General features: G+C 36.7%; 5 protein-coding genes and 1 long non-coding RNA gene across 29 annotated transcripts; 1 reads left to right on the top strand and 5 right to left on the bottom strand.

Annotated features, from left to right (window-relative positions):
- Positions 1 to 16,289: 16,289 nt before the first annotated feature.
- Positions 16,290 to 19,452, bottom strand: LOC137826789 (two-component response regulator ORR3). Of its 2 annotated transcripts, none has more exons than XM_068632927.1 (5): positions 19,008 to 19,452; positions 18,776 to 18,879; positions 17,562 to 17,639; positions 17,126 to 17,199; positions 16,290 to 16,614 (listed from the first exon to the last, which is right to left on the bottom strand). In XM_068632927.1, the coding sequence occupies exons 1-5, from the start codon at positions 19,123 to 19,125 to the stop codon at positions 16,371 to 16,373; spliced, it is 618 nt and encodes a 205-aa protein (XP_068489028.1). In that variant the 5' UTR covers positions 19,126 to 19,452; the 3' UTR covers positions 16,290 to 16,370. The 2 variants fall into 2 exon arrangements, with proteins under 2 accessions (XP_068489028.1, XP_068489029.1); XM_068632928.1 differs by having other exon boundaries at positions 17,126 to 17,193.
- A 34,677-nt stretch (positions 19,453 to 54,129) lies between these two features.
- LOC150025594 (uncharacterized) lies at positions 54,130 to 59,924 on the bottom strand. Its single transcript, XM_090294126.1, has 5 exons — positions 59,858 to 59,924; positions 58,982 to 59,365; positions 57,637 to 58,174; positions 56,366 to 57,123; positions 54,130 to 54,197 (listed from the first exon to the last, which is right to left on the bottom strand). Exons 1-5 carry the CDS (start codon positions 59,922 to 59,924, stop codon positions 54,130 to 54,132), a joined length of 1,815 nt encoding a protein of 604 aa, XP_090150252.1.
- A 219-nt stretch (positions 59,925 to 60,143) lies between these two features.
- Positions 60,144 to 63,872, top strand: LOC137826513 (putative transcription factor bHLH086). 19 transcript variants are annotated; one of them, XR_016514522.1, is made up of 11 exons: positions 60,155 to 60,581; positions 60,802 to 60,901; positions 60,991 to 61,068; positions 61,421 to 61,459; positions 61,991 to 62,035; positions 62,126 to 62,339; positions 62,458 to 62,565; positions 62,695 to 62,760; positions 63,068 to 63,144; positions 63,403 to 63,536; positions 63,654 to 63,872. XR_016514522.1 is itself a non-coding variant. In XM_090293405.1 (8 exons), the coding sequence occupies exons 4-7, from the start codon at positions 62,145 to 62,147 to the stop codon at positions 63,116 to 63,118; spliced, it is 420 nt and encodes a 139-aa protein (XP_090149531.1). In that variant the 5' UTR covers positions 60,155 to 60,581; positions 60,802 to 60,901; positions 60,991 to 61,496; positions 61,973 to 62,144; the 3' UTR covers positions 63,119 to 63,144; positions 63,654 to 63,872. The 19 variants fall into 19 exon arrangements, 5 of the variants coding, with proteins under 5 accessions (XP_068488604.1, XP_068488601.1, XP_068488605.1 ...); XR_016514521.1 differs by having other exon boundaries at positions 61,973 to 62,035; XR_016514524.1 differs by lacking the exon at positions 60,991 to 61,068.
- Positions 63,873 to 85,796: 21,924 nt separating this feature from the next.
- On the bottom strand, positions 85,797 to 91,761 carry LOC137826400 (uncharacterized). 5 transcript variants are annotated; one of them, XR_016515245.1, is made up of 4 exons: positions 91,104 to 91,761; positions 90,805 to 91,004; positions 89,980 to 90,673; positions 85,797 to 87,489 (listed from the first exon to the last, which is right to left on the bottom strand). It is a non-coding gene; the product is annotated as an uncharacterized LOC137826400 (long non-coding RNA). The 5 variants fall into 5 exon arrangements; XR_016515244.1 differs by lacking the exon at positions 85,797 to 87,489 and adding an exon at positions 87,534 to 89,025; XR_016515243.1 differs by lacking the exon at positions 85,797 to 87,489 and having other exon boundaries at positions 89,696 to 90,102; positions 90,304 to 90,673; positions 91,104 to 91,758.
- Positions 91,762 to 93,437: 1,676 nt separating this feature from the next.
- LOC137825494 (acetyltransferase At1g77540) lies at positions 93,438 to 97,658 on the bottom strand. The gene is made up of 2 exons (XM_068631164.1): positions 97,346 to 97,658; positions 93,438 to 93,664 (listed from the first exon to the last, which is right to left on the bottom strand). Exons 1-2 carry the CDS (start codon positions 97,616 to 97,618, stop codon positions 93,593 to 93,595), a joined length of 345 nt encoding a protein of 114 aa, XP_068487265.1. The 5' UTR covers positions 97,619 to 97,658; the 3' UTR covers positions 93,438 to 93,592.
- Positions 97,659 to 124,942: 27,284 nt separating this feature from the next.
- On the bottom strand, positions 124,943 to 127,810 carry LOC137823321 (V-type proton ATPase 16 kDa proteolipid subunit). The gene is made up of 3 exons (XM_068628403.1): positions 127,461 to 127,810; positions 127,082 to 127,367; positions 124,943 to 125,247 (listed from the first exon to the last, which is right to left on the bottom strand). Exons 1-3 carry the CDS (start codon positions 127,534 to 127,536, stop codon positions 125,115 to 125,117), a joined length of 495 nt encoding a protein of 164 aa, XP_068484504.1. The 5' UTR covers positions 127,537 to 127,810; the 3' UTR covers positions 124,943 to 125,114.
- Positions 127,811 to 144,179: the final 16,369 nt, after the last annotated feature.

Below are 144,179 nucleotides of genomic sequence, written 5' to 3'. Positions count from 1 at the left end.
AGTGATGTTTTCAGCCTCGTGTACCTAAACAACTCCTCAACCATCACTATTTAATATTATCTATTATACTTTTAAGCAAAGATCAGTACTTTAGTTATCCAAATTTATTTCTTCTTGAAAAATCACTTTAGTTTGTGGTTTTCAAATTTGAACATGATCACAAGTACACTCATTTGCTATTCAGCAATTCGCTAGACCAAAGTGATGTGTTTGCGATTAGATTTGGTGAACATTTTAGTTTGGTGTAAGAAATAATGATGAATGAAATGAGTGAGTTTGCTGATTTTTATGCCCTCAGCAAGTCAAGGCGTAAATAATAATCTTACCCTTCCAAGGGTTAAATGAGATACCTAACCTCAATCAATATTATTTAGCACTTGTAATTATGTTCACTTTACAATTATCCTAATACCTGATTGGGAAGTGTGGATGCTGTGTATCTCAAGACTAACTAATGTGGTGTCAGCAAATTGAAAGGAAGTTTTGTACTGATGCTCTACTTTTACCCGGGCCAATGAATGTTTTAAAATGATCCATATAGTTTCTTATACAAAAATGGAAAGAACGTATTATTTTGATTTACTTATTCGTTTAGGCTTGTCTTATATTATTTTATAATTTGTTTTATTTTTTTTATTTACATTTACATTTAGTAATTTATATATGCTTTTAGATTAAACATTAAGGTGAATTTTTTATTTATTTTAGAATAAATATTAAGGTGAATTTATATATGCTTTTAGAATAAACATTTACATATATATATATATATATGTATTTAATTATATAAATTGTATTTTTATACAAAATAGTGAAAGAAAATAAGTCAAATAAATCAACAAAACTTAGAGCGAGAAATAATTTATGTATGTTAAATGATTTCAAAGAAGACAATAAGATTGTTTTTTAAGCAAGAGGTTAACATACCAAATAATGAAATTCTAGTTATTTGCTGTTTAGGATAAATTCTTTTTTTTTTATAGTTTATTGTTACTTATCTTCCTCAAAATTTGTGATAGTTTGTTGATTGTTGAAAAAATTATTTATTTACGTGTATTACTTATGTTTATGCATTGTTTATATTAATTTTAGTATGTTTATTTTTTTATTTATTCATATATGTTGATGTTTATTTCTTACATATCAATATTTTCTTTGTAATTTATTTAACTATTTTCTTATTTACATTTACATTTATATATATATATATATATTTATTTAATTATACAAATTATATTTTTATACAAAATAGTGAAAGAAAATGCAACAAATAAATCAACAAAACTTAGAGCGAGATGGAATAATCTATGTATGTTAGATGACTTCAAAGAAGACAATAAGATTGTTTTTGAAGCAGATGTTAACATACCAAATAATGAAATTTGAGTTATCCGCCTTTTAGGATGAATCCTTTTTGTACATAACTGTTTATTGTTACTTATTTTTATAAAAAAATTGTGTCAATTTGTTGATACTTGAACAATTTATTTATCTACGTTGATTATTTATGTTTATGCATTGTTTATATTAATTTTAGTATGTTTAAATTTTTTTTTTATTCATAAATGTTGATGTTTATTTCTTATATATTAATATTTGCTTTCTAAATTCTTTATTTTCTTATATAAATTTACATATATATATATACATTTTATTTTATAAATTATATTTTTATACAAAATAGTAAAAGAAAACAATAAATCAACAAAACTAGGAGCGGGATGGAAGAATTTCTCTATGTTAAATGACTTAAAAGAAGACAATAAGATTGTTTTTGAAGTAAAAATTAACATACCAAATAATGAAATTTAAGTTATTCACCTTTTAGGATGAATCCTTTTTTTTACATAACTGTTTATTGTTACTTACTTTCCTCCTCAAAATTTGTGTTAATTTGTTGATACTTGAACAATTTGTTTATTTACGTGTATTATTTATGTTTATGCATTGCATAAAGATTCTTTGGATATACAATTTATATTAGTTAAAGTATTCAAACATTAAAAGATTAGTTGAATTAAAATAACTAACTGTTATAGTGCATTCAGACAGGAATTTGGTTGTTTGTTTACAAAAACAAGCAGAATAGTCACCACTCCAATGGCATGAACAAAAATTAATAAACATTTTTGTTAATTAAATTTATTGTATCATATTATTTTATCTTATTTTATCTTATTTTTTCTGTAACTATTAACTTTGAGTTGTATATTTTCTTTAAACTACTGAGACAAAAGCTATGACAAGTACTCGATCATTCTTCATAATTTTAAATATTTCCATGTGTTTATTAATTGTCCAGGGTTACATTTAGATTTTTTATTTATTTTTTACTTTTTACGATAATTCAATTAACGTGGTGTGCTAATTGAGATGTGTTGACATTAAATATAATATTGATCAACACTCATATTATAGCACCTAAAGAAAAGCAACTATGTTGTCCATTTTGTATTGTTTTTTAGTATGTTTTGTTGTCTTACTGGGTATTTCTTTTGTACAAAGTTTCAATTTAACAGTACATGTTATTTAGTAAGTGTTGTTTTGGATATTATTTTACGATTTACAGGAAATTGTTGTAAAATTATTGTATAAATTGAGTGTTAAATAGAGTTGTGAAAAAGTAATCAATATGCTGCATTATTTCTCTAATAGTAATTGTTATAATTCATCATATGTTGCATTATGTGACAAGTATTATGTTAAAAGTGTTTATTTAACAATAGAAAGTAAGCATGCAATGTTTTTCAAAATCATGCATACATGTACGATTATACATTTTAAGTTCTGGTTTGCTGTCTTTAGAACAACGTGTTTACCACTTTCTATATGGCTAACATGCATAATAAGACAATTACACCAATATATGATTTTTAAATTTTCATTCTTCATTACTACCTCATATGCATATTGTATCTGACAGATATTATATAGTTTATTTTTGCAGCTATCAAATGAATTAAACATAGTCACATCAAAATAAAACTTCATTCAAAGAGCTCATTTTATTATGAAAAGTATTCAAATAAACGGTATATTTAATTAATGTATTTTATTATTTTCATAATTAATAAATATTATTTAATTATTTTTCTAACATTACATGTTTTCATGAAAATCTAACATTACAGGTATAATACTTTTGTTTTTTTTTATCAATTTTATCTATTGTTAGATTATTTAGTAATAATTGATGTAATTTTGATTTATAATAGACCTCATTCTTAATGTCAAATTGAATATAATATATCAACATTATTTCTCTTTACTTTTTTAATATTATAATATTATAAATTAAGTATATAATTTTACATATATGATCATGTGATTAATTATTGTTATAAAAAAGAAATATACTTCATAGTTCATTTCATTTGATTGTCTTCTAAATGTTTTAAATTATTAATTATTGTTAATTTTTTTCTATATTGTGTTTTTAATATACCAATCGTATCTATTTTTAATTTATATAATTCTTAATTCATTTAATTCTAACTTATAAATTATTGTATAACTAATATTATAATTTAATATATTATATGTGAGAAAAACAAATTTAATGTAATATATATATTTTAAAAAAATTCCCGTGCATTGCACGGTCAAGATACTAGTTGTTTTACCATTCAAAATCAGAATTATTTTTATTTTGTTGAGTTGTTAGTGTTATAGATTTCTAAATTCTATCTTGAAATTATTAGGCAATGATGTCTATCATCTTCACCGCTGAAACGGCTGATTCTATCGAATTGATATATCGTGAATCTTGGAAGATATCCTTCAGAGTGATTTTCTCTGAAGTGTATATATAAGTGTAAACGTAACAAATAGCAATTTGCTCTTAATCTTAGCAATTAAAAGTTGAGTCACGGTATCTAACAACATTCAAGTCATTAGCTTTTCCTAAATACAAACATGTGTGTTTCTTTTGTCTGTTACAGAGGTAATTTGTGACCATTTTAGTAGTCATCACCCAATGAACATGTCTGAGGTTTGATTTGAATCTAGTCAGAACACTAACGATAAAGACAAAACAGATCTAACGTGAAATTGAACATATACATTAGACTTGTCACAACATTTGCATAAGGGACATTTTTCATATATCTTCATTTTAATTTATTTTTTGGCTTTGATCTTTAGATAAATTTCCTCCTTTAAGGGTTGAACGGTATACAATTTTACAATTCTCCATGTTGAACGGTATTAAAAATCTAGATTGATAAGATGTTGGGATAAACTGATACAAGGATTAGAGGGGGATGGGGAACACCAAAGCAAAGAAAAAGAACACCATAAATGAACCAAGAGAGAGGATAAAATAAAGATAGTGTTAAAACAGAAAGAAAAGGCAAGAGCAAGTACATAAATGTGTCTCTATCTTGTGCTGAAATATACTAAAAAAATATAACAGAAAATTTTTGTCTAATCCTCACAAAAGATAAAAAAAAAAAAATCCTTTTAGATGTAGTCATTTAATCAAGTGGACCTAAATATCCTTCTAATGGGCCTTATTGTTGTGAGTCCAAATTCATAAACCTAAAAGTTTAAGGAGTTTATCTTTATGAATATAAACACCCTAAACAAAATTTCTCCTTTCTAGCGTAGTTAGAATTGTACCATTTAAATCGTGATTCATTACAAAAACTCTCTTCGATGATTCACATTTTTCATTGATTTGTTTTGTAATCTAAATCGTAGATTGAATAATATAAGAATAATTTGATTCACAATTCAATATCCATCATGCATGATTTATTACGGGGGAACGAAATGAAAGATCACAAAGAAACAAAGAAGAAGCTTAGTGGAGAAGATGATTAGTAAAGAAGACAAACAACAAAGAAAATAAATAATTGAGAAGATGAACAACGAAGAAGATAAACAATAATGAAGATGAACAATAGAGAGAAAAAACAATAGAGAAGACAAACAACGAAGAAGGTGACAACAAAGAAGACAAATAATGAAAAAATTGAAGAAGAGCAAAGAAGAGGAACAATAAAGAAGACAAACCGCGAAAAAGACATTTTGTCATACAAACAGTGGAGAAGACAAATAACAAAGAAAATGAACAACAAAAAAGATAAATAATAGAAAAATGAATAGCAAAGAAGACTATTGGTGCAGAAGACGAATAATGAAAAACACAAACAACGTAGAACATAAACAATAAAAAGAAAATATTCAAAATAGGAACCCTAGAAAAGATGAACAATGAAAAAAGAATCCAAAGAATGAACAATAAAAAGAGAATGTAAGTAGCTTTTTCATATCTTAGGATAATACTTAAAATTATGAATATGTTTATTTTTCTTTGTTCTTTTTTATTATACATTTTGTAAAAAAACATATATTATTTAAGAATTAATTTTATTTTTATTTTGAAAAAAATGTCAGTTTAAATTAGGGATGGTAATGCGAGGCGGGCCATGCGGGCCTGTCCGCAACCCGCTACCATAAAACGCGAGACGAACTCACTAATCTAGCATGCTGACCTTCTTAGGCTCGCTTCGTAAAACCCGTAGCCCGTGTGAGCCAATATCGGGATGAGGCGGGTTGACTCGCTGGCCTGCATAAATAAAAAATAATTATTATTTAAAAAAAATCATACTCCATTCACTCATTATTATAGTGTGACATTTATTTTATTTTATTTAAAAAAAATAATTTAATGTACTAAAAAAATAATTTTATTTTAATCATTTAAAGGAGTTAGTTTTTTTTATCAACAATAAAAAAAAATAAGAACCACTTTAGGAGTGTTAAAACCCATATACAAATCACACATAAATGAACAATCCATCTTCCCAGAAGTTTGCTACTAACTTTGTACTATAACAAATACAGTCTGACCAACCTAAATAAATCACTTATGTTTAATTTAATACATACAAACCAGGGGATCCAGACACCAATTAGAAAAGGAAAAACAAGCATAAGGGACTTTAAAGGTTACCAATGACCAGACCTTTAGTTGAGCTATGGAGTTAGTATGAAAAGTGACAGTGGATTTAGTTTTAAGTAAAGTCTTATATTTAAAACTTGTTAATAAAAATTAATATAAAGAAGAGATTTCGATAGGATAGTTAAAAAATTAGTCATCTTCATTAAAATATTTTGTAGCAAAACTTTGATAAAATATTCTTATACATTTATATACATATATAGGAAAAATAGATACAAAATAAAATTTTAATTATTTTTAATCAATCCTTCTAACAATCCTCATACTTGAATTTATATTTTTATCTTAATTGAATGAATTGAAATAGGGATAAACTTTTAAGTTTTTAGTAGTAGGAATAAAAGTTTTTTTTATAATTAATGAAATTTTAATTTTTGAAAAAAAAATATTTTTCTTATGCGGGCTGGCCCACAGACCCATGTGTTATCTCTTATGCAGAACTGTTCAGTGAAATGAGTCTGCACTCCTTGTGCGGGGCGGGCCAACCCGACCCGCATTTTGCGGGCCAAACACGAGATGGACCTATGCAGAGCGGGTCAGTCCGCATTGCCACCCCTAGTTTCAATTAGTATATAAAATTTATTATATTCTTTATTTTTTTTTAACTTTTATATAAAAAAAATGAATATTTGTTTAAGGATTTTTTTATTTAATCCTTTAGGTTACACAAGTTTATTCGTTATGTATCTTATGATTCATGATACGATTTAATTCATTATTTAAAATATATGAAAAATTATTCATGATTCATGTCTCTATTGAATAACCATGGTTCGTTCAACTACCTATGTGTTAGTACTGCTTAATCTAAAGTAGAGAGGGAATAAATGTCTCGTATTGCTTAAGTAAGTGTAATTTGGAGTTTGGGTGTTTGATGTATGTAATGATGTGCGCTAGATCTAATAGAGTAAAAGAATTAGTCAATAGGAACATAGGTAACTCTCAGAAGAATAATTGACATATTATGAATAATTCTTAATTATTTTAAAGATACTTTTGATATGGACTGATCTATAATGGTGGACGTTACCCATTCTTGCATCATACTTAGATTCTGACTATGTTATTGTACCGGTAAGGATCGTATGACTGATGTCATGTCTCGGTCCCCATCACTAGGCCGATCGCGATCGTGGTCCATATCAATGGGCTGACCGACAACACAAATCCAATTACGCTCAAACAGGATTAATCAGGTTAATTAGAGGTTAAGAGCTAAGTAATGTATTTCTAAACATGGTCCAACTCTTTAATCCGACCTAGTAAGAAAAGCCCATTATAATAATATAAATAGTACACATTCCAAGATTCAAGTACGTCATCATCTACAGTGCTCTGACAACCGAGCGCCGAACATCTTTACTGACTTGAGCGCCATAGTGCTTCTGTAGGTACCCTTTGAGTCTGGACTACGAGAAGTGAGACAAGTAAGGAAGAGTTAAGAGCTTGCAAGTAAGGAAGCTGAAGTACAATCTGATCAACCGAAGATAGAATAAAAATCCTCTCAATAATTCTTTAGGCCCCAACTCCATTTGAGAACAATTATCAATTGGAAAACTTTGTCAATTTTGAAATGTTAAGTTGCAACTTATAGTTGCTTTGTTGACAATTCAAGCAAAGTATGCTTGTTGCTAAGAAGGAAATCTAATTATTGATTTGGATTTTTGTCATAAAAAGGTTTTCATATTTTGTTACAACCTTACTATAATTTTCTTAAGGACCATGTCCATCCTGAACTAACCAAGCATACTGACGTTAAGCATATGAAAAAAAAAAAATCAAAAGAAAGGATCAAGGTGCAAAAGATTGATACAAGGGAACAAACTTGTTTACAAAGCCTATTTTGAAAAGTAAATTCATGCAATGTTTATACTTGCTTAACATTAACTGCTGGTAGTTGTTGTTGTCAACACTAATTTGGAAGAAGATTAAAGTCAAGGTGATATTTGTTAGATAATTTTGTAACCTTTTTCATACGTTGGTGTCTCTAGTGGGAGGTCCATTAAAATAATCTGAAGCTTGCACATCATTGCGTCCAATTCTAAAGTCGTCTCACCAATTAAAAGTATATTATGCTATTTTTTTAGTTATAGTTAGAGTTAGTTATTTATGTTAGTTTCTCTTGCACTCTTATCTATATATAAGGGTACCCACATAACTATCTAAATAGATAAAGATAGTAATCCTTAAAGTGTTTTTCTCTTATTTGAATCATTTGCATCGTGGTTGTCCAATGGACTAGTTCAATAAAAATATTTTTTTTCTTGATATTTTTATGTTCTTTCTTCTTCATGATTATTCATAGTTGTATTCCATTTGAAAACTTGTGATTATCTTAGATCTTGGATATTTGATAAACATCTGCAAGTTTATTATACGAGATAAAAAAAAATTAAGAAAGGAAAAACATAACTTCTTATTGTTAGTTGGATTTTTTTTATGTTTCTATTATACATTATTAAGGAAATGTATACCTTTATTTTATATTATGCTTGGATGACATTAGGTAGAGGGATTTAGATATTTTGATTGTGTAGACTAAACATTCTTAGAAATTTTGATTGTGTAGACTAGACATTCCAATGTTGAAAAGGAAAGGCTCTTTCTCGGTAAACATTTTTACCTTATTCTTTTGTATTGTTTGATTCTTGAAGGAAAAAAAAGGTATTTTAGTTACTTTTCTAAGAATAAAGAAAAGTCTTTGTTTGGAAATTTAAGAAAGATAGTCCCAAGAGATTACTTACAACAAAAAAAGTGGTTTTTAATGACCACCAAAATCGGTCACTAATTCGGTTTGCAAGTGTAATAGTGATCAAATATAGGTGGCAACGAAAATCGAAGTGAGTTTGGTCAACCCAATTTTAGGAGATCAATTTAACAACCACAAACTGGTTAGAAATTCAGTCACTAAATCGGTTGCTAAAATAAATGGAATCAGCGACCCACTTTTTTAGTCGTTAATGGGTTAAATAATTAAAATAAAATATTTTTTATGGTTAATTTAGTGGCTAAATGAGGTTTGTGACGAAAAAATTTCTGATGCTAAACTACTTTGGTGTTTTTTTTTATTTCTCTTGTTTCAATTGACAAGATTTCGGTCTAGATGCCAACACCGTATCAAGACCCCTACATCTTCCTAGTCCTGCCCTTTGGCATTATCTAGCAGCTCCTAAGCCATGTCCTGCAACATCATAATTGGCTGCAAGAAAAGCAAACACCCGCACAACCCCAAAGACAAGATAAATGCTCCAACATCCCCCTAAAAAAATTGCATAGCTCACACCATTTGGCAATCCACTTCAGCAATAACTGTTGGGTTCAATAGAGTCAAAGTTCAAGAGGGGGGAGGGGAGGGGGGGTGAATTGAGCTTTTAAAACTTTTGCATAGATTCAGTCTTTTTGCAGAATAGAGGAAAAGAATCTATTTATTTAGCAATTAACAGATTTATTTTTATTCTGCTTAGTATATTAAGACATTTATATCAGTTGTATGATTCTGTGATATTAAGCAAGTTGATCAGCTAACAATGTTCACATTAATTTCTATGGAATAAAATGAAACAACAGAATCAATACAATACAATCTTTGAATACACAGTCAACCTTTTGATTGAAACTTGTCAATTAATTGAGTTAACTTTCACTGAACAATGAACTCCAATTATGTTCAACAACTCATACAATATTTCACAGAAGTTTCAAATTGATTTTTCAGAAAACAAGAACAGTATGAACAAACCCAGAATGAACATATTCAATTTTAATTGAACAGGTTTATTTTTCTGACAGATCAGCAAACGAAACAATAAATGAGTGCAGAGATTAAGAGAGATTTGAACACAACGAGATTATACTGGTTCACTCAATTGAGCTACATCCAGTCTCACCTAATCCAAGGTGAAATCCACTAAAACACAATTCAAATCAATTACACAGCCACAGTTCTTGAACTCTACAAGAACATGACACACCTTGCTGAAAAACACTATTCCAACACACAACTATTCAAGAAACCCTATCAAGAAGAGTCTTACAATTACACTTTACAAAGAATTAAAAGATTAAATGAATACACCTGGTAGAGAGCGCAGAAAACTGTCTTAGACTAGTAGAACAGATTGCACACAATGACAACACCTCCAACCAAACCTTAGAACCAAGCAAGAACAAGCATAGTTTTTGGTTTTGAAAAACTTTTAAGAACTCGTGCTTATTCAATGAAAAATGTTAGAATGGATGGCTTTAAACTAGAGGGGGGTGAATGGTTTAAAGAGGGATTTCGAAAACTTTTAAGTCAAGAATGAAATTATCTCAAGAAACAATTGATAAGGAATCCAGTTTGCCAAAACAATAAGCAAAAACAACAGCACCAGAAAAACAATCGGTTGTTTCACAGAAACAATCGGTTGTTTATACCAGTTTACAAAATCAAAACTGAATTTAAAGAGTTAAGGAAGAGAGAATGCACACAGATGTTTATACTAGTTCACTCTAAACCCAGAGCTACATCCAGTCTTCTCAGAAACCACTGAGGAATTCCACTAAGCAATCAAACCTAGATCGCTTACAACACAACCAAGAAAGTGACATTGATCCCCTCAAGACACACACTTCTCTTGGCCAACACACCAACACTAAGAATGTTGATCTTGATCCCCTCAAGAACACACAACACTTCTCAGCAAAACACACAAAAGAAACTTGTTCAACAGATACAAGGATTACACTTGTTACAGAAGTAAATCTGAAATCAATACAAGCAGAAATCCTATCTCACACTCTTTGATCAATCTCAATCTCTAAGCAATCTCAACTCTTTGAAAATCAGAATCTTGTTGTTCTCAAAAGATTGTTATTTCTCAAATCTGTTTTTCTGAATTTATTCAAAGATGTTTGTTATCAAATCTTAACAAACTTATTCATTGCATTTAAAGATTGGTCAAAGCATTAAAGACTGGAGCGTAAACAGTTAGAATCATTTAAAGCTCAGTCAAAACAAAAACCATTTTTCTGTTATGGTACCAAAACAAACAATCGGTTGTTTCCTCGAATCAATCGGTTGTTTTGGTTTTAACAGTTCAACCATTTGAAAAACAGTTTTCAATCTTTTCTAAAGACATCTAAGTATAAAACAATTGGTTGTTACGACAAAACAATCGGTTGTTTTTCACTTAGTTTGAAAAACACTTTTCTTTTAAAATATTGAGAATGTCTATGCTTTGGATTCAATATAGAGTGGATTACAAAACTCAAACTACCCTAGATCCTAACTAAGACAACTCAGCAACAACAAGCACAACCAAGTCTTCAACATCCTTCAAAGGGTTTGGATTCTTCAAAGCTTGAACACCACTTGGTTCAACAAAATCTCCTCAATCTCTGTTGTAAAACTTGTTTTCTCAACGTTACCCTCAAGTCATAATAAACTCTCCTTTTATAAGAAACATTTTATAACAGACTTTTAAAAAAACAGTTAAAGCAGTTATAAAAAGAACAGATTGAAAATAAAATGAACAGATTTATTTTCGAGAGCAGTGAGAGATTTATTAGTTGTATGAGACTTAGTCAAACCCCTTGGTGCAAAGATAAAGCTGTGAAAAACCTTTTAAGAAACATGGCACCAGACAAAAAAAAGAATCTATTCATTTAGGGAAGAACAAATTCATTTTCAAAACGATAACTAGAACTTTTTAACAAATGAAACTCAGTTGTTTTGATAGAATGAAGACTGAGTCAAGATACTTGATGCATAAAACATGATTTTCAAAAACACTTAATCAAGACATCAGTTTAAGAAAGAATCTATTCATTTAGAAAAAAAAACAGATTCATTTTCTATGCAGTAAAGTATATTTTGACAAAACATGTGAAAAACATTTTCAGAAAACTTGTGCTTGATCTTATCACATGGTCAAGGGTTAAGAGGTGGGTTATCTAGCAAAAAGCCACTTTAAACAACCTCTAGTCTATACCTAAGACATCCTCAAAGCAAATACAAACACCAAGGTAAAATACACATTTGGCTTAATCAAACACTTTGTCTTGAATGGGCAGCATCCATCTTCAACAATAACCAATCTTAAACCCGAGGACCATAGCCTCTACACACCCTTCTGGTATCATTCCTAATTGTTGAAGCTTAGATCTGTAGACCCATCCAGTTCTTCACCATAGTAGATGACCATGTTTGCTCATAAAACAGAATCATCCATCTTTATCTGTCAGTCCACCTAAAGATGACCATTTAATCCGTTCAAACTAAAAGTCTTTCCACCATATAACACTTTTGTAAACAACTATCAGCCATCGGAGATGTTATGAAGCACTATCAGCATATACCCAAAGCAGCACGCACCACCAGATCCCAACCATACAAAGAAACCAAATCTAGCACCACAAGCACTGTTGCATAAACCAACAGAGCAAAACCATACCGTTGTTGATATAACAATACTTCCCTGCACAAAAAACATACTTCTCACCCTAACAAAGCAAATTCACCAGCGTAACAGAGGCGCATTTGTAGCATTGTAGGCATAGGTACTAGGCTCTATTCAGCACCTTCATTGTCCCTTAACAGATAGGCCTAACCATTAACCCCTTTCGTTCCCTCCTAATGATTTCAAAGATAACATTCTATGCAAGGGATAGGATTCAAAATGCAGTCAAAAAACACATAGTTGAAAGAGCGAACCCTGTACTTCATCCATAACCAAGATTTCATTTGTGCCAAATAGGAAACTTCTTCAACATCCAATTTCCCTTTCTTATAAATAACATTGTTACGTTGCTCACAAATACCCCTTATAATTGTATGCATTTGTAGCATTGTAGGCATAGGTACTAGGCTCTATTCAGCACCTTCATTGTCCCTTAACAGATAGGCCTAACCATTAACCCCTTTCGTTCCCTCCTAATGATTTCAAAGATAACATTCTATGCAAGGGATAAGATTCAAAATCCAGTCAAAAAACACATAGTTGAAAGAACGAACCCTGTACTTCATCCATAACCAAGATTTCATTTGTGCCAAATAGGAAACTTCTTCAACATCCAATTTCCCTTTCTTATAAATAACATTGTTACGTTGCTCACAAATACCCCTTATAATTGCCTCCCACACACCTTTCCACACCTAATTCTGTTTAGTGGACAAGAACGATAAGTTAAAGCTCTCAAAGCGGCACTTCATATCTGTATGCTGGACAAAGAGTACACCTATCCACCTAAGGCACAAATACCATACCCGTTGTGCAACATGACACTCTAGGAACAAATGATGAGCAAATTCTTCTGAAGCTTGGCACATCACACAGTTCAGATCCGTCACTTCCACTCCTCTCCTAATAAGATCAATCCTTGTTGGCAATCTATCCAAAAGAACCCTCCAGTTTGTGTATAAAATATTAGGCAACACTTTACTTTGCCACAACTGTTGGAACACACCATCCATCAGACCCTCATCCCGATCAGCCAAGCATTTGTATGCTGATTTGACCAAGAACTCCCCTGAGGCATCCATAGCCCAAAGTCGCAAGTTTGGCTCCTCCTTGTTCAGAGTGTCCCTAAACAAGAGTCTAATAAGTTTTGCTTATTGTTCGACTTCCCAATCGAACCTTGCCCTACTCCATCTTAGTTTCCATATCCATACATTTTCCTCCCACTTCCCTACCTCACTCACCGTCAATCCATGATCTAAAGACAAGGAATACAACCTTGGATACATGTTAGCTAACGTAATGTTTCCAACCCAGTCATCCTTCCAAAAATCTTACTTTATCCCCTAGTCCAACTTTCCGGGGTATACCCTCTTGGAACCATCCTTTTTCTTCTCCATCTCCATAGACTTTACATAAGTCCCTCCACCACCATGATTGAGCCTTCATATGAGAATGACTTCGACTTACTTCCAACCCATATTTGGAATCAATAATCTCTTTCCACAATCCCTGTTCATTGCTTACCATCCGCCATCTCCATTTTTCTAACAAAGCACAATTAAACTTTCTAGTGTCTTTAATCCTCAATCCTCCTTCCTCTAGTGGTTTACAAACGTTTTCCCTGCTGACCTAAGATATAGACTTGTGCTATCTTCCCCATGCCCAAAGGAACCTCCTCTGAATACTAATGATTTTATTACACACCGATACCGAAACTTTAAAGAGAGAGAAATAAAACATAGGGAGAGCCGAGAAGACTGACTTTATAAGGATGACTCTTCCCGCTAACGACAAAAACTTCCCTCTCCAATAGCTTAGTCTAGCACTTATCTTGTTCAACATTGGTTTCCAAAATTGCTTCTTCCTTGGATTACCACCAAATTCCATCCCAAGATAAACGAAGGGTATCCTTATTAAAGAACAATTTAAAGAATTTGCAAAACAAAGAAGGGAATTTCGGTCAACATTTATACCTGCCAGTTGAGGTTTGTGAAAAGTTGATTTTCAGACCGGAAACAAGCTCAAAACATCTTAAGATAGCTTTAACAACAATAACATTTGTGTATGAGTCTTCACACATGAAAAAAGTGTCATCCGAAAATTGCAGCATACATACTTCAGTGTATTTCCTCCCCACCTTTAGTCCTTTCAGCATATTTTTCTTTAGACTTTGTCTTACTAACCCTGCTAATCTTTCAGCTACCATAAGAAAGAGAAACAGAGCTAAGGGGTAACATTGCCTCAACCCTCTCGATGGCTTAAATTTCAACAAACCCCAGACTCACCTCCCAGTCAGCTGACGCCTTAAATCTTTCCACAAACAGCTCTTTAGCTTCCCTTCTAACAAATTTCAGCTCCCCACTCCACATGTTTCCTACCTCAACCCCTTTGACCGCATTTCTCATGTTTCTCCACCTGACAACAAAGTGATAAAAATTTGTGTTTAAATCTCCCCTTCTTAAGCCAGTTTGCTCTTGCTTTTTGCTTGGACAGTGATTCAATCTTTTTATCCATCACCATCAACTGGCTAACAATCAATTTTGAACAACAACTCACCAATTATGTCAAAATTTTCACTCCCAATTAATTACAAATGCATGTATCATGTTTAAGGAAGTAGTTCACCTTAGAAACTAAAGATAATTTACCTAAGAGGTCATAGTTTATGCAGGTTTTATGGAACAATTTTTTCATAACTTTTCTTAGGAACTACAACCAAAGAAGAATTAGAAACTACAAAAGAATTCTAAGAGAAAAGCACTTGACTAGCATAGTTTTGAAGTAAAACTTCTGTAAACAATTTTGGACTACTGTAAACAATTTTGGACTACTTCTAAGAATTTATGAATGTTAAAGGAATAAACAAAACATAAGAGATGAAGAAAATTAAAGCTAAGTAAGGTGAAAAAATTTACTAAGACAAACTAGACTAGTAAACATGCAATTAGAAATCTAAACATGATAAAAGACAAAACAAAACATAACATATGATAAAAGACAAAACAAAACATAACATATGAAGAAAATTAAAGCTAAGGTGAAAAAATTACTAAGACAAACTAGACTAGTAAACATGCAATTAGAAATCTAGACATCAAGAATTAAACTAAAATTTGAATCAAACAAAGAAACACAAACAAATACTACTACAAGACAAGGCAGAACTACTCTTGCAATTTTTGCAACTCTTCATTACCAATTGATAGAAAAACCTTCCGAGCAAGCGAAAGACTGAGAAAGAGTATGAAATTTTCCCGAGTTTCTAAAAAAAAATTAGAACTAGAGTTCTACTTCTAAGGAGTTTATTTATAAGTAGAGAGACTCCTCACACTCAATATTTTATGTGATATGGGACTAAATAAAGAGTGAGTTTTATGTGATATGGGACTAAAGAGTGCAAAGAGTAGCTACACTTCAAAATTTGGCACCTTATGTATCGAAATTTTATATCTCTCAATTCAAGACTCCTCCATATGTTTATAACCTCCAAAGCTCTCTTGAGTCTTGCATGGCCATGTGCATATGTGGAGGGTCGTGTGGTGGGTAGTTTTCCTAGGATCTTTTTATCATCAAATCAAGCCCAATTGGAGACCTAGTAATGCTCTTATGTTTCTACAAAATTAATTAATTGTCATCTTTGTTTTTCTTTTTTTTATATATATATATATATATATATATATATATATATTAGTTTCTGTGCTATCACTTTTGATGCAGTATGGTATTGTGAATTTTTTTATTTTTAATATCCAACATTTTCATATATTTTGTTGTCTTGTTTATTTATGTCTCTATTATTTGTATACTTTCCTTTTTTATAGCACCGTAGCCACTACCTAATACAAGCACTGTCACTAAGCCTCAGCATTTTAAGTATAGAATTTTAAAATGTGAAAGAAATTGTGTATAATTACTGGAAAATGCAGGTGATGCAATCACAAATATAGTTGTGTACATAGCAATTAGAGAGAGTTCCAAAATCTCAACATTGTAGTTACAATTGTAGTTAGAAACTGCAATTTAAAACCATGCTGTGGATACAGATTTCTTTTGTTGATGTCATTACGAGAACTTAAGGATCTTTCAGCACATATATCTTCTTCACTAGAATTGTCAAAGGATTTTAAAAAGCATGGTTGAAGCTTCTTTAAATCTGATGGTTGAAGAGGCTTCAGAAGAAACTCCTCTGCCCCTCCTTCTAAGCACCTATAAAAAAAATACATAGTTAGCATAATTCTTCACTTCTTTCCTCCTTTAATTTTGCACTATTTATTTTAATATATAACTTTTTCTTTACTATCATATAATTTATTTTAGTAATTATACACTATTCACACTATTTTATTTTAATAAATAATATATCTTTGAAAAAAATGGTAAATACTCAGAATTAACTAAAAAGCCTAATATAATCACGTAGACTATTTAAACAACTTAATTAATAAAAATCATACAAACATGATGACGTTATATTTATAAATTAATTACATTAAACATGTGTAATTTAATCATTTAACTTAAAACATTTAATTTTAAGTTGCAGCTTTAAAATAAAATAAAACTTCATTTTAAATTAAATATTTCCATCTTTAATGAATTCAGTGTTGTTTTTTCTATACATAACCTAAATGTAAGATGTATCATTAAAAAATTAGTTTTAATTTTACTTTATTGTATTTTAGGATAAAGAACATAATTAAAAGAAAAAACAACTTACATGGTGATTCTAGATGGTACGTTTTCTGATGACATTATGACGACTGGTACATCTTTCCAAGAAGATCCCTGCAGCTGTAAGAAGTGTCAACAAAAGAAAAGAAAGGAAAACAAAAAGAACAAATAATTAAAGGAAAAGAAAAGAAAAAGTAAAAGTAAAAACTTTAATCTTCAAATCTAATCTTTCCCTTTTTCTTTCTCTTTTTACCTAGGAAAATGGCAGCGTGTAGACTTTTCTCATCTTCAAATTCTAATCTCTTATGAAGTTCGAATCTTAACTATCTCACAATTGTTTTTCAAATATTTACCAATTTTTGGTTTCTTAAACTTGTAAATAAAAGTGGCTAAAACAATGTTTTTGAGGTTATTGAGAAACATTATGAATATATTCTAAACTGTTGATTCACAGGGGAAGTGGAATGGAACTTAATTTTGACCTTGATTCGTTTCAGTAAATCATAGCCACTCATTCCTGGCATGCAGTAGTCTGTCATGATCATGTTCACTTTCATTCCCTGTAATTCAAAAGATTCAATATCACATGTTTTTAATTTCAATTACTCAAGATATTTCACTTCTACTACAACTATATAATAACCATGCATGTTACAGATATATACTTATCATATGCTTAATCTTAACTAAGAAAATTGACTCATTATTTCGTATAAAGTTGTCTTTCAATTAATCTTTTTTCTTTTTTATCAAGATGAGATATTTCAAGAGAAAAAGAAGAGTAGAGAAGACAGACTTTACGAAAAAATATTGAATTATAGTTATTATATTTATTAACTCAAAAATATATATTTTGTGTTTACTCCTTTTTTTTCTTTCCATTCCTTTTTTTTCTCTCTTTATTTTATAGTCCTTTATCTTTAGGTAAGACTCCATGTTCAAACTGGGTCAAATCCTAAATTTTGATTAAGGTATAATCATATTTATCCACTATGCTACTTAGATTTTCATTTTCGTATCTCTCTTTCTTTCGATCATCATCCGAATCTCAATCAGGTCAAATGCCTCGTATATTCTTAGTTTTTAACACATTCTTCAAGAAGCGAGGCTCTTATATCTTTATATCTTTATGGTCAGGCAATAAATATATATATATATATATATATATATATATATATTGTGTGTGTGTAATTTTAATTTTGTAATCTATATACTGTGTCTAAATGAATACAAAAAAATTCCATACTTTGCGTAACTAGTCTGCATCAGCTTCAAATTCAATAGCAGTTTATGCTGTTTACATACTAACCATACAAGAAAACACCTCACTTTACTCTCATCATTATCTTAGGAGATAAAAATTGTTATCACCCTTAATTATTATCAGTATTCAGATGTTCCCTCTGATGAACATATATTGTGTAATTATGCGTGTTCTACTTTTGAAATGATAAAAAATGAGAGGAGCTGTGATGGTATGATTCTGAGATTTAAGAAAAGAAAAAGAAATTAAATAGAAATAATGTTACTGCTTCAACTAATAATTAATAACTTGGCTCAACATAAGACTTGTTTCGTTTTTCTCTAACAAACAACTGAGATAGTATTTATTTCTTAAACCAGAAATAGTATCATTTATAAATACAAAAGAAGAAGAAGAAGAAGAAGAAGAAGCAGAAAGAAAGAAGATTATTACGTTTTCCTGCAATGACTCTGAAGAAGTTGAGGAAAGATTTTCAAGTTCATCATCTTGCAGGCCAAGATATTTCAAAGCCTTGTCTCCAGAATCCAAGAAGGTGGCTGCTTCAAAACAAGCCAAAAAAATCAGACATAAATTGAATATTTAATTAGGCATCATAAAACTAAACCTTGAAAAACAATAAAAGAAAAATCAAGAAAGACTAGGTATAATGGTAGCAGCAACCTACCTTTGCAGGAAGAATCTCTTAGAAGCCTCTCCAAAAGCTTCCTATCTATGACACTGTCATCAACCACCAACACATGAAAATGTTTTTGCTGCTGCTGTTGGTCATTCACAAGCTCCATCTCAGTAGTGTTCAGGAGCAGATAAACAATTTTTAACCTGTTACACTGTAATTAACTTGTCTACTTGAAAACTCCTTTATATCATGACTCTGTGTTTGTGTGAGTGTGTGTGAGAGAGAAAGAGAGAAACGTGGTGAAAGAGAATGAGAGGTGGCATGAGCTTTTTCCTATAAAAGTGGGTGCATATGAGAGGAAAAACTGTAGAGGCAGAGAAGCAAGGTCCCTGGTATGATCTTGACCCTAGATTCTCTACCACATTAATACAACAACCACTCGTAACTTTCTCTCTCTCTTTTGATTGCCAAGGGGAAAAAAGCCAAGATCTTTGTTCCCATTCGATCATCATCATCGTGGAAAAAGGTTTGATTTTGGGTGTGGATAGGTTTAATGGACTATATTTGTCAAACACTTTGAAAATTAAGGCAACCTTCTTTCTCATTTTACCTCATTAAAGTGCTTTTCTTTTCACCTCAATTTCCTCAAATGTATTTTACTTTATTGGATATGTGTGTTCAATTACAACATTTAGTTATTCATAAAAGGAAGTTTTAGAGCTAAAAGGTACAATTTATTAGGACGAATCTTGCGCCTTTTCGCAAAATTTCTTTCAAATCTTAATTACTATTTACAAAGAAAATATATTTGACATATTAAAATATAAAAGGTATATTCAACGCTTATCACATAAGAAAGTAAAGGGATATGATTAATTAAACGATACAAGGATTTAGAATTATTAATTGTTTATTACATGTTTTGTGGTTGTTTTAACATTATACTTTAAAAATCCATTTTATAATACTCCGTGCTACCACATGCATTTTTATATCTTAAAGCATGCATGGTTTGGGAAGACTGTGCTCCAACTAATACATACTTTTGCTTGGTATTTTGCTAAGGAATGGAGGAGGTTGTCTCAACATGATGGCTTTCTTATCAGGATGATATAAACATGAAGAAATATTATTGATATTATATTTTATATATATATATATATGTATATATATTCCCATGCTAGAGCCTTCTAGTATGTTTGGGAAAAGTCAGACTATGATAGCTACGCATAAGAATGAAATAACTATCATAAAAAATACGTGAGCTATCTTCAGTATAATACCTACAACAATAAATTATCGATGGTTGTTTAGATTATGGTTAATTATAAAAGCTATACTTTCTTTTCGCGATATATATATATATATATATATATATATATATATATATATATATATGCTCTATCATATACTATAACTTTTAATTATTATCAAAGATTAATTTTAGCTTTCAATTATTACTCATTAATTGACATAATTATCCATTTGTTCATATTATTCTATACAGGTTTTATTTTGTTGTTATTGGATTACATTTTATTACTCTCAAAAAAGAGAAAAAAAAACAACACTAAAAAAAAAAATTAGATTTACTTATAAATTATTAGCTACTAGTACATAAATCCAATATTATTTACCAATTATTATTTATGAATTTGAATTCGTGGATAAATTTTGCATTAGGTATAGTCACTAATTACGAATCTCTATCCGTAAATAAATATTATATTTTTCACGAATCTATATCGATAGGTAAATATAATATTATTATTAATATTAATAATTTTTAATAATATTTTTAATAATATTATTATTAATATTTATATTATTAATAAAATAATTAAAAATATTAACAATATTAAAAATATTAAAAATATATATAATATTAAGAATATTAGAAATATTAACAATATTAATAATATTATATTTATAAAATGAATAATATTAATAATAGTAATAATATGAATAATATAATTTGTATTAGTAGTATTGATGATAAGTATAATCATAATAATTATAATATGACAACAAAGCTTGTTTGGTGTAGTGGTTAGAGGTTCTTTATTCACTCAAGGATTTTGGTTTGAGTATGACAACAATTTATAAAATTAATATAGTTAAAGGGGGGGTTTTAACTGCTCTCAGAAATAAATTTAAAAAATATTTGAAATAAATGGACCAACCAGTTTTGAATTGAAAGAGATAAATTAATTGCATAATGAGTGGGAGTGTCTGTTTTATGAGAGAGAAATAAATATTGGGAAACGTGAGTAGTGGCCAAACATGAGCAATTTTGAAATTTTTTGAGTATATTGTCATTTTGTCATTTTCCATTATTATTGAGCAATTACATAGGAGTAGTTTTCACCGGTTACATCCCTTTCTTAAGAAGGAGTAGTTTTCACAAGTTACATCCACTTTCTTATGAAGGGGTAGTTTTCACCGGTTACATCCACTTCCTTTTCTCTTTTATATTTCGACTCCAAAGAAAAAAAATGCTAATAAATTTTGACACATCTTTAACCATTTTCCTTCACGCTCCATGTTCTTCTCCTACTCTCACCTCAATCATCATTGTACAACGGCAACAACAACAATCACCATTGCTTCCTCCTCCTCACACTTCCCAAAGCGTTCAAAGTGAGACGCATCTCATTTTATAATGCAACTAAGAGGAGAGGAAGCCAATGAGAGATCGAGGATGCAAGGAGGCACCGCGAGTTCGACATGAAAACAATCAAACTGAAACCACAAATACTCACCAAAGAGTTCAGTAGTGTCCCTCAGAGTCAGAGAACACCTAAAGTTAAAGATAAAGGAGAACCCAAAGATAGAGGAACTATGAAACAAATGGTTGCAAGTGCGAGAGAAAGAAAAATGATATGAGCAAGTTATGCCCTTTTTTGTTCATATTTGGTTACTTTTACATTTTTATTATTTAAAAGTAATACTATTTAATAGAAGGTTGTTTCAAATACTATGTCGTTTTGAAGTTCTGAAAGGTTCTTCACTGGCAATAGACGCTGAAGCCACATCGCTTAGGTGGAGATTACGATGTGGAAGCCAACCGTTTGGGGATAAAATCGGCGGTGAACGGTGAAATGTTTCAATGGCTCTTGAGGTTTGAGATGTAAATGAATGGGATAATTAGTACAGATTCAGAGTTTTATAAAAGAAGTTTCAATGTTTCATTTCATTCACTCTTATAGGATTTGAACATTTTTGTTTCTATTGCTTTCTTAATTTTTTTTATATTTTTGTATGAAAATGTTTATTTAAGGCAGATTTGTGTTTTTATTTACCATTCAATTCTCTCTCAATTCTGGTTTAATTTGAGCGATTTCCTTGACATTGCACTCCAAAAGTACACACCTAACAAAGCAATGGAAGATTTTTGACTTTTTTTTTTCTTTTATATGAAATTTTTGGATCCTAAATTTTTTTGGCAAGTTATTTTGATTTCATGTCAGATTTATGTATTTAGTAGTGTTATTGGAAATCTTAGTGATCAATCAAGTCGCCAAAGATATTGTAAAAAAATTAATAATGGATAATTTGGTGAATAATGTTTTTTAAATAAGATGTTAAATTTAGTGAATCCTAAGCCCATTTTGCGAGCAAAGCTTTTATGCCTATTGTTGCTTTGATCTATTAGATATTACATAAGTTGGAAGTTTGGTAATTTGCATTTAGTTTATTATTTTGTTCCTCCAACTTCTTTACCATGGAAGACGCGAATTCAATTGATATGGTGATATATTCTACAACTTCCAATATACCATCCTTGCATAAGGTGTTTGATGAACATGAAAGTTACTCTAAACTTGAAATGTGAAGATTTTGAAGAACATTATCATCTGCATTATGTTTTGACATTATTTGCTTCTCCAATTCTTTTAAACCTTAATCTTAATCTTGATAACCTTATAAAATTCAATATTACACTCAAGTCAAATCAAAATTTAATATTCAAAAACAATAAAATGAAAATATAAAGAATTAATATAAAATCTTAATAAAACTATTATCAATGGTGCACTTAGATAATTTACATGTCTTCTCATATGATTTAATATTTATTAAAATTATATAAATATATAAATAATAAAAATAAAAAATGCAGATATACATGCACGTGAGTGCATGTGTTCCCGCTAGTATTAATAATATGAATAATATAATTTGTATTAGTAGTATTGATGATAAGTATAATCATAATAAGAATAATAATAATTATAATATGACAACAAAGCTTGTTTGGTGTAGTGGTTAGAGGTTCTTTATTCACTCAAGGATTTTGGTTTGAGTATGACAACAATTTATTATTAATATTAATAATAATTATCATATCATAAGTAAAAATCACAAATAATAATTGTAAAAAATAAAATATGTTGAAAATTTACCTATGGGTTATTTGTAATAAAATTATCTTGGAATGTGTCACTTGCAACAAGTATTTGTCAATTGAAGAGATGTATGTGATCTTCTCTTATTTTCTTAATGGAGGAAGAATACCCTAATTAGTGGCGGTGTTAGCTTCACACTTTCCACACTCTCTTCATGTCATGCTCCATGTGTGTTCTTTAACCTTAGATAGTTTAGGGTTGCATTGGGCCTAGAGAGACCCAGTTGTAACCCTAACTAGACTCTCCTTTTTTATATTTTACCATACTCCACTAGACTAAATACATGGTCCAAAAGTAAGTCCAATACATGACCCAAATACAGCTATACAAATTTACAAGCCAAAATAAAAATAAATCTATAGTTCTCTATACAAGACTAGAAAAATTGGAAGAACAATAAAAAATTAATTCTCCATAAGAATAGAGTATTTTGAGATTCTTCCTCTTTGTCAAATTCTCTCCAATTCTCTCTTTTCCAAATTCTCCCAAGCCTAGTGAAAACCCAAGGAAGTTGGCCTAACCTCTTCATTAGACCTTGCACCTAAAAAACATCACGCCTATTCATCTCTTCCATTTCCATTCAGTGCAACCTTCATCAAAGACTTACGTTGCATTTATAACCTTATGCGAGGAATTGTCTTGGTTTTGCCAAAATAAGAATAGGAATTTTGAATAAAAAGCATAACATTTATAAATAGTAATAATAACAACGGAGATTCACAAGGTTATTCTCATTCCAACATATGTGGTATATATATATATATATATATATATATATATATATATATACTTCATTGATTATCTACATTCACCTCTCAGTTATTTTTAACATTTCATCTCTCAGAAACTGTCTAACATTTCACCTCTTGGTCTAAATATCTAGTATTGTTATTATTTTTGTTACTTTTAATATTATCATTCACATGAAAAACCTTTCAAAATAGAAAACAAGTTCATTATAAAAGATAATATTACTATGATATCATTAATTCCCTATGAAAATGACAAACCCTCAATTGTACTACAATTGACTTAGTCCGCTTGTCGAGTAAAAAGAGTGAGATTTGACTAAACAAGAAATAGATTTCTATAAGCTCGCCAGGGGTGTGGTTGGCTGGTTACAAATTACACTCTGGACTTAGCTACTAAGGTATCAAAACAATTAAATGAATGGGGAGGTAAGTGAGTAAACCAACTCAAGGTAGCCCCTTTGAGATGTTAGGAATACCTATATATAATTACGTCTTTCAAAGTGTACAGGCTAACCTATATGATGTAGATGCCATCGTACCTAACTAAGGTGGTATTCTTTCTGTTGGCTGGAAAAGATGTCTTCAGGATCCCGAAGCGGTGCCGGTAGGATGATGCACCAAATGTTGTATGAGTGGAGGTGGGTGGACTGTGTTTTGCCATTTGATAGTTGTCAACTTCATGGCTTCCTGAAAAGGGTGGACGACTAGACCCGACAGGTTCTATTTGTTTCGGTTTGGGATTTAGTGGCATGGTACCCCTACCTTCCAGTCTTCGCTTCATGTGAGCATTTTCAACTTTTACGTATCCATTTCCTCAACATTTTTTCTCTTCAAGTTCTCTAGTTCCTTTTAGAGTTAAGCTAATAATGCTCGTTATTTTTGAGTGTGGTAACCACGTGGTTCTTTGTGAGGTTCTTCCTAGGAATGTGGTAACCACGTGGTTTTTTGCGTGTGGTAACCACATCATGTTCAATACCTTGGGATAGTTCTCTATTTATATTATTGTTAATGGGTCTTTACTTGGATGGATCTTGGGGGAGGCTCCATGTTATTCTTAATCTTGGTTTAGTCGTTGTTTAGTCATGATGATTAGTTTTAGATGCTTATTATGGTTTGATTTCTTACATAGACATTTTAAGACTATGTTTAGGTGCTCTCGACCTTACCTAGTATTTCTCGACAAGACTAGTTTTCTCAATCTTATTTGGTACTTCTAAGTCTTACTCTCTACTTCTTAGTAAGACTAATACTTCTCGATATTGCGTACTTCTCAGCAAAATTAATACTTCTCAATCTTGTTTGACACTTCTCAATAAGACTAATACATCTCAACTTTGCCGATAATTCTTAGCGTTCTTAGGACTTCTTGATAAGATTAGTATTTCTCAACCTAGTTGTTACTTCTCAACCTTGCCTGATACTTCTCATTCTTATTCTTGTCTGATACTTCTTACCTTGCCTATTTCTAGTTTATTAGTGCATTTAACATCCGCGTGAACCTTCTCGGTTTATGAGCCGTGTAGTACATATTCAGTATCTAGTAATTTAAACGTAATTGAAACATTGATTGACCAGCTCTTTGAAGGAGATGATTCTTAACTTTTTCTTAGTAATGTTAGTTTGTGTTATTGATTAACATTATCTAGTGAATGTTATAGCAAGTTGACACGCTTATCGAGAATTACGAACACATGAGTAACAAGATCTTTGGAAAAAGATCACGCGGATTCTATATGCTATTGTGCTTACTTGAAATTGGACGCAATGTTGACATCGCCTAATAAGACTGAGGCAAAGTTTCGTCAACTTTTTTGACTTAAACAAAAGCCAACTTATAATCCTTAGTCCCTCCTTTCGGAATTAGGTTCAGGTCATACTACCCAACAATGAATAAAATAATAAATTAAAATTTTGTCATAGTTTATGCACTTGGACTATTCAATAAGTTTATTCAACATTTTTATACGTTTAACAACATATCACGAGTTTAATTTACGAGAAAATTTTAATATGATATTTGAGAATCCAAAACATCATTTGTGGGCCTAGCTTAATGGATTTCATACACACAAAAAAATCATCTCTCAAGTACATTATTTACCATGATGTTATTATTCAAGATAAGAATATATAGAAACACTTTTAAAAAATAATTATTAAAATGAAACAAAATTCTCCAAGATAAAATTAGTTTAATTTATGCATAAATTAATTTATACATAATTTCCATATAATTTCTTAAAATTCTTACTTTTTAATTTGTGTATGAGTTCATTTTAGGTTATGAATAAGTGTTTTGCCTTTTTTTTTTTCTAAGAATGTTCATGAATATAAACATACTTTTATTAGAGTTATTGTTGGCCTTTTAGGTAGTTTTTTTATGTAATGAGAGACCTAATATACCCATGAAGTGTGTTTGTGGTGTCTAGTATTGACAAATTGCTTTCATGATTCTACGTTTCACACCTACACAAGTCTATGTTCATGGGAGTACTAATATTCTAGATTCATGGGACCATTGGGTTATGGTAAGATAGTTTGAGATAACCAATCGTGTTTAAAAATAATTGTAATTAGTGTAATTATAAAAAAATTATTAAATAAAATTTAATTTTATATATTAAAAATAATTAATTATTATATTGATTAAAATTAAATATTATTTTATAAAAAATATTAGTATTTAAAATAGTTTTTATTATTAATAAAATTTATAAATTATATTAATAATAAAAACTAATTTAGATATCAAGTTTTTAGTCCCTAAAATAATATCTAATTTAGTTGATATAGTGATTAATTTTTTTAAACTAGTTTTTATTTAATAATATTTTATAATGATTATATTTTTTTATTATCTTCCAATTTCACTATGTACAATTTTTTGTTCGTTCTTTAGTCAAAAAATAGACTGTATTACATTTTATTTCTCTGGTCTCAAGTAAAATATTTTGATCATTTCTTTAATGTGCAAAGACTACTCAGTAGTTGGAGATCTTTGATGGAAGCAACACATACAATCAGGAATCAACTGCAGAAAATAAACAATACAAAATTTAACGTGGTTCGATCGCCAATCTGCAACCTACGTCCACGAGAAACTAATTAGGTTTTCATTCTGTTTGTTACAATTTTATTACAAGCACAAAGATCTTTAAAATAGAAATTATAGAAGGGACACAATAATTAAGCTCACTCACTAAAACATGGTGTCTAGTCAGCCCAACCCAATTGGTCCTAGCTTCACACTCAACAATCTCCCACTTGAAGCCATGGAACAATGTTCACCTGCGCTTCAACTATGTACATATACTTCTGTAATCTATCAACGGAACTCAATGTTCCACCTCTAGTTGCCACCAACCTTCTTAAGCATCTTGAAGACTTTGTTGAAACTCCCATGAGTTTCAACACGTTCGTCATGACTGAAATTGCCACTTGTTGAGCAAGATGCTTTAATGTCTCTAAATCCAAGAGGAAAGCTTGAAGACCTTGTTGCTAGGTATGTGTGTTGTCTAGTTGTTTGAAACTTGTTAATTCACTCCTTAAGATGATCCAAGTTCATTTGAATCTTTAACCATTTGAAAAAATGAGTTTTCTAAAATGCTGTTGAAATTTCGAAACAACAGGTTGTTTTACCTTAGTAGTTTTTTAAAAGGTTTTGGAAAGCTTGACTTTGTTGTCAAGTCAATTCAACCGATTGTTTCGACAAAACAATCGATTGTTTTTCTGAAAACCTTAACAAAATTCTGTTAAGTGGTTTTAATATGTTTTAAATGATTCTAACTACCTTGTCTCCTTTATTAAATTTTTTTGACCACTTGGTTAGTCTATATAAAGGTGGTTTTACGCTTCTAATCTTGGAGTAAGAGAAAGAGTTTATCAAAAACAGTTTTTCCAAGATTTGAAAGAGCTTTGGATCATTCTTAAGTGTGTTGAATAGGATTGGGTTGTATTCTGAACTTTAAGCTTTGTAACACCAAGGTATATTCTATTCCCTTCTTCCTTGATTATTGTATTTCTGGTGTTGTGTTGCCAAAGAGTGTTGTGTGTTCTTGAGGTGTTCAAGATCAACACTCTTGGTGTGGTTTGCCAAAGGTAGTGTGTTTCTTGAGGGGTTCAAGGTCACTACTTTGGTGTGTGGTGTTTGTAATATGGTTTTGATTGCATAGTGGATTACCCAGTGGTTTCTGGGGACTGGATGTAGCTCTTGGTGTAAGAGTGAACCAGTATAAATCTTTTTGTGTGATTCTCTCTTACCCTGAACTCCTTTAAATTTTGTTTTAGGCTGTTTGATATTTCAACTGGTATAAACAATCGATTGATTCGAAGAAACAATCGATTTTTTTTCTGTGCTTTGCTTTAAAACAATTTGTGTTCTTGGCTAACTTGATTCCTCTTCTAGATTTCTACACAGAATTTCATTGAACCTTCAAAAGTTTTCGAAAATCTCTTATAAACAATTCACCCCCCTCTTGTTTAAGGCCATATATTCTAACACCACTGACCTGTCCTCTGTTCCTACCAGCTCCTACTTACACGAACTGCCGGATCCTAGAATAAACTAAGAACAAACATACTCCACACTCAACAAGAAATTTTCTGGAGATGTTTCAACAACTGGAATATTGGTTCTCCTAACCCACTGTCGTCTAGGAACCTCAGCTGAAGCGCGACCCATGCTCCCACTGTCATAAGTACCTCTGACTGGTCTACCTGAACCTTTCCATGCTCGTTCATCCTGAATTTGACTTGTGGCTCTAGGTTTCTCTCTTGTAAAGACAACCCTCTTATGCCCACGAGATTTTGTGAACCGAACTTTGTTTATCTTCTGAAATAGGACGACCACTCCCTCAGACGGTAATCCAACCATATACAACGAACCTCTCTTTCTTCCGCAGGTTATGACAAGATTTCCCTTGACGACCTTTCACTGCTGATTTCCGAACATCACATCATGTTCCTGTTCGTCCAACTGCCTAACAGAAATCAAACTTTTCGTTAAGCTTGGAACAACTCTGACATCCTTCAAAGTCCAAAAATCGACTGACATCTTCAACATTATGTCACCCATGCCCGTAACATCAAGAGTTTTGTTGTTCGCTAGTCTTACCTTTCCAAAGTCCCCAATAACTAGATTCTGCAATGCTTCACTGTTGTGGGTAGCATGAAAGGAAGCACCAGAATCCATGACCCAGGAATCCACACTGCTATCCGCGCAACAGACTAAGAGGTCCTCGTCCGCGAAATCTCTCCAGCAATGTTGACTTGTTTATCATTTGGGCATTGATTCCTGAAATTTCCCACCTCCTTGCAGCAACACATGATTTAACGTGGTTCGGTTGCCAATCTGCAACATACGTCCACGAGCAACTAATTAGGTTACCATTCTGTTTGTTACAATTTTATTACAAGCACTAAGATCTCTTAAATAAAGATTATAGAGGGGACACAATAATTAAGCTCACTCACTAAAACATGGTGTCTAGTCAACCCAACTCAATTGGTCCTGGCTTCACACTCAACAATCTTAAGGTAACTATTATCTTGCATTATAAAAAAAAAGTGATTTTACATATATATATATATGTGTGTGTGTTTTCTCGAATGGGGTTGAGATCAAGAGAACGATTCAAATTGCTTCTCTACCTCTTCGGTTGGTCAGTCCAAATTCCTATTCCTCTACAAGCAAGCTCCTTACTCTCCTCGTCTCTCTCTATCTCTCGGTCTCCACAAAGTTCTAACTCAGATGGTACCTGCAGAAGGCACTCTGAAGCTCTGGTTATTGGATTTTGTGCCTATTTATGTGATTGTGATAGGTCTTTTTTATTGGGTTAGGTTAGAGAGCTAAGTCATGTTTAGAAATGTATTACCTTGCTCTTAATTGCTGATTAGCCTTGTTAATTCTGTTTAAGCGTAATGATCTTTGTGTTTTCGATTGACGTAATGACTGGGTTTCGGTCATGGTCTTGGTCATGCGAACCCTACTAGTATAATATATTATAAATTAATAACCTATTATCAATTTATTTAAAATAAATTATTACATTAGTCCTAGATAATATAGTGGTTTGGTTCTTCTCGGTAAGTACTGACTTAAGTTAAGGACAAATCTAGGTTAATGACTAAGGAGAATTTCTCCTACAAACTTTTTAATATTATGTGTAGAACTATAAAATGTTTCCATAATTTAAAATATAGTAAAAATAAGTCAATTTATAATATAAATATTCTTGACCTTATTAGATATTTTTAATGCTATTTATTTCCATTTTGTATATGTATTTCACACACTATTTTTTATAATTAATAAATAAAAAATATCTCTTAACTATGATATATCTGTGTAAAATTGTCTCCAGAAATTAAAATCTGTCACCATCAGAGTTTCATCATCCTTAATGGATTTACCAAATTTGGTTCGAGTGTAGAAGTCTTAGGAAGATTAAAATAATAATTTATGAACCAATTCATTAGCTTATAATTGAACTATGATGAACAAATCTTTGAGTGGTTTGAAAAAATGGATGCAGAAGGATGAGAGTGAGTAGTATTAAAATATCTACAAAGGAGTGAAGGGGACAAGGAAATAAAAGAAAGCAATGGTTTGGGACCATAACATGGTTGAAATCTTATGTGGGACCAAACAAATAAAATCTTTGTGGGTCCCTTTTCCTACTGATGGTAGAGTGGAATAGATCTTGTGTGAATTGCGAATCTGTTCCCATCAAGGGGTTTACCTACTTTATAGGTGTTACTGATTGCGTTTCTTCAAAATCTCTATCCTTAAGATTGAGTAGGGGACCCAATTCTTCTCTTTTTCTCTCCTTCTATGTCTTAGACCTAATCACATAATCAACCTTCTGCTTTACCTTTTATATCACGTTTCTTCTTCACTTTTTTTTTTCTTTAAATCAATAAAAATACCAACATTTGGCTGCCATTATAACTTTTAACAAAATATTTTAATATCAAGCAAATCATATTAAAAAAAATATATCCAAATCTTTAATCCAATTAGGTATTATTTTGACAATGAATAACATATAAATTTTAAAAAATCAGTATTTTTTTTATTAAAAACAACATGTGACATTAAATTAAATATGAGGAATTTGACCAACTTCAGGCAAAGAAAAATATCAATTTATAATATATATACATATATATATATATATATGTATATATATATATGTATATATATATATATATATGTATATATAAGGATAGAGAGAGAGGGAAAAATACAGATAGATAGACCGAATAACAGTACAAAATGGATCAGTTTGACAATACCCAAATTGTTAAAAAGAAAAGCATGAGTTTCAAATTAGCAGATTATGAGGTCGGACCAATTCACAATTTGTTTTTATTTAAGTGTGATTGATTTCTGATTGAAAATTGCTAGCGATGAAAATTTGTTGTTTTTAAATATTATATAGTATTTTAAGTAACAACGTATAAAAAATCACAAATGACTAAATTATATATTCATATGATAAAAATAAAAAATTGACAAAATAATATGTATCTAAATGTTATTTTTTATTTATTTATATTTATTTAAGAATACATTATATTAAATTAAAAATTCTAAATTAAAATTAAAATTTATATTATACTATATTAATAACTTCATATAAAAAAATGAATTTTATTGATCAACTTGTTAAACATCTAAATGTTTACTGATAATACTAAAGAACCCGAGTTTAAATAGTAATAAATATAATTAAACAATCAATTAATTATTTTTTATTTTCTTTTTATATTCCAATATGCTAATACAACATGATTAATTTGATATGTTAATAACATAATTATATATAGACACATAACGTTACAACCTAAATATAAAAAGAGTATTTAACGACGATGGTTTAAGCGTAGCGCGGTTTAATAAAATGCGATGACAATTTTAAATTAACATGATTATATAGATTATGGTTATTTATAAGAACCATATTTTATAAGTTTGGCATAGATTATACTTTTGGATAAAAAAAATACTCGATTATTCAAAATTTGGACATAAACTACGATTATTAGATAAAATCGCCGTCTATGTGTTGTTTATTTTAACCTTGTTGGATAGTGCGCATCTCATTACGCGTTCATTTTTATTCTTTTCCTCGCGCTTCCTTCTTCCTTGCACCATCATTGTCTCCTTTTCCCTTTCTCCATTACTTTCCCATATTGATTTCTTATTAGGCTTCCATTTTCAGGATTTCTCCACAACGTTTTGGTCTCCTCCTGCACGGTCACTGTCCACCACCACCATGTTAGTAAAGTTTTTATTTTATATTGTTATATATTTATTTAATTTTGTCTTTTCACTAATTATTTTCACGAGCATGTTAATTTATATGTTTTTTAATTTTTTTAGTTATTATTAATTTATATTGGATTTGATGTAAAGTTATTATTTTTTAGGAGGTTATTATATTTTGAATTATAAGTATAATTTATTTTAGTTAAAATTTTTAAATTGGAATTATAAGGTTAGAATTATTAATTAGTTATATTTGTAAAGTTAGATTTGTAACTTATAATTGATTATTTTATATTGAATTTGATGTATTTTAATGAATTGTGTGATGTGTTGGTATTGGGTCTGGGGGAGTTTCATCCTAACAAATATTATTCTATATTTGAAGTTCATGTTTTAAGTGTTATACTGTCCAAATTTTGTTAGATTTAAGTTCAATGAGAGACCCTTAGTATTTGTTTAATACTTCTCCAATTGTACTTTTATATTATAATAAAAATGAATCTTCTCGAATGGGATAAGTTCACACCTTTAGTAAAAAATGTGAGATTTTACATGCATTAGTCAACACTTTAATGACCATTACAAAACATACATATGGATCGAGATTGGATTAATTTGGCCCGCATAAGTGATGAGTATGAAAGAGGACTAGAAGAATTTATACAATTTGTGCAACGTAATGCTAACAGTAGTAGTGATGGGGTAAAGTTTGTTAGAATGTATGGCTTTAAACTAGGGGGGGGGGGGGGGGGGGGAAGTGAAAGGTTTAAAGAGGGTTTTCGCGAACTTTTAAGTCTAGAATGAAATTACTTCGAGAAAAACTTGATTAAGAAATCAGTTTGCCAAAACACAAAGCAAATAAGCACAACACCAGAAAAACAATCGATTGTTTATACCAGTTCACAAAAACAACCTGAAATTAAAGAGTTTAAGGGATAGAAAGATTGAACACAGAGGTTTATACTGGTTCACTCTTAACCAATAGCTGCATTCAGTCTTCCCAGAAACCACTGGGGAATCCACTAAGCAATCAACCCTAGATTACTTACAACACCACCAAAAAAGTGACCTTGTTCCCCTCAAGACACACACTTCCTTTGGCTCAGCACAAACACCACTAAGAATGCTGATCTTGACAACCTCAAGAACACACAACACTTCTCAGCTTCACACACAGAGTTTCTTCAAAGTACAAAGGATTACACTTGTTACAGAAAAGATCTGAAATCAATACAAGATTCAAATCCTATATCACACTCTCTTTGATCCAAGCAATCTCAAAGCAATCTCTAACTCTTTCAAAACCAAAATCAGTGAAAAACTCAAATATGTTTTTCTTTGATTAAATCTCAGTTGTTGTTTGTTACATAATCTGAACAAACTATTTATTGTATTCAAAGACTGGTTAAAGCATTTAAAACTGGAGCGTATTCAGTTATAAAATCATTTAATGCTCAGTCAAAGCACAAAACAATTTTCTATAATGGTCCCAAAACAAACAATCGGTTGAATGCTCGAATCAATCGGTTGTTTTGGTTTGACAGCAAGTCAACCATCAAAAACAGTTTTCAACCTTTCTAAAAACACCTAAGTATAAAACAATCAGTTGTTTCGACAAAACAACAGGTTGTTTTTCACTTAGTTTGAAAAACACTTTTCAATTAAAAGGTTTGAGAATGCTTAAGCTTTGGATTCAATCAAGAGTGGATTTACACAAATAATCTACCCAGATCCTATCTAAAGACAGCTCAGCAACAACAAGCACATCCAGCCTTTCATCAACCTTCAAAGGGTTTGGATTCTTCAAAGCTTGAACACACTTGATTCAACAAAGTTTAGGTGTTCGTACATTAATTGTTTGAACGGGAGAAAATTAAATGTTAAAAAAATCAGGGAGCACCTTCTATGCGATTCTACGATCTTTTACAACTTAGACATGACATGGTGAATTATTACATTTACCAAGTGTGTTTGTATCCAAAGAATATGTTTAGTCAACCATGAATGATACAGTGAATGATTATCGTTTGAAGGAGATGATATTTAAATTATTGTTTATAATTAGCTATGTGTACTTTAAACATAAATTTGAATTTATTTTGTATGCAGTATTTTATTGACGCTGAACCACTAAATTTGGCCTCATTGAATTATGTTAGGAATGCTTGGATCACATATTTCATTAGATTCTATAACACTCTAGGATAAATGATGAATAAGTTTATATCTTCTTAAGTGTTATGGTATATTACGTGCTTTAATTTATAAGAAATTAGTCAAATAAATAGGAGTAGATATGAATATATATATTGGTGGATGTAAATGAGTATCAACACACACACATATATATATATATATATATAATTATTTGAATAAATGTGGATTTGGTTGTCTAACTGGGCTTTTAACATAAACAGATTAACTAAGAGGAGAAAATGCATTAAACAAACAGAATTAAAAAAAATAAAATATTATAGACTACGACTATAACCAAAATTGTAGTCTATGAGACACTATAGGTGGGAGTTATGGACATAACCGCTGCCTATAATATAAACTATGGTTTTAGATATAACCATAGTCTATGATAACTCCACATAGTTAAATATAGAAGACCTAGAAAAAGGTATAAACAACAGTTCTATTAATAACTATCATCTCTAGTTGTGTTAAAAATTACGATTGTTTAACCATTGTCTATAATTCAAAATTATAGATAACATGCACATAGACTACAGTTCTAAAACTACAGGACTTTAAAAAATACTGTCTAAATTTTTTTTATAGCATCTTTCAATAATACTTATTGTAGTATAACAAACCAGGTAGTCTAACTTTTACTTCCTAAAGATAAATTATTCGAAAAAAAAGGCAATAAACTATTTTTATATAAAAAAATTAATCATTACTGATAAAGTCATATTAGTTATTCTATATCAATAACTAATACATACCATCTGACTTGCAATCTTTCCTTATACACATTACAAGAAAAATTATTTTTGACGGAAGTTATATTTAGCATTTCTTACAGTTTTAACCCCCGCTAAGTGTGTTACCTGTGGTTAGTTTTTTCCCTAGAAGATCCAACGTCGTTAACGGATTACCAATGGTTTTTACTAACCCTTGAAATGACAATTTTTTTCTGGCAGTTCTGTAAACCCCCTTCACTTCCAGGAGTTTTTCAAACCTAGTCACTTCTAGAGGTTTTCCAAACCCCCATTAAATTCATTTTTTTGTATTTTTTTAAATGGGTTGTGTTTCTTTCAATGGGTTGTTTTTTTAATACACATAAATCCTAAAACAATTGAAAAATGATAAAAGTGTAGAAATTAAAATACGTCATTTTGTCCTTCTTTTAGCCTTAAGTAAGCTTTAGGTGATTCTTTTGATCCTTAGAAGTCTGTGTACACACACATGCTTGGAAAACTTTTTTAAAGCTCTTTTGCTTTTTTTTTTTTTATAAAGGAAATTTGTGAAAGTGGTCTAGGAAAGACTTGTTACTTAAACATGTCCAATTGTGATACAAACCAAGTAGCTACGAAGATGACCAAGGAAGCAAAAGACAAGGCACATGGTGAACAATCATCTAAGCGAACAATTCAAGACCTCACCAAGGATCTCATGGACCTCACCAGAGGAGATGGGCATAAACTGGAACACCAACTATTCTTTCTTCTAGTCTTCTTAAAAGATAGAATATGTTGTAAATAATTTGGGCTCACTTTAGGGGTCCAAATAGCAAAGAAAGGCTAGAATAAGGTGCCTTTAGCATAATGGGGGTTGTAGTTATCATTTTAGCTTGTTCCTAGCCCTTTATGAAGAAAATTTGACCTAGTTTCTAGAAGGACAAGCCTAGGGCGTGGTTTTGACTTAGTCAAACCCTAAGACTACCTCTTTTTTTAGTGTTTCCCATCCTACCCTTGCTTCTTGTTCTCCAATGCACCATCTCCTATAAATAGGATGCCTTATTCCATGTATTTACATGTTGAATTTGAATGAAGTAAAGAAACTCTGCACAAATTGTGTGAGCTCTTAGTGAGGCTGATGTCCTCTTAGGTTTGAGGTCTTAACTTGAGTGATTTGGGAAGCTCTCAAGTGGCGGCCAACACACTCATCTTGGAGAAAGCCACCCTCCAAGTGGCGTGAATTTTTTCACCCACCACCATAAGTTTTCTCATTCCATTTCCTTCCATTTCTCCATTCCATTTATGTTTTCGTCTCTTAGTTCTCTTATTTATTTCTCTTGGGTTTAACTCAAAATTATGAGTATAGTGCATCATTTGGGAGGCCATAACCACCATTGATGTTTACCTTGTGCCCATTTCAATTCCGCAATTGCATCTCATCCTCACCATATCTTGTTTTTCATTTTTGCCTTTGTGAAGTGAACCTTCACACTTACTTAACCACTAGGTTAAGTTCGTGTCCAGTGAGAATCTTCATTAGGTCCTCACCATTAATTGCTAAACTTCCAACCTTAAGTTAAAGTGTCACAATAAATGAAAACATCTAAAAATCAACTCACATAATTGGTTATCAGAGCTTAGGTTCTTGAGCTTATTTTGCTTTAAGTTGATTTGGTTAGAATTAATGGCTTAAACAACAGAGGGGGGTGAATTGTTTGTCAAAAGATTTTAAAAAAGATTAGATAAGAATGAAGTTTTAACAACAATCACAGAAGAAGTAATATCAAGGAAGACAATCAAACAAGGTAATTGAATTTATTTGGAGAGAGAGAGAGAGAGAGAGAGAGAGAGAGAGAGAGAGAGAGAGAGAGAGAGAGAGAGAGAGAGAGAGAGAGAGAGAGAGAGAGAGAGAGAGAGAGAGAGAGAGAGAGAGAGAGAGAGAGAGAGAAAACCAATTTATACTGGTTCACTCAACCTTGAGCTACATCCAGTCCCCAGAACAATCACTGGGTTTCCACTAGCAATCAATCACAGATTACACACACTCAAAGCCACAAAGAGGTGATCTTGAAACCACAAGAGCACTCACCAGAACTAAACTTGAAACCACAAGAGCACTCACCAGAACTAAACTTCAACCAAAACCAGCAAAGCATCAACACTTCACCACAAATTTGGATCATCAAAGCTTCCATGTTCTACAATCTCCCCATATTTGATGGAGACAAATCCTTGGGATGCTTTTTGGAATGTTCTGATTAGAATATTGTTTAACTTGCATTCATAAGAAAACATAGAAATACAGGATAATCTATTCCAGTTAATTAGGCACCACAAACTAGTTTCCACTAAGTGATTTCCAGGGAGGAACATCAGTCAAATCAATGTGAGAAACCAGTCAATCATGCATAGGTGCAATATCAACAGAATAATCGGTTATTTCGCAATAATAACCGGTTAAAATATGTATCATAGTTTTATATCAAATAAAAAAAAAAGTTAGAACAATGTTCAATCAAATGTGCAAAAAAGAAACAGATGCAAATATTAGAAAATTACAACCCAAATATCACTTCTCCTCCTATTTGTCTTCACAAATAGAAAGATAGAAGGATTAAAAAACAGCATAAAAGAGAGAGAGAGAGAGAGAAAAATTGTTCAGAAAAGTAAACCAACAATTCAAATGAAGGCCTTAAGCTTGCTTCAGTCATTCCTTCCATATTGTAGGTCAAGTAGTTGGTTATGAACCTCCTCAATCTATTCATCCAAGGTCTGGAACCTCGAATCCATATGCTGAAACCTTGATTCACACAGCTCATGAAGATTTCTCTGGTTCTCCACAAAGCTATCCATTCAGTTTACCATGAGCCTCTTAAAAGGAGACATTGAAGTCATCCTATGTCCCATGTGATCAATACTTGGATCATCTCCATGAGTCTCAATAGTAGGTTCTTCTAGGTTTGCTGCAACTTCAGTCTCTTCTTCATAATGAGTTCCACTTGGGCCAGCTTGATCACCATCCTTGCTTACCCACCTTCCACCAATCTTGGTAAACCTCATTTTTCTTAGGGAACCACTATTGAACTCACTTGAAGGCTTTACAATCTTTGCCAGTTCTTCTTCAATATCTACTTCAAAATAATGTAGAAATTTAGAAATCAAAATGGGATAAGGATAGTGGAAGTCACTTAACCTTATAGCCTTTTGCATATGGTCTTTGAATAAGTGAATCCAGTTGAGCTTCACTTTGTTCATGATGCAGTAGATTAAAAAAAAGTCTTCTTCAGAGAGAGTAGAATGATTTGTCCCCCTTGGTGTGACAATCCAGGAAACTATGAAGGCAATGAGCCTTTCATCAAGCTTCAATCCTCTTTGAGAGAGGATTCTTGTAGAATTGCATTTTGTTGAATTCTTCTATCACTCCAAGATTGCCTTTGTTGATTCTTAATTCAGAATACTTTAGCCTAGTTACAGCAGTCCACACATTATTGGTGATTACAATATTCACCCCCTTCACATGAGAGTTGAGAGTGTCACCATTGAATTGAAGGTTTGTGTAGAATACATTCACCAAATCTGGGTAGATGTTTCCAGAAAGCTCAAGGAATCTCTTCAGCCTTTGTTGCTTTAGAAGACTCCTCACCATAGTAAGATTCTGTTGTTTCATCCATGTAAAAGAAACAAGCTTTGGAGTGTTAACAATTTTCCTACTAGGTTCATGTAGGTAATTTTCTATCAGTTCTGATTCTCCTGAAAACCAACCTTTTAGTTTTCCACCACTCCTTACTGCCCTTGTCTTCATTCTCTTAGAGGATGAAGGTGTTGATGCCATGATTTGTTTAGAGAAAGAGGATGCGAGCACACTGCATAATAGATTTAGTGTAGAGAAGAAAAAATAGATTGTTTCTTTTGAACAATTGCAACTTAATAAACTCACATATATACCGAAAACAGTCAGTCAAAGTTGGCATTTAGCGGGTTGAATTCAAACTGAAAAAGGAATCAAATCAGAACAATAAAGCAGTTCTATCAGATCCAACAGAAAGCACAAAAAACACATGCTGATTTGACCAAACTTAAAAACAATTTTAATTTCGAAGATTTAGAAGAATATATTCCATGAAGAGAAGTTATTGTAGAGAGAATTTGTATTCAAGGTTGTGATTAATACATTGTTGACCATAAACATTATTGGGTTTCAGTAGAAAATCAAATAAAAGCACAGTGAATTAAAAACAGATTTGACCAGTGCTGACAGAGCTGAAACAATCGGTTGTTTCGTAATCAATTGAATTTCTCCAATAGGTGAAAATTTTGAAAAAGCCAAATTCTTTTAACAAATATTGATCATGCAAGGATTTAGGTTTAAGGCACATAGTTTTGTATAGAAACAAAAGGAATACAAAATAATCCAGAACCTTAAGAGAAGAAATACATAATTGGATTCAAAATGAAATGTTCAAGTATTAAGAAGAACAAAGAGTTATTCTTCAAGAGTTATTCAAAATGAATTGTCTTGCTTATTTGCTTCCATGAGATTTTGTGGAGGCAAAATTCTGCAAAAGAAAGCTTGTTAAATCACAATATTTGATTCCTTAAAAAACTTGGGACCTTTCATGTTAGATTTATCTTTAGAATCATCAAAATTTCTTGGAATCCATTTAAAGATACCTTTAGGAACAAGAGATTTACGAAACCTACAGAATCTAACAAAATGACCTCTCTTCATACAGTAAAAGCATGTAACAACCGGTTGTTTCGTTCTTTTAATCGATTGATTTTATGACACTGTTGAAAAAGGTTTTGAATTCCCATTCTTTTTGTTCAGTGGATAAAATCCTAAGCCTGCTTTTCCAAAGACACAATTTTGAGATGCAAAAACATTCTCAAAGTTGGATTTTCCAGTTATAAGCCTATCCATAGTTTTCACAAGGTAGTGAACCTTCTTTTCAAGAGATTTACAATTTTCACAAAAATTAGAGTCACACATGCAAACAGAATTTTTGTAAATCAAATCCATGTTTTCAAAATCAACTTTAGATTTTTCCAACTCTTCTTCCAGTGTTTTAACTCAGTTTTCAAGCCAGTTGTTCAATCCTTTCAATCAGTTGTTCAAGAGAGCCAATCTATTAGCTTCTTCATGTGTTTCATTGAAAGCTTCAAGTAGTTGGTAGTAGATGTTACCTTTGATTGATGAAGATAAGCTTACACTGCTTAACCTGGGATCTCAAGTCCCTTTTATAAAGTACCTCTTGTAACAATTTTTATCACGAGAGCATCATCTCAAAAGCCTATGCAATAGGAAGATATTCTGTTTTAGGGCACACTCTCTTAGCGTCGTAACTGAACAAAACTTTTCCTCTCTAGAGTGCATAAAATCTTAACAGAATAACCACCAGGGTACCAACTCATGTACCAGCTTCAGGGGTCCAATCTGTTTCACGTAGGCACCCTCGACGAGGCGCTACGCATGCAACCTGACTCACCATACCCTAGCACACATGGGCTTAGGTTTGGAGAAAACATTTTGCTCGTACTAGACCCATACTAGTGTGACCCAAAAATACATGAAGATGACCAAGGATGCTAAACTTGAAGGGTCATCTCAACAAGAACATAAAAGGGAAGTATGAATAAAAGTATAGTGTTGATCAAGTGCTTTGAAGAATCAAATCCAAGGTGTTTGATGAAAGGCTGGTGTTGTTGCTGTGTTTGGGTGGGATCTGGGTAGAATAAAGTGTGATCCACTCCCCTGTTTAATCTAAAACTAATGTGAATTCAAAGCTTTTGGAAATCAAGTGTTTTTCCAACTAAGTGAAAAATAACCTGTTGTTTTTGTCGAATCAACCGGTTGTTTTACTCTTAGGAGTTTTGAAAAAGGTTGAAAACTGTTTTGGTTTGGTTGACTTAACTGTCAAGCCAAAAAAATCGATTGTTTCGTGATTTCAACCGATTGTTTCTTTGAAAATCCTAATAGAATTCAGTTTTGAATGATGAATCTGTTTTAAATGTTTTCTAACTGAATACGCTCCTTCATTAAAAGCTTTGAGCAATCTTTGGAAAATATAAATGGTTTGTTTATGTTTTCAAACATGTAAGAGATAGCTTTGAGAAATTCAGTTTTGACAGATTTGATTCTAAGATTTCAAGATTCACATCAAGCTTTGGATTCTTAAGAGGGAGTGGAATAGGATTGCAATTGTATTCAATTCAGATTGTACTGTGATCAAATGTAATCCTTTCTAAACCTTTTGTATTTTTGGTGTTGTGTTGCCAATGAGTATTGTGTGTTCTTGAGGTGCTCAAGATCAATACTCTTGGTGTGGTTTGCCAAAGGTAGTGTGTTTCTTGAAGGGTTCTGTAATCACTACTTTGGTGGTTTGTGTTTTGTAATCTGGTTTGATTGCTTAGTGGATTACCTAGTGGTTTTTTGGGAACTGGATGTAGCTATTGGCTTAAAAGTGAACTAGTATAAACTGTTTGTGTGATTCTCTCTTACCCTGAACTCATTTAAATTCTGTTTTAAGCTTAACTGATATAAACAACCAATTGTTTCGAAGAAATAACCGACTATTTTTCTGTGTATTGTTGTATAACTGCTTGAGTTCTTGGCTAACTTGATTCCTGTTCTGGATTTATACAAAGAATTTCATTAAACCTGAAAAAGTTTTCAAAAACCCTTTTTAAACAATTCACTTCCCTCTTGTTTAAGGCCATATATTCTAACAATTGGTATCAGAGCTAAGTTCTTGAAAGTTATTCAAGTTTTGATCATAAACTTTATTTTATGGATGAAAAATTACCCTTTGGGGAGGGTGCTCCAATTAACATGCCACCTTTGTTTTGTGTTTTGAATTATCAGTTTTGGAAGGTTAGAATGAAAATCTTTGTTGAATCTTTTGATAAAGGAATTTGGGATGCAATTGAAAATGACCCTTTTATTCCTAAATTTGAAAAGGATGGATCTTCTATTGAAAAACCTTGGTCCCAATGGACTCATGAAGAAAATAAAAAAGGCTAAATGTCTAAACAAAGAAAATAAGAACTTCAAGAAACATGAGAAGAAAGGAAAATCAAGAAAAGCTTGCAATGGTGACTCATCAAGCTCCTCTTCAAGTAAAGATGAAAAAGCCAATCTATGTTTGATGCCTAAAAAGGAAGATGATGCAACCAGTGAAAGCAGTGTAAGTTCTTGTACCTCTTTAAATGCTGAAAACTATAGTCAATTGCTTCAAGCTTTTAAAGAAACTCATGAAGAAGCTAACCGATTGGCCCTCTTGAACAACCAGTTGAAAGGAATGATCAACTAGTTTGAAAACAGAGTGAAGGCACTGGAAGAAGAGTTGGAAAATTCAATAATTGATTTTGAAAATCTTGAAATGCTTTACAAAAACTCTTCTTGCAAGTGTGACTCTCTTCTTTGTAAAAATTGTGAATCTCTTGAAAAGAAGGTTCACTACCTTGTAAAACTGTGGATAAGCTTTCAAAGGGTAAATCCAACTTTGAGAATGTCTTTGCATCTCAAAATTGTGTTTTTGGAAAAGCATGATTGGGTTTTAATCCACAGAGCAAACAGAACAAGTTTTCAAACTCTTTTTCTGCATGAAAGATCAAAACAACCAGTTGTTACATGTTTTTACTGCATGAAGAAATGCCACTCAGTTAGATTCTGTAAAATTAGGAAATATTTTGTTCCTAAAGGTATTATGAGATGGATTCCCAAAGACTCTGGAGTCCCCAGTGATGAATGTAAATCAAAAGGACCCACATTTGTAAGGGGACCAAATCTTTGCACTTGAATTTACCTTTTGTAGGGAAAATTGATGGAAAGCATGCAATTGTGGTACCTGGACAATGGTTGTTCCAAACACATAACTGGAGATAAATCTAAGTTTATGAACATCATCTTCAAACAAGAAGGGCATGTGACATACGGAGACAACAACAAAGGAAGAATTCTTGGAAGAGGCTCTATAGGAGACAAGAGTATCTTGTTGATTCATGATGTTTTGTTTGTGGAAGGACTAAAACACAACCTGCTTAGCATTAGCCAACTGTGTGACAAGGGTTATCAAGTCATCTTCAAGCCAAACTCTTGTGAAATTTTCCTTCCCAATTCAAAGGAAATAATGTTGATTGGTAAAAGAATCAACAATGTCTATCTCTTATATATCTCTTCTCCTTGTTCCATTGGTTGTCTTCTCTCTAAGCATGATGAATCTTGGCTATGACACAGAAGAATAGCCCACATTCACATCAATCATTTGAACAAATTGATTTCAAAAGATCTTGTGATAGGGTTACCCAAACTCAAGTTTGAGAAGGACCACATATGTGAAGCATGTCAAAAGGGGAAACAAATTAAAAAATCCTTCAAACTTAAAAATGTTGTTTCATCTTCTAAACCTCTTGAGCTGCTTCACATGGATTTGTTTGGCCCCTCAAGAACCATGAGTCTTGGTGGAAACTATTATGCTCTTGTTATTGTTGATGATTTTTCAAGGTACACATGGACACTCTTCTTGGAATCAAAGAGTGATGCTTTCTCTGTCTTCAAAAAGCTTGCTAGAAGATTACAAAACACAAAAAAAGTAGCATTGGCTCTATAAGGAGTGATCATGAGGGAATTTCAAAATGAGAAATTCAGCAAATTCTGTGAGAAGACGGGGATCTTGCACAATTTTTCTGCACCAAGAACTCCTCAACAGAATGATGTAGTGGAAAGAAAGAACAGATCTCTTGAAGAGTTAGCAAGAACCATGCTAAGTGAATCCTCCCTACCCAAATATTTTTGGGCTGATGCTGTTAGTACCTCTTGCTATGTGATGAATAGAGTGCTAATAAGGCCAATCTTGAAGAAAACTCCTTATGAACTCTTCAATTAAAGGAAGCCAAACATTAGTCACCTAAAAGTGTTTGGATGTAGTTGTTTTGTTCTGAATAATGGGAAAGAAAATCTGGGAAAGTTTGATGAAAAAGCGGACAATGGCCTTTTTATTGGCTATTCCTCAAATAGTCATGCTTATAGGATCTACAACAAGAGGTTCATGATTCTAGAAGAATCCGTTCATGTGGTGTTTGATGAAGTTGATCACAAAGATATGAAATCCTTGAAGAACAGCATAGAAGAGGATGAACAGAACATCATTATGCAAAAGTTGGACTCTTATCCAGAAAAACAACCGATTGATTCGTCGAAACAACCGGTTGAAATTCTGCAGCAGGATGTGTTGCCTAAAGAATGGAGAATTCCAATGGTATGTCAGTGGAAAACATCATTTGGCAGATAAAGAAGGGTGTTTCTACACGTAGTTCTGTCTCAAACTTCTGTAGGAACACAACTTTTGTCTCTCAAGTTGAACCAAAGACAATTGAAGAAGCACTTGATGATGAGAAATGGATTGTTGCAATGCATGAAGAGCCGAATCAGTTTACTAGGAATGATGTATGGTTTCTTGTTCCCAAGTCAGATGAGATGAACATCATTGGATCTAAGTGGGTCTTCAGAAATAAGTTAGATGAGGCTGGTGTGATTACAAGAAACAAGGCAAGGCTAGTTGCCAAATGTTACAATCAAGAAGAAGGAATTGATTATGGTGAAACCTTTGCTCCTGTTGCAAGATTAGAAGTTGTAAGGTTGCTGCTAGCCTTTGCTAGTATGAGTGGATTCAAACTATTTAAAATGGATGTTAAGAGTGCTTTTCTCAATGGAATCATCAATGAAGAAGTCTATGTTGAACAACCACTGGGCTTTGAAGATCATCAACATCCCAATCATGTATATAAGTTGAAAAAGGCATTGTATGGGCTTAAGAAAGCTCCAAGACAATGGTATGAGAGACTTAGTAACTTTATTTTATCTAATGGCTATGAGAGAGGGATGATTGACAAAACTCTCTTCATCAAGAAGGCAAATTCTGAAATTATTTTGGTCCAAATCTATGTTGATGACATCATTTTTTGTGCTACCAAAGATAGTTTATGTGAGGAATTTGTGGATGCATGCAAGGTGAGTTTGAAATGTCCATGATGGGGGAGCTTTCATTCTTTCTTGGACTGAAGGTCAAGCAATCCAAAGATGGAATTTTCCTATGTCAATCAAATTATTGCAAAGAAATCCTCAAGAAATTTGAAATGGAAAGTTGCAAAGAAGCTAGCACACCTATGCTTTCAAGCTATTACATGGATGCTGATGTTGCTGGAAAAAGGGTAGATCAAACAAAATTTAGAGGATTAATTGGTTCCTTACTGTATCTCACAACAAGTAGACCGTATATCATGTTTGTCGTGTGTCTTTGTGCAAGATATCAAGCAAATCCAAAGGAATCTTTTCTCAAGGCTGCAAAAAGAATTCTCAAATATCTCAAAGGAACAACCAATGTTGGTCTATGGTATCCTTCTCACTCTCCTATACACTTAATTGGATATTTAGATTATGATTTTGCAGGGTGTAAGCTGGACCAAAAAAGCACAAGTGGCACTTGTCATCTTCTTGGATCAAGTCTCATTTCTTGGCATAGCAAGAAACAAGCTTGTGTAGCTCTTTCCACTGCAGAAGTTGAATACATTGCTGCTGGAAGTTGTTGTGCACAAATTCTTTGGCTTAAACAACAACTAACAGACTTTGGTTTGAAGATTAGCAAGGTTCCTTTGCTTTGTGACAATACAAGTGCTATAAATCTCACCAAAAATCATTTTCAGCACTCAAGAACAAAGCACATTGAGATTTGTCATCACTTCATAAGAGATCATGTGAACAAAGGAGATTGTGAGATGAAATTCATTGAAACAAGACTGCAACTTGCTGATATATTCACAAAACCTTTTCCAAAAGACAGGTTTTTCTTTTTAAGAAATGAGTTAAGCATTTTTTACTCTCAAAATCTTTCTTAAATTTGTTTTCTCTGCCTAAAGTCTATTTGTGAAGACAAATAGGGGGAGAATATGGTTTATGTATTGTCCTACAAACTGCTATAACCTTCTATAACTCTGATTTAATGTTCTGCTGCATTCTGGTTTGTATGGTGCTGCAGTTTGGTGTGTTTTAGCTTAGCTATTTGGCTGGTTTTTCTATTGTTATGGTTATGTGGAACACTAGTTTATGTGCCATCATAACCTGCTATGAGAGATGCTTTGGATTGCATACCTTTTTGCAGGTGCTGTTTCAGATTCAATCAAGATCAACACAAGCAACCAGGGATTTGTCTTCACTAAATAGGGGGAGATTGTTCATCAAGTGTGATCAAGTGCTTTGAAGAATCCAAATCTAAGGTGTTTGATGAAAGGCTGGTGTTGCTGTTGTGTTTGGGTAGGATCTGGGTAGAATAAAGTGTGATCCACTCCCTTGTTGAATCTAAAGCTAATGTGAATTAAAACCTTTTTTAAATCAAGTATTTTTCCAACTAAGTGAAAAACAACTTGTTGTTTTGTCGAATCAACCGGTTGTTTTACTCTTAGAAGTTTTGGAAAAGGTTGAAAACTGTTTTTGGTTTGGTTGACTTAACTGTCAAGCCAAAACAATCGGTTGTTTCGTGATTTCAACCGATTGTTTCTTTGAAAATCCTAACAGAATTCAGTTTTGAATGGTGAATCTGTTTTAAATGTTTTCTAACTGAATACGTTCCTTCATGAAATGCTTTTACCAATCTTTGAAAAATATAAATGGTTTGTTTATGTTTTCAAATATGTAAGAAACAGCTTTGAGAAATTCAGATTGGAATAGGATTTTTAAGAGATAGTAGAATAGGATTGAAATTGTATTCAATTCAGATTGTACTGTGATCAGGTGTAATCCTTTCTAAACCTTTTGTATTTCTGGTGTTGTGTTGCCAAGGAGTATTGTGTGTTATTGAGGTGTTCAAGATCAATATTCTTGGTGTGATTTGCCAAAGGCAGTGTGTTTCTTTTGGTGGTTTGTGTTTTGTAATCTGGTTTGATTGCTTAGTGGATTACCTAATGGTTTTTTAGGGACTGGATGTAGCTCTTGGCTTAAGAGTGAACCAGTATAATCTGTTTGTGTGATTCTCTCTTACCATGAACTCATTTAAATTATGTTTTAAGCTTAATTGATATAAACAACCGATTGTTTTTTTGTGTATTGTTGTATAACTGCTTGAGTTCTTGGCTAACTTGATTCCTGTTCTGGATTTATACAAAGAATTTCATTAAACCTGAAAAACTTTTCAAAAACCCCTTTTAAATATATTGACAAAGAATTTTGTCCTTTCATGTTCTTCTTCAATTTCCATTCCATATCAAATTCTAAACATGTTTTGTCCTTTTGTTCTTGATTTCAATCGGTAAAATGTTGTTACTTCTTGATTCTATTCGGTTCATATGCTTCCTTTCATGATTCTAATCGGTTCATTATCCTTTAATTTCAATATCCTTTAATGTTGTTGTTTCATAAGTTCATTCGATTCATTGTTCTTGTTTTCTATTTCTTATCGGCTCAATCTTCTTCTTGTTGTTTTAATTGGTTAGTTTGTTCTTCTTCTTGTGTTTATAAATGTTTAAGAATCTTGATACTAATTCTAAAAGTGTTATCTAATGAATCAACCTAAAATCAATTCACATCATGTGGTATCATGAGCTATGGTTTTGTTCATCTTTTTTAGTTGATTTGACACTTTTAATTCAAGCAATTTACATTCAAGAACCTTTACTTTCAAATACTTTTACATTATTGTTCTTTACATTTTGTGTTCTTTACTTTCTTGATATTACATTCTTGATTTTAATTTTCCAGCACCTTTAATTCTTTGCAAAAAAAAATATTACCTTGTTATATTCATTGCATTTTCGTTTTAAATATGTTCCTTGTCGTGCCTTTTCATTGATCTTACTTTTTACTTTGTATCATATGTTTTTTAGTGTTCTAGGTGTTATTACTTTGATTCTTCTTACTTGCTTTTAATTGTGAACTTTACAATTCCATTAGAAATTTGTTTTAGTAAAAGTTGATGTTAAGTTCCAAACATATGATTGCAAGTGTTCAATTATCATGAATCCACCAATTTATATTTTTTGTAAAATTGAATGTTCTTGACATTTTGCATGATGCAATTTGGATTAAAAAAAACAGCAAGCTCTTGTATTAAAAAGAAGCAAAACAGTACCAATTCTTTCCAAAAAAAGTGAGCATTTCATGTTAATACTATACAGCAAGGGTGCTTTGTTCAAAACAGTGACGGATTCATATTAAAGTGATATTAAAACAGCAAAGCATTTGTTTCTTAAGGCATATTGTTTCTCATTTGGTTTAGAAATTCATTTTCACATCCATGGATTAATTTTGTATCCTTTTACTTTTAGCAATTTTCTAGTTCAAAAGTTTCATAGTTAAATATTTAGTAAGGTTCTTTGAGTCTTCTTTTGTGTTTTTCTTGTTTGTCTTCTATTCCAAGTTTTGTCATATCTCTTTTCTAACTTTGGTTTAGCCTTTCTTGTTTTACACTTTTCTTGATTGTCTTTTCTTCTTCTTAAAGTTTTTTTGTGATTTGACTTTGAGCAAGTGTTGTTTGCGTTGGCATCTTTCACTTGAGAATTATCCAATCCACAAGTGAGACTTTGGTTAAGGAAAGAAAAAAAAAGTGAGTGCTTCATTCCTTTTCTTAATTTTGGCGGTGAGCATGTTGTATCTCTAACTTGTTTTCTCTAATTGTTTGTTCATTGTATTTTGTGTTTGTTTGATAATATGGATCATCTTTCTAGTGGTGAATCATCTAAACCTCATTCTCCCCAAAAAGCTTTTCTAATTGGAGAATTGAAGGAAGCTAAAAGAACCATTGCACAAAAAGAGAAAGCATTAAGACAAAAGGAGGAAAGACTCCAAAGATTGGAAATGCAACATGAAAGATCTCCAAGACAAAGAAGACAACATCATAGATATGAATCAAGAAGTTGTCACAATTATCATGACTATAATGAAGAAACCGAATGAAGGAGGCAACATTATGAAGATAGGCGCCAACATGTGGCAAAACCTTATTTACCTTATGTAAAATTGCCTAGTTTTAGTGGAGATAGTGATCCTTATGTGTATTTAGGATGGGAGGCTAAATGTGAACAAATTTTTAGTGTGCATGAGGTCCAAGATGACCAAAAGGTAAAGTTATCCTCCCTAGAATTCTTAGACTATGTCATGCAATGGTGACATAAACTTGTAATGGACATTGGGCTAAACAAGAGACCAACAGTGGTTTCTTGGGATGATTTAAAAGAATGCATGTGCGCTAGATTTGTGCCTCCACATTATAGGAAATACTTTTGTTGAAACTCCAAAGGTTTTGGTCATACAACCGCAAATTCTCCAACAAAGAGAGCCATGATGGTTGGGGGGGGGGGGCAAGTAGTAAGTGATCATAGTAATAAGTCTTCTAGATCTAACTCCCCTTCCCCTTCAAAAACCCTTAGTGATAATGATTGTGAAATACCTTGTGAAGGTGACTTATTGATGATAATGTGAATGTTGGGCACAATTCCAAAACCTTTGGATGATACCCAAAGAGAAAATATTTTCCACACCCGATGCCTTATTAACAACAAGTTATGTTCCTTGATTATTGATGGGGGTAGTTGTACTAATGTGGCTAGTACAAGAGTTGTGGAGAAGTTAGCTTTATCCATTATCTTTCATACCAAGCCCTATAAATTACAATCGCTTAGTGCCAAAGGTGAAATCATGGTTAATAAACAAGTCCTCATAAACTTTTCAATAGGAAAGTATAAAGACGAGGTTTTATGTGATGTTGTGCCCATGGAAGCAACTCATGTTCTTTTAGGAAGGCCTTGGCAATTTGATAGACATGTTTTACATGATGGCTTATCCAACACAATGTCTTTTCCCTCCAAAGGCGCAAGGTTATCTTAAAACCCCTCTCTCCCCAAGAGGTTCATGAGGACCAAATAAAAATGAAAACTAAAAGAGAAAATGAGAAAGTAAAAGAAGGAAATGATAAACCGAATCACCATACCTTATACACTAAATCAATCATGTTGACTCGTGTTATGCCTCCACTTGCACCTCCAAGGTGTATTTCTTCTTTATCTTTTTCATTACCCAAGGTTCCTACCTCCACTCCATCTTGGTTAAGGAATGTTAGGAATGATTTTTACATACCTCCTAATGGTTTTCACCATTTAAAAGGACTTTTTCCAAAAAATATCATCATTCCCAAACAATCTTTTCCAACATGGTCTTTCTATAGGACCTCCTTTTCTGAACTCCCAACGCTTACAAATTCTAAGTCAAGTTTGCCTTTCTCTTATTCCACTGTTAAAATTGATAGCAAACTGACTTTGTTATATGCAGGAGTACTAAATTCGTGGTCGAAGTCTCTCCAACTTAGGGGGCATGATGTGACCCAAAAATACATGAAGATGACCAAGGATGCTAAACTTGAAGGGTCATCACAACAAGCAAATAAAGATGCCATCAATAGGAGGAATGGTCAAGGACCAAAACATTTGAAGTTCTTCCTATTAGTGATCTTAATAATGAGGCCAAGCCCAACAAAAGCATAAGGCCATGAGCTTCAATTAATGTCTCTTTTTGTAAATTCTTTAGAGTAGATTTAAAATAGAACATAAAAGGGAAGTATGAATAAAAGTATAGGACTTATGAAGTAGTAGAAAAGTCACACTTTTCCATGGAGCATGTGACTTGTTTGGGTGGCATTCTCAAATGCCTTTTCATTTGCCTTTTTCCCACTTTTTCCTTTTGAATGACCGACCCTCTACACTACAGATAGAGGTGTTTTGCTCTTGTAAAGAGATATTGAAATTGTAGTAAAGTTACTCTTCTCAAATTGAGTTAGAATTTGTGAGACTTGTTCTCCTTTCCCTAGTCTTATCTTGTGAGTCTTTGGGAGCTCTTAAGTGGTGGCATTCTTCACTCATCTTGGAGCCTATTCACCTTCCAAGTGGCGTGAATCACTTCCCTTGCTTAAACCACATAAGTGTTTCGTCCTTTCATCTTTTTCTTCCATTTCCATTCCATATCAAATTCTAAACATGTTTTGTCCTTTTGTTCTTGATTTCAATTGGTAGATTGTTGTTATTTCTTGATTTTATTCGGTTCATATGTTTCCTTTCATGATTTTAATTGGTTCATTATCCTTTAATTGTATTTCTATTCAATTTAATGTTGTTGTTCATAAGTTCATTCGGTTCATTGCTCTTGTTTTCTATTTCTATTCGGTTCAATCTTCTTGTTTTTGTTTTAATTGGTTAGTTTGTTCTTGTTCTTGTGTTCATAATTGTTTAAGATCTTGATCCTAATTATAAAAGTGTCATCTAATGAATCAACTTAAAATCAACTCACATCATGTGGTATCATGAGCTATGGTTTTGTTCATCTTTTTGAGTTGATTTGGCACTTTTAATTCAAGCAATTTACATTCAAGAACCTTTACTTTCAAGTACTTTACATTCTTGTTCTTTACGTGTTCTTTACTTTCTTGTTATTACATTCTTGTTTTTAATTTTCCAGCACCTTTAATTCTTTGCAGAATTTTTTTACCTTGTTATATTTATTGCATTTTTTTTCATTTTGAATATGTTCCTTGTTGTGCCTTTTCATTGATCTTGCTTTTTACTTTGTGTCATATGTTTTTTAATGTTCTGTGTTATTAATTTGATTCTTCTTGCTTACTTTTAATTGTGAACTTTACAATTCTATTAGAAATTTGTTTTAGTAAAAGTTGATGTTAGGTTCCAAACATATGATTGCAAGTGTTCAATTATCTTGATCCACCAATTTTATATTTTTTTTTGTGAAATGGAATGTTCTTGACATTTTGCATGATGCAATTAGGATAAAAAAAACAGCAAGGTCTTGTATTAAAAAGAAGCAAAACAGTACCAATTCTTTCCAAAAACAGTGAGCATTTCACGTTAATACTATTCAATAAGGGTGCTTTGTTCAAAACAATGACAGTTTCATATTAAAGTGATATTAAAACACCAAAGCATTTGTTTCTTATGGAATCTTGTTTCTCATTTGGTTTAGAAATTCATTTTCACATCCACGGATTCAACTTGATTGACAAATTGTTTTCTACTTTGTGGAATTTTGTCATTCTTTTAGTCATTCTTTTCTCTAAGCGTCTAAAACATATTGTGTTATGTCTCGTCTAGTGCATGACTAGAGCAAATGATGGAGTTCTCCCTCTCCTTCCTTAAGTTCCTCGCTTGTTGATGGTCGACAATGATGGAGAAGACATGGCAACGAAAGATTTTATTGAAAATGGGTAAGAATATGAATGGGTTTGAGTTTGGGTTTGGAAATTGGTGCTAGGAAGGAGGTTAGGCCAACCTTCTAGCTTTTTCTTAGTCTTCTACACTTAGAAAGTGAGAACAAAAGAAAAGTGAGACTTGAGATAAATTTTGAAAACCATTTAGGCAGAAATTCATTACTTAATTCAAGTATCTCTTTTACAATAGAAAAGCTCTTTATTTATAGAAAAAAAAGTGACTAATGGAACTTAAAAACTCTTCAATCATGGAATGACATGTGATACCTAAAATACTCTTCATTCATGAGTTTCCATGTGGCAATCCATGCACGTCCAAGCTCTCCATTCAAGATGTGACAAGTGGCATCAAGGAAGAGAAAAATGCATCAAGGAAGAGGAAAAGGCATCCAGGAAGAGGAGTAGTCAAGTGAGAGGCGTCCCTTGCTCCATGTGGAAGAAGAATAGTCACTTTGGGAATGGGAAGGAGAAGGCTCATGTAGGTGTCCATGTGGCACCTATGTGGATGCCTTTGGACTTCCCTTTAAGTTCTTTTATTCTAATATAAAAATTTGCCCAAATAGAAGGCCCAAAAGTCTTGTACAAAATTTTAAAGACTAAAATAAAAAATCCTAATTACTCTATACAAAATTTACAAGGCATCAGAAAGAGAATCTTCTTGAAAAGAATCTTCTATTCAACACTTCACTTCCATGTCTGATGTTTTAGATGGCGAGGATGGTCCTCCATCATTCTTGGGATGGTTCTCCATTAACAAATCTATGTGATTTATTTATATTCATTTGATCCAAAATTGAACCATTACAAGAAAATTTGGTATTACATACAACACCAATCCGTATGCAAGAGACCAAATTTGTATGTAAAACATACTTACATACAGAAAGAAATCCTTTTGTAAAACTTTCGTAGGTAAATGTTGAATCTATATGTAATTACATATGTATAAATTCGTATGTATTTACATACGGATAAATCTGTATGTAAAATTTGTATGTATTTACATAGGGATAAATCCGTATGTAACTATATATAGATAAATTCGTATGAAATTAATCATAGAAAATCAGTATGTAATTACGTACAGATATATCCATATGTAATTGTCGGTTAGATTTACATGTGAATATATTTTCGTATGTAATATTGTCTCTTGACAATTTCAAATTAGGCTCCAAACAAACTAAATTGGAAGTCATGGATCAAATATACACTCATATATAACAACAAATAATGATAGAAAACCACAATTCAGAGAAGTCCAAATGATGAGATAACATACACTCCAAAATATATTATTATTTCAGTTGTAATCAACTCCAAATGAAGAAATTGAAAAGGGTAAAAGGAACAAAAACAAAGTATACTTTCACAAGAAATTTCAGAGGAACTCCAAGTCATCGTATATAAAACACAAGATATGAAAGGTGTAAGTAGATATATAGAGAAAATAATGTGAAATACATATTAGTCTAATTTGCGGTCTTAGAACGAGAGATTAATCATTTCTTTTAAGGCATGTCAATCTTGATCGTGTGTTATATTCAGCTAATGGTTTCTCTTTGACTGCCATTCAAACATCCCAAACACGTAGATTGTCATCACATGATGCAGACGCCACTTGGTAAAGGTCATCATCCCCTGTAACACCATCAGTATCCGTGAGCACAACAATACAATTGAATCAGGAAGTAGGTGCGTCTTCCGAGCAATATGCAACTTTTGTAGTCTTGATATCCCATGTTGTGATATTTTGTCCTCACCGAGATAGGGTAAAAAAGTCTATTATGCAAAATGGAATAAAAAAAATATCAGAATTAATTACTTGATAACACCACACAAATACTGGAGTCCCCTAAACTTGATCATCCATGTTAAAGATAGTTCACTCCACCGGTATTACAAATATTTTCTTAATAGAATATTTATATTACATTCACATGTATTACACAACACTGACCTTCTTACCCTCGATTGGCTTGGCAGTAAGAGAAAATTATATAGGAATTATAGCAGATCATTTAAAATCTAGAACTTCCCGCCTACACATTTGCAGTGATATGAAAAAAACTGAGATAACTTAGTTTAATGAAAAATAGTGGACTGTATACATAATGCTCACAAATCAAAACTTCATAAATAATAAATCACTCCTACCAAACAAATCATAAAATAACAAAAATAAGCATGTATTGGAAAGGAAAATTTCTCTACATCCATGGAAACATGATGACTGTGTTTATATTATTTTGGTGTCATTCATGACAGGAAAAGGAACCCTCAAGATTTCAACAAGTTGGACACAATTATGCACCAATTTAAAGGAAGCATCTCAAGGTAAAATCCAAATAATAAAAATGAGTTATGTTTGCTTATTATAGCAGAAGGCTCGTATCACTGTTGGCTTTATATTATACAACAATTATTTGATGAGTTTTCTTTTTCTATATGTTACATTCCAGCATTGGAGCTAAAAAGGTGAAAGCAAAATGCACTGTCTAGGGAATACTGCAGGGCAAGAAATGGAGAAGGGTAAATCATAAAGTACGTCCCAACTTAATGGTCCTGGGTAGACCTAAAGAATATGAGGAGAGTTAATAAAGGTCCAAATTAATTACCCGAGACCCATCTCCATTTAGGTAGAGTAATTGAAAGATGAGGTAAATAAAATGTTGAACAGCCACATCAACAACATAAATAAATTTTGCTTGAAATGAAAGTGAACAAAAACAACAGTGAAAACCAAACTGGTCAAAGAGCTGGCTTATTCAGAACAGTAGTTTACAATACTAACCTGTTTGCCATCCTTACTGCAACTTAATTACATTGCTTGGAAGCTCAATCCTGAATAAATGATAAGGAAGTCTAAATTAATGGCTCTCAAAAGTTTTTTTTTTCCCAATTAATGTTTTTTTAAAGGGGTTACCAAGTAGTATAAGCTTGTGTGATGACAACCCAGATGGGAAGCTATTCAAAATTGTAGGGATATCGTGTGCGGAAGCGTGATAATTTCAACCAAAGATTATGAGAAATTAAAGTAACAAGTAAAGTGAGAATGATACCAGAATTTTTAGGTGGAAAACCCCTTTAAATAGAGGTAAAAAACCACCGGCGAGAGAGCCAAAACTTTCACTATAATGATACTGGGAGTACAATGAATTCCTATCAGACTAATAGATAAATAGCCCTAAAACAAATCCTCTCTATATGGGTTAAACACTTACACCCAAGAACAGAAATAGAGAGTATAATAAAAGAGAGAGGAAGCAAGTGTGTGTTGCTTGTTTGTAGTGTTTTGTAGTGTTATTACATTGCTTGAAAGAAGCCACTATATATAGTGGTTCTAGGAGACAACAATAATAAATACAATTAATGGTAATTAACCTTCCATTGATGACAATTGATTGTGGCAATTAATCTCCCATTGATTGCAATTGATTGCGGCAATTAATCTCCCATTGATTGCAATTGATTGCGACAATTAATCTCTCATTGATTGCAATTGATTGTGGCAATTAACCTCCCAATTATGACAAGAAAACGGAAAGGTGAGTCATAAACCCACAAATCTCCACCTTGACTTGCCTTTGACTGGAACACTCTCTCGCCATGAAGCCTTGATTAAGTATGGATAATACCAGCTAAGTTCAGGCAATGATCGAACTTAGCCGATGGAAGTGGCTTGGTCAACATGTCTGTAGGATTTTCGGTCGTATGAATTTTTTCAACAATTATATCTCCTGTATCAACAATGTCTCGGATAAAATGGTGTTTAATTTCAATGTGCTTGGTCCTTGAGTGATACTTACTGTTCCTGGTCAAGTGGACAGCACTCTGACTATCACAAAATATAACAAGAACATCTTGTTGAAGACCAAGTTCACTTACCAAGCCTCGAAGCCATATAGCCTCTTTCATACCTTTTGTAGCAGCAATATATTCTGCTTCAGTGGTGGACAAAACCGCAATGGCTTGAAGTGAAGAATACCAACTGATAGCAGACCCACATAGGGTAAAGATGTAAGCTGAAAGTGACCTTCTCCGATCTACATCACCACCATAGTCAGCATCAACATAGCCAACTGCTCCTCCGGGATCGGCTCTATGTTGATCAAATACCAACCCAAGATCTAGAGAACCTTTCAGATAATGAAGTATCCATTTAACGGCTTCCCAGTGTGCCTTGCCTGGATTATGCATGAACCTGCTAACAATGCTAACAGCATAAGCTAAATCAGGTCTAGTACATACCATAGCATACATGAGACTTCCAATTGCATTTGAATACGGGACATGTGACATGCGTCTTTTGTCCTCGTCTGATTTTGGACACTGATATGAAGACAACTTGAAGTGGGCGGCAATTGGAGTATTAACAGCTTTGCAGTCTCGCATTCCAAATTTGTCAAGCATCTTAAGAACATACTTCTTTTGTGATAAAAAAAGTTTTCTAGCTTGACGATCTCTGTTGATCTCCATTCCCAAAATTTTCTTGGTAGGACCTAAGTCCTTCATATCAAATTCACTGCTAAGCTGGGCCTTTAACTTGTTAACTAAAGATTTATCTCTTGCAGCAATCAACATGTCATCAACATATAACAACAAGTATATAAATGACCCATCAGATGTCTTTTGAAAATAAACACAGTTATCATAGCTACTTCTGGAGTATCCATGTCCAATCATGAAAGAATCAAACCTCTTATACCATTGTCTTGGTGATTGCTTCAAGCCGTAAAGAGATTTCTTCAAACGACATACATGGTCCTCCTTTCCAGGAACAACGAAGCCCTCAGGCTGCTGGATGTAAATCTCTTCTTCAAGATTACCATGAAGAAAAGCAGTTTTCACATCTAACTGTTCCAGCTCCAAATCATACAAGGCAACTAAAGCAAGTAATATACGTATTGAGGTATGACGAACAACAGGAGAAAATACTTCATTAAAGTCAATACCTTTCTCTTGATCAAAACCTCTTACAACAAATCTTGCTTTATTCCTTGTACTCTCAACACCAGGGATCCCTTCTTTTCTCTTGAAGATCCACTTGCAACTAATGACTCGTTTTCCTTCTGGTAACTTCACCAATTCCCATGTTTCGTTTTTGAGAAGACTCTCAACTTCTTCTTGCATAGCAGCAATCCACTTTGTTGAGTCGTCACCAGAGATAGCTTCAGAGTAATTCTTGGGTTCACCTTCTTCACCCATCTCTTGTGCAATAGTTAAAGCATAAGCAATGTTGGCAGATTCTGCAATTAATCTTTCAGTCGGTTTTCTTGGTCTCTGTTGTGGAAGTTTTTGAGCCATAGACCACGACTGTGGTAATCCTCGTCGTTTAGGTGGACATTGCTCATGTGGACTCAAATGTTCATTTGTAACATCAATAGCAGTGACTTGATCATCTTGAGTACTGGAGGAATTAGGAACGTCTTCCTCATGAGCGGGTGTTTTAATCTCCAACTCCACCTTCTCTCGAGCATCTTCCTGGTCACCTGTATCAATTGAGGAAATGACAATATCTTTTGCAGAAGAGCGCATAACATTTTCATTAAAGGTCACATTTCGACTATGAATTACTTTATGAGATTCTGGGTCATATAAACGATAGCCTTTAACCTCTGAGCCATAACCCAAGAAAATGCACTTCTTAGCACGAGGTTCTAATTTTCCCTCGTTTACATGAGAATAAGCAGGGCAACCAAATATTTTAAGATTAGAATAATCAACATGGTTACCTGACCAAACTTCTTCTGGAATGTTGCAATCAATTGATCTGTTAGGAGAGCGATTTATCAGATAACATGCCGTTGAAGCCGCTTCAGCCCAAAAAGATTTGCTCAAACCAGAATGGGAGAACATGCAACGAACTCTCTCCAGGATAGTTCTATTCATTCTTTTTGCAACCCCGTTCTGTTGTGGAGTACTTGGGATGGTGAAGTGTCTAAAAATGCCTTCCTTCTTGCAGAAATCATTGAATTCATTCGAACAGAACTCAAGGCCATTGTCTGTCCTTAACCTCTTTATCTTCTTGCCAGTCTGATTCTCAATCAATAATTTCCACTCTTTAAAAGTGGAAAATGCTTCATTCTTATGTTTAAGAAAATACACCCACAGTTTTCGTGAGAAGTCATCAATAATTGTCATCATATAACGACATTTACCTTTGGAGGGAACTTTTGACGGACCCCAAAGATTCGAGTGAATGTAATCCAAGCTACCTTTGGTTCTGTGTATGGCTTTAGAAAAACTGACCTTTTTCTGCTTACCAAAAATGCAATGTTCACAGAAATCAACCTTTCCAGTACAGTGGTTACCAAGGTGACCCTTCTACTTGAGGATTAGAATTCCCTTCTCACTCATGTGGCCTAATCTCATATGCCACAACTTGGTGTTATCTTTGTTGGGTGAGGCAACAGCTGCAGAACCTGTAACAGTTGAACCCTGCAGCACATACAAACTATCACATCGAATTGCCTTTAGTAACACAAGAGCTCCTTTAGACACTTTTAAAACTCCACCTTCAGCTGAGTATCTACACCCATGAGATTCAAGGGTGCCTAAGGAAATGAGATTCCGTTTCAACTCAGGGACATATCTGACACCTGTTAAAGTTCTAACAATTCCATCATGTGTCTTGATTTTGATTGTTCCTTCACCAACAACTTTGCATTGAGCATCGTTTCCCATCAAAACAAGACCATGATAAACAGGTTCATATGTGGTAAACCAATCTCTATTGTGAGACATGTGAAAAGTACAGCCAGAATCAAGAATCCATTCATTTCTAGACCTTTGTTCAGTGTTGGAAGCTACAAAACAGTCCCCATCAGATTCAGTTTCAACAATACTAGCTTCGGCAAATTTTTCTAGTTGTTTACCATTTCCCTTATCTTCTCTATCTTGCTTATTTTTCAATTTATAGCCTTCAGAGATCTCGTGTCCCTTTTTCTTGCAATAACGACAATATTTGGAGTTCTTGCCTCTAGATTTTGACCTAGATTTATGTTTAGTGTTCCTACCTTTCTCTTGGTTTCTCCCTCTAACTACTAATCCTTCACCAGAACTTTCAGAATGAATTTGAGTATCAAATTTTTCTTTGGCTAGTAAATTAGTCTTGACATCATCAAAGCTTAAGGTAAGATAATTACCGTATAACATAATTTCTTTGAATTGTCGGTGCGAGGGTGGTAGAGAAACAATAAGTAGAACTGCTTTATCCTCATCATCAATTTTAACATCCAAATTTTCCAAATCAATTATGATGGAATTAAATTCATCAAGGTGAGATTGGATGGGAGTACCTTCAGACATTCGGAGTGTAAAGAGTCGCTCCTTTAACCGGAGTTTGTTTGCAAGACTTTTGGTCATGTATAAAGACTCCAATTTACTCATTACAAAAAAACGTGTATATAGTGGCGGCTATAATATGGCGGTTATTAAAAACCGCCACAATTTACTGTATAATACGACATTTTCGTAAGCGCCATAATCTTCATTCGAAATGTGACATTTAGAACCGGCACAATTTACCTTCAAAATAAAATTTCTTCCGCTTTTCGTTCCCTCCATAACCTTAATCTTTTCTAAAGTTTTCATTTTTCCCTCTTCGATACTCTTGAAAATGTACCTCTTTCACTCAACCTCTAAAAACCTTCACTCCCACCCTGATCCTCTTTCAGTCTTCACATTCTTCTAAACCATCTCAACCCCATTTCGTAAACCCTTTCACCCTTACCGTAATCCTTCCCTTCTAATTCCCATTTCGTAAACCCTTTCCTCTCACCCTCACCGCAATTGTAAACCTTTCCTCTCACCCTCACCACAAACGTTCCCCAGTTGTATTTCGTAAACCCTCACTCACCGCCCCATTTCGTTATCTCAAATTTCAGACATAAACTGAGAGAGATAACATTGCATCTTCGCAGTGGTGCGCCCAATGGCTCTGGGAATCTCCAATATTCTGCACTGCCCCAAATTGAGTTTCTCTCATAACAATCTCTGTCCCAAAATTTCAACCTCTCTCAGGTCATCCATTTTCTCTCTCTCTCTCTCTCTCTCTCTCTCTCTCTCTCTCTCTCTCTCTCTCTCTCTCTCTCTCTCTCTCTCTATCCATTTGCAAGAATCGAAGAACGAATTTAGTTTTCGTTCGAATTAATTTGTTTTTCGCATACCACATGTTTCTTATGTTATCTTCGTGGACCTCGTTTCTAGGGTTAATAAAATGTAATTCAGTGTCGATTTTCAGGTTTACCCAGACAACAACATGGAGTGATAGAAAGATTATCTGTGTTGCTGCATCTGTGACAGGGAGCTTTAATTCCGATGGTGACTTTAATCCTTATGAGGTAAAGAGTAAAATCTATTATGTAATTAGTTCACACTTTGAAATTTGAAGTTGTTTGAATTGTATCGTAGTTTCTGTGATGTGATGTAGGTGCTAGGTGTAAGCCATATTGAGAAATTTGACATGGTCAAGGCAACTAATCGGAAAAAGGGCGTAACTATTTTAAGGGTTGTTGTAGGTTTTATTTTACTATTTGTATTTTATTATAATATCTAAACTGGATTTGAGAATAGTGGTTTGAGTTGCATATAGTTAGTTGTGTTGTTTAACAACATTATAGCTTTTGAATTTGAATGTTAGATTTTAGGAACACGTGGATATGGTAGAAAGGTCATCAAATGATCTTTCTAGCCACTGTGCTTGGTACTGGAATCTTAGGTTATTGGTTTCAAAAGCTTTTCCCTCCTGGAATCTATTTGGAAGCATATTGCAACCATTCGTTGTAGCAACGATGATGCCATGCTATTTATAATCCTTCTCTCTTCAAATTAGTTGCTTAATTGCATTTATTCTGTTGCAGAAATGTTGGTGATGGAGTAGTGGGCAATGCTTAAGTGAAGTAATTCATCTTCTGATGCCTGTGGACAAAACCAATGGTCATTTGGCTACATGTTGATTACAGTTTCTGTCACTGCATGTAATAAATTGGTGTCGCTGTGATTAATTAAGGAAATGTTAGATTTTAGAAAGTTCTCCAATTTATGGCTTTTCAATTTTGTTATATCAATTGGTACATGAGGTTTTTAAGTGAATGAAGTCCACTAAAAAATACTCTAGCCTTAAACAACAGAGGAAGGTCCTAAAATTGGTTTAAAATCTACCATTAAATAGAGTCAAACAATTATGTTGTTTATCTCTAGAACTGGGTGCTCTCATATGCAGACTAGCTTTATTTATTTTTTCCTAAATTCCGAGGTAATTTTCTTCTGACTTGATAAAATGCAAAAGGTGAAAACATCCTAATCAGCTTTATAATGGTGAATTGGCCATGAAAACACACATATTCATGCATTCATACTGTGAAATTGTGTTTACATGCAACATTTTATAATTTTATAATTTTATAATGCAGCATTTTGATTCTGGCAAGGTCTGATCAATTTCAAAGTCAATGAGTTCAGCAACCTCATGCAAGGTAGTGAGTCTTTCCTTAGCTTTCAACAAAGTTGGTTGTTTTCCCAAGAGAGTAATTCTATGAAGGTTGTGACCAATGGAACCATGTTAGTCCCAAAAGCACCACACACATGCGCCTGGTCCAAAATTTCAGTTGCTCTGAAATTGCTACTTGCTATAGCTCCATGTTCAAAGGTGCAAAAGAGAAGCAACAACATGGTGAAAGTTCATCTTCTGGGTGGCTATACTCAGAACCACATGCCCATAGTGATAGCCTGAATGAGTCAGCAGCACAAGATTTAGTCTTGAGAAAGCGATCTTTTATGGTATTAATCATTGCTTTCTTAATCACATCTTAGCTTCTTTTTATACATTTATTTAGCACTAGTCCATAAGAAGTACATGAAATTAATTAGAATGGAAGAATGATTTTGGTGTTTATAGGGAGAGACCATGCAAGCTGCCAATGTCAAGAAGCCATGCACAACTACAAGTAAAGCAACAAAACCAAAGTCAAGCCCACCCAAGGATCCTCAAAATGTTGCTGCCAAGGTTTGCTTAATTACTTCAAACCTAAGTTAAATTTGTTTGTCGCATATATGTTCCATGTTTTGATTGCAAATTAAGAAAACTTAATTATAAGCTCAATGCTGATAGAATGTTTGTACGAGTGTATCACAGAACAGAAGAGAGAGAATAAGTGAGCGGCTTAAGACACTCCAAGAACTGGTCCCTAACGGCTCCAAGGTAGATTTTTCAAACTAGTTTGAAATGCTGCATTCTTTTGCATTTCCTTTGCAACAATATCTAGGATTATGATTTAATTCCATTGATGGATTATTATTGTTATGATGAATGATAGTTAATGAACATAAGATTTCTCTATTACTATTATAATACTAACAATAATTAATATTTATTTTATAATTTTAATTCCAATTCTTTGCTATATTTTAAAGTATTTTTGAAAGATTATTTTTTAAAGTGACTAATTTATCCTTTAAATTTTTTTTTATTTGTTTCAATTTACTCCGTATAACAAATTTGTTTGCAGGTCCACTGGCCTTTGAAAACGAGGAATACAATGGGAGCTTACCTAATTTGAAATTGAAACCACAATCATGGACAAAGGTTGAGTATGCATACATGTCTAGACACTTACCTGTTACCTGAATTAGATATATTAATATATAACACTGATTTCATTTGCTATGTAGTTATTCCATCTACAACTTTCTTTGTTGCAAGCTTCACTTTCCTCTTATTTTAAATAATTAATTTGTCACATGTTATTTTTTCTTTCTCTCTTTTCTAATTGTTGTTGTTTATATAATTTGAGTAAGCTTTGTTTAACTTAAGTTATGATGGATGAACTAATGAATTAATTAGGTTGTGAAGAGTACTGGAGGGTGATGTGTCGGGTGATGTGTCAGTAGAAGTGCTTAGTGAGTTTGTGAATACGGTCTTAAACCTTCCATCCCAATAAGTGAACAATCATCTGTTGAATATGCCATGCCAGGAGGGTATGGGCTTTTATGCACACTCCTTAATTCATGCACACTCCTTGGATATATAATATTCTTTTCATTTATTTTTTAAAATTTGAAAATTAACTCTAAACATATTTTAATTAATTTCAGGCACCGGATGATGGAAGTCGTACTTCATCACTGAACCAGAATATTATTGGATCAAGTGGAGGCAACAAGACAAATTAGAATTAGGACTATGACATTAGTTGTAATATATTCAAATAAAATTTACATTTTGACAATTTAATTTAATTATTTTTTGGATTAGTTTGACATTATAAACTTTGTTATCTTAATGAATGAATAAAATCATTTCTTATTATTATACTTATCAATTTTAATTATATTATGAGGTATAATTTTATTATAAAATTAATTTATCTTATAATTTAATTATATTATGAAATTTAATTGCGTACTGAAATTTAATTATAATATAAAATTAAATAATATTATGAAATCAAATTATAAAACGAAATTAAATTAATTATTATAAATATTAAAATTTAAATTAAATTTATATTATAGCGTATTAAGTGGCGGTTAAAACTGCCACTATTTACGTTAGAATTGGTGTACCCAGTTTTAAAATTACGACATTTATAACTGACGTCAATTACATGCTTAAAACCGCCACTTTATACAATGCATAATATGGCGTCTGCTACAACGGTTCTTAATTGACCGCCACATTAAACTTTGTGGCGGCAAGAATTCTGGCGGTATGCAGTACCGCCACAGACGTATAATGCGGCGGTTAAAAACGCCAGTTTTTACGAAAATAACCGCCGCATTATACACATTTTTTTGTAGTGACTCCATATGCCTGTTGTACTTTTCTCGTTGATGACCTCACGCAACACCTCACGGGACAAGCATAACTGGATTGCAGACAATGCCTTTTCATCCATCTCATCCCACTGCTCCTCCGTCATAGTGGTTGGTCTCATCATTTTACCTGCCAGAACTTTCTTTAAACCATTCTGGGTGAGAACAGCTAGCATCTGGACTCGCCAGATAGCAAAGCTGATTTTACCATCAAATTTCTCAATATCCAATTTTGACATTATTGAACAATAGATCCTGGTTGAATTATCGAAAAGCTCTTATGCCAATTTGTAGGGATATCGTGTGCGGAAGCATGATAATTTCAACCAAAGATTATGAGAAATTAAAGTAACAAGTAAAGTGAGAATGATACCAGAATTTTTAGGTGGAAAACCCCTTTAAATAGAGGTAAAAAACCACCGGCGAGAGAGCCAAAACTTTCACTATAATGATACTGGGAGTACAATGAATTCCTCTCAGACTAATAGATAAATAGCCCTAAAACAAATCCTCTCTATATGGGTTAAACACTTACACCCAAGAACAGAAATAGAGAGTATATGAAAAGAGAGAGGAAGCAAGTGTGTGTTGCTTGTTTGTAGTGTTTGTTATTACATTGCTTGAAAGAAGCCACTATATATAGTGGTTCTAGGAGACAACAATAATAAATACAATTAATGGTAATTAACCTTCCATTGATGACAATTGATTGTGGCAATTAATCTCCCATTGATTGCAATTGATTGCGGCAATTAATCTCCCATTGATTGCAATTGATTGCGACAATTAATCTCTCATTGATTGCAATTGATTGTGGCAATTAACCTCCCAATTATGACAAGAAAACGGAAATGTGAGTCATAAACCCACAAAAATAAGCACCTTCAAAGTTTAATTAATTTAGAATCGATGAGTTATATTGTGATTTTGATAATTGATTAGTACACTCTAGAATCTCCCAAACACCAAACATGAAAATTGCCGTGACAATTAGTTATTAGGTCTAATATTAATTGCAGTGAGAATGACATTATGCAGAATTGCAAGGAAAAACAATTCTTGATGCTCAATGGCATTTAGCAGATTTGAAGGCTCACTCTCCAAAAATAATAATGCTAATAAACAAAAAAAAAACGAACCTCAGTTTTAGATGCCACATTTTTCTCTCTCTAGCTCATTCAAACTTTGACAATTTTTCATCAAACATACTTTCAAACTACCTTTTCCAGACACCAAATCACACCACACTGTAACTAATTATTGCAAAAGAGCCAAGTAACACAGAAATATAGAGGAAAAATAATGTAATTATATATTTAGAGAGGGAGTGCAGGCTACAAACATGGTCTTCATATTGTACAGTAATTAACTATAGTAATTAAAGTAACATCCTCACAAATAGAAAACTTGCATATAGGAACTCATATTAAACTATAAGTTGCAATATCCAATTCAAATTATGTAGTTCAAGTCAGTTCCTATCATGAAAAACCTGAAGGCTAAGGAGAAACACCAACTGATCTTGTTGCTTTCGAGCTAGGTATTGCAGATTGACGTTACTAGTCGTAACTACAATATACAATAACTAAAAGACTTAAAAGCAAATGATATTGATCATTGTACCTACTCTAAGTCTAAGTGTAGCTATGACAGTTGAAACTGACAATCAAGTGTAACTATGTAAAACTGTAAATACAAGAAAAATAATAATGTAAAGAATAATGCCTATCATAGAATACCTTATAGGATTAATCATACTTAAAACAACTATACAACTATCAATTAAAAATAAATAAATCCCCTGCATATGTTACTCCCTTAAATGAATAATCCAATACGATAAATCTAGATGATCTACATCACTTCATTCAGCCTCCACACTCAAACATCGTCATAAAATATATAATAAATGTCCAATTGTAGATCTTATCTAAAATTGAGTTGACTAAGACAAAGAATATGTTTGAATTTTAGTTGGAATACTCAAATCATTTTTCAATTTCTAATTAATGTTACGATAATATATGAACTTTTTCCATGTCAACTCATAAAAATTTTACTGCATGCATATTATTCGATTAATATATTATTTTTCAAGTGAAAATGACTTAACACCATCTAACTGTATGAAAAAAGAATGATATTATTATTCATGTCTTAGTAAGACGAGAATAAGAGTTTATATACAGAGTATGGATTGCAACTAACTATTAGGTTAGCAGAACCGTAAAGGGGGACTAACAGAAAACTATCTTAACTAACTAACTAACATCCCTCCATTAAACTGATGTGGGTGGAACACCGACCATCAGTTTACATCTGAAATCCAAGAATGCAGGACCCGATATGGACTTGGTGAGAATATCTGCTATTTGGAACCTAGCAGGAAGATGGACTAAACTGATTTTGTGTTGTTGAACATAGTCTTTGACAAAATGTAAGTCGAGCTCGAAGTGTTTCGTGCGAGAGTGCATGATGGGGTTGGCACTTAGTAGAACAACACCAAGGTTGTCAGAGAAAAGTTGAGGTTGAGAAGTAAGTAGGTGCAACTCATGTAACAGGGATTGTAACCTGAGAACTTCGGTTAGAACTGCAGCGATACTCCTGTATTTGGCTTCGATGTTGCTACACGATACAACGCGTTGCTTGTGGGACGACCATGCAATGAGGTTGCGACCATAGTAAACGCAGTAGCCTGTGGTAGATTTGCAGTGATCTACATCACTGCCCCAGTCAGCATCACTGAAGGCACGAATAGTTGGAGAGGGCTTGGGTTGAAGAATCAGACCATGAGTGCGAGTACCACCTAGGTAGCGAAGAATCCGTTTAATAGCTTTCCAATGATGATCTTGTGGGCTATGCATGAATTGGCACACCTTGTTTACAACATAGGATAGTTTAAGACGAGTAAAGATAACATATTGCAAGGCACTAACAACGGACCGGAACATAGATGGATCGTGCATGGCAGAGGAAGCATCCTTTTGGAGGCGAAGGTTGGTTTGCATGGGTGTAGGAAGAGGTTTGGTTGCATTCATGTTAGTGCGACGAAGTAAATCCGTGATGTATTGTTGTTGTGATAAATGTAGGTCACCCGTATGAGTTACTTGAACACCAAGAAAAAACTGGAGTGGACTGAGATCTTTAAGAGCAAAGCACGTACTGAGAGTGGATATGAGTTGCTGAATCGCTGCCAGGGAAGACCCTATAATTATGATATCATCCACATATATTAAAATAAAGGTGGTGTATGTGGAATGGAAATTAACGAACAAAGATGTGTCACTTTTTTTTTAATGAATACCAAGAGAGTTAAGAGTTGCACTTAGCTTATGAAACCATGCTCTTGGAGCTTGTTTTAACCCATAAAGGGATTTATGCAGTTTGCATACTAAATTTGGATAGGTGGAGGTGAATCCTGGTGGTTGGGTCAAGTAAACATCTTCAGTGAGGTCGCCATTCAGGAAGGCATTGTTGACGTTGATTTGGTGGATAGGTCAATGATGGGAGATAGCATGGGATAGAACGAGGCGAATAGTAGCATGTTTAACTACAGGACTGTAGGTGTCAGTGTAATCGGACCCATCAGTTTGGCTGAAGCCCTTAGCAACCAGTTGTGCCTTGTGACGTTAGAAAGACCCGTCGGCATTGTATTTGTTTTTGAATAACCATTTACATCCAACAGCTTTTGAACCAGCAGGAAGGGAGGTTAAAGACCAAGTATGATTGGTGAGGAGGGCATTATACTTATCTGTCATAGCTTGAAGCCATTGAGGGGAAGATAAAGCTTCGTTAATGGAGGTAGGGATGTGAGATGTTGAGGTGGTGTGAGTTAGGAAGGTTTGGGTTTGAAGATACCACTCTTGGATCGAGTTGTCATGGAGTGGATGTTGGCAGGTTCATTGGCAGTGGAAGATATAGGCAGTGTGGGTGATGGAGAAGAAACATAAACAAAGAGAGAGGAATCAGAGTTAGTGAGAGAAGCAAATGTAGGAATAACAACAGGTTTAGAAATAACAGTTTTATGTAATGATTTAACCAGCTAGAGTCAGAGTGCGTGATAGTGGTGGGAGTGAAATTGTGTTTAGGTTTAGTGTAAGGAAACAAGTCTTCATTAAAAACAACATGACGAGAAATATATACTGTTCCTGCCGGTTGACCTAGTGCAAGAGCGTTGCCTCGTCACGTTCTCCCTCACCAGCTTGACACCACGTGCCCTTCAAGTCCACACCACAGATAGCTTCTCTGAGAACCTGAACAACACAAGGTGGCGCCTCTGCGGCTGGTGGCGCCTCTGTGGCTGGTGGCGCTCCGACGCTCAAGTCAGTGACAAGAATACCCCAAAACTGAGAGAAAAATATACTCTGCAGAACCGTACTAAAGTGCACACAACCCTAGCAAATGAGCCGTAATGAAAAACGTACCTCTGCAAATTTTGTTAAGTTTACCTTTATAGCTAGGTTTTTTCTCTCTCCAAACAGTTACGCTTTGGACGCGTGGCTCGTATCCAACCCTGCATGTGTCACCATCTGGGCTGGGGTAGCAGGTAGTACTCAGCCCTACACGTGTCGTCATCTGAGCTAAGGCAACTCGAGCGTCATTTCCATATTACATCCAACCCTACACGTGGCGTCATCTGGGTTGGGGTAACTTGAGCGTTATTTCTGTGTAGTAACCAGCCGCGCGGCTAAGTCTCTTATTCAAAGAGTCATCTAGCACGTACTACGCTGTGAAACACCACATGACAAGGGGAGTACCGGATGCAACAAAGTGCATCACCTCTGTGATATCGCTTGTCATGAGTGTCACCCTTCCTCTTGCTACGCCATACACGTTCTAGCTAGGGAAGCCTTGCCACCAACGAATGTCCACTCTGGGAGTCCCATCGCCGATGAGCAAGGTGTTCCCCCCAGCTTACTCGACCTTCGTTCCCTTCGCTGGTGCAACAACCATCTCACTGGAATCACTCGCTGGAAACTACTCTTCTGAGCCTCCAACAGTTAACTAGGTTTAACTAGGTCACCTCACGTCTGACCACCCGATCTCCCATTGTCTAACACGTCGACATCATACAAACCCGGCGACAACCGGCTATGTTCATTGCAGCACGCCGCTTCCATCGGTGACTATACTCACTCCTGAACCATTCATCTCTCCCTTGTCCACGTGTTCTGCTGAGCACGCCCCACATGGTCACGTGCCAGACATGTCATCACAACAGATGACCTGGTCAGTATACAAGCCCCCCAGTCTTGAGTTGCGACTTGTTCAGCGAAAAGGCTATTGGGTTAAATTTCCGACGACCTACGTGGTCTCGCGCATTGGCGCTCATACTGTTCATCGATTTGACGCTTCACCAACCCCTTCGATCGCTCGACACGTGGACTTATCAACGACCATAATTTTGTGTCGCTTGTGCTTCTCGCAACGTTCGAAACTCTCAAAACCCTTAAACACTTCGCACCACTTCACTGTTTCATTATCTTCTTCCTTACTCCAAACTCTCGAAACTCCTCAGCGAACGCTTCGACTCCTTCAATCTCCATCTTTCTGAACACTTTTCTGATCATCAAAAGGTAACTTTTTTATCACTCCCACTGATACTTGCTGCATTTTAATCGGTTTGCATCATCCATTAACTGTCTGGAGCATACGTTGTGGGATGTCTTCTCTGCTTTGTTTTTCTTTTCTGCGTTTAGGGTTTCTAAACCTTTTCTCTGCGAGCCCCCCTTGTTCTTCTATCCCCTTCTCTTCTGTTGAGTCTCTCTGCTTACAAACTCTCATCTCTTCCCCTTTTTGTCTTCTTGCAGCTTCTCCGATGGCTCGCTCCAATGTTACATCAAACCCTCCTCTATCTCCTCGCAACCCTCCGACGAACACCGGTAGGGCAAACCCTTCCTCCTCCCGCGACCCCCCAAGGGATCCTAACGTCCCTTCGAGTCAGGTCATGAGACCCGCGCCTTCTCAAGCCAACCAGCCGCAACCAAACCTACCTCACACCAGCGCAGCTGTGAGGTCCCTTACAAACTACAAGCAGCTATATCCTTGGGCCTCTCCAACCCTGCTGGGTGAGACTTCATCCATCAACACTGATCGCGACATCCTCCGCCTTAAGAAAGGTGACCAAACTCACCTTTCCTTCAGCAAGGAACACGATGACAAGGTATACGTGCATCCTTGTCCTCCTGGAAAGCCTATTTGCACCGATAACCAGGGGAGAGACGGCGGCCCCTTCTGCTTCATCTACGCCACAATGTTCAAGAAAGTCAAGCTTCGATTCCCTTTCACCCGCTTCGAGAGGAAGCTCCTGTCCGAGCTTTTCATAGCCCCCGCCCAGCTTCATCCTAACAGCTGGGCGTTCGTTCGGGCCTACCAAATCATCTGCACACACTTGGGACATCCGGCTTCAGTGGACGTGTTCCTCTACCTGTTCAAGGTCAAGAACCCGGGTGATCGTCTATGGGTTAGCCTCAACGGGGTCGCCGGGAGATCCATCCTTTCCATCTTTCAGCAATCTTATAAGGACTGGAAGGGGAAATTTGTTCGCGTTCGCTGCAACGACCGAGATCCTTCCCTCCTCGACGGGTTTCCCTTGTATTGGGTGAACAAGGGAAAGAAGGAGTCGAGCTTCACGAGTTTCTCGAAGGACAATTGGATGTTCACATAGGTTTGTCCTTAAGCCTTTAAGTCCCCCTAGTTCAAACTTTCATCACCCTGTCCTTACTTTGATGTTGCTGTTCCGATTTGCGTGTGGTTTTAACTTCTTCCACGCATTGACTTATACTACTTATCCTCCTATGCATTATTAACTGTCGAATTTTTGTGCTGATTGGTAACTGTTGGCTCCTTTATGCAGATATGATGCTGGGGAAGGATAGGATGGTTGAGCTACGCTCAATAGCCAACCTCCATAATCTTGCGGCGGGCTCCTAAACCGTCCCAAACTCTGTCGCGGAGATCGCCGCTGCCCAAGGCCAGTCTCCGCCAGTTGGCCCGTCCAATGTTGTTGCTCTCCCCACCGCTGAGCGAAAGAAACTGCCACCCAAAAGGGCTAAGAGGAAAGCCCCCAGGGTTGTATCCGACGAGGAAGCGGACGAAAGCACCGAGGACGGGCTGATTTGCAAAAGGAGAAGGGGAGTTGCAACTGAGCCACTGGCAGCTGAGGTCGCCCCTCCCGACTACACCGAGAATCCCCCCAGTGCCTCCACGCCCTTCGAGTCCGCTGGGGACGTTCTCGCCTCCAACACCTCGGCTGCTGAAGTTGCGCCTAAACAGCTTGCTGATACACAAGCTTCCTCCCAAGCTGCAACAGAACTGCCAGCCTTACCACCACACCTCGAGGCTCCCCGCCATCCAACCTTGTGAGGGTGGTGGTGAGCATCAACCCCTACCTCCTCCTCCAACACCGAGCCTTCCAACTCCCCTCCAAGAAGCCTTGAAATCCTTCAACGTGTTCCTACACGCCATGGCCGACGAATGCCTTCCTCAAATCGTCGGCGAAGGGCTAAAAGGCTCCTTGGACAAACTTGAGCTTGATTACCGCATCCACCAGGAGGTGGCAAACACCGCGAGAGCCGAAGCCGAGAAAGTCAAATGCAACATGATGATGCAAGGCTTAGAGTTCTCGCAGATCAAAAACGCTCTCAACGAAGTGGTAGAATATATGGCCTTAAACGAGAGGGGGGGTGAATTGTTTAAGGGGGATTTTCGCAAACTTTGAAGGTATAATGAAAATCAATGCTGAATGACAGAGAAAGAAATCAAAGAAACAAAGAACCAAAATTGTTTCAAGATGATATCAGAAAAACAATCTGTTGTTTCTTCGAAACAATCGGTTGTTTTTATCAGCAGTTTATAAAAACAACTTAAAAACAGAATTTAAAGAGTAAAGGGTAAGAGATAAGCACGCAAGCAATTTATACTGGTTCACTCTTACACCAAGAGCTACATCCAGTCCCCAGAAACCACTGGGTATTCCACTATGCAATCAAAACCAGATTACAAACACCACACACCAAAGTAGTGACCTTGAACCCCTCAAGAAACACACTACCTTTGGCAAACCACACCAAGAATGTTGATCTTGAACCCCTCAAGAACACACAACACTCCTTGGCAACACAAATACAGAAATACAGTAATCAAGGAAGAAGGGAATAAAACACACCTGGGTATTACAAGGCTTAAAGATCAGAATTACAACCCAATCCTATTTCACACACTTAAGAATGATCCAAAGCTCTTTCAAATCTTGGAAAAACTGTTTTGATAAAATCTTTCTGTTACTCCAAGATTAGGAGCGTAAAACTACCTTTATATAGACCAACCAAGTGGTCAAAAGCATTTAATAAAGGAGCCAAGTTAGTTAGGATCATTTAAAACATATTAAAACCGCTTAACATAATTATGTTAAGGTTTTCAGGAAAACAATCGGTTGTTTTGTCGAAACAATCGATTGTTTTTGTTTGACAGCAAAGTCAACCAAGTTTTTCAAAAATAGCTAAGGCAAAACAACCTGTTGTTAGGTAAAACAACCTGTTGAATTTTTGACAGCTTTTTAGAAAACACATCTTTTCAAAAGGTTAAAGATTCAAATGAACTTGGATCATCTTAAGGAGTGAATTAACAAGTTTTAAACAACTAGACAACACACACCCAGCAGCAAGGTCTTCAAGCTTTCCTCTTGGATTTGGAGACATCAAAGCATCTTGTTCAACACGAAGAGCTCCGAAGCTTGCGTAATGACAAGAAGGAATTGCGCAAAAAACTGCACGACAAGCTTCAGGACGCCGTTGAGTTGGAGAGTAAAATCGTTCCTATGAGGAAGCGAATCGTAGAGCTGGAGGAGGCCCGAAGGTCCGACGCGGATAAAATGTCCAAACTGGAGAAAAGGTCGACCGAATGGGAAACTCTTCTAGGCAAAGTTGAGCAAGATCGGGATAAGGCAGCCAAAGAATTGAGTGAGACGACTACCGAGCTTGCCCGGGTTCATGAAGAGAACAGCGGGTTCAAGCAGAAAGCCGACGAGCTTGAGCTTGAAATCACCCGGGTTCGCAGAGAGAACGACGGGTTCAAGGAGAAGATCGACGAGCTTCAACTTGAAATCACCCAGGTTCGTGAAAAGAACAACGGGTTCAAGGCAAAGATCGACGAGCTTCAGCTTGAGGCTGCCCAAGTTCTTACTTCCGGCTTTGGAGCAGCTTTGGAGTAGTTTGCTTGCAAATTCCCTGATCTCGACCTCTCTGAGTTTTCAGTGTACAACGAAGTGGTGGATGGCAAGATTATGCCTCCAACTTAACTGCTCCCATCTGCCACTTCAATTTTATCACTTTGGAACCTCTTGTACTTAACGTTGATTTATATGTAATAATTTTCATTCTGCTCAAACTGTTTTGATATGCATGAATATACGTGGCTCTAGCTTTATCTGTTGTGCGATCACTTGATAACTGGCTGGTTTTTACTCAACCCAATTAACTTAGCACAAACTGACGCTTAATTATCTGGAAATCAACTTAACTTTGAACAAACGGTTAGTCTATAGCAATAACATTTGACACGAAATCACTTACTGGGCAGTAGGCGTGGGTCATTCTTAATATCTGAAATCTCGCTTGCCTGATCTGCCAAGTGACATGTGTATTTCTAGGTTATCGCCTGAAAATTCGCTGATCTGGCTCTCGCCGTGTAATGCTCTTTCCATTTTAGTCCCAAGCCATGGGCTTTCGGCGATGCCGTTTTTCTTTAACTGAAAATGTCCCCTGCGGGGCCATCACATGACTTCATCTTTGCTCATCTGGAAGGAGAGCTGCCCTCCGGATCTCCCCCCAACCTTCCCGAGTTTTTAACCTGAGATAACTTAAATTATTGTTCCCTAATCTGGGGGTAGAGTCGCCTTTCGGATCCTTCTCTACCTCCCTGAGTTTTAGAACAATGATTTAGGTGGTGAGGTGTCCTCTGCGAACCTTCCCCAACCACCCTTTAACTTCCGATTTAACTGGTCTTACTAGGTCAATATTGGTGTTTCACTCAAGGGGAAAGGAGTTTTTCGCCAACTCTCATTTCCCATACTTAAGATTATTAACACCCCTGACTTTTCGGCTTCATCTTGCCTGAACTCACTCGGGGGTGAGAAGGACTTTTCCTGATGCCTCGACTTGCCCAGGGGTTACATCTCCTCCCCCCTTGGGTGCATTGAGGGCTTTCAACTTGCCTCAATTTGCTTACGCAAAGAGGTCTTGTGATCTGCTCTTGCCTGTACTCGCTCAAGGCAAGGAGGACTTTAATATTTTCTCGCCTACACTCGCTCGAGGCGAGGAGGTCTTTTTGATCTCTTTCTCGCCTACACTCGCTCGAGGCGAGGATGTCTTTTTGATCTCTTTCTCCCCTACACTCACTCGAGGCGAGGAGGTCTTTTTGATCTCTTTCTCGCCTACACTCGCTCAAGGTGAGGAGGTCTTTTTGATCTCTTTCTCGCCTACACTCGCTCGAGGCGAGGAGGTCTTTTTTATCTCTTTCTCGCCTACACTCGCTCGAGGCGAGGAGGTCTTTTTGATCTCTTTCTCGCCAGATGGGGATCAGAAAGTTTTATACTTGTGCCTCCGATCGTCGGGGGCGGTGAGGACTTAAAACTTCATACTTTGAAAACTTTGTACTGGATGCATGCGACTTGGATTTACCATTGTTTAAAACTACACAAGGGCGATAAAGTCCCTTTGTGAAAACTTAAAAAATGATGAGCATGCAAACTTAATAACTGGGAAATTTCGATAAACTTCGAAACCTTCTTTATTGGGTGGCCTCATTAAAACCCTCCTTAGGGAAAAAGAGTGCCCCCTTGAAAAATTGTTTAAACTGAAACATCTTAAGCTTGTTCGAGTTAATTACTACTTACAATGCCTTAACTGTAATAAAACTTGAGATGGGTGGCGTTCCAAGTGCGAGGAATCGCCCTTCCTTCCAGCGTGTCCAAGCGGTAGGCGCCGTTCCCGAGTGCTTCGGTTATTCTGAACAGTCCTGTCCACTTGGGCGACAATTTGTTCTCCATCTCGTACTGGTGAGCCTTCCTCATCACTAGGTCACCATCTCTGAATTGTCTCAGTCTTATCCTGGAGTTGTACTTACGCTCAACTCTTCTCTTTACCGCCTCAGCCTTCACCCACGCTTCCTCCCTGACCTCATCCAGCAAATCAAAATTCATTCTCCTTTCTTCGTTTGATTCTTCCGCCACGAAATTCTGGAATCTTGGCGAGCTTTCCTGGATTTCGACTGGAATCATCGCATCGCATCCATACACTAAGCTAAACGGGGTTTCGTGGGTTCCCGATTGCTCAGTGGTATGATATGCCCACACTATGCGGGGAACCTCTTCAGCCCAAGACCCCTTGGCCTTTTCCAACCTCCTCTTCAAGCCTCTCAGCAGGACCCGATTAACAGACTCCATTTACCCATTCGTTTGCGGGTGCTCCACAGAAGCAAACACCTGTTGTGTCCCGATGTCCTCGCACAGCTTCTTCAACAGGTGACTTGCGAACTGAGACCCATTATCTGACACTAAACGCTTTGGCACACAAAACGACACACAATATTCTTCCACACGAAACTCTGGATTTTGTGCATGGTGATCTGGGCTACTGGTTCTGCCTCAATCCACTTCATGAAGTACTCGATCTCCACAACCAAATACTTCATTTGCCTAATAGCCAACGGGAAGGGACCCAGGATGTCGATTCCCCACTTGTGGAACGGCCAGGGGCTGTAGATTGACTTTAACTCTTCTGGGGGCGCCTTGTGCCAATTGGCGTGCTGCTGGCATTGCTTGCAACGCTGGGCATACCTCTTGCAATCTTCCCTCATTGTGGGCCAGTAATATCCTACGCGGACAGTCCTTGTTGCCAGAGCTCGACCCCCGATGTGGCTTCCACAAATCCCTTCGTGGAGCTCGGCCATAATTTTCGTGCACTTTTCTCCGTGTACACATACAAGAAAAGGGTGTGTAAATCCGAACCTATACAGCTCGCCATCGATGAGGGTAAACTTGCTGGAGCTCTTCTTTATCTTTCTGGCCTCTGTTGAGTCCATAGGGAGCACGCCATCTGCCAAGTAGCGGTGGTATGGCGTTACCTACGCATCTGGTTCGTGGATAGCGCAAACTTGCATCATTTTTACCTCTTCCGCTGGGCGCGCTCTGACCCTCGGCGTCCTCAAAGTCTCCTGTGTTAAAGATCTATGGCTCCTCGCCGTCCTTTCCATCGACCTGCAAACATGAAGAACCTGGTGATCTGCCACGAAAGCTCGAGGTGTCTTCAAAGTTTCTTGAATAACGGTTCTCTGTCTGCCCCCCTAGCCCGAACTGGCGAGCTTGGCTAGCAAGTCAGCTCGGGCATTCTGCTCTCTTGGCACGTGCACCACTTCAAACAAAACAAAGGATCTCTTTAACTCTTGCACGTACTCCAGGTAAGCCGCCATCTGCGGATCTTTGGCTTGGAACTCGCCGGTCACCTGCCCCGTGACCAACAGCGAATCACTCTTGGCCATCAGCACCTTTGCCCCCATCTCCTTTGCCAAAAGAATACCGACGATCAAAGCCTCATACTCCGCTTGATTGTTGCTGGCTTTAAAAGCGAACCTCAGGGACTGCTCTATCAACACACCGTTGGGTCCTTCCAAAATAACCCCAGCCCGGCTACCCAGCTGGTTGGACGACCCATCCACTGAGAGTACCCAACGAAAATCATCCTCGGCGTCTTGCGCTGTTTCAGAAGATAGCTCGACCACGAAATCAGCGAAGATTTGCCCCTTGATCGGTCCCCGGGGCTCATACTTGATGTCGAATTCCGACAACTCCACCACCCACTTCACCATCCTCCCAGCTACATCCGGTTTCTTCAAAACCTTTTGGATGGGCAAGTCAGTCATCACCAACACTGTAAAGCTCTGGAAGTAATGGCGCAGCCTCCTCGCCGAAAATATAACTGTCAGTGTCGCCTTCTCTAAGGCCTGATACCTCACTTCTGGGCCTTGCAACACCTTGCTAACAAAATAGATGGGTTTCTGGACCTGATCTTGATCCTGTACGAGCACCGCGCTTATTGCCCTCTCCGTTATGCAAAATACAGCCTGAGGGGCGTTGCCGCTTGGGGTTTGCATAGAACTGGCGGGCTCGCCAAGTATTCTTTGAGCTTCATAAAAGCTTCTTCACACTCCCTCGTCCAGACAAACCTGTTATTCCTCTTCAAGCATTGGAAGTATGGGTGACCCTTCTCTCCACTGGCGGATACGAATCGGGATAGCGCGACCATCCGTCCCATGAGCTGCTGCACCTCCTTCATAGTGGCAGGGCTCCTCATCGCCAAAATGGCGGCACATTTGTCGGGGTTGGCCTCGATTCCCCTCTCCGACAAGAGAAATCCCAGAAATTTCCCTGCCTCCATGCCGAAAATACACTTCTCAGGATTCAGTTTCAGTTTGTACCTGGCTATCGAAACGAACAACTCTTCTAGATCGGCAACGTGCCTGCTCTTTTCCAGGGATGTTACGACCATGTCGTCAACATATGCCTGTACATTCCTCCCGAGCATAGGGGCGAGCACCTTGTCCATCAGCCTTTGGTACGTGGCTCCCGCATTCTTTAGCCCGAAGGGCATCACCTTGTAGCAATAGCATGACCTTTCCGTCATGAAGGCGGTTTTTTCTTCATCCATGGGGTGCATTTTGATTTGATTGTATCCTGAGAAGGCATCCAAAAAGCTAAGCAACTTGCACCCTGATGTGCTGTCTACCAGGGCGTCTATACTTGGCAAAGGATAAGAATCCTTTGGATAGGCCTTATTCAGATCTGTGAAGTCAACACACATCCGCCATTTCCCGCTACTCTTCTTGACCATAACAACGTTGGCGAGCCATTCTGGGTATTGGATCTCCCTGATGTGGCCTGCTGCAAGGAGTTTCTGCGTTTCCTCTTTGATCGCCTGCCTCTTTTCCATGTTGAACTTTCTCCTTCTCTGGCGGATGGGCCTGACTTGGGGATCCATTGCTAAACGATGGCACAAGAAATCGGGATCGATTCCCGGCATGTCTGAAGCAGACCACGCAAATGCGTCCAGGTGTCTACTTATCACCCTAGCGATTTGGTCCTGTGTCTCGCTGTCTAAGGTTTTCCCCAGTTTAAACGTCTTGCCGTTGATCGTCTTCTCAAGCCATTCCTCCACCGGCTGAGGCTTCTTCTCGCTGGCAATCAGCGCCCTCGCGATACCTGTCTCCCTAGTAGTCTTCGGGCAGTTTCTCTCTTCCTCTACCCGGGCGGCGCTCTCGGACCTCGCCTCGATATCTTCCATTTGCACATCACCCTCGGCAGCCACCACCAACGTTGTATCCGCAACTCGCCGGTTTTCCCGCTCAGGCTCCCCGCCATGGGGCGGCGTTGTGGTTACGTGTCATATAGATCTCTTGTTCTTGAGGCTGTTTTCATAGCACTTCTTCGCCTCCTTTTGGTCTGAACAGATGGTGATGATCATCCTTTCCATAGATGGTAGTTTGACCTTCATGTGCCTTGTTGAAGGCACAGCTCCTGTCCTGTTGAGTGTTGGCCTTCCCAACAGGATGTTGTATGCCGACGGAGCGTTCACGACAAGATACCTGATCTTCTCTATTCGTGAAGCCAAGCCATCTGTGAGCGTCGTCCTTAACTCAATGTATCTCCTGACCTCCACTTGATCACCGACAAAACCGTACAAGCAGCCCCCATATGGCCTCAGTTGGTCGGGGGATAATTGTAACCTTTCGAAAGTTGGCCAAAACATCACATCTGTCGAGCTTCCTTGATCGACCAGCACTCGGTGGACAGTCCTTCCCGCCGTGACGAGCGAGATCACAATAGGGTCGTTGTCGTGAGGCACAATGTCCCTAAGGTCTCCCTTGGTGAACGTGATGTCCACATCGTGTGAGTGATCCTCAAAAGCTTCCACCGACATTACTGACCTTGCGTACTTCTTGCGCTGCGACGCAGTACACCCTCCACCTAAGAACCCACCAGCTATGGTGTGGATCTCACCGTGAATGGGCACCTCGTGCTGTTGTCCCTCATTGCCTGCCGGCTGGGAACCTGTCGATTGGCCCGCTTGCTTCTCTAGCAAGTAATCTTTCAAGAATCCACACTTGACCAGCTCGGCGAGTTGGTATCCCAAAGCCAAACACGAGTTGATAGAGTGGCCAAAGCTCTTGTGGAACTCACACCACGCGTCTGGTTTTGGACCCGAAACCTTTTCCGTTGTCTTCTCAGGCACCTTGAGCCTGGCAACAATATTCAGGATGGCGATCAGATCAGCCAACCCTATCACGAACTCATACCTTGGCGGGCGATTAGTCTCTCTGGGCCGCCCCGGCCCCTTCCCCTTATTCTTCTTAGGGTCATAAGGATGACGCATCCTTTGGTCCCTCTTCACCGTCGCGGCCTCCATTACCCTCTGCAGTTGGACCCTTGTCTGGGCACGCGGCTTGGCTGGGGCCACGTTTCCCCTTTTCTTGGAGACTTCGCTCTCAGCGGCAATGTGAGCCATGACACGTCGCCGGATTTCAGCAAACGTGGCGGGGTGACTCCTGATAAGCGACTCACTAAAGGGCCCGAGCAACACACCCTTTTTGAAGGCATGTACAAACATTTCTTCATCTTTGCCTGGCAAGCGGACTATCTGAGCTCCGAATCTGTTCAGGAAATCCTTCAGGGACTCCCCTTGGTACTGTCTCACGTCGAATAGGTCGTAAGACACCAACGGTGGTGCCATGTTGACTATATATTGCTCAACAAACATCTTGGAAAACTGTTGAAACGTGGTAATGTGGCCAGTAGGTAAACTGACGAACCAGTTTAGCGCTGTTCCACTAAGAGTGCTCATGAACACCTTACAGTAGACCGCATCCGACCCCCCTGAGAGCATCATCTGAGTGTGAAACGCCGTGAGATGAGCCTCAAGGTCCTCCACTCCGATGAAAGACGCTTTCACCGCCACCGTATTTGCAGGGACCACTGAGTCCATGATCTCCTGAGAAAATGGCATGCGAAAGTTGCGCGGTGGGGATGGGGGCGCAGATTTGTCCCCAACCGCGCGCTCCTCCCGTTCATGAAGAGTTTTACGCAGCTCTTCGTTGATCTTGTTGAGCTCTTCATTCCTAGCTTGTGAGGCCACCAGCGCCTCGTGCATTCTTTCTTGCTCAGAGCGCGACACTGCTACGTTCTCCTGCAGCGTCCTCATCATATCCATCACCTGCGTCATGGACACAGCATCCTCATCTGTTGACGGCGCGACTGAACTGGACCGCGTTGTCCTCATCCTTCCTCAACAAACTCAACAACTCAAGGAAACTCCAAACGAACGGCGAGAACTCCGAAAACCGGCTACGACAGCAAACAGCCGAACAAAAAACACTAAAACTTCAACAAATTCGAAACTGTGGTTGGGAATCACCTTTTATACGGCCCCACGGTGGGCGCCAGATGTTCCTGCCGGTTGACCTAGCGCAAGAGCGTTGCCTCGTCACGTTCTCCCTCACCAGATTGACACCACGTGCTCTTCAAGTCCACACCACAGATAGCTTCTCTGAGAACCTGAAAAGCACAAGGTGGCGCCTCTGCGGCCGGTGGCGCTCCGACGCTCAAGTCAGTGACAAGAACACCCCAAAACTGAGAGAAAAATATACTCTGCAGAACCGTACTAAAGTGCACACAACCCTAGCAAATTAGCCGTAATGAAAAACGTACCTCTGTAAATTTTGTTAAGTTTACCTTTATAGCTATGTTTTTTCTCTCTCCAGGCAGTTACGCTTTGGACGCGTGGCTCGCATCCAACCCTGCACGTGTCACCATCTGGGCTGGGGTAGCAGGTAGTACCCAGCCCTACACGTGTCATCATCTGAGCTAAGGCAACTCGAGCGTCATTTCCATATTACATCCAACCCTACACGTGGCGTCATCTGGGTTGGGGTAACTTGAGCGTTATTTCTGTGTAGTAACCAGCCGCACGGCTAAGTCTCTTATTCAAAGAGTCATCTAGCACGTACTACGCTGTGAAACACCACATGACAAGGCGAGTACCGGATGCAACAAAGTGCATCACCTCTGTGATATCGCTTGTCGTGAGTGTCACCCTTCCTCTTGCTACACCATACACGTTCTAGCTGGGGAAGCCTTGCCACCAACGAATGTCCACTCTGGGAGTCCCGTCGCCGATGAGCAAGGTGTTCCCCCCAGTTTACTCGACCTTCGTTCCCTTCGCTGGTGCAACAACCATCTCACTGGAATCGCTCGCTGGAAACTACTCTTCTGAACCTCCAACAGTTAACTAGGTTTAACTAGGTCACCTCACGTCTGACCACCCGATCTCCCATTGTCTAACACGTCGACGTCATACAAACCCGACGACAACCGGCTATGTTCATTGCAGCACGCCGCTTCCATGAGTCGGCGACTATACTCACTCCTGAACCATTCATCTCTCCCTTGTCCACGTGTTCTGCTGAGCACGCCCCACATGGTCACGTGCCAGACACGTCATCACAACCGATGACTTGGTCGGTACATATACCTTACCCGTAGGAGAAAGACATATGTAGCCTCTATTGTATAAGTTGTACCCAAGGAACAGAAAACATGTAGATTTAAAATCCAATTTATGTGTGTTGTAAGGTTGAAGTAAGGGATAGCAGGCGCATCCAAAAAATTTCAAGTGAGTGTAAGTAGGGTTTTTATGAAATAAGGCAACATAGGGAGATTTATTCTAAAGAACAGGGGAGGGAAGGATGTTAATTATATGGGTGGCAGTGGTGAAAGTTTCACCCCAAAACTTTATGGGTAAAGAAGCAGAAGCAAGGAGAGTTAACCCCATTTCTGAAATGTGTTTGTGTTTACGTTCGATGGAACCATTTTGTGCATGTGTGTGAAGGCAAGTGAGGCGATGAAAGATACCATGCAGTTGAGTAAAAGGTTTCAAACATAAGAATTCTTTAGCATTGTCCGTTTGAATAGCACAAAGTTTAAATCCAGTTTGATTTTCTGCAAAAGTTTTAAAACATATAAGAGAATTTAAAGCTTGTGATTTATTATGTAGAAGAAACAGCCATGTATATTTTGTGTGAGCATCTAAAAACAAAATATAGTAATGTGCACCATTTGAAGCACAAACAGGAGCAGGACCCTAGATATCAATGAAAACTAATTGCAATGGTTCAGTATATTGAGTAACAAAGGTGTGAAAAGGAAGCTGATGAAGCTTTCCTTGTATGCATGGTTCACAAAAATGAGTTTGAGAATGATAGGAAATATGGCAGTCATTCAAAACATGCTTAACAATAGTAAAATTACAGTGTCCAAGTCTATTATGCCAAAGTTGTAAAAGAGGTATCTTGGGATTATAAGAAGCATAGTGAACGGAGGGAGCAGGCGGAGAAAGGGATGGCAGAAACACATAAAACCCATCTTTAATTACTCCTTGAAGTAAAATCTGATGGGTTTCCTGATTTTTAACACAACAACGGTTAGCATGAAATTCAAAGTAAACATTGTTGTCTTTAGCAAATTGAGCAACACTGATTAGTTTTTAGTGATGGCAGGCACATGCAACATATTATGGAGTTTGAACATGGTGTGAGAATGGGGGTCAGTATAAACAGCAAAATCAGTGTGAGAAATAGATGTACCTTGTCTGTTGCCGAGTTTGAGATCATATTACCGTGATATGGTTGTTTGTGAGTAAAGAACTTAGAGTCTTTGGTGATATGGTGTGTGGCACCCGTATCAGGATACCAGAGAGGGTATTCTATGGTGGAGGGTGCACCAAGAATAGACGAAGTGGAATCAGAGTCCATGGAAGATGTATAATGAGAAATATTAGCATTGTAAGAGTGAGTAGGAGGAGGATCATACCTATGCCAACATGTGTCCGCAGTGTGGCCAGTCTTATGGCAGATCTGACATATCGGTTTTGTAGAATTCCAAGACGCATCATGGTGGAGAAGGGAACAAACATGTGGACGAAGGCTGGGTGTACGAAAGTCAGTGGGATGTTGGGATCGACCTCCATGAAAGGGATAGGTGGAAGGTTTCTTTTTGTGTTGGTTCTTGAGATTCCATGAAGAGGAAACGTTGTTTACCTGAAGAATAGAGTCATGTGCTAGCTTGTGCCTTTCAAACTGTTCTTCTTGCACAAGCAGAAGAGCTTCAAGATTGTATACTGTGTATAGGTCTTGACGAGAAAGAATGGAAGTGATGAAACCATCATAATCTGCATAGAGCCCGTCAAGAATGGCTTCGACATGGTCTGCAGTGGACATGAGGGAACCAACAGCAGCAAGCAAGTCAACAATTTTCTTTATATCAGTGACATAGGTGGTGATAGATCTATCATTCTTTGGAGTTTTCAGAAGAAGGTGAAACTTCTTGACCATGGCACGGGTGTGTAAAGCAAAATGAGTGAGCAGACGACACCAGATTGCAGCAGAAGACTCCAGACCAACCATTTTGGTTAAAAGAGAGGAGGACATGGAAGCAAAAAGCCAGGCTACAAGAATTTTATCTTATTGATGATAGGTGCAATACGCAGGGTTGGCCACGGTGCGGTTGTTTTAATTCAGAAACTCAGATGGAACTATAGTGCCATCCAAGAAATACATAAGTTGGAGACCACGTAGAGTAGCACTTACCTGTTGTTTCCATACTACAAAGTTTTCATCAGTGAGCTTGAGAGAGATAGGAGTGTGAAAATGGTGGACAGCGGAAGGGATGGGTATGCATTCGTCAGAGAGAGAAGAAGAAGAAGAAGAAGAAGAAGAAGATGAAGATGAAGGAGAAGACATGATAGGAAAGAGAGAGAGAGAGATAGAGAAAAAGGCTCAGAATACCATGAATGAAAAAGGAATGATATTATTATTCATGTTTTAGGAAGACGAGAATAAGAGCTTATATACAGAGTATGGACTGCAACTAACTATTAGGTTAGCAGAACCGTAAAGAGGGACTAATAGAAAACTATATTAACTAAATAACTAACACTAACAATAGGGAAAACTATTTTCTTAAATATAAAATAAAACAGAACTCAAAATTAACCTTAAGATGTTGTCTGAGATGTATTGAAATTAATGGGGGAGAGAATTGAGAGAAACATCAGAGAGCCCTAACATGTCTTTAGAGGATAGTCGTGAGGACATGCTACGAACACACAGCGGAGAAAGCAGAGAACGCAGAGAATCCAACCCTAAATCAATAACTAATCGTTAAAAACCCCTAAACTTTACCTTGTTTGATGAGCATAACCAGACGAAATGCCCTTTCAATTCTCCAAATTACGACATTTCTCCTCCCTCTGTGGTGGTCTGTGTGTTTGTTTCTCCATCGCCGACTCTTCTTCTTTTCTTCCATTTACCCTATCTTTTTGTAATTGGTACATGTTTTGTTAAACCGCCCATAAAAACCATATTCTCTTTCTTTTCAATTTTGCACCTACTTCTTTTCTTCGATTTATCCTATTTTTTACACAATATATAAATATATATATATATATATATATATTTCCATTTAGGACAATCTCTACATGTAAAACTTTTTAAGGAAAAGTTTTCAGGGTGTAGTTTCTTAAAAATAAAATATTAAAATAATAAAATTACTACCATTTATTAAAAAAGCCTTGACACTTATCCACGATTTAGGAAACACTTTATTTTTTTTTTAATTTTGTATGTAAAACCTTACATACAGATATAATCTGTATGTAACTCTTTTCGCTATTTTAAAATTTGTATGTAACACATTATATAAGAATATAATTCTTATGTAAATATTTCATTTATTTTAGTTAAATATATAATACCTTATATATGGATAGAATTCTTATGTAACTATTTCCATTTTTTTAATTAAATATGTAATACATTATATACGGATAGAATCCATATGTAACAATTTTTATTTTTTTTTATTAAAAATGTAATGTTGTATATACAGATATGATCTGTATGTAATTATTCCTGCTTTATGGCGCCAAAATTACATACGAATTATGTTTGTATGTAATTACTTTTGGTTTACATACGAAAAAATCGGTATGTAATGTGTATTTACATAGTAAATTAAATCCCTAAGTAAATATTCATATGTAACGCTCCATTTACATACGAATTTGTATCCGTATGTAATAATCAGAATGTAAATAAATAATTTCTTACAGTGAACGTACATATCATAAGCTAGCTAGAAAGTCTAAGTTGTGCAATCTTTTTACTTTTAATAGACCGTTTAATTCATTCCCGATTTCTTTTGATTGCGATTCTGACACTAATAACATGGTTATAAGAACTTTGAGAGAGCTTATAACACCTTATGCGAACATCCAAACTCTATGTATTTAATATCCTGAGTTAGATGTGTATTGTGAACTTAAATCAGGTTTGATTCACCTTCTTCCAAAGTCTCATGGTCTTGTAAGTGAAACCATCACAAGCACCTTAAAGAATTTCATATTTTATACTTCACCATGAGGCCAACTGAAGTCCCATAAGAACACATCAAGTGTAAGGCATTTTCATTCCTGTTGCAATATGCAACAAAGGATTTGTTATACTACCTGCCACCAAGATCAGTGACTAGTTGAGAGAATCTTATTAGAATGTTCTTAGATAAATTATTCCATGTGTTTAGAGTAACCTTAATAAGAAAAGCTATATGTGACATCAGAAAGGTGGACAAAGAGATTCTATATGAGTACTGAGATAGATACAAAAGACTTTCTGCAAGCTTCCCATATGATCATATTCATGAGCAATAACTTATCCAATACTTTTATGAAAGTTCTAACTTCAATGTTTAGGAAAATGATAGACGTTGCTAGTGAAGGAGCTTTGTTGATAAGACTTTAGTTGTAGAGAGACCATTAATACAGAACACTTATGTTGCTTAACACTCAAAATTGGAGAACGAGCTAGACCACCTAACGTCTCTATTAAAGCAACTAGCTATGTCTCTTATGTGAGTTGATTTTAGAATTGCACATTTTTATGGGTTGCACTTTGTGTATGACTTTTGATTTTAAGCAGAATATGGTGAAAAACCCAAAAAAGATTCCCACTGGACATGAACTTAATCAAGTGGTTAAGTGTGAAGGTTCACTTCTAGAGGGCAAAGAGAAAATACAATTATATGGTGTTTATGATGAATAGGTGCGAAATTAAAGAACATATAAGGGAAAGAAAGAAGATGGAAACCAAATAGAAAAAGATGAACACAAGAACATAAAGGAATGGAAAAATAAAAAAGATTAAAGGAAAGAGAAGCTTAGGATGATGAAGGTTTGGTCACGCCACTTGGAAGGGGAGGAGAATCCAAGATTAGTGGTGAAGAGCCGCCACTTGAAGTGTAAAACACTCAAGATAAGACCCAAATTCTAGGAGACTCAACTCACTAAACACTTTGACAAAGTTTCTTTTCTATTCAAAATTCAATGTATGAAATACATGAGGTAAGACACTCTATTTATAGAAGAGAGTGTCTTGGAGAGCAAGATAGAGGGGTAGGGGTGTCATTTGTGAAAAACCTTCTAGAAGGTAGGTCAAAGTGGAGTGCCTCCCAAGCTAGCCTACATCTTTTAGAAACTAGGTTAAGGGGCGGTTTGGAAATAGTTTCTAGAAGCTAGGTTTTTTTTGGTGAGTTTGGCACAGGCCCAATATTCTTCTATTTGGCACCCCTAAAGTGAACCCAATTTATTTTACATAAACTTGTCTTGTTAAAAGACTAGAAGGAAGAACATCTGTTGGTCTGACTTATGTCTAGTTCTTCTTCTGTTGAGGTCCTTCTGAAGTTTGATAGGGCCTTGTCTTGAATGCTTAGATGACTGATTTAATTGTGAAGTGTTTGTTGTGTCCTTGGTTATCTCCTTGTCTAATTGGATTGTATCACTAGACCATATGATCAGATAGTCTGATAGAGCTTTAGACGATCCCATAAAACCGTGAAACCTCTCTTCCATTCCCAAAGAGAGTTATTTCCATACCTTTGAACAACTTCAATTCTATAGCCCTTCTAGCAGAAGAGCTCAACCATCTACAAGTGTTGAACATCCATATGTTCATGTTCCTTTTCCACAAAGAGTTGTACAAAAGAATAAGAAATTGGAGACCTTCAGAAAAGTAGATGTCAATATACCATTGCTTGATTCCATTAAACAAATTACAAAATATGCCAACTTTTAATGGATATGTGCACACATAGAAGGCGTCTAACAGGAAATGAAAGAATTAACATGGGGAGAAATGTATTTTCACTCATTGGAAACCAATGGCTGAAGTTCATAGAAAATGTAAAGACCCAAGAACATTCATTATTCCCAGCATCATAATTAATAATATATTTGATATGTTTTCACCATATGCACTATGAGAATGATTTCCTCTAATGGTTTAGGTTCGAACGGTCTTCACAACGTTTTCCCGTCATCTTCTCCTCTTACAATGTTGTTGTTAGTCCATTGAAGATGGAAAAATGATACAACAGGGCCCAACAATAATAGGCCCAAACGTCAGATTGTTAAGCCCAAATGGATGAAAGACTACATTATGTAGGTGTTATTAGAAAGTTTAGGGGAACAATGTAAGGCCAGTTTGGCCCATACAACTTCTATTTAGGTCAGTTTTTAACAGTAATTAGAGGAGGAGAATTTTGATGTTACCCTAGTATCAATTATCTTAGTGTAGCCGTAGAAAGAGCCTATCAATTGGTGCTTTCATTGACCTTCCCAATGCCTCCTTCTAAACCCCAAACCAAAGACCTAGAAGAAATTCTACAATCCATTCAAGAACGTCTGTCATGTATTCAGGTTCAGATGGACGATAATCACACCTGCCAGGCAGCCATGGAGACACATAATGATTCGGTTCAATCCACCCTCACTTTTCTCATGAATCACATTCCCTCCACACACACCGATGGAAACACAAATCAACCCCCTGGCAGCACCCAATATAATAGCAACCCCCCGTCCACCTACACTAACCATCAAGCATAATTATTCAAACTCCAGCAAACCACCACGGTAACAGATTATCAATCCCGTTTTGAGAAATTATGTAACTACGTAGTTGGACTCACCCCTGATATTATACTTAATTGCTTTATTTCAGGACTCCAACCTGAAATCCGCAGAGAACTCTCCATCCTCAACCCATATTCTTTTTCCCAAGCTATTGGTCTAGCCAAACTCATTGAGGACAAACTTCGTGACCCCAAACCCATTACACCAAGCCCCCCATTGTCAGTGATGGTAGGAAACAGGGCCTTCATACAATGCCAAGGGATATGCCCCTTAGTGGACATCTCTCTTCAAACTTCTACATTCACCATTCCTTTTTACCTATTACCTATTGAAGGAGCAGATGTAGTTTTGGTATTGAATGGTTGCGCACTCTAGGGCCTATTCAGGCATATTTCTCTGTACCCAGCATTGCTTTCACTCACCAGAACAAACAAATCACCTTACAAGCTGCCACTCCATCTACCCCAACTTCAACCACTTACCACCAATTTTGCCAGTACCTATCCACCCATTCCATTGCATCCCTTCACCTACTTTCAATAGACAACAACCCGATTCCATCAGTGACCTTGGACTCTGACCTACAAAACAAAACAATCTTTCAAAAACCCAAAGGTTTACCACCACCTAGACCACATGACCACCACATACCCCTTTTGCCTCATACCCCACCCATTAATGTTAAACCATATCGTTATCCCTACTCCCACAAGGAAATTATAACCCAACTCATCTCTGAGATGCTTCAAGAGGGTATCATTAAACCCAGCACAAGCCCGTTCTTCCCCCGTCCTCCTCATAAAAAAAAAATGGTAGTTGGCGCTTTTGTGTGGACTACAGAGCCTTAAATGCAGCCACCATCCATGACCGCTTTCCCATCCCTACCATCGATGAATTGCTCGATGAACTAGGCTCAACTACAGTTTTCACTAAGATTGATTTATACTCTGGGTATCATCAAATTCGACTTATTCCTCAAGACACTCATAAATCAGCTTTTAGAACCATTGATGGACATTACGAATTTTTAGTCATGCCTTTCGGATTGACTAATGCACCCTCCACTTTTCAGGCAGCCATGAATGACCTTCTCAGACCTTATTTACGGCGGTTTGTCATTGTTTTCTTTAATGATATTTTGATTTATAGTCCCAATTTGCAGGAACATATTGTGCACTTAAAGATTATCTTAGAAGTTTTGCATACTAAGAAATTTTTTGCTAAGTTATCTAAGTGCAGTTTTGCCACTTCTCAAGTAAATTATTTGGGCCATATCATTTCAGCTAAAGGAGTAGCCCCTGATCCAGAAAAGGTGATTGCCATACACAATTGGCCGCAACCACGTTCACTCACGGAATTACGTGGTTTTCTCAGCCTCACAGGATTTTATAGGAAGTTTGTTTATCACTACGCCACTCTCGCCGCTCCTCTCACCGATTTGTTGCATAATCAAAAGTTTACATGGAGTGTCTCAGCTCAGGAGGCCTTTACAAAATTAAAATTACAAATATCTCAAGTTCCTACACTACACCTACCATATTTTTCCTTGCCTTTTGTTGTGGAAATAGACGCATCTGCAGTAGTCGTGGAGGCTGTACTCAGCCAAAAGGGGAACCCACTAGCCTTCTTCAGCAAGAAAATGTGTCCAAGGCTCCAAGCTTCATCAGTGTATGTCCGAGAAATGTATGCAATCACAGAAGCAGTAAAAAAATGGCGTCAGTACTTGTTGGGGCAACACTTCAAAATAATCACAGATCAAAAAAGTTTAAATACACTTCAGTCACAAACAATACAAACTCTAGAACAACAAAGATGGACATCAAAGTTACAGGGATATGATTTCCAAATTCTATACCGACCTGGCAAGCAAAATGTGGTTGTAGATGCTCTCTCACGCCAAGACACAGATCCACCTTCAATGTTGCTTGCACTCTCGTCGCCAATACCATTGTTGTTTGAAGAGTTACAGCAATTTTATTCCACCATAGAAGGAACAAGATTAGTAGACGCTTGCACTAAAGATACACAAGGACCCAACATCTTCTCAGTCCGTCATGGTCTGCTCTTCTTTCGGCACCAAGTGTTTATTCTAGATACCAACAATTTCAGAAACCGCATCCTCCTAGAACTACATGAATCGCCCACAGCGGGTCATTCCGGTATTAAACCCACCCTTGCTCGCATTGCTGTTGCCTTCTACTGGCCGGGGTGGACTAGAGATGTCAAGAACTACATTCAACAATGCACCACATGTCAGCGTAACAAGTATTTGCCAACAAAACCCCATGGATTACTCCAACCCTTCCCATTACCAGATCAAGTGTGGAAAGATTTATCAATGGATTTTATAACACACTTACCCGCCTCTATAGGTCACTCGGTGATATGGGCCATATGTGATCGCCTCACGAAGTATGCTCACTTTGTGGCACTTCCCAAACAGTTCAATGCTCAACAACTTGCCAAGCGATTCTCGGTTGAGATTTGTCGTCTGCATGGGCTGCCAAAAACCATTGTCTCAGACCGAGATCCACTATTTATCAGCACGTTCTGGAAACACCTATTCAAGGCACAAGGCACAACATTAAAGTTCAGTTCTGCTTATCATCCGCAAACTGATGGACAGACAGAAGCTCTTAATCGAAGTTTGGAAGATTACCTACGATGCTTTGCAGGCGAACATCCTCACACTTGGTTCCAATATCTTCATCTAGCATAACTTTGTCACAATACGACTTATCACTCTGCCATTGGAACCTCACCGTTCCATGCTCTGTACGGAAGACAACCTCCCACCGCCCTAGATCTGTTGCACAGTCCACGCTCAGGCACCACCGTTGTTGATTTATTGCACCAACACACGTTGGTTCTCCACGCCCTCAAACAAAACCTTCATCAGGCCTGTCAACGAATGTGCGACCAGGCCAACCGCCACTGATCTGAACGCTCTTTTAACCCCGATGACTGGGTATGGGTACGTCTTCAACCTCACCGCCAACAATCGGTGGAGCTTCGTACATGTTCGAAGCTCGCCCCTCGTTACTCGGGGCTTAATCAAGTGCGCCACCGCATCGGCGCTGTGGCCTACGAACTCTGTTTACCAACCACCTCGCGAGTACACCCGGTATTTCATGTATCCCTCCTCCGTGCTTTCAAAGGAACCCATGTAGCCACAGATATTAATTCACTCTCTCATGCGGATAGAGACTCGCCAAACTCTTTGAATAACCCCACGCCTAACCTCAAAAGCATTTCAAATGTCCAACCACTTCACTCACCTGACTTTGAAACCCCTTCAGAAGAGCAATTAATGCCTCCACCTAACTCTGCACCATGTGACTCAACACTTTCCAACCAGCATTTAATAGCCCCACCTAACCCTGCAGAACTTTTAAACCCACCATTAAGTGACTCACCTAACTCTCTGCCCCAACCACCCATTCCAACCACTCACACAAGGCCACGTAATGACCACATTTTAGATTCCCAAAACCAAGACTTCACTCCTAACAATGCTATAACGTTCCAAAACAATCCACAAATGGGCCAATCCAATGTTCACCCTTCACACCCAACACATCCGCAAGCCCAATCCGATAATGACTCTTCAGCCCAAATCAATCCAACTACTCACTTTGAGGATAAAGTGTTGGAACCCGCGGATGGTACTGATACAACAGGGCCCAACAATAATAGGCCCAAACGTCAGATTGTTAAGCCCAAATGGATGAAAGACTACATTATGTAATTAATTAGGTGTTATTAGAAAGTTTAGGGGAACAATGTAAGGCCAGTTTGGCCCATACAACTTCTATTTAGGTCATTTTTTAACAGTAATGAGAGGAGGAGAATTTTGATGTTACCCTAGTATCAATTATCTTAGTGTAGCCGTAGAAAGAGCCTATCAAAAAACCTCTCACTCCACTCCCGCGTTTTGGACAAGGTTCTCGTCCTCATGTTTTGACCAACTTTGCTCCCATATTGTATTTAAGAAAAAGAAATAGAAAAACTCAACTCTCACTTAAAGGATAATATATAAAAAAATTGTCACCTCAAGTTGTGGAAGTGGTGTTTGCAAAATCTAGTGTACGAGTATCAACACTCGTAATATTTTATATGATAAAACATTAAATTATTTGACAAATAGTATTCGTATCATATAATCGAATTCATCATCTTTAAAACTCATAAATTCTTTATTAATGCAATAAAAATTCAACTCAATAACCCAATACAACCCATAAAATATAATTAGATTTAATTAGAAGTTAGGTACAATCAGCTTACACTCATTTGCACTTAAACAAATATGAGTAATAATAAATAAGGAGTTATGTCTTAGTCTCTCTAAATGTATAATCGGACACAACCAGAACAAGATTATTGAATAAGTTACGAAAAGATTGAAATCAAAATACCGTTTCTTTCTCGTGAGTTAGTTTAAATAGTGATATTAGTATCCTTATCGAATCGAACACTCCACCAAGTTTTAAAACATTTGGTTAAAACGATAATGGGTAGCATGAAAACCGCAAGACATAACAAAATGCTTCAAAATGAAGGTGCAGCATATATGTGTCATCGTTGATTTTTCGTGATATTTGTCTTCAAAATATATTAAAAAAAATTAATGTATCAAAATCAATGTATTTTAAAGACATAATAGAATAACAGCAACAAAAACTCAATACAAAAACTAGACTGTCATTGTATCATGAATGGAAAAGTTAACTAGCTCGTTGGACTAGTATTTATTTCTCTTAAAAAAACATTTAAATATGTGATAATGTAATTTGCTAGTTCGTGCTAATTAAATTGGATGTACTGCACATAGAATTCCTTATCCCTAATATATATATGGATAAAACGGATGCATGTTGAATGAGTCTCCTTGAATTTAGGTCCATTCATATAAATAGTTCAGTAATATAATTTTTTTTTACTCACATTGGTGATAAAGAGAATGCCCTGAGGCAATCAACAATCACAAGTCTTTTTTATAAAGGGAGGTTATTTATTAGCAGCATAAAACAGTGTTGGAGGCTAAACACAATTATTTAGCAACAGAGCCAATTAAGAATAATTTACCAGATAATATTATGATACAAACAGTTTCTGAGAAGAACCAAGGCTAGGAGATTGGCAATTTCAGATATTAGATTTTCCTCCTTTTGAGTACACAACAGAATTCCAAGATGGGTTCCGAGGAAGAAATGTATCCTGCCAACAGTAGTAATTGTTACAAGACCAAAACATAAAGAACACACGCCATCAAAGCACAAGATGGATAAGTGCTAAGTGCAAAAAATTTGAGACCAGAACGTAAAACTGGATCTGCCACATTTTAAGTACTGTAGTATGAGTCAACGGTGCTCTAGCATAGACAAAAGTAAAGAAGTCACAATTCTGGCAAATAGGTATGAGAAAAAATATGATTATATTTTTAAGCTCATAACTTAAACCTACACATATAAGTTCATTGCTTGCTAAATAAATGTGGAATTATGGCAACCATTTTTAAATAAATGTGATTACTACCTGAAAGTAATCACTGAAAACAAAATTAATTCATGGACGGAATAGTAATCAAAATTGTTGTGGTAATTTTACGGAACAACTACACCGGAATGTATAAAAACATCAATCACACTAATATTACAAAGAATGAGAACAGAAATAAAGGAACAAGAAGGAAAAGAATCAAAATACAAGAATTTCAGGTAGTTCGTTTAGGGTGTTAACGAACTTCAATTTACGTCCACGGACAATCTTCACTAAGGATAAGTTTTTCTTCTTCACTTGAGTTACAAAAAGAACTTAACAGGTATTACAACTCAATTGTTACTCTCTCAAAATAGTTAATGCTTTTTCACTACAACTTACATAATAACAACAACCAATGTCATGTCTTACATCAAGTTCCTATTTATACAACCCAGTAATAACCAAACTTCCTATGAATCACACCCTGTACCATTCAACAAAAATTGTTACACGTGGAACAAGTGTTTCACGCTTAACGTAAGACATGAAAACATTAGACACTCTACATAATAGTAGACACAGTTGGGTATACAAGACGACCCTCCACCAAAGGAGGGTACATGACGTTAGACACTTTGATTGAGACAAGATGACTTTCATCAGACGATGCCAAGATAGTCTTCACCAAACACAACCTTTAAAAGATATTTTCAGAGTCAAGTGTGGTTGGAATCCCACATTGGGTAAAAATATGCAAAAAGAGCAAGATATAAGGAGAAAAGATGCACAAACCTATTGGTTTAAGGTTTGGGGTTAAAGGTGGTGTTATGATTCCTTATATGAGTTTGCTTATGACTTAATGTCACATATCTCCCTGGACTCTACCTTCAAAATAATCCAACAAGTGGTATCAAAGTTGTTGGTCTTGTTGACCGACTCGGAGGAGTGCCAATGTAGATTGGATGAAAAATGTTTCTGCTCAAGGGAGAGTATAACCAATATGAAAGGGATTTGCACTTGAGGGGAGTTTATGGGCATGAGTTTCAGTCTAGAATTAAAATTAAGACTTTCTGACCTATAGCAAACTCTTTCCCAATAATGAAATGATCATGACACTGCTTAGTATTTTCTTTATAAAACTTAGTTTTCATAGACCTTTAGACGGATCTCATCCAATTCTTGTAGCTGAAGCTTTCTCTGTTCTCTTGCTTGGTCATTATCCAAGTTACCAGCTTTGACAACCCAGTATGCCTTGTGTTCAATATCTACAGGCAGGTGACATGCCTTACCAAAGACAACTGTCACCTTACCAAAGACAACTCTAAAGGGAGACATCCCAATAGGTGCTTTGTTAGCCAGTCTTAAACGCCCAAAGAGCGTCATTTAGACGATGACTCCAATTTTGCTAGGCTTCACCAGTTTCTCCAAAATCTCTTTATTTCTCTGAAAGAGATTTTTATCCATTGGTCTGGGGATGGTATGGTGTAGAAACTATGTGCACCACCCCATACTTCTTCAGTAGAGCGTCTATAGACCAATATAGTGAAAGCTCACTCATTTACAACTCAAGTAACAACAACAACCAACGTAATGATTTACACCAGGTATTTGTTTATACAATGCATTAATAACTAGCTCGCCATAAATCACGCCATATATCACTTAATAGAAATTGTGGCACGTGGGACATGTCTTTCACGCTTAACACAAGACGTAATACATTACACTTACATAACAATAGAGACAACTGGGTATACAATACGATTCTCCACTAAACGGGTGTAAAAGACGTTAGATGCTCTAGCTAAGACAAGACAACCTTCATTAGACATGCCAAGATAGTCTTCAACAAGCAGGACCTTCAAATGATTTTGTATTCTTAGGTGTAGACGACTTTTACAAGACAACCTATTAAGGGCAAACAATATGTGCTACAAGAAAACCTAGTACAGGAAGGCAATCATATTTCAGTAAATCAATGTTCAACAAAAATATTGTGCCCAATGACTCAGCACAAAAACTGTGGAGAATCAAACATTAGAGACAACTATACTTTATAGTTAAGCCAAGTAAGTTACATATCCTTGTACGTCAGATTATACGGGTTATCAAGTTTCTATTTCAAACTAAGTATAATAGTAGTATTAACCTTAAATTATCCAATACAGTAAATCAATACTTTCTTAAACGCAATCAAACAAGTTCAGCGGCTGTTGATATTGCCCTATAAGATTCACAAATAACATTAAGGAGTTGAGGGACTTTAAAGGAAGCTAATACTTCGATCAAGAAAGGACAGAATACAAACTAAGCTTTCCATTAAATTTATGGACATGCCTTTAATCTGTGGCAAGCTATACTTTGTCTTGCAGTTCTATAATTACCAGCTAACCAACTATCAGGTGTTATAAAGTATCCATAGGTGTAGTGTAGCTTCTGATATGAATACTTCAAAACAACCAAATTCAGTAGCACTAGTTCTTTTCTTTATACTGGAGGTAAAGTTGAGTTTATGATGCTTAGCTCCCTAAATGTGCCCAAAATCAGTCAGGGACAATTTTAAAACCTTACTACAAAGCAAAGTGCTTTGAGGTCAATGACGCCAATAATTGAGATTGCTTCTATTTGCACATAAATTTTACAAACTACAACCAATTCACGCTGTCTAAGTCCATACAAAGACAACAATTTGGTGCTAGAATTCCTCAACCGTGCAATTCAAGTTGAGAATCAAGAAAACGATCAAGGATAATTGGAGAATACAGTTTCGATGATGGAATGTTGATAAAGCAAAGGACAACAATGAACCTATATTTTCTTTCCCAGGTAGACAAGAATTTCCTCTGCGGGGCAAGATTACATACTAAAGTGAAGGGCTTGCATATGTATAGAAGACTCCTCAATTTATAAACTAACATATCACAGCATCAAAGACTCCTCAATTTGAAGATGTAAAGAAGAAGGTACTTGCACACAACCTACCTTCCCCTTATGCAAAGAGACTGTGTCTGAATTCAAACCCATGACCAACCGATCACCAAGGCACAGCCTTACCTTGTGTCAAAGCTCACCCAGATTCAGTTTGTGTTACATGTGGTTTGACACTTTGTCCTTTAACCAAGGACCGCGGTTTGATTTCCGACTTGGAATGAAATGCAGTTGGAGGCAACAAATTACTCTAAAATGAACCAACCCAACAAGAGGAAATTAGTTAAGTGCGAAGCAAGAACATTGAGACACCTCCTAGTTACACCAAAAAAGCTCACCCTCATGATTGAGATTCAATCTACAAATAAACCTCTTACAAAATGCCCAAAACCTGTCCCTTACAACCCTCTCATGCCATACCAATGAACTCATGAAAACAAGCATACAAAGGAAACAAAACGAAAGAAGAAGCAAAAGTTAGGTCCTTACAGAGATATAGGAACAGGTGGGGATGACGGAGAAGGAGTGGGATTGGGCATGGTGAAAGGCAGCGACGCAGAGATGGGAGGCCAAGCCAAGACCTCTCTTGGAAGGGGGCACAAAGGTGTGGACCAAATCCATGACCTTCCCCTTCTCTCTCAACACGTACTCCAAAAACGCCTCCTTGTCCTCCGTCTCGAACCTCTGCAAAGCTTCGTTCCATACGATGTTGTTACTCTTCCCGCCCTCACCCTCACCCTCTCCTTTGCTGCTCGTCGCCATTTCCACACTCCGTACCCCCTCCCCTCACTATAGTATGTGTTATTCGTTACAAAATTGGGTTTAAATGTGTTTTTCCTCAATGTAATATAAAATCTTTCCACAAATTGCGATTCATCTGATTTATTTATTTTTCCAATATATAGTACAATTTTAAAAGCAATTTCTTTAAATAGGAAAAAAAATCGAAAATGGATAAATCATATTGAATATGATTTATTCAAAAGAAAATCTCCAATCATTTACGATTTCAAAAAATACAAAAACTAGTATATATTTTAATATAAAATCGTATATAAAATATACATTTTCAATATTAAAATATTATATTTTGTTAAATTAAAAAATTTGAAACTCTTATATTTCATATATATCTCTAAAATCGTATATGAAATATACATTTTTAATTTTCAAAAATAAAATATATAAAATAAATAAATTAATTAAAAACAATAGAAAAATCAGAGAAGTTTAAGTTATTATTTTTAATTTTTTATATATATAATTAAAGAAAATTGTCCGATAAATGTAAGTATTTTAATTATTATTAATACTATTATTATTGCTGTAATTATTATTATTATTATTTTTATTTTTATTTTTATTTTTAATATTAATGTTATTATAATTATTATAATTGTTATTAGTTTTATTAATATTATTATTATTAATATCAATATTATAATCACTATTAATATTGTTATTTATATTACTAATCTAATAATTATTATTATTATTATTGTAATTATTATTAGTATTTCTGTTTTATTTGTTATTATTAATATTATTAATAATATTAATATTATTGTGATTGTAATGGATCAGAGCGCGTAGAGCTCAGTTTCGGAGATCGAACATCGGCGCCTGCAGCAAGTAGGTTAGCTCAGCCATTACGTGGCTAGGGCTCAGGTATGTGTATATTAATTCTCATTCATGCATTGGTATAATCTTTCGCGTATAAGGTCTGGTAGGTCAGCGAAAGTGTGTTAAATGAGCCTAGGGGTGCATGTAGCGCATTTAGGTATATAAAAAGTAAAAGGTATTCTATCAGCTTAAACCCAGAGGACGTTAGGGCTTGATAGAGTATTTGCATGCTGATATGTAATGGCATATGGATGGTACTGTGATACACAAAGCATGTGAATGTACTCGAAAACAGATTTGATCCTGGGAAACGATACCCAAGTGGGTATCTAAGTGGTTATTCTGTTAATATTTGATACACTCCTAGGAGAGAAGATTATGTGCAGTTGTGATGTTAAGATTACACACACTGAAGTGGGATCTTCTCCCATTAAATATGTCCTTACTCAAGATAAGATTCTCGTAACAGAAGTTGTTACCGCAAGAGGTAACCTAGCGGCACTCTATAAAAGGGACTCTAGATCCCTGGTTACGGTACGCTGTTTCTAACGCTTGGCTAAGGCTTTACTAAGCATTAAATTAGATACTTCTTGTTTATTATAAGCCTTGTACTTACTTGATCGTAGGAGTGCGATCGGTCGTTAGGGCGCCCTCTGTCTCAACAGGAACAGCATCCAGACATTAAGGAAAGAATAAGTTCCACTACAAGGCAGACGGAATCCGAAGCTCGTCTGCAGAGGTCTACCGGCGACCAGGTCAACCGGCAGGAATTGTGATATTATTATTATTATTATTATTATTATTGTAATTATTAATATTATTAATTATCAATAATAATAATATTATAGTTATTAACTTTATTATAATTATGGAATTTACTGATGGAAAATTTGATTTGTCGATAAAATCTGTCGGTAGTTTTTCATCGGTAATAAGAAATTTTCTTGTACTGAAAAGAGAATACCAAGAATAAATACAAGTTGGTGTGAGTGAAAAAGAATGTGTGTGCTTTGTACATATTATATTTGCTATATAAGAACATTTAGTGAGTTTGGTTGTGTGTTAAACCTTGTAAATTCTTCACACATTGAAGTATATCCAATAAGCTTTGATTGTTCTCTCTTTTGGGAGTATTTTTCTCATACATTGAGAGGTCTTACTCTTAGGGGAAGATTAAGATTGTGTACCTAGAGAGGTTTGTACTTGTACTTGGAGAGGTTTTTACTTGTTCTTGGAGATGTGTTGAAACTCGGTGTATCTGAAGAGGTGTAAAATATTTGTATCAAGAGAGGTGGAAAATACTTTTACCTCGAGAGATGTAGAGTACTTCTACCTAGAGAGGTGGAGAATACTTGTACCTAAAGAGGTGAAAAATACTTGTACCTGAAGAGGTGTAGAATGTTTGTTCCTAGAGAGGTGTTGAAACTCGTTAGTGAAAAGCTATTAAGTAGTTTGTTTAAGGGGACTATACATAACCCAAATAGTAGGGTGAACCAATATTATTGCCGATAAAAAAAGGGTGAACCAATATAAATTTGTATTTACTTCCCTCTTCTCTTTTCTTGTTATAGATTACTTTTATCATGTCTTTAGATTCGTGATTTGAGTTCAGACTCCATTCAAACTCTCTTATCCAATTAATGAAAGTAATATATATATATATATATATATATATATATATATTTCAGTAAAAAATTCAACTTTTAGTAAAAAATGTTAGTTGCACCTCTTCCAATAGAAATAATTTCTTTTTGGAGAATTTAACTACAAATTATTATGGTGAAACTATGTTTCCTAAGACTGTAATACATCTTTTTTTATAAACTAGTTCTTAAACCTATAATATTATTTGTTTTGATAATAAGGAAAATCATTAAAGTATAATCAAAGAACCACATATTAACAAAATAATTTATAATTTAAAAAACAATGATATAAACATCAAAATACCATTTACACACCAAACATATTTCTTACCTCAACAAAGATTATTAAGGAACTATGTAACTCGAAAAGTTTTTTAAAAGACATATATTCACTAAGTCCTATCAAAGACTAACACCTTATTCATAATCAAATTCTATCAAAATAGTACTAGCAGACTCTAGAAGTTGGGTTGAATAAAACCTTAAGACTTTTTCTCACAAATTACTAGTTCATCTAACAGATATCATCTAACATTACAAAACAACATATTAAATTTATATCAGTTCATTCATAACTTTTGTGTTACCCCCAGTTCTCTTTTTAAGTAAAGAATTTTAAAGGTTTCATTTATCAAAACTTGATTGTAAAGGAGTATACGAGTCACTGCTAACTATCACGAGTACATAAATCACTTATGGTTTTCTTTTTCTAATCTTTCCTTGAGATTAAGAACTAAAGTATTCTAATTGTCGCTTTTGGGTATAAAACAAAGTAGGTTTGATTAAAAGAAGATAACTTTCAGAGAGATGATAAGCATGTGGCTTCCTCACAGGTGGGTAATTTCACAAGGTGAAGAACACAAATGTTTCTCACACTCCCATAGAAAAAATTATTGTATACTAAACTTATAGATACACTAAACTTATAAATCAGGGAGCTAACATATCTTTTACGTTGAAGTTTCTTGATTGGTGTTAGATATTTAAGCAACTTGGTCTATAGGTCTCTATGGAAATAACCGATGTTATGTAATATTCAAGAGAAATAATCTTTATTTTGTTAATAATGTAATCTTTAGATATTTCCATAAAAACATCTTTCATTCATTTTGCTTGGGAAATCAACGTCTTAACATAGAAGATTGAGTTTCCTTCTAAGTAACCTTGTTGTAAAAATAGAGACATTTAAAGTATATTTGAAAGATATGTGTCATTTAGTTCCATTTCAATTACATTGCTTGTGCTTCTCATTGATTTTAGGATCAATTGTTTCCTTATACATGATGTGAGTTGATTTTAGATTGGCACATTTTAAGATTTCACTTTATTTATGATTTTTTATTTTTAGCAATGTAAGGTGAGAACCCAAAGAAGATCCCCACTGGACACGAACTTAACCAAGTGGTTAAGTAAGTGTGAAGATTCACTTCTATAGGGCAAAAGGAAAACACAAGTATATGGTGATTATGATGAATGGGGCATAAATTAAAGAACAAATGAAACAAAGAATGAATGAAGATGACTGAATTGAAAAGACATAAACAAGAACATAAAGAAGGAATGTAAATGGCGTAAATGAAAGGAAGGAAATGAGAAAAGGTGAAGGAAGCTTATGGAGAATGGAGAGAAGGGTCACATCACTTGGAGGGTGGGAAACCCCAAGATAAGTAAGGAAAAGACGCCACTTGAAGTGCTCACACAACTCAAGATGAGACCCAAAATACTAGGAGACTAAGCTCACTAATCACTCCTGCAAAGTTTCCTTTCTATTTCAAAATTCAATGTCAATACATGGAAAAAGGCACCCTTTATATAGGAAGGAGTGACTTGGAGGGAAAGATGAATGAGGGGTAGAAAAGGAAGGGGAGAGGGGCTGCCTAGGGTGTTGACAATGGTCAAAATCGCACCTTAGGCATAGCTTCTAGAAGTTAGGTTAAAAACCTTAATTCTAGGTGTATGTGTCCTGAAAAGTGGGTTTGGAACAAGCCCATTTTACTAAGTGCACTCCTATTTATGCTATGTAAACCTACTCTAGCTTATTCTTCTATTTGGACCCCTAAAGTGAGCCCAATTTATTTACAAACATTTTTTTCTTGTAAGAAGACCAGAAGAAAGAACATTTGATGCTCTGGTTTATGCCCAATTCTTCTTCTGTTGAGGTCCTTCTGACACATGTGGAGCCTTGTCTTGGATGCTGAGATGAATTATCAAAGTGTGAAATGTCTTTTGTGTCCTTCGTCATCTTCTTGGCTATTTGGGTTGTATCATGCCCAAGTTGGAAAGAATTCATCCTCGAATTTAGAACTCCTACAAATGACATGGTTAGTTTGTTCACAAATAAGATATTGCGAGATGTGGGTTGTGAAGTAAACTTATGTTCCTGAAGCTTTGGGAGTTCATAGCGTTGAGTTCTATATACAAGCCATGTTTGGAAAGAATATTTGGGGATGAAATGACTTTTTTGGTGAGAATCCTCTTAGAAGGTGGGAACCTTTAGCATGTGTTTGAATATCATCCCTAAAATTCTTTAGCAAAGATGTCAAGTATTTAGAAGCATTAGGTAATGAAAAAGATAAGGAAGAAGAACACCTTGGAGGTGCAATTTTCATTTCTGTACGGGTCAACATGATTGTTTTTGCAGTGTGAGATGAGGTATTGTTACTCGGTTTATCTTTTCTTTCTTTATCTTTTTCATTTTCTCTTTTTTGTTTTTATTTTTATTTGATATTTATTTACCTCTTTTGGAGATAGAGGTTTCAAAATGATCTTATGCCCTTGGAAGGTAAAAAATATTTTATTAGTAAGGCCATCATGTAAAACTTTTCTATCAAATTGCCATGGCCTTCCTAATAGAATGTGGGTGGTTTCCATTGGTACAACATCACACAAGACCCCATCTTTATATTTTCCAATGGAGAAAGCTATGAGGACTTGTTTATTGACAATGATTTCTCCCTCTTCACTAAGTCACTCTAATTTGTAGGGCTTTGTATGAGAGATGGTGGATAATCCAAGTTTATCCACCACTCTTGTACTTGTCACATTTGTACAATTACCCCAATTTATAATTAATGAACATAATTTGTTATTAATAAGTTATCTTGTATGAAAAATATTTTCCCTTTGACTTTCATCAAAAGGTTTTTTTGAGTTTTCCCAAGCATGCGCCTTACTACTAACAAATCACCTTCACAAGGTAACTCATGATCTTCCTCACTTTGGCTTCTTAAAGAGGTATGAGAGCTAGATCTTGAGGATTGGGAACTATGTTCACTCACCACAACTTCCCCTTTTTCCATCATTGTTCTTTTGGTTAGACAATTGGCAACTATGTGCTTAAAACCTAAACATTTAAAACATTTTGTACTTGAGGTTTTGGTGGGTGACTTAGGGGTAGAGGTGGAAGGTATGTCTTTAGAAACTCTATGGTGAGAAGTGGTTTCTTTTGAAAAATTGGAAGGAAAAGTTTTTGTAGAAATTTTGTTTTTATCCTTCTATAAAGATTTGTAGAAGCCATCAATATGGGTATTTTTAAAATTTGTTTTATTGAAAATTGTGATTCCTCCTTGATGGCTAGGGGAGCCAACTTCTCTAAAGAAGAGTACTCATATAATTCTACATTATCTTGAATTTCTTTCCTTAAACCACTTATAAACCTAGTTATCTTTGACTCTTCATGATTTGAGTTGATTTTTAGATGTTTTCATTTAGGTGACACTTTACTTTAAGATTGAGATTTTAGGAGTTAATGGTGATGACCTTAGGAAAATTCTCACTAGACACTAACTTAACCTAGTGGTTAAGTAGGTGTGAAGGTGCATTTCACAAAGGCAAAAATAAAAAGACATTGTATGGTGACATGTATGCAATTGTTGAAATAAAGAAGAAAACTAGGAAACATTAATGGAAAGGAAACATGAAGGAAATGGAAGAAGAAACTTATGGAGATGGTGGTGGGTGGTCACGCCACTTGATGGGTGGAAACCACCAAGATAAGTGGTAGGCCGCCACTTGAGAGTTTCATTCTCATCAAGATAAGACAAAAATGAAGAGAAGACAATACTCACTCAAGCTCTCACAATATTTGTGCAGAATAACTTTTCTATTCAATTTCAACAAGTCAAATACAATGGGTAAGCCTCCTATTTATAGGTGAAGGAGTCTTGGAAAACAAGCAAGAGGGGTAGGATAGGAAAAGGGGAAAAAATGGGCAGCCTTAGGGTTTGACATAGTCAAACCCGCATCCTAGGCTTGTCCTTCTAGAAACTATGTCAAAATGTCTTTCTAAAGGACTAGGAATAAGCTAAAATGATACATACACCCCCTATTATGCTAAAGGCACCTTATTCTAGCCTATCTTTTCTATTTGGACCCCTAAAGTGAGCCCAATTTATTTACAACTTGTTTTATTCTTTAAGAAGACCAACAGGAAGAACATTAGATGCTCTAGTTTGTGTCCATTTCTTCCTCTTATGAGGTCTGCTAAATCCTTGGTGAGGTTTTCACTTGATTTGTTGAGATGACTTCTCATAGTGTGCATCCTTGGTCATCTCCTTGTTGGCTTGGTTTCCATCACTTCACTATCATGCATATTAATTTTAGTCAAAGTAGTTCCTAAGTCTTTAAAGTATTCATCTACCGTCCTAGGTCCTTGATGAAGTCGTTAGAGCTTCAACAAGAGATCCTTCCTATAATGAGGAGGAACAAATCGCACGCGCATGCATAACTTTAAATCGTCCCAATAGACCATGGTTGGCCTCTTGTTTAGCCCAATGTCCATTACAGTTGTTAAAGCAATTTAAAAGTTTGTTAAGATTTGATAACAAACTACATCTTTGAATAAATTCAGAAAAACAGATTTGACAATGAATCTTTGACAAGTTTTTGCTAAGAGTTTTTGAGTTTTTCAAAGAGCTAAGATTGCTAAGAGTGTGTGATTGATCAAAGTTGTGGAATAGGATTCTGCTTGTATTGATTTCAGATTATCTTCTATAACAAGTGTAATCCTTGTATTCTCTGTAAAACAAGTTTCGTTTATGTGTTTGCTAAGATTGGTTGTGTGTTCTTGAGGGAATCAAGATCACCAATCTTGGTGTAGGTGTGTTGGCCAAGGAGAGTGTGTTTCTTGAGGTGTTCAAGGTCATTCTCTTGGTTGTGTGTAAGTGATCAAGTTGTGATTGCTTAGTGGATTTCCTCAGGGTTCTGAGAAGACTGGATGTAGCTATGGGTTTGGAGTGAACCAGTATAAACAACTGTGTATAATCTCTCTTTCCCTATCTCTTTAAATTCAATTTTGTTATTTGATAACTGGTATAAACAACATATTGTTTCGGTAAAACAACCGATTGTTTTTCCAGTATTGTGTTTTTGCTTTATGTTTTGAAAAACTGATTCCTTAATCAAGGTTTTCTTGAAGTATTTTCATTCTAGGCTTAAAAGTTTACGAAAATCTTTCTTAAACAATTCACCCCCCTCTCGTTTAAGGCCATATATTCTAACAATTGGTATGAGAGCTTGGTTCTTGAAAGTTATTCAAGTTGATCTAAAAATCTTTTTTCTATGGTTGGAAAACTATCTTTTGAGGAAGGTGCTTCAATCTACAAACCACCTTTATTCTGTGGATTGAATTATAAGTTTTGGGAAGCAAGAATGAAAATCTTTATTGAATCTATTGATCAAAGAATTTGGGACTCAATTGAGAATGGTCCTTACATTCCAAAGTTCAAAAAGGATAATGCTTTTATTGCAAAACCTTTGTCTAAATGGACAAATGATGAATGTAAGATGGCCCAGCTTGATTGGTCTGCTCAAAAACATTATAGCTTCTGCACTAGATACTAATGAATTTTTCAGGATATGAAAGTGAAAAACTGCTAAGGATATGTGGGATACACTCAAGGTTGCTCATGAACCAAAGGAAGCAACGACAAAGAGTCAAGCAAGAAGGAAAAGAAGGCAAAATAAGAAAAGCCTCAATCTTTGCTTCATGTCCAGAAGGGAGGATGACTCAAGTAGTGTAAGTTCATCAAACTCCTCAAACTCTGAAAATTATGGTCAATTACTTCAAGCCTTTCAAGAAACACATGAAGAAGCCAACCGATTGGCTCTCTTGAACAATCGGTTAAAAGAAAAGAACAGCTGGCTTGAAAACAAAGTAAAGGCACTGGAAGAGGATTTAGAACATTCAAAAATAGATTTTGAAAATCTAGAAATCATTTACAAAAACTCCTCTTGCAAGTGTGATACTCTAGTTTGTGAAAATCTTGAAAAGAAGGTCCACTATCTTGTTAAAACAGTGGATAAGCTTTCTAAAGGCCAATCCAACTTTGAGAGTGTTCTAGCATCTCAAAACTGTGTTTTTGGAAAATCTGGATTGGGTTTTAATCCACAAAACAAACAAGATAGATTTTCAAAATCATTTTCGAAAATGCCAAAAAAACAATCGATTGGACCATCGAAACAACTGATTGTTACATGCTTCTATTGCATGAAAAGAGGTCATTATGTGAGGTTCTGTAAAATCAGAAAATATGTTGTTCCTAAAGGTCTTATGAAGTGGATTCCTAAGAGAAATAAAGTTTTAATTGATGAGTATAAACCAGATGGACCCACATTCATAAGGGGACCAAATCTTTGTACTTGAAAATCTCTTTTGTAGGAAATCTTGGAGGAGAGCAAGCAACTATGGTACTTGGATAGTGGATGCTCCAAGCACATGACTGGGGACAAATCAAATTTCCTGTGTATCTCCTTTAAGCAAGAAGGACATGTCACCTATGGAGACAACAACAAAGGAAGGATTCTTGGGAGAGGATCCATAGGAGACAAAGACATCTTGGTAATCCATGATGTGCTTTATGTAGAAGGCCTAATGCATAATCTGTTGAGCATTAGCCAACTTTGTGACAAGGGATATCAAGTGATGTTCAAGGCAAATACATGTGAAATTTGTCTACCCAACACCAAAGAGGTAATGTTGGTAGGTAAGAGAGTTAATAATGTGTATCTTCTAGATATCTCTTCACCATGTTCAATTGGATGTCTTCTATCCAAGCAAGATGAATCTTGGCTTTGGCATAGAAGAATTGCTCATATTCACATGAATCATTTGAACAAGCTAATTTCAAAAGATCTTGTGATTGGGTTGTCAAAACTCAAGTTTGAGAGGGATCACATTTGTGAAGCATACCAAAAAGGGAAACAAGTGAAAAGTTCTTTCAAAATTAAAAATGTTGTTTCATCTTTGAGACCTCTTGAATTTCTTCACATGGATCTCTTTGGACCCTCAAGAACTATGAGTCTTGGTGGAAATTATTATGCTCTTGTTATTGTTGATGACTTTTCTAGGTACACTTGGACTCTTTTCTTGGAATCAAAGAGTGATGCCTTTGCTGCATGCAAAAAGCTAGCAAGAAGACTACAAAACACAAAGAACAACAACATAGGTTCTATTAGGAGTGATCATGGAGGAGAATTTCAGAATGAGAAGTTTAGCAAATTTTGTGAGAAGTTGGGAATTCTACACAATTTCTCTGCTCCAAGAATACCACAGTAGAATGGAGTGGTAGAAAGGAAGAACAGGTCTCTTGAAGAGCTTGCAAGGACAATGCTTAGTGAATCATCACTTCCTAAGTACTTTTGGGCAGATGGAGTGAGCACCTCATGCTATGTGATGAATAGGGTGCTTATAAGGCCTATTTTGAAGAAAACTCCATATGAACTTTTCAGTGGAAGAAAGCCTAACATCAGTCACCTCAAAGTCTTTGGCTGCAGCTGTTTCGTACTCAACAATGGAAAAGAAAACTTGGGAAAGTTTGGTGAGAAAGCGGACCTTGGTATCTTCATAGGTTATTCACTCACAAGTCATGCATATAGAGTATACAACAAGAGGTTGATGACTGTAGAAGAATCAGTTCACGTTGTCTTTGATGAGGTAGATCGCAGAATCAATCAAATCCCAAAGACCAGTGCTGAAGAAGATGAACAGAGCATCAGTTTGGAGAAGCTGGAAATCTGTGCAGAAAAACAACCGGTTGATTCGCAGAAACAACCGATTGAAATTCTGCAACAGAGTGAGCTGCCCAAGGAATGGAGGATTCCTAGAGATCTGTCAGTGGATAACATCATAGGGCAGATAAAGGAAGGTGTCTCCACACGTAGCTCCATCTCAAACTTATGCAGGCACACAGCTTTTGTCTCTCAAATTGAACCAAAGTCAATTGAGGAAGCTCTCAAGGATGAGAAGTGGGTTGAAGCTATGCATGAAGAGCTAAATCAGTTTGCAAGGAATGAGGTATGGTTTCTTGTCCCTAAAACTAATGAAATGAATATTATTAGTTCAAAATGGGTTTTCAGGAACAAGCTAGATGAGGATGGTGTGATCACAAGGAACAAAGCAAGGCTTGTTGCCAAAGGCTACAATCAAGAAGAGGGCATAGATTATGGTGAGACCTTTGCTCATAGATTGGAGGCTGTAAGGTTGTTGCTGGCCTTTGCATGTATGAGTGGTTTTAAACTCTTCCAAATGGATGTCAAAGGTGCCTTCTTGAATGGCTACATCAATGAGGAAGTCTATGTAGATCAACCACCGGGCTTTGAAGATCATAAGTATCCCAACCATGTCTTCAAGTTGAAGAAAGCTTTGTATGGACTGAAACAAGCTCCAAGGCAGTGGTATGGAAGGCTTAAAAACTTTCTGCTATCTCATGGATATGAAAGAGGAATGGTAGACAAGACTCTCTTCATCAAGAAGTCAAATGCAGAAATAATTCTTGTGCAAATCTATGTTGATGATATCATCTTTGGTGCTACACAAGATAGATTGATGTGATTCCAATAGCAAGATAGAGAATGATTCTTGACATTCTTAGGAATCAACTTGAGTTGGACAAAAGTTAGGCACTTTTTCTTAGAATTGGATCAATGTTCTAAGTCAAGAACTCACCAAAACTAGTACCAAATCCAAACTCATATGGAAGTTCCACATATTGTCAAATTGAACCACCAAAAAAAGATAAAAAAACAAAAGCACCGAATAGAATTGAATAAGAACAACTATGAACCGAACAAAATGAATTAAAAGGCAAGAAAACTGAAAAGGAGTGCTGGAAATTAAAAGGCATTGAACCAAAATCAAAGAAGAAGAAGAACAACTGCTGGAAAAAGCAAATAGTCGAACCAAAAACTCAAGAACACAAACTTAAAACATGAATAACAAAAGAGAAGGAAGGAAGGAGAGGAGAAAGCTCATGAAGATGGATGTATGGTTGGATGATCACGCCACTAGAAGGATGGATGCTCCTAGATGAGTGTGCAAGCCGCCACTTGAGGTAACCATGGAACCATCAAGATAAGACTAGAGAAGAAGGCACAAAGCTCTCAAATGCTCTCTCAAAATTTGAGTATAGTTTCTCTAATTAAAATTCAAATCTGAAATATACAAGGGCAACACCTTATTTTATAGCCTAGAGGTGCTGAAATGCAAGCTACACAAATTCAAAATTCCCCCCTAAAATCAAAAGAAAATGGCGCCTAATCCAAGTCATGAGGAAGGTGTGATCTCTTCTCTCACTTTGGCACCTCCTTATTTACTCCTACACCTATCTACTAACGCACCCCCCCCCCCTAAGACTCGTAACTAAAGACTAAAAGATGCTTTAACAATAGAGGTTTCTAATGTTTCCCTCTAAGAACCTTTCTAAACAATATTCTTTATTATTTAATTCTTGGCCTTGCCCTTCATGTGATGGACTTTGGCTTTTTGGGCTTTGGCCTTCTTGGGCTTGGGCTTGGGCTTGGGCTTTGGGCCTCATCTTTTGCAAAGATTAATAAGAAGAACTTTAAGTGTGAGGGCGAATGATCTTGTCCTTCATTATTAAAGGCCCCCTTTATTTGATTCACATCATAGATTGTGTGAAGAGAATTCGCCCACGAATTCTGAATCCCTGCATAGAACAAAGTCAGTTTACTTTTACAATGAAAAGTGGAAGAAAAAGGAAAACATGACTTAGCAGTTGTAACCAATGGGATTGCAGAAAAGGAGGTCCTATAAATCGACCAAGTGGGAAAAATTTGTTTGGGAATGATGATATTTTGTGGAAAAAGACCTCTTAAATGGTGAAACCCATTAGGAGGTATGAAAAAATCATCTCTAACATATTTTAACCAAGTTGGTGTTGAAATAGGAACCTCGGGTAATGAAAAAGATAAAGAAGAAGAAGAAGACCTTGGAGGGTCCATTTGAGGCATAGCACGAGTCAACATGATGGATTTAGAGGAGAAAATGGTGTGCCTCGGTGTAGTACTTACTTCTTTTTCTTTCTCATTTTCTCTTTTAGTTTTCATTTTTATTTGGTCCTCATGAACCTCTTTGGGAGAGAGGGGTTTTAATATAACCTTGCGCCCTAGGAAGGAAAAAGACATTGTATTGGATAGGCCATCATGTAAAACATGTCTATCATATTGCCAAGGCCTTCCTAAAAGAAGATGAGTTGCTTCCATTGACACAACATCACATAAAACCTCATCTTTATACTTTCCTATTGCAAAGTTAATGAGGACTTGTTTATTCACAATGATTTCACCTATGTCACTAAGCCATTGCAATTTGTAGGGCTTGGTATGAGAGATAGTGGGTAAGGCTAACTTCTCCACAACTCTTGTACTAGCCACATTAGTGCAACTTCCCCATCAATAATCAAGGAACATAACTTGTTGTTGATAAGACATCGGGTGTGAAAAATATTTTCTCTTTGAGTATCATTCAAAGATTTTGGAATTGTGCCCAACATACGTCTTACCATCAATAAGTCACCTTCACAAGGACTTTCACTCTCATTTTCACTTGATGGTCTAGAAGGTGAAGAATGTCTAGGTGAATTGGAATCATGCTCACTAACTACAATGCCTTCATGCATGTACATACTTCGTTTAGAAGGGCAATTAGCAGCAATGTGACCATATCCCAAACATTTAAAACACTTTTGACTAGACGATTTAATTGGGGATTTAGGCCTAGAAGTAGATGGCTTAGGATCCTTGGGTTTGAAAGAAGAATCTTTGGAAGGAAATTTTGAAAAAGACTTTTTGTTCTTCCAAGAATTGTTGTAGTAGTCATCTTTGGGAATATTTTTAAAAATATTTTTCTTTGTAAGTTGGGCTTCCACCTTCATTGCAAGATGAACTAAAGAACCCAATGATGAATACTCTTGTAACTCAACAACATCTTGAATATCCTTCCTTAGACCACTCACAAACCTAGCAATCATAGCTTCCTCACTTTCTTCTAATTCAATTTTAAGCACAAGCGTCTCTAGCTCCTTATAATATTCATCCACATTTAGCGTGCCTTGTTGAAACCGTTGGAGTCTCAACATGAGGTCTTTCCTAAAATGTGGGGGCACAAATCTAGCACGCATGTGATTCTTTAAAGAGTTCCAAGAGTCCACGGGAGGACCCTTGTGATAGATAATGTCCTTTACAACACCATGCCACCATTTCATGGCATAATCACTAAACTCTAAGGTGGCTAGCTTAAGCTTATGCTCATCTTGGATCTCATGGATCTCAAATATTTGTTCACACTTAGCCTCCCAATCTAAATATACATTAGGATCACTAGATCCATTAAAACAAGGAAGTTTGACCGAAGGAAGCCTAGACTTTGCATCTTGGTAGAAGCCATTGCCGTAGTGATGTTTTCCCCCTTGGTTATGATGTCTTTGTCCATGAAATTGTGGTGGATTTCTCCTTCTCCTATGCTCTTCTTCACGGCCAAAATCATTTGAAGAAGCTCTTGTGGAAGGTCTATGTGAATGATGCTCATCATGGATAGAAGGAGATGGTCTAGCTTGTTGCACCTCCATCTTTTGCATTTTCTCTTCCAAGCGTCTAATGGTTCGTTGTGCTTCATGTAATTCACCAAGGATTGAAGCTTTGGAAGGAGAATGCTGCTTGTAGGATGCATCACTTGAAAATCCAGCCATGTGTAATTAAAAACAGCAAACACACAAAAACAGTAAACAAGTCAAGAAACAAAATTAGCAAAAAACAGTGAGCTTGGCAATGAAATTGCCGAAGTGAATTTGGGCAGAAAAATGTCACTCTCAAAGAAATAATGTCCTTGCACCAATCTGATCTTGAGGCCTTGGAATCCTCAAATGAAAGATGTCAAAGCAAGCACACCAATCTCAAAGCCAACCACCACAAAACCAATGAAGCAATAAAGACAAACAAGAAAAAGTATAAGCAAAGAAAGGCTAGAACAAAAGGAATACTAGATGTTTGACAAACTCAAAGATTAATGAAAAAGACAAGCAAGAAAATTAAAGAACTCAATGAGAAAGTAGGCACACAAAAGAATACTTAAGGAAAAGCACTAGAGTAGATGAAGAAAACAAAAAAAATTAGCTACTGGAAAATATTTTTTATGCAAACTGTGCTAGATGTTCACTGATTTAACTGGAATGATATAGAGCGAACTGGATTATTAAATTTAAACCACAAAAACTTCAAGATGTTAACTCAATAATGGCACTGGAATCACTTAAAAAGAGTAAGCCAATTAATTGAGATAAATTTTTCAAAATCATTGCCAGATTACCGTATTCTTTTCGGCAAAATTGTACACTTTTTTTATTTTATTTATCATTTTTTTGTGTACTTTGAATTTTTGAATAATTCTTTTTTTCTACTCTTTTCTAACACTTTGAAGAACACAAATCCAGAATTTCAGAATTTTCCAGTGAGTAAATCAATTGCACTTAGGAAAAACAGTAAGCACGTTTTCAGAAAACAGAGGAATCCTAATAGAAATGAAAAACAGAATTATGAACTAGCAAAGACATAATGGAAAAATGATGTATAGGAACTTGTATAGGTCTAGAATACAAGCATGAACTCAATCTAAAACAGAAAATGCACAAAGGATCAAGTATCAAACTCAGAAAATTATATGACATTAAAGCAAGAAACAACAAAAGCAATAAAAGTACTACAAGAAGTGATGACAATTATGGAAAAACAAGACTAAGAAAAAACTTGTATGGATTCAAAAAGGAAAATACTCAAACATATGATAGGCAAAAGAATTAAAACAGCAAGCAAACTCAAATAAGCCTAAAACAGAACCTTAAATTGCAAGAAATTAAAGAGCTCTTGAAAATTAAAGTGCAACTGATGACTTTTTACGGCAAGTGCACCGCTTTGTCAGAAGTAATAATTGTCCCTAAGGACGGATATCGATCCCACAAGGAACAGTGAATTATCAAGTACAATGATCGCTAAATATAGAACAAAACAATTAAAAGTGTATTGAAAGTGGTTGTGTTGGCAATGATCAATAAGAAAACAAACAAAGAATTAGTTGTTTCAATTGGAAAAATAGGGATTAGGTTTCATCTCTCTCACTCTCATGTATTTTGATTAGCATGTCAATATTAAGTTCTTTGATTGAAATTGATGCCCGTATAAAAATCATCTATATCGATTCCTCGCATATAAAATCCTTAAGAATGTCCCCTAACTATCGATCCCTCGCATAATTATAAGAACAACTTAGAACGAAGCTCGGACGTTTAATAGAAATTAACATTTCAAGTCTATTCCTAGCACTCAAATATGTTAAGTATTGTTGTTTAGGTCCGAACCCTAAAAATACCTCCCGGTCAGATTTAAGATTCTCAATTTGTCACGGAAAATTAAAAGTAAAACAACAATACCAATAATCAATCAAGAACTGAATATTAATATATAAAATATCACCTCAATACATAAGAGTTTGAGCAGATTACTCTCAATCCCAAAGGTAGAATTAGCCACGCATACTTCTATCACCTTCCATTCTCCCAATTGGTTTACAATTCACTCTATGGTGTTTTCCTCTCAATCCGGCACCCTAAGGTTGAGCCTCTAGCCCTCTATTTATCCTAGTTTTCTAGGGTTAGGTTGTTTATTGTGTCGCGCTAATGGGCTAAATGATAAAACATAAAAAAGGCCCAATCTTTCTTTGCATCTTTTCCATTCTGGGACCTTCTATCTTTATCTTTTTAGCTCAAATCATTCATCTTTAATCCAAATCTCCAATCTTCCTTAGAAATCTGCAATTAACACCAAATTTGGGAATAAAATACTCTTATTCAAATAAAGATCATAAAAAATGTAAAAAGGTATAAATTCATAAATTAGGGATTATTTTATATGTAAATTAGCAATAAATCCTCATAAGTGCCCATATTTTAATATGAAATATTACTGAAATTAGACACTTATCAGCAACACAACTCAACAATTAAACAAGAACACACCTAAACTCTTGATACCACATGATGTGATTCCAATAGCAAGATAGAGAATGATTCTTGACATTCTTAGGAATCAACTTGAGTTGGACAAAAGTTAGGCACTTTTTCTTAGAATTGGATCAATGTTCTAAGTCAAGAACTCACCAAAACTAGTACCAAATCCAAACTCATATGGAAGTTCCACATATTGTCAAATTGAACCACCAAAAAAAGATAAAAAAACAAAAGCACCGAATAGAATTGAATAAGAACAACTATGAACCGAAAAAAATGAATTAAAAGGCAAGAAAAATGAAAAGGAGTGCTGGAAATTAAAAGGCACCGAACCAAAATCAAAGAAGAAGAAGAACAGCTGCTGGAAAAAGCAAATAGCCGAACCAAAAACTCAAGAACACAAACTTAAACCATGAATAACAAAAGAGAAGGAAGGAAGGAGAGGAGAAAGCTCATGAAGATGGATGTATGGTTGGATGATCACGCCACTAGAAGGATGGATGCTCCTAGATGAGTGTGCAAGCCGCCACTTGAGGTAACCATGGAACCATCAAGATAAGACTAGTGAAGAAGGCACAAAGCTCTCCAATGCTCTCTCAAAATTTGAGTATAGTTTCTCTAATTAAAATTCAAATATAAAATATACAAGGGCAGCACCTTATTTTATAGCCTAGAGGTGCTGAAATGCAAGCTACACAAATTCAAAATTCCCCCCTAAAATCAAAAGAAAGTGGCACCTAATCCAAGTCATGAGGAAGGTGTGATCTCTTCTCTCACTTTGGCACCTCCTTATTTACTCCTACACTTATCTACTAATGCACCCCCCCCTAAGACTCCTAACTAAAGACTAAAAGATGCTTTAACAATAGAGGTTTTTAATGTTTCCCTCTAAGAACCTTTCTAAACAATATTCTTTATTATTTAATACTTGGCCTTGCCCTTCATGAGATGGACTTGGGCTTTTTGGGCTTTGGGCTTTGGCCTTCTTGGGCTTGGGCTTGGGCTTTGGGCCTCATCTTTTGCAAAGATTAATAAGAAGAACTTTAAGTGTGAGGGCGAATGATCTTGTCCTTCATTATTAAAGGCCCCCTTTATTTGATTCACATCATAGATTGTGTGAAGAATTTGTGGCTGCAATGAAAGGTGAGTTTGAAATGTCTATGATGGGAGAACTATCTTTCTTTCTTGGATTGCAGGTTAAGCAAACAAAGGATGGGATCTTCTTAAGTCAATCAAAGTATTGCAAGGAGATTCTCAAGAAATTTGAAATGGAGAGTTGCAAAGAAGCTAGCACTCCAATGCCATCAAGTTGTTACATGGATGCGGATGCTGCTGGAAAATGTGTAGATCAAACAAAATACAAAGGATTGATTAGATCTTTGCTTTATCTAACAGCTAGTAGGTCGGACATTGTGTTTGCGGTGTGTCTATGTGCAAGATATCAAGCAAATCCTAAAGAGTCACACTTCAAAGCTGCAAAAAAGAATTCTGAAATATCTCAAAGGAACATCATTTGTAGGATTATGGTATCCTTCTCACTCTCCAATTCATTTAATTGGTTATTCAGATTCTGACTTTGCAGGTTGCAAGCTAGATAGAAAGAGCACAAGTGGCACTTGTCACCTTCTTGGCTCAAGCCTAATCTCATGGCATAGCAAGAAGCAAGCATGTGTTGCTCTCTCTACTGTTGAGGCTGAGTATATTGCTGCTGGAAGCTGTTGTGCACATATTCTATGGCTCAAGCAACAACTTGCAGATTTTGGTTTACAAATCAGCAAGGTTCCCTTAATGTGTGATAACACAAGTGCTATCAATCTTACCAAAAATCAGATTCAGCACTCAAGGACCAAACATATTGAGATAAGGCATCATTTCATTAGAGATCATGTACAAAATGGGAACTGTGAAGTGAAGTTTGTGGAGACCAAACTGCAGTTAGCTGACATATTCACCAAACCATTACCAAAAGAGAGGTTTTTCTTCTTAAGAAATGAGTTAGGTATTCTTGATCTTAATAATCTCTCCTAAATCTGTTTTTGATACATGCTAAAGTCTATTTGTGAAGACAAATAGGGGGAGAATTAATTGGTTCTTGTATATCTTTATCTGATATTGTATAATCTGTTAAAATCTCTGATATGAAAGTGTTTTCTGTTGTTGCTGATAGAAACAACCGATTGGTTCGTGTAAACAACCGATTGTTTATCATGCTTTATGCTTGGAATATGTAAAAATCTAACTTGCTGTTGTAAGAAGCATTGGGTAGTATAAATGCTATTTTTGCAGGTACTGATTCAATCAGAACAAACACAAGCACCAGGGATTTGTCTTCATCAAATAGGGGGAGATTGTTGAACCAAGTGGTGTTCAAGCTTTGAAGAATCCAAACCCTTTGAAGGATGTTGAAGCCTTTGTTGTGCTTGGTGTTGCTGTGCTGGTTTAGCTTAGTTCTGGGGTAGTTTATATATTGTAATCCACCCTTTGATTAAATCTAAAGCATTAGCAATCTCAATCTTTGTGAAAGTAAAATGTTTTCAAACTAAGTTAAAACAACCGATTGTTTTGTCGAAACAACCGATTGTTTATACTTAGGTGTTTTGAGAAAAGGATTGAAAACTGTTTTTAAAATGGTTGAACTGTTAAGAACCAAAACAACCGATTGATTCGAGGAAACAACCGATTGTCTGTTTTGGGACCATAACAGAAAAACTGTTTTATCTTTGACTGAGCTTTAAATGTTTTAACTGCTTACGCTCCAGTCATTAAATGCTTTGACCAATCTTTTAAAGCAATTTAAGAGTTTGTTAAGATTTGATAACAAACTACATCTTTGAATAAATTCAGAAAAATAGATTTGACGATGAATCTTTGACAAGTTTTTGCTAGGAGTTTTTGAGTTTTTCAAAGAGCTAAGATTGCTAAGAGTGTGTGATTGATCAAAGTTGTGGAATAGGATTCTGCTTGTATTGGTTTCAGATTATCTTCTGTAACAAGTGTAATCCTTGTATTCTCTGTAAAACAAGTTTCGTTTCTGTGTTTGGTAAGATTGGTTGTGTGTTCTTGAGGGGATCAAGATCAGCAATCTTGGTGTAGGTGCGTTGGCCAAAGAGAGTATGTTTCTTGAGGTGTTCAAGGTCATTCTCTTGGTTGTTGTGTAAGTGATCAAGTTGTGATTGCTTAGTGGATTTCCTCAGGGTTCTAAGAAAACTGGATGTAGCTCTGGGTTTGGAGTGAACTAGTATAAACAACTGTGTACAATCTCTCTTTCCCTATCTCTTTTAAATTCAGTTTTGTTATTTGATAACTGGTATAAACAACCGATTGTTTCGGTAAAACAACCGATTGTTTTCCCAGTATTGTGTTTTTGCTTTATGTTTTGAAAAACTAATTCCTTAATCAAGGTTTTCTTGAAGTATTTTCATTCTAGGCTTAAAAGTTTACGAAAATCTTTCTTAAACATCACCCCCCCTCTCGTTTAAGGCCATATATTCTAACCGACCTCCCAACCTCCTGGCCTTAGGCATAAGTCAATGAAGCTAATAAATTCAGCGATTGATGAGTCGGTCTTGACCTTCATAACGTAACAAAGTCGATTAAAATTCCTTCTACAACTTATTGATACTCGTGTTATATCCCTTCCTCCACCACCCATCCTTTCACTCATTAATCTGAACACTCCCCTTTCCACGTGTCCAACTTTCATCGGTGCAGTTTGAATATGGCGATTGACGTTGTTTGCTCTTCTCACGCTTCACACCTTCCCACTTCTTCAATGTTTGCCCTTCATCTTCAACTCTCCCTTATTTCTTGTTCTTTATTCTCTCGTCTTCATTACACCAGAACTACTCACCTTTCCTCTCTAGAGACTGATTGCGCTCTCAGGTACGCCTTTCATTTCAACTCATTCGTCTTCATTCTCATTTTTGCACACAACCCAGTTTTTTCATTTATGGATTACCATTATGTTTATCCCTAGGCCAAACATGATGTCCTTCACTACATTTCTGTCTTTACTTCCATTAAACGAGTCAAAAAGTTTCGCTATGCTCAAGCTTTGAGTCACTCTGGAGTTGAAACTGATGTCATTGTTATCCTTTGTGGTTGTGATGAACCTGTTTGTAAAGACTATCAAAATGAGAAACCTTTCTACTTTTTCTATGAAACCTTCTTCACTAAACTAAGTCTCTGACTTCCTTTAAATCCCTTTGAAAAATAAATCCTAAGTTTCATGAACGTCGCCCCCACTCAACTACATCCTAATAGTTAGGCGTTTGTGAGATCCTTTAACATCTTATGTACTTATTTTGATTTCACTCTAAACTCCAATATATTTTTTTACTTTTTTTTAGTATAAGATTTATAAGCGAACCTCCTGGGCTTTTGTAAACAGGGTCAACATTCAAGCACTATTAACCCCCTTTCAATCCTCATACAAAACATTTAAAGGGAAATTTGTCAAATATCAAGAGTTTCCTTGCAATTCCAATGTCTTAACAGGATTTCCATTGTACTTGTCACCTCTTCCTTACTGTCAAACTTCTCACTACCCCAGAGATCTAGAAAGTAACGAATTAAATATCTACAAAAAAATTTGATGATTTGGGCACCATATTTGAAACCTTTGTTCTTCGAAAGCTCGAATCCTGCCTACTGATATGAAAGTCTACATCGATACCTACATCTCCTTTTACACTTACTTTATATGGCATAGCTTTTTATTAACTCTCACTTTTTTATGCCTCATAAAACACAATGGCGCTAAGCAGAGTTGAAATGGCTTGTCGAACGAGGGATGGCTCAATTAGAGAGAAAGTTGTTACTGTCACCACTGCTAAAAACACCACAACCACTCTTTAGAAAAGAAAACATACTGAAAAAAGGTCTCCCAAAACCCGATCATATCAACTTGGGAAATTCTTCCCAACATGATTCTTCATTTGGCAACTGTAGTTATCAGGGTGGAGATAATACTCATGCTTCAAAGTCTTGCATAGAAATGTTCACGGCCCGAGTTGAACAAATTGTCCATTCTTCTCAGTCCCGAGTTGACTGTGATGAGATGTGAATAAAAGAAATGCAACAAGAGTTAGAATAGGCTAAAAAAGTGACCAACAAACTTGAAGAGGTTTGTCAACAGCTTGTCAAATTGTAATCCAAACTCTATGACACATCTCAAGAACGAGACGGTATATCTGCTAAACTCCAACGTACTTTGGAAGACTATGTGAAGCACCACAATAAGCATTAAGTAGATAAATTCATTTGGGATATGATGTGAGTTGATTTTAGATTGACACATTTTAGGAGTTTCTCTTTTGTTTAGGATTTTTGAATTAGCAATTATGGTGATAAACTCAAAGAAGATTGTCACTGGACACAAACTTAACCAAGTGGTAAAGTAAGTGTTAAGGTTCTCTTCTAGATAGCAAAAGAGAAAACACAATTATATGGTGATGATAATGAGGTGTGGAATTTTAAGACAACAAAAGATAAAAATGGTAAAGATGACCGAATGGAAAAGAATATTAAAGGATATGAAATGGAAAGGAATAATAGCGCAAATGAATAAGGAAAAGAGAAAGAGTAAGAGAAGCTTATGGATGATGGAGGTGTGGTCATGCCACTTGGAGTGGTGGAAGACTCCAAGATGAGTGATGAAGAGTCGCCACTTGAAGTGCACTAGACTCACAAGATAAGACCCAAGAACCTTTAGGACACAAAGCTCACTAATCACCCAAGTAGAGTTTCTTTTCTATATTCAAAATCAAGTGTGATTTACAAGAGGGGAGACACATATTTATAAAGATGAGTGCCTTGGAGAGGAAGAGATGAAGGGTAGGGATGTAAATAACTACAAGCTTCTATAAACTAGGTCAAATGTGAGCACATGGGGGAGTCTTCTAGAATCTAGGTCAAAGGTGAGCACATGGGTGGCACATGGGTGTGTTTTTAGAAGTTGGGTTAAGGTGGGCTTTGGCACAAGCCCAATTTATACTAAGTACACCTTAATCTAGCCTATTCTTCTATTTGAACCCCTAAAGTGGGCCCAATTTATTTACTTAAACTTGTCTTGTAAAAAGACTAGAAGGAAGAATAGTTGATATTTCAGTCCATGTCTGGTTCTTCTTCTACTGAGGCTCTTCTGATGTTTGGTGGGGCCTTGTCTTGTATGCTGAGATGACTGACCTAGGTGTGAAGTGTTTGTGGTGGTGTCCTTAGTCATCTGCTTGTCGACCTGGGTTGTATCAAGATACCATAGAAAGCATGTTTCACAACAAAGTTCATACTTTGGACACTGCTCTGGATGTTGCTAAAGATGAGATCGCCTGAGGCTTTATGGATGGTGTTATTGTTGCACTCGAACAATTTCAAACAATTGATCCAGAACTTGATACTTCTTCTTTCAATCCTTTCAAAATTGTAGTGGGTGGTAAGATTGTTGATGAATAGCTTAAACATGTCCTTGTTTAGTTTATTTTAATATCTTGACAAACACACGCCATGGTTGAGTTGGAGTATTTACTTAATATTTTGAAAATACATTATATAAGATTCAACTGATAACTATATTTCTCTTTATATATTAACTAGTTTCTATTTATGTGAATTTTGAATGTCTTAGCATTTATCCATCACATACCGACTAGTCTATACATCATTCTCCCTTATACCAACTAGTTTATGTATACTTTCACAATGACATATCTTTTCTATTTTGAAACAATTGATTGTTAAATGTAGAATCAACATATACTTTCTCAATACTCCCTACAAACATGTATCACATAATGCTTAAATAAGTGCACAAGCATACTAAAACTCAAATAAAAAGAAACAACGTTTTCTAATACAATGTGTTTGTTATTCATTAGATGACCTCTTTAACATTCAAACATAAGTGTAGATTTAAGTCTTACATGTAGATTCAATTGTATCAAATTTTCTTGTGAAATGAGAAATAAGAATCCTAAAGTTTTATGGAGCACCAACATCAAATCATAATATTGATTAAAACAAAATGTATTCTTATGTATGCACAATCTTAACAGTTGTCACCTGACTTCCGATAGTGGACCGAGTTTGGGCTCGACACCATGTCAAGTTGAAACTCGTACGTGGTTTTTTTTCTTCTGATAGTGGACCAAGCTTGGGCTCGGGATTTCCTTCACTTGTATATGTTAATTTTAAAACTCACAAACTGGATCGAGCAAGAGCTCAACACCATGCCAAGTTAAGACTTGTCCATGGTTTTTATTTCTCTGATAATGGAACAAGTTTGAGCTTGGCATTTCCTTCATCTGCAATGTATGTGTTAATTTAAAATTCACAAACTGGACTGCGCAAGAGCTCGACATCATGCCAAGTTAAGACTTGTGCATGGTTTTTCTTCAATTAATTGGACCGGAGAAGGTCGGCACCATACCAAGTTAAGACTTGTTCATGGTTTTCTTCACATCAGGTTAAGATTGTATGTGGCTTTCAATAAATTGGACCGAACGAGGTCGACACCATACCTAGTTAAGATTTGTGCATGTTTTTTTTTTGCACGTCAAGTTAAGACTTCTACGTGGTCTTCAATAAATTGGACTAAATAAGGTCGACACCATACCGAGTTAAGACTTGTGCATGGTTTTTCTTCATGTCAAGTTAAGATATGTACATGGCCTTCAATAAATTGGACTAAACGAGGTCGACACCATACCAAGATAAAACTTGTGCATGATTTTTCTTCACATCAAGTAAAGACTTATACGTGATCTTCAATAGATTAGACCGAACGAGGTCGACACCATACCAAGTTAAGACTTGTGCATGGTTTTTCTTCACGTCAATTTAAGACTTGTACATGGTTTTCAATAAATTGGACTGAGCGAGATCGACACCATACCAAGTTCAAACTTGTGCATGGTTTTTCTTCTAATTTGTAATTGAAAACTTTAACACAGTATGTTAAGATGCATAAAAATATACTGTAATTCATCATTTAATTCATTAGAAACAATCGTTGATTACAACTTATAAACGAACTGAAATAATAAGTTTTCAAACTAATTAAAATTTTCAATTATAATAAAAAAGGAAGGTTAGCTATATTCCATGTTCTCGGTATAAAACCTCCATTTAAAGTTTCCAAGCGATATGCTCATTTTTCAACAATTTTTCGAACTCGAAAGGATCCTGTCTCTAGAAACATAAACATCCTAATTTAAGAAAAATTAAATTAATTAAAATTATTTGGTTGGTTTTGGCAATTTCCATTTCTCAATCATCCCCAATTGGATAATACTTTAAAAGAGGAGGAACTACTATTATAAAAGTAAAAACATATAATAAAATAAAAAAGAAACTGTGAAACTGTGAAACACCACAAAGATAAAATAGTGCATAATAAAATAAAATTGAAAAGAAGATTAACCAAATTTTATGTTCTTGGTATTCGTTCATCGTCTAATGATTTCAAATGATATGTTTCCCTTCCTACTACTTCACAAACGCGATATAATTTTACTGAAAATATCAACCGCACATATGATAACCACATGGTAATTATTTTCATTATGCCATATTAAAAACCTTATAAAAACAAGATGTAAAAAATCTATAAGAAAGTACATAACTCAAACACAAAGGTTTGTGATATTTCACGTTCAGATTTGATGTATTGTCTTCCCTTTCTTTTGTGTCATCATCCTTCCTATCACTTGCATTTATAAAAATGGTGCAGGAAAAATTTACCTACCCCACGGTGGGTGCCAAAATGTTCTAGCCAAGACGAATGTCTCTCAACTAGAGCATTTAGTTTAGCCAAAAACAGTGATTTCTAGTCGAGTATTTATTCTTCTTCGTTCCCTTATATACATGAGTGTTCCTCCCCCATTCTTCTTATACCTGGTCTTAATTTTTGTTATATTCACAAAATTAATTATAATCCTGCATATCCAACTCATCTTCATAATTAATGTACTCTCCTCTTTATGAGAAATAAATGAAATTTTTCCATTAACTTCATAGATCAACATTAAGAGCGCTTTGTCACATGATTGGACTCGTTTCATGACCTCACAACCCCCTAATCTTAGACGTAAGTCTGAGGCTAATAAGTTTAGTAAGCTACATATTTGTGTGGTGATTTACATTGCAGTTAAGAGATTCATTCAAAAGTTTAAAAAAATTGAAAGAGTAAAGAAAAAGGGAAAGAAATCATTTGTTTAAATAGGAAACAAGGAGAGAAAAATAGAAAGCACACTGATTTGAGGTTGACAATATGAAAAGCAAACAGCTCAAGAAGTGAAACAGAATATATATTCTCTAAAACTTACCTAGGATAAGAAAAACAAGGTTACAAACAATGTGGATTTCTCTTCCGGCAACATGAAAGTAGGATTTGATCTTGTCGTAGAAAAACTAGGATTGGTTTGTAAAACCAATAAAAACATGACGGAATTAAAGTTACGCATGCAAACGTGAAACTTTCTTATACTTACAAAATTATAATATTAAAATATTATTATCGGATCGGATATCTATCATTCATCCATTGTTACCCGCAACCAAATTAGATCGAACCGTGTATCTTTTTTTTTTTCGAATCTCTCGGAGTCGGTTAGACTTTCTTTATACCCAGTTGGTATATTATGTTGAAAATCATGTCACGTTTATACGTAAGAAAAACAAGAGAACAAAAGTAAAAATAGGTGTTTGATTGAAACAAAATATAGCGAAAATTAAAAAGAGAAATAGATATGTAAAAATAAAAGTAATAATCTGATTTAAATAATATATATAATCAATTATATATAAGAATATAACAAATAACGCTGCTACAAATAATAAATTAATGTATAAACATAGAAATATTATATTTTTATCAGCATCAAAATTTTGGTCTTCCTTATTAAGAAAAACACTTATTTGAAACCTACCAAACGGACTACAGGGAAAAATAAATGGAAATTTTTGAATTTTCGTTTCTCCATATCCAGTACCAAACTGATATTCAAGCCCCGTGTCCTTCGTCAAAATCTTCACCATTTCCATCTCTGAAGGAATAGTTGATGCGTGCCATTGTATTTTTAACTGATGCTGGTTACTCACCTCATCAATATTTGAGTTGTATTGTACATCCCTATAAATCACACTATCCCATATCTGAGTACACACGTGATATGCATGTGAATAAATGTACTGAAGGCACTATTTTTATAAGTCTTAAAGATTAGATTCCCACTGCCACGAGGCAACATATATTGCAGAGACACCCGAGATTCTTAGATCTTGGAATGTTATACCTTTTCTTCCTTTCACTAAATTAATTTCTATCATCATTACAAAAGATTAAACAATTCATTCTGTTCTAATCGAGTTGTAAACGTGAGAATAATCCTAATTTCATGAAAGTTCATATACTGCAACAAAGATAGGCAAATCATCAATAGTTTTAACTTCTACATCTATATTGTATCAATAATTTCCTGTGATTCTGCACAACAAACAAATATCACATAACAATGCAGCCATCCAAATAAGTAATCCATTGGAAAATACTTCATAAAACTGATGGAGTTTGGATACAGGGTTTGTGTACGAAAATAAATGAAATAATAGCAATAGACGAAAGACAAATATCTCCCATTTCAAATACAAGCCTGAGAATAAAAATTACTGGACTACCAAGTATCACTGAGTTGGCTCGTTTTAATCAGCACGAGATTGGCCTGCCCGAGATGAAAGGATGATACCCACAATGAGGCCATAAAGAGCAAGAGCTTCAGCGAAAATCAAAATAAGAATCATACCAACAAACAGCTTCGGCTGCTGAGCATTAGCCCTGACAAAAAAGAAATCATCTTAGTGTTCAAGTATTCGATCAGTTAACAATAACACATTGCATATATCTATGAAGCAAACTATAATTTTAGCTGGGAAATGCAAAAGCGCACACATGCACACAAGAAGAAAATCAAGTGGCACGGCATAAAACAACAAAAACATAGCCAAGTAAGCATTAAGCATATGAAAATGGTGGCAGAAGCAGGGTTATTTACACGAACCATCCATTGTCAACAACTATATAAAGAGGGAGAAAGAGTGACAGAAGCTGAAATGTTTCGATTAATATTTCTTTTAATTGGAAAACAATATAAATTAGAATGTAAATTGCAAATTAGATTCTATGTTAGATAATTATCTATACAAGTAACACATTAATTTATGAATTTTCCATTCTAATAACAACCACTTGAAAAGACAAAAGTAGGTCTTCACTCACAACACAAGGGATGAAAAAACATTATAGCCCTCCCTAATTAGATTGATAGTATTATATCGTTTCAACGTGAAGAACATGTTAAGTAGAAAGAGACACATCAGATTTCTTTCATCAACTCAATCCACATTAACCACACAAGCAAGAGGTGAATAAAATATTTTATAAGTCCATAAGTTAATAAAGACAATATACATTAACACATATTACACTCAAACAACATATAATGAACAAACCAATACAAAACATTTGGCAGCAGGAATTGAACTGAGCAGCAATTTCCACGAGCGATATTTTAAAATAGTCCAATACGCCTATTTTGCCAGCATTAATAATTAGTAATTTCCACATCAAAAAAAGAAAGCCACGTGTAAGCATGTATAGAAATGATTGTACAAAATCCATTAGAAAAAATGCGTAGTGCAGCTAACCTTAGGGGTGAGGAGCACTGCATAGTTTCATAGAAGTAAAATAAATAGCACACTGATTCTAAAAAATGTCTCTCGCTTACACTTTAGTTTAGTCCCTGATTTTAATAAGTTCAATACCTAAATCACAAAACATGATTCATACTACGTTAGCTAACATTTTTCAGGATCAATACGAAATGGTTTGAACAACAAAAGCGAACTAAAGAATATAATAGCACAAATCAAGGACAAATTTGCAAATACAACACATTTCAATGCTCTGAATAATATGAAAGGATACTCATCAGTTATCATAATAAAGGCAAACAACAACAAAAATATGACTTTTAAAACATTGTTAAGCACTGTATAGTTTAAACAACAATTTAATCAATTTCGTTGCTTACAGTCATGAAAGAAACCAACGGACAAAACTTAGGTCCAATAGTATATTGTTCTCCAATAAGAACTGGAAGTTTTCCTAGATAATTTATCCTGCCTTTCATGCAAATTTTTCTAACACGCATTAGTGAGAGAACAACTTAATTTTAATTCCCATAAGTATCCTTCTTGAAAAGCAATCTTATTCAAGATAGGTCGAGCACCAACTGTGAGGACCTCTTCCAGCGGGAGTTCAAACCATGATTCACCACATTATGGGAGACAAACCTTTTCCCCAAGACCCAATCCCAAATCATATTACATTGAAAAATTGCTTATATTTTGCAAACTATTTCTAAGGTCTTACTCTTACAATTTGGGTTTAGGCGTAATTCAACTAGGAAAACTAACTCATGAACAAGGTCTACAGCAAATTTATATACACTATTTCGACCATATAAGTTATAACTATTCAATATGAAAATGAGATTTGTGTCCCACTTATATGCGTTACTTTCATCATATCAGAATCCATGTGAAATTTCCACAAATTACTACAGTTTCTATTCTACAAGTGCCCATAGGCATGAATGAGGATGGATTACCTAACACCAGCATCCCCAACAATTCCAATGGCCATCCCAGCAGAGAGGCCAGCAAGGCCACAGGCAAGGCCAGAGGACAAGTGGGCATAGCCATCAAATAGATAGTAAGACTTAGCCTTGGGGTTTATCCCAGTGCTAATGATGACCGCAATAATCAACCCATAGATCCCCAACACTCCAGCCATAACCACCGGCACAATCGACTTCATCACAAGCTCCGGCCTCATCACACCCATCGACGCCACTCCCACCCCACTCTTCGCAGTTCCGTACGCTGCTCCCATACCTTGCAATCATCAGAAAACAACAAAGCATATAGTCGTCGTCATCATCATCATTATCATTAAATTGAACAAACGAAAAAGAGAGAGGGACAAACAGGAGAAAACGAGAGCCGCGGCCGCGCCAAGGAAGCCGAAGAAAGGAGCGGTTTCGTCGCCACTGAAACCTGCCATGGTTAGATTCAATTCCTCTGCTACGATGATGAAACTTTCTCTCTTTGTTCTTTGTGGAAGAAATAGAAGATTGATGAAATTGATCGGGTTTGTGGAGATCAGATCAAAGTGGAATGTGGAAATGAATTTTGGAAGAAAAAAATTATTTTTCGGATTGGTACAGGTGGAGACAGATAGTGGTCTGATAGCGAAGGATCGTGTTATCTAATTTTACCGTAATGCCCTTTTTCTCTTTCCAGGCTTTTCGTTTGTCTTAGGCTTTTTCTTCAAGCACGCCTATGATTACTAACTGGACCACCATATTACAAGCAAAAAAACTAATATTTTGTTTAGATTGGACAGTGGAAAGTTGAGAGTGTGGGAAATTGGAAAGTTGAGGGTGTGAGAACAAAATCTGAAGAAATTTTTATGTGTTTGGATTGGAATATGTTAGATTTGATGTGTGAGAAAAAATTATTGAAGTTTGTGAGTGTTGTGATGATTGTGAGGAGATTTTAATTTTTTTTAAAATCAAATATAAGTTTATGTTCTCGCCGATTGACTTTGGTCGAATTTGATAGTGAGCTCCGGGTTAAAACGACTTTGCTTGGTGTATTGAACCGAGATGACGCTTTGTGACGAAAGGGACTTTACCTGTTGCTGTTGATTACACTCCGACAATCAAGTCAGTGAGAGCATTCAAACTATAAAATTTGTATCAGTATAGAGTTTTCAGAAAAGCTAGGTATCTCTCAAACTGACATGTCTAACCGAGCTACTACACTTAAGTATATGGATCGAGGACCCGAACACGTCCGACGAGTACAGGTTACAAATTTGTCCTCATCTTTAAAAATATTTAAATAATAAAATATGAAATATTTTATATAAATTTAATTTAACTAATATTTTATAAATTATTTTCAGTAGTAGCATTAAATAATTATATAAAAAAAAAGACACGTCCCTTATCATTCTTAGAACATAAATTTTTTTTTGTAAAAAAATTATAAATAATTTGAGAGTGTGATTGAAATTTTGATTTTTAAATTAAAAAAATTAAAATTACAAATTTATTTGATATATAAAAAATTAATTAATTATTTGATATATAAAAAATTAATTAATTATTTTATATAGTTTTTTATAATTAATATTATTTGTTACTATATAAATTTATTTTTTATATAAATAATTATTTTTATTTTTATTATATTATAATTTTATTTTTATTATTATTAATAACATTATTAAATATTTAATACAAATAAAAAAATTAATAATAATATTATTATTATTGTACCGGTAGGCACCGGACGAACGTGGCCGACCGACCGAACGCATAATAAATGTGAGGCATGTGTGACAAAGCTAAGGTGGTTAAGATACACCTCCGAAGAATAAGGAATATGCGTTTAAAGAAGATATGTTCCCCGGGTATTCCGGAGCACGATTGATAAGACCTATCCATAACCACCTTGAGCCCAAGGGGTAGAAAGCCCATTAGGCAATCCTATAAATACAGTGCTCAAGCCAGATAAAGGTATGTTTTCATTCACTTACTAAACCACACTTAGAAGTGCCTTCGCAGGTACCCTCCCCCGCCCGACCGAAGGAGAAGAAGATCGACACGTCAGCGATTATCCTACATCAACCAACCGTGTCTGGGCCCCATCTCTCCACTCAGGTACAATTGGCGCCCACCGTGGTGCCGAGGCAAAATTTCAATTTTTAAAGCTATAATGGTTGCGACAAGGAACAACAACGACGCTATGGCAGAACAGATGACTTTGATTCAAACCCTCCAAACTCAGATGGAGGAACTGCGGCAAAAGGGGATGGAAGACCGTCGTCAACACGAAGAGAATAGACGCCGCCAAGAGGAAGAAATCACCTTATTGAGAGAGCAGAATGCACGACTCCAGCGACAGGTCGATAATCCCGAACGAGAAGGCCAATCCCATATGGCCGACCGAACCGCCTCTCGCATACCTACACCGGCCGACACCAATCCTGCTTCCAGAGCTGAAACAGTCGAAAGAAAGTCAAGTAAAAGGGGTCATCCTTTTACAGACGAAATCATCACCACACCACTTCCTGACAAATGGAGAGGCCTCGCCATTAAACTCTATGATGGCTCGACCGACCCGGACGAGCATTTAAATGTTTACAAGACGCAAATGACTTTGTATACCACAGATAATAATGTGTGGTGTAAAGTATTCCCCACGTCGCTTCAGGGAGAACCTCTCACCTGGTTTACAGAGCTACCTCCGAACTCCATTGACGATTTTGACATCCTAGCCGCGAAATTCTCCACTCAATATGCTACCAGCCGACCGCATCACATGTCCTCCATGTTTCTCCTAGCGGTACAACAAGAAAAAGGTTAATCTCTCAGAACCTTTTTAGATAGATTCAATAATGCATGCATGAATATCCGAGGGCTCAAACAGGAAGTCGCGTTACACCATTTGGTTTCGGCCATCCGACCGAGCCGTTTTACCGAAAGTCTCATCAAAAAGCCGCCTCAAGACAAGGAGATCTTCGAACTCGGGCAACCAAATTCATGCAAATTGAGGAACACATTGACTATCACCAACGTTTCAAAGCCGTCGGATCCGGAGTTCTCAAAGATCAAACCCCGAGCAAAGAAAGGGAATTCGAGACCGAACGAACCGTTCGAACCACCCCAAGGTCCGACCGGAACAGAGGAGGCCAAATCCCCAGGTTTAACAGTTACACCCGTTTAACTGTGCCGAGGGGACGAGCCCTAGATGAAGCACTGCAAACGGATTTAATTCCGACACTAAAACAGTATCAAACACCACAGAATGCAGATACTGCTAAGCGTTGTCAGTACCATTGGAATTTCGGTCACATGACCGAAGGATGTCAAGCGTTGAAGGACAAAATCGAAGAGCTCATCCAGGCTGGCCATTTGCGGCAGTTCGTCAAGAGGACAAGGAATTCAAGATCCCCACCATGGAGTACCGACCGTCCATCCCGTGGCGTCGATCGGTCATAACCGTAACGATTACAAACGCCAAACTGACCATAGCCAGGCTTCACGGAAACGCAGTGAAAGCCCCGTTCGACGTACACGCGCCCGCAGCACAAGTCCCGACCGAAACGCCCGCCCTCGCCAACGAGTCCGCGAAGTCATCAACATGATTGTTGGACCCGTTACCTTGGGCGAACCGAACCACGAAGTAAATTACATAGTCGGGGTCTTTGCCGGTGGCAGGTACTCAAATTCCGCCCGAAAGAAACATCTCCGGGACATCCAGTCCGCTCATGCTACCACGAGGAGGCGTCCACACATACCTCCGATCACTTTCACTGACGACGACTTCACAGCCATAGATTCAACCCAGGACGACCCTATGGTAATCACCGTCGAAATTGACAAGTTCGCAATTGCCAAGACTTTGGTCGACCAAGGTAGCTCGGTCGACATATTATACTGGGAAATCTTCAAGAAATGCGCATCCCAGAATCAGATATTCAACCCTATAACGAACAAATTGTAGGGTTCTCAGGTGAACGGGTCGACACTAAGGGGTATATAGACTTATATACAACCTTTGGTGAGGAAGACGGTCTCCACAAAACAATAAACGTGCGATATCTTCTGGTCAACGCCCAAACTTCCTACAACATCCTGCTCGGTCGTCCGTCCACCAACAGATTAAAAGCCATTATTTCCACCCCACACTTAGCCATGAAATTCCCTTCGGCAAATAACGACATTGCAACAATCCATGTCGATCAAAAAACCGCTAGAGAATGTTATGTCGCAAGTTTGAAAAGTGAGCCAACTCGACGGCTCTACACGACCAGTTCGGACGACCGACTCCCGCAAAAAAGAGGACGATCCCCGACCCGACATTTCGGACGGCACATGTCCCGTCGACAAATGATAGCCCTTGTTGATCTCGACCCTCGTTTGGACGATCCCCGTATGGAGGCAGGAGAAGACTTACATCCGTTCCCACTTCGCGACGATCGCCACGCTACATATATCGGCACTTCACTGAAGCTGGACGACCGAATGACCATCGGCACGACACTTGTCAAAAATGCCGATCTGTTCGCATGGACGGCCGCTGACATGCCTGGCGTAGACCCACAGGTCATCACTCACCGATTATCACTGTATAAAGAGACTAGGCCAATAGCTCAAAAGAAAAGACATCTAGGCGAGGAACGACGCCAAGCCGCACGTGACGAAGCCGATAAATTGTTACAAGCTGGATTCATTCGGAAAGCCCATTACACCACATGGCTAGCCAACGTGGTTATGGTAAAGAAAGCAAACAGAAAATGGCGAATGTGCGGTGACTACACAAACCTCAATAAGGCATGCCCAAAAGACTCTTACCCTCTGCCTACCATTTATCGTCTCGTTGATGGGGCGGCCGGACATCACATCCTCAGCTTCCTTGATGCCTACTCAGGTTATAATCAAATCCAAATGCACCCGACCGACCGAAAGAAGACAGCCTTCATGACTGATTCCGATAATTTCTACTATGAAGTTATGCCCTTCGGACTCAAAAACGTCGGGGCCACTTATCAAAGACTAATGGACCATGTATTCCACGACATGATCGGCAGGAATGTTGAAGTCTATGTCGATGACATTGTTGTCAAGTCCGACTCATACAAGCAACATATTGCTGACCTAAAAGAAGTTTTTCAGGCCCTCCGCCAGCACCAGATGCGACTCAATCCTGACAAGTGTGCGTTCGGCGTCGAGGGAGGGAAGTTCTTAGGTTTAATGCTGACCCATAGAGGCATAGAAGCTAACCCTGAGAAATGTAAAGCTATTTCTGAAATGAGAAGTCCCAACTCCATTCAGGAAATTCAGAGACTCATCGGCCGACTCACCGCCCTATCCAGATTTGTTCCTAAACTTGCAGAACGAATGAGACCCATCGTCCGATTATTGAAAAAAGCATCCCGCTTTGAGTGGTCGGCCGAATGCGAGGAAATTTTCCTCCAATTGAAAACTTTTCTATCTTCCCCGCCGGTCATCCAGAAACCGGACGCCCGAGAGCCCATTATAGTCTACCTCGCCGTTTCACACGAAGCCGTTAGTTCAGTCTTAGTGCAAGAAATTAATTTTGAAGAACGGCCAGTTTATTTCGTCAGTCGCGCCCTCCATGGCACCGAAATCCGATACCAAACAATCGAAAAGGTAGCTATGGCTCTCATCATTACCGCCCGACGAATGTGTATGTATTTTCAAAATCATCGTATTATTGTTCGGACAAATTACCCCATTGTAAAGATTCTCACTAAGCCAGATTTAGCCGGACGAATGATTGGATGGACGATAGAACTATCTGAATTCCATATTCAGTACCAACCACGAGGAGCCATCAAGTCGCAAGCTCTTGCTGATTTCGCAGTCGAACTCACTCCTTCCTCAGCCGAGACTGAACACTCATCGTGGATCCTATACGTGGACGGCTCCTCCAACGAAAGGTCGTGCGGCGCTGGAGTCGTTTTGGAAGGCCCCGGCGAGATTGTCATAAAGCAAGCCCTAAAATTCGACTTCAAAACTTCAAACAATCAGGCCGAATATGAAGCCATTTTAGCCGGTCTACGCCTCGCTCAAGAATTGGAAATCACTAAGTTAATTTGTAAAAGTGATTACAGGCTAGTCATCGGTCAACTTAATGACGAATATGAAGTCCGAGAAAGCTTTTTACAGCGATACTATCACTTAGTCAAACAGTCGATGAACAACTTTTCTGAAATTTCCATGCAACACGTTCGACGCGATCACAATACTCGCACGGACGCCTTGTCCCGGTTGGCAACCACGAAGTGTAAGGGAATGCATAGGTCGGTCATCCATGTTACGCTTGCACGCCCAAGCATCGACCTACAGGAATGCCTAACGACCGACGCGGAATCTACTTGGATTACCCCAATTAAGCAATATTTACTCGACGGCACATGTAGTCCTCTCGGCGAAAAAACCATGAAGCTGCAGGCCGCCCGTTTTGTCATAATTGGCGACGACCTTTACCACCGAGGTTATACCCGACCACTCCTTAAATGTTTGACACCCGACCAAGCTTCCTATGTCGTCCGAGAGTTGCACGAAGGAATTTGCGGAACTCACTCCGGCGCACGAACAATGGCTGCCAAAGTATTCCGGGCCGGGTACTACTGGCCGACCGTCCAAGGCGACTGCACCAGTTTCGTCCAAAAATGTCTTAAATGCCAAGAGTTTGGCACTTTGTCCCATCAAAAACCTGAGGAACTTCATTTTATGTTATTACCTTGGCCGTTCGTCCAATGGGGTATGGACATCATTGGCCCTTTCGCCCCCGGTAAAGGCCAGTGTAAATTCTTACTGGTCGGCATTGATTACTTCACCAAGTGGATCGAAGCCGAGCCTCTGACTGCGATCACCGCCCACAATGTTCAAAATTTCGTATGGAAAAATATCGTTTGCCGCTTCGGGCTTCCACAGATCATCATCACCGATAACGGTCGACAATTCACCGACTGGACGTTAGCTGAATTTTACGAGAAACTCCACATCAAACACATCGCCAGTTCAGTCGAACATCCGCAAACAAATGGACAAGCAGAAGCTGCAAACAAGGTCATCCTGAACGAACTGAAGAAACGTCTCGGCCCAGCAAAGGGAACTGGACTGAAGAACTCTTAGAGGTCTTATGGGCATATCGCTGTACTCCTCAGACGACTACACAAGAAACGCCGTACAGCCTAACGTATGGCACTGAAGCTATGATTCCCGTCGAGATTGGAGAACCTTCTCTCCGCCGACAAACCCTTGATCTTGATCTAAACAAGGAAAGTCTCTCGATCGGCCTCGATCTCATCAACGAACTTCGGGACAAGAGTATAATTAGAGAAGAAGCATGCAAAATTCGGGCGGCCAGATGATACAACTCCAAGGTCAAACCGAGACTGTTCCACAAAGGCGACTTAGTATGGTGAATGCGGAGTAGCGCCCGGAAGGAAGGAGGCAAGTTCTCTAGCAATTGGGAAGGACCATTCCGCATAGCAGATACGGCAGCCAGTGGAGCCTATTACTTAGAACATTTATCTGGGAAGGACATACCGAGAACGTGAAATGCCACGCATCTCAAATTTTATTACAGTTGAACTTAATAATAAAAGTGTACTCTTTCCTCGCTCGGTCGGTTTTTCCCTAAGGAGGGTTTACGACCGAGAAGGTTTTAACGAGGCACTATAAATTAAAATCCAAGTCTCCTATTCCTTTTATTACTCAATCTATGCCTCGTTCAGCATTCAAATTATTATTAACTTATCATTACTTTAACGTAAACGGAATTATTTATGCCTCGTTCGGCATCAGAATTATTTATGTCTCGTTCGGCGTTATGCCTTGTTCGGCGTCAAAATTATCATTACTTTAACGTATTCAGAATTATTTATGCCTCGTTCGGCATCAGAACTATCATTCCTTTAACGTAATCGGAATTATTTATGCCTCGTTCGGCATCAGAATTATTCAGAATTATTTATCCCTTGCTCGGCATCAAAATTAACTCATTTCTTTAACGTAATCGGAATTATTTATGCCTCGTTCGGCATCAGAATTATTCGGAATTATTTATGCCCCGTTCAGCATCAGAATTATTCAGAATTATTTATGCCTTGTTCGGCATCAGAATTAACTTATTACTTTAACGAAATCGCAATTATTTATGTCTCGTTCGGCATCAGGATTAACTTATTACTTTTAACATAATCAGAATCATCCAGACCTCGTTCGGCATTCGCATTATTGCTAATGAAATCAACTACGCCTCGTCCGGCATCCAAATTAACAAAATCTACTTACAACAAACAAACAAGGTTCAAAAATACCAATCCGGTCGATCAGCAATCAAATATTACATCTAAAATAAAACCATCATTGTACGATGCCCACATGCCGGGTCCAGCAATTATCTATGGGATATTCATTAATTCTTCAAACGAGGCGTCCGGCTGTGGTCCCGGAGTCTCCGCCTCAGCCTCCTCATTAATATCGCCAGGGTTGGTCGGCACAGGTTTTCCATCGACCACCATTTTCTCAATGTCATACCGGTCGTCCTCCAGTGGCGCACCGTGCAGACAAGCCACTTGTTGGATGCCCAACCGGAAGTATTCTTCGCTAATGCGAAGCATGAAGTCGTGACACTTGGCCACTTCCGCTTTCAAAGCCTCCTCCCGGTCGGCTCCTCCTTTCAATTGCGCCTCAAGACTCTTCGTGAGTTCCTCTTGCGCTTTTAAGGCTGTCTGCTTCTCCTCCAACTGGACCTTCAACCTTTCGGCCTTCTCGGTCGACATCTTGGTGGCTTGAGTGGCCTCGGTCACATCTTTCTTTAACCGGGGTATGGTAACGGTCGTCACTCTCTCGAGCTCTTCAACCACCGTCCGGCTTGCCATAAGCGCCCGGCTTTGTAACTCTAATGTTTCCACCATCAGTTTAGTTGTAGGGATGGTGGCAAAAATCTCATTCTCTTCGGCGGTCAGCTCTGCCTGCAGGTGGGCCGCTATGTCCAGGCCGACCGCCAACAGCGTTGGCTCAGAGGTCGTTCGGGATGGCCCAGCTCGGCCCTCCTGATTTCCCTTCGGGGGCCGACCCCTTTTCTTCGCAGCAGCCGAGGCCCCCGCCGCAGGAACCGTTGTAGACGGAACGGCCGCCAACGCCCCGGCCGTGTCGACAGAGGCCGACTGACCATCCCTACTCTGGCGCAACTTGTTCATATACTCATGCAAAGAAGCGTCCACCCGACTCATGATTTCTGCAAAACACACAGGAATTAAACATTATTAATGAAGTTATTCAATCAAACCAAATTTACAATCACATACCAATAAAATCCGCCCAGGGATCGGACGACGCATATAACGAAATTATCTCCCTCGTAGGTAACTTGTGAGAGAGTTGGTCAAACACCACCATAACGACCTTATCCAAAGCCGACAGGGCCGTACGGGAACTCGTGTTAAGCACAGTCGGATTCTGGGTCCAATGGAACGGAAACTTGGTAACATCATCATTATAAAAATACTCTCGGTCGTCCGGCTCCACAAATATCTTGAAATATCGTTCCTTGAAGTTCTTGTAGGACGTGGTGAAGGCCACAAAACGCACACTCCCCGGACGGCTGGTCAATGACACCCAACTTATCGGGTTGGACGAATGTGTGTTATAATAAAATAAAAACACTTCCGCTCTGGGCGTCAAGTCAAAAAGTTGACACACCATTCGGAAGGCCTGCATGCACGCCCATGATTTCGGATGAAGTTGGGTTGGAGCTAGGTTGAGAAATCGTAGCACGTCCATCGTGAACTCATCGAACGACAACGTCACTTTCAAATCAGCGAACAACGTACTATAAACATAAAAGAAATCTACCGGAGCATTCTCCCTTCCCTGACAGACACGGTCGGAATACCCACATATTTCGGCAATAAGAATATCTGAAGGTAAACCCGACCGCACGACAGGGGCCCTAGCTATCACTTTATCCAGGTCGTCCGGTTTCTTAAAAACAGTGGGTATATTCCTAACGCTAATATCTACCCACTCATAGCTCGGACCCATGGACCCACTCGTACTTTCGTCACTTCCGGACGATGACTCCCCACTCTCACTCGACTCCCTACTACCTACCTACTCTATTTGAAGAAAGTTGAGACATAACTAACCTTTCGTTCACAAATTAACACCCCGGTCGACAACTATGGTTCGTACAGCGCAACAACTCGCAAAGTGGACTCGACAATCGGAGCAACTCGGATGCCGAACTCAAGGAAACATGGTCTCTCTACAACTAGGGACGCTATTTATAGCATTTCCCTCTCACCCTCATCCGTTAGATTCCTGCTCATCCTACGACCCATATCAGCCGGAAGTCGAAACGTCATTTAATCCACACCGCCAGATCCATCTCCGCCGTCTTCGACAAAAAGCGAACGTCCCGTCATTCCGTTAAATTTAATGCCTTACACCTCGAAAGGCACAACAATCATTACGACTCTTCGACATTTATTCACCTCGAGCCTGGGGGGCAAGTGTACCGGTAGGCACCGGACGAACGTGGCCGACCGACCGAACGCATAATAAATGTGAGGCATGTGTGACAAAGCTAAGGTGGTTAAGATACACCTCCGAAGAATAAGGAATACGCGTTTAAAGAAGATATGTTCCCCGGGTATTCCGGAGCACGATTGGTAAGACCTATCCATAACCACCCTGAGCCCAAGGGGTAGAAAGCCCATTAGGCAATCCTATAAATACGGTGCTCAAGCCAGAGAAAGGTACGTTTTCATTCACTTACTAAACCACACTTAGAATCTCATACTTACTTGAGCGTCGGAGTGCCTTCGCAAGTACCCTCCCCCGCCCGACCGGAGGAGACACCAAGAAGGAACGACCGACCGAAGGAGAAGAAGATCGACACGTCAGCGATTATCCTACATCAGCCGACCGTGCCTGGGCCCCATCTCTCCACTCAGGTACAATTATTATTATTTATTAAAATTATTTAATTTACACTTATTATCATTGTTCTCGTCAACTAACTTCGATCAGTCTCCAAGTTGAACTCCGCTTTGACTTGTCTTCACTTTGTGCTTCAAAGTGCTCCTTCACTGGACAAAAATGGTTCTACATGTTGATCACACTCCGACGATCAAGTCAGTAAAAATATTCAAACTATAAAATTGCTTCAGTCTAGAGTATTCAGAAAAGTGTACCTTTACTCGGGATCTCAAACTCCTTTTATAGACATTCCTTCAACAATTTTCATCAATAAGAATATAATCTCAACATCCAGAATATAATCTTCAACAAAAATAATACCATTCAACAATAATTCGTTTACTGTGTACCTGTTACTTTCGTGTACAAACATTCTTAACCGTTTTGACTTACATTTAATAATATACTTCAACTAACTCAATTATTCCTTCTGTTATTTTTAATTATCTTTTCCATGTAAACTTACTAAAAACTCAGGGTTGACCTTGTAATGAACTATTGGGTTCACATCCGACCCAGACCGAGCTTAGTATAACTTATACAACCGAGTTGACCAGTACAATCATTATTTTTAAAATTTATTTTAAATAATATTATTATTTATAATTTTGTTGTTATTCTATAAATTAATTTAAATATTATTATTATTTTAATATTTATATTATATTATTAAAATTAATTCTATTAAAAAATTTATAAATAATTAATTATGTATATAATTTTTATAATATAATCTATTAGGTTAACATATATATAATATATATAACCCTGTAAAATTTATATTCATATTGGATTATTTGTATATAATTGATTATACATATAAATTTTATAATATAATTAATTTTATTTTTATTAATATATATAATATGTTTTATTTTATTGAAGATATATTTAATATTTTTTAATATAAATATATTAAATATTTTTTAGTATTGTTTATATGAGATAAAATTTAAAAATAAAAAAAATCAAATAGTTTTAACTATTTGTTCCGGCCGGTTGACCGGGACCATCTTTGTGCGTGGCTTGTCCTTGCGAGCTAGGGCACCTTCGTTTGCTCCGTCAAAGACACCTTAAAAGAGAAGTGAACAAAGGGGCGCCCTCGTGGCCGTTTGCACTCCGACGATCAAGTCAGCTAGCGAAAAACATAAAAAAAAACTGCACTGAATGACTGAAACTGTGTAACTAGAACTGTGTTGCCCTAATTGCCTTATGCTCACAGTGAGTGTGCCGCGAAGACAATTAGGGTTTTTCTCTGTGTATCTCTGTGTGTATTAGGTTAAAACTCGGTCCCTTTTCAAATGCCCCAAGGTCCCCTTTTATACACCTCTAATCTTTAAAGCGCGTTAAAGCGCATTGAAGGCGTATCCAAACATTCCTTGGAACATTCGAATCTTAACTGAATTAGCGCGTACCTTGGCAAACTTTCCCTGAAACTTTTAATGAGCACGTGGGTATTGCCACGTGCCCTTTTGACCTGATCGTTTATTATGTGCAAAGGGTCCTACAGTGCCGCCACCCAACTTAGGGTTTTTTCCATCATGTGAGCCCTCTTTTCTGCGAAGTGCATTTGTCACGTGGGTTGACTTTTTGGGTGCCAACTCATGCGCCGTAATCACTAGTCACTCGTCCTGGGGGTGTATCTACCTTTCTCTCGTATCATGCACGTGGTTCTCCTTGGTCATGGCCCTCTCATGGGTCGTATCTGTCCTAGGGCCTCCGAGCAGTGGCGTGGATACTTCACGAGTTAGGTTTACCCCCTACTGGTACTAGAATTTATGGCCTTGAAGCCACCTTTCTCTTCTCCTTGCTACTGTTCTGAACTGTCGAGGCCCGAAGCCTCCTTGCGATGTCTTAGCTTGGCAATGCTTTAACCTGGCGGTACCCTTGCTTGGCGATGCCTCTCTTGGGCGACGCCTTACTTAGGCGATGCCTCAGCGAGGCGATGACTCGAGCGGTCAACCTGTTGACCTTCTTCCATGGGTCCCCGGAGGGGTTCCACCATGCGTTGACTTTGACCTTTGGTCAACGCCCGGGGACGAGACGGTACACAAGCCCCCAGTCTTGAGCTGACACTTGTTTCAGCGAAAAGACTAAGGTCTCACCCCATTATCTACGTGGCATTCTTGCTGACGTGACATTCCTTTGTTCAGTTTGACCTGACACTCCCTGAGAGTCTGACGCGACGTTTTTTGCGTGAAAGATGTGACGTCTTAAGTTGTGCGTTAATCTTTTGACACGTGGCTCGATCCTATGGCTAGGGATGAGTGTCGTTAGCGCTCCCAAGTTAACGTTATAACTCTTCAAAATCGTGCGCGCTCAAGGCACTGTTCCATCCCCTCTCATATTCTCTGCACTGTTCATCTTCTCAGAGTTTCCCCTGCGATTTCTGCTCTCTTCACGCATTCTCAACCTTTTTACCAATCCAAACGCTCAAAGGTATGATTTTTCTTTATCGCTTATTCTCGCCCTTTACTGTATTGATCTCGTATCTGCCTGGGCCCGCTTATGCCTCTGTATTTCTTGTATTTCCTTTCCCATTTCTCTGTTTCTTTCTCTCTGAACTTCTCGCGTGGGTAGGGGTTTTCTTAGGGTTTCTCTCCCTTTTTCTCCTTGTTTGCTGAACCCTTTTTTCTTCTCCGTTCTCCAGTTTTTGCCAATGGCGCGTACCAAAACGACGGCCAACCCCCCTCCCCTCAACGTTAACTATAGGGACCTATACCCGTGGGCTCCGATCGAACTGCTCGATGAGTGCTCGAGCCTAGTGTCCACCAAAGCTTGGAGGGACCACGTAGGGGAGCCAATTACTTACGACCATCGTGCCTTCGGGAAAAGGCATTATGATGACATTGCAGTGCTCCCTTGCACTCTAGGGGAGCCCGTATGTGGGGACGCTCGGGCCAACAACGGGGTCCCCTTCTTCTACTTCTACCAAGTCGTCTTCAAGCGTATTGGGATGCGCTTGCCTTTCTCCCGGTTTGAGAGGGAGTTATTGACGGAGATTAACATCGCCCCAGCCCAACTGCACCCCAATGGTTGGGCCTTCGTCAAGGCTTTTAGCGTTTTGTGCGGCTTCTTTGGGTGCACCCCTTCCGTTGACATCTTTCTGCACTTCTTTAAAGTGAAGAAACAGGGGAAAAGCCTCTGGGTGAGCCTCAGCAATATCCCTGGAAGGGTTCTCCTATCTCTCTTCCAACAATCCTTCAAGGGGTGGAAGGGCAAATTTTTCAAAGTCTGCTGCTCTGACTACGACCCCTCTGCCCTTGACGGTTTTCCCCTGTATTGGGTGAATGAGGTCAAAACCACAAAGTCCAAGTTGCTGGATGAACTGCCCTCGAACGATCGAGAGGCTTGTCAGATCCTTACCAGTGTGGGGGGCTTCGAGACCGCCACTCTGATAAGTCTAGAGTTCAATGCCGACGCTCTAGCCAACTATATAAGTATGCATGTTCTTCTCTGTAGCTTTTTGGCCTTTATTTCTATTGAATTCCCGCTTGATGTCTGATTGGTCTGCTCCTTTGTGTTATAACTTTAGCCTGTGCCTAACATCTGCTATACTTGTCTTTCTTGGTGTAGATTCTAGAATGGATAGGCAAAGACGGTTGCGACTGGTCCAAGTGCTGAAGTCCAAAGATGGGGCTTTGGCGTCTCCACCCTTAACCTCTTCCGCACCTCCATCTTCTCCTAACCCTCAACCTCAATCTGCAACAACACCAGCGAATCCAACAAACCCAGCTTCTCCCGGTCCACTTCCAAGTTCTCCACCTCCCATCACAGCCGTGCCTCTCGCGCTGGTCGAGGCGGGTGCTTCCTCAGCCCCCCTTGACAAGGGTAAGCGGGTGGTGGAGGTTGTTTCTGATGATGAAGACTCCGCTGAGGGGCAAGTCTTCAAACGACAAAGAACCCAGCATGCCCCTCAGATGGTTACCTCCGCTACTTCCTCCTCTCATGGGGCGGAGTCCTTAAGGGAGGATCCACCGAGCGCCACTTCCCCTCCCTAATCAGTGCATCAGGAGAGGGGGTTTGAAACTGAACCTGTGGGTGTTCTCCCCCCTGCCCCAGAGCTCCCTCTTCCCATGCAGGAGTCATTAAGGGGATTTTTGAGCTTGGGATCTGCTAATAGCCAAGTTGAGGAGCCCCAGAGGGAGAGCATGTACTATTACATGAGCCTTTCATGTCTTGTGCCTACACTTGGCACAAACAGTCCAGGGCCAGAACCGCCCAAGCTTCTGCCTTCCAAGCTCTGGAGAAAGAAGTTGCTTCTCTGAAAGAGGGGCAGGAGAAGCTCAAAGAGGAGAAATAGAGGTTAGCCGCTCACTGGGGGCGTCAAGAGGGTGCTTACAAAGAATCCCTGAGGGTGGCACAAAAGGCAAGGGAGGAGGCCAACAAACGGCTGCACGAGGTGGCTCAAGCCCAGGCAGAGCTTCTTAATGAAGTGGTCCTCTTCGCACAAAAATTGTTGATCTTGAAGCGGTTGCAGAAACTTCCAAAGCCTACCAGAAGAAACTTGAGGATCGGTGTGTGAATCGGGAGCAGTCATTGGGAAAGACTGAGGTCGCCCTTGCGAACAAAACTGATGAATGCTCCCGGTTAAACACTGAGAACAAGTCCCTTCAAGCCAAAGTCCAAGAGTTGACTTCTGCCTTGGCCTCCAAGGACCAAGAAATGGTAGCTCAAGCTGCCAATTTCAAAGCTGTTGAAGAGAAGCTGGTAGGGGAGTCTGCTACCAGTTTCGCTGAGGAGTTCACAGAGGCCCTTGTTCAAGCTGCTTGTGCGAACCCAGGCATCGACGTTTCTGGGTGCAACCCCTTGAACGAGGTGGTCGACGGCAAGCTGGTGCCTTTGGAGGCCTCTGAAGAATAGCCCTTCCCCCTTTCTTTGCTCATAGTTACCTTTGCTTAAATTTGCCACTATTGTGAACTTGCATCTGTAATTATAACTCTTGATCTTTACTTAAATGCTTATTTTAAACTTTATCCTTGCGTGCTTTCAACTTCTCTTGCGCTTTTATTTGCTTTCCTTCCTACGTCAAAGGCCCAACTGGTGCTTGCTTTCAACGTATTTCTCGGTTGCTTATCTTTCATTCTTTAGGTAGCGCATGTTTCTCCCTCTTATTCTTTCTTCGTAAGGCGTGAGGCACACCCTCTGATGATTCACGCTTCTACGCTTCTTCTTCTTAATCTGCGAATTCTTTTTTCCCTCTGAACTTGTGAAATCTTCAACATGCTCCCTACCTACCTTTCCAAGGCCTAAGGCCCTCGTAGCCGAAGGCAGTACTGACTTTCTCATCGATTTAGGATGAAAAGGGGAGTCTCTTCTTCTTTGGCCTTGACATCGCTCAAGGGCGAGGGGGACTTATCTGTTCTTCTGTGGCCTCAACATCGCTCGAAGGCAAGGAGGACTTATCCTACCTGTGCTGGGTGTCTACGTTCGAGGGGAGACCTGCTCTGGGCGTCCTCAGCGTGTCTAAATACTTTGGGACAAAAATCGCGCTCTGGTGCCCACGCCCATGGGGAGGTCTAAACAATAGTACCGTATCATCTATGGAGTGTCTAAAAACACCAAGGTGTAACGTTCTAAACATCAGACGCTGGGGCTTGCTGTTGATACTTGAGGAGGGGGCGTCCTGAAGGAATCCCTTAACCCCTGATCAAGGACTAGGCACCCAGATTTTAGCTTGCATTTATCGCCTGATACCGAGGCCAGCTATTCATACTTGAGGAGGGGGCATCCCGAAGGAATCCCTTAACCCCTACTCAAGGACTAAGCACTCGGGTTTTTAACTTATACTGATATCTGGCACCAGGGCTAGCTGTTCATACTTGAGGAGGGGGCGCCCCAAGGGAATCCCTTAACCCCTGCTCAAGGACTAAGCTCCCGGATTTTAACTTATACCAGACATACCTGTTATCTTGCTCTGAACTTGACTTTTGCTTGATTATCTGGTGGCGACGCCTTGTGCTGGCGACGCCCTGTTCTAGTAACACCTTATCTTGGCGACGACTCATCTTGGCGGCACCTTGACTTGGCGACGACTCATCTTGGCGACGCCTTATCTTGGTGGCGCCTCAAGTTTTCGTCTTTGTTTCTTTAACCTTTGATCTTACATTCG

The sequence above is a fragment of the Phaseolus vulgaris genome, chromosome 8 (assembly GCF_051622355.1).
Source record: "Phaseolus vulgaris cultivar YP4 chromosome 8, ASM5162235v1, whole genome shotgun sequence".
Classification (NCBI taxonomy): domain Eukaryota; kingdom Viridiplantae; phylum Streptophyta; class Magnoliopsida; order Fabales; family Fabaceae; genus Phaseolus; species Phaseolus vulgaris.
This window is presented reverse-complemented; position numbering and strand designations above follow the sequence as displayed.

What these genes read in the sequence shown, in the direction of transcription:
- LOC137826789 (XM_068632927.1), bottom strand. Translation starts at nt 19,125, where the DNA reads ATGGAGCTTGTGAATGACCAACAGCAGCAGCAAAAACATTTTCATGTG. An exon ending in AAGAGATTCTTCCTGCAAAG is followed by an intron (nt 18,880 to 19,007) that starts GTAGGTTGCTGC and finishes GTTTTGAAGCAG; the next exon opens with CCACCTTCTTGGATTCTGGA. An exon ending in GTACCATCTAGAATCACCAT is followed by an intron (nt 16,615 to 17,125) that starts GTAAGTTGTTTT and finishes TTTTTTTTATAG; the next exon opens with GTGCTTAGAAGGAGGGGCAG.
- LOC150025594 (XM_090294126.1), bottom strand. Translation starts at nt 59,924, where the DNA reads ATGACCAAAAGTCTTGCAAACAAACTCCGGTTAAAGGAGCGACTCTTT. An exon ending in TACACTCCGAATGTCTGAAG is followed by an intron (nt 59,366 to 59,857) that starts GTACTCCCATCC and finishes ACTGTTTTGTAG; the next exon opens with CTTCCAACACTGAACAAAGG. An exon ending in TGTCCACTTGACCAGGAACA is followed by an intron (nt 54,198 to 56,365) that starts GTAAGTATCACT and finishes ATGGTGTTACAG; the next exon opens with GGGATGATGACCTTTACCAA.
- LOC137826513 (XM_090293405.1), top strand. Translation starts at nt 62,145, where the DNA reads ATGCGCCTGGTCCAAAATTTCAGTTGCTCTGAAATTGCTACTTGCTAT. An exon ending in CTCAAAATGTTGCTGCCAAG is followed by an intron (nt 62,566 to 62,694) that starts GTTTGCTTAATT and finishes AGTGTATCACAG; the next exon opens with AACAGAAGAGAGAGAATAAG. An exon ending in TGGTCCCTAACGGCTCCAAG is followed by an intron (nt 62,761 to 63,067) that starts GTAGATTTTTCA and finishes ATTTGTTTGCAG; the next exon opens with GTCCACTGGCCTTTGAAAAC.
- LOC137825494 (XM_068631164.1), bottom strand. Translation starts at nt 97,618, where the DNA reads ATGGCGACGAGCAGCAAAGGAGAGGGTGAGGGTGAGGGCGGGAAGAGT. An exon ending in CCACCTGTTCCTATATCTCT is followed by an intron (nt 93,665 to 97,345) that starts GTAAGGACCTAA and finishes TACTGTTGGCAG; the next exon opens with GATACATTTCTTCCTCGGAA.
- LOC137823321 (XM_068628403.1), bottom strand. Translation starts at nt 127,536, where the DNA reads ATGGCAGGTTTCAGTGGCGACGAAACCGCTCCTTTCTTCGGCTTCCTT. An exon ending in CGCGGCTCTCGTTTTCTCCT is followed by an intron (nt 127,368 to 127,460) that starts GTTTGTCCCTCT and finishes GATGATTGCAAG; the next exon opens with GTATGGGAGCAGCGTACGGA. An exon ending in GTTGGGGATGCTGGTGTTAG is followed by an intron (nt 125,248 to 127,081) that starts GTAATCCATCCT and finishes CTTTTTTGTCAG; the next exon opens with GGCTAATGCTCAGCAGCCGA.